This window comes from Coenobita brevimanus, chromosome 78 (assembly GCF_032717465.1).
Source record: "Coenobita brevimanus isolate Jiangsu-jjx chromosome 78, ASM3271746v2, whole genome shotgun sequence".
NCBI lineage: Eukaryota > Metazoa > Arthropoda > Malacostraca > Decapoda > Coenobitidae > Coenobita > Coenobita brevimanus.
Window position 1 is genome coordinate 5362617 of NC_137031.1, and position 144179 is coordinate 5506795.

The window sequence follows — 144179 nt, forward strand, 5'->3', positions numbered from 1 at the left end:
CAGATGACTGGACGTCGTTACTGGAAGGACACTGCACTCGCTTAAGTCTCTCGCCTATCACGGTATGTGGAAATCAGGAACGGCAGCACTACGCTCTGACCCAACCTGGTTTCGTGGCATTCAAACCTCGACTGACTAACTCGTGGGAAAGAAGGGAGCGCTGTGGCCTCATTTCTAACGGCTAGAATGAGTGAAACACGCCCAAAACAAATCGCTCAGTGGAAGTGCTGATGTCTCACACAAAGACGATCACTTATGACAGTGAAAAATTTATTTGAAAAGACTCCCGACCGAATGAGCGGTTAACTGAACATTAAACTGGGATTCCACTAGAATTTGTGGTTTCCCACAAAAGCCAATGTCACTAGCCGACTCGTGACAATATGCTTTCTCTAAATCCATGAAGACCGCATACAACTTTTTTCCCTTCTCTAGAAATTTTTCCACTTAAGATCTAAGAGTGAATATCTGATCTACACAACCTCTTCCCATCCTAAAGCCTCCCTGTTCTTCTCCAACTAATTCCTCTGTTTTTTCCCTAACTCTGTCAATAAGTATCCTACCGTATACTTTTCCTATTACATTAAGAAGACATATGCCCCTATGATTAACACACACTTCTATTTCCCCTGTCCCTTTGTACAATGGAATAATTATACCTTTCTTCCAATCCTCCGGGACTCTACCTTCCTCCCAGGCCAATCTGCACATCTTCCACATCCATTCTACTACTACCTCTCCCCCATGCTTCAGCATTTCACCACACACTCCATCAATTCCTGGGACTTTCCCCATTTTGACCTTCTTCATTGCTTCCACAACTTTCATTCTACTGATTTCTTCCTGTCTTCTCACCTCCCTCCTTCTCCCAGCTATTCCTCAGCCACTTATACTCGCATTACTTCCATTCTCTATGTTCAACAATTCATTAAAGTGTACTCTTGATCTACTCACTTTTCTCCCATCTCAGCCAGTAATCTACCATTTTTATCTTTCACTCCCCTACTAACTTCATTGCCACCGTCTGACTGTCTTTACCTCTTTCCAGAACATTTTCTTACATTCCCTCCACTTGACACTCAAACTCCTTCCAAATTCCTCATCCACTCTCTTCTTACTCTCTCTTACTAATCTTTTCACCTCTCTCTTCCTTTCTACATATAACTCTCTCTTCCGTCTCTCAACTTTTTCCACGACCCTATTTCTCATCCACTCACTATATGCTTTTTTTCTTTTGTGCCTCAGCCTGTCTCACCTCTTCATTCCACCATGCTGTTTCTTGCACCCCTTTTCATGTTCTCTTCACCAAACATACCACCTTACAATCTGCACATACTTCTTCTGTGAATACATTGCACACACCTTCCACGTCCTCCATCTGCTACAATTCATATTTACCCAATCGTTCTTCCACTTCCCTCTTATATTCTGCCTCTTTCTCATCCTATTGTAACCTTTCCACTCTCCTTGCATATACTCCTTCCTCCCTTCCTTCCCTTCTTCTATTTCTCCATTTTTCTTGGACCTTGATTCTGACCACCACCAAGTGGTGGTCAGAAAGTCCACTCCCCTAACCTCTATATGCTCTCGCATCCATTACACATCTTCGCATCCTTTTATCCACACACACAGATAATCGATCATTGCCTTCCTTTCATTTATTTCATCATCCACCCTACTCATCACTCATCATGTATATCTGTGGATCATTTTGTGCCTGAAGATGGTACTGGCTACCACCAACCCCCTCCCGGCACAAATGTCCACCAAAGCACTGTCATTCTCATCTACAGTATCTCAGCAGCCACACCCCACTCACCAACTACTCCATCCACCTTCACATTTCCTACTTTACAATTATATCACCAACCATATATATATATATATATATATATATATATATATATATATATATATATCACCTGTACACTTTGAAATTGATGTTGTCTAAAATTGTTATTCCTGCTGACACCCGACGATTAATTGAGATTAATAGCTAAGCATTGGGGAGGAGTTAACATAGGCTTTATATATCTCTTGCAACTCGAAAACTCTCCCCAAAAGTAAAATATCAAAGTGAAGAAAACCAGAACAGATTATACAAGTACTCATGGGCCTTCGGGCCCCTCATACTTGCTCCTGCAGAGGACTCTCGTGCTGTGTGCTTCCTTTCTCGTGCTTCACACTTGTTTCCTCGTGCTTCTCACTCATTTCCTCTTGCTTCGCGTGCGTATTGTGATCATTTCAGGTAATCCAAATCAGATTTATGTGCTGTTCTAGTCTAATGTTGTCACTATCGGCCGTCAAGGCGACATCGAAGGGCCTATGATGGTGCGTTTATGTGCTGTTCTAGTCTAACATTGTCATTTGGATTTTTTGCAGCTAACCAATTGATCGTGCTAATTGCAGCTTCTGGAATGGAACCAAAGTTGTACGAATGCAAGTCCGAAATACACACACAGACACGCAGCTACTCCTACAGTATATTTTAGTTGTAGCTATGGGCAAAAAATTCTACGGAGATCCTATGCCGGGCCCCGGGAGCGGCGTTTTTTGGTCAAAATGTGATCACTCATTAAATATAGTATAAGCTTTTCAATCGTGGTGGGACCAAGTTTTTTCACAGCAGCTAATTTTTTGTGATTTTTGTGCCAGTTTGGTGCGATTTGAATGTGTGGTTTTGGCTGCCCAGAACACACACACACACGGCTAGTGCTATAGTATATTGGAAAAGACCGGACCTCAGTGACTGAGCTGATTAGTTGATGAAAAATTTATTGGAGAATTTGGAAAGCAAAGCAATAACAGCTGATCCCATTTTGCCCCTTTTGAGTAGGGGACCGAGGCTAGGTTTCTATAATCCATCATCCTTGCAGGAGTGGCAGCCTTATGCAGGTTCGATCCATATGAGGTGATAGATTTTTCGATCACGCAGTGCCTCTCAGGGAAGTGGCGAGTTAATAACCAGCCACTTCCCTGAGAGGCACTACATGATCAAAAAACCTTGTATCGTCTCATATGGATCAGACCTATACAAGGCTGCCACTCCTATCAGAGATCGGCCCCGGCATTTACAGTGATACTAGAGGTCAGTGGTTAAGTTCTGGTAACACAAGTAAAATCTGCCTCGGGTGGTACTAGAGGTGGCTTCGGAAATTTCGCAGCGCCTCCTTCTTAGTAATGTTTATACCGATTTATTCTCCACTTTATTCCTCAATAGCTTTATACGTGATATTGAAGGGAATTACGTCGATACAATAATATATGCAAGATAAAAGGAAATAATCATGTGACTTATGCATAAGAAGTCGCTAAGAATGATATGCTCTGCAGTCTGCTCTGCTAACGTGGATACAGGCCTTGGACTGAACCCTGGCCCATGGAGTGGTTGGTCAGGATCAGTGATAGTGGAGTGATAACCCTAATGGGGTAGTGGGAGTGTCCTTGAATTATTGCAGTAAACAATTCCGATGGTCACGATAACCCCAAAGAAATAGGAAGAAATTTACTATGTTAGCAAGGACACGAAGTGTTGTTCTGTAGATATCGACGAAAGACCGATATGAAGTATACCTACAGGTATTTCTTCCTTCAGTTCGACGACGTATCTATTGTACAAGCGTAATCTTACTGCCTCTTGATGATTTTGTTCAGCTAGGGACAGACCTCTAGCATTGTAATAATTCATGAAAGTCATATGTAACTTCTCCAGTTGGTTACCCAAAAGCTGAATAAAATCCTGTGGTAGCAGCAGTAATAGAAAGTAAAATACATCATCGGACTGAATTAAGATGATATTTCTTCAATACCTTATTTGATTATCACACTGCAAACCAAAGCGTCTGTCAACAATTAGGATGTTGTTACACGATGAAAATGGCATGAGTGAAAGACACATAAATGAATGAATTGAAGATCCTGGAAAATGCCACTAATTCATTAAAGAAGTCCGATGGCTCAGAAAAAATACAACACTGCCAAGAGTACTGAATGACAGTTAAAAAAAGGACAAACTCAGGGAAGCATAATTAAGACTAACAGAGCGAAGGATGTTGTATGGGCAATTGTTACGATAATTTCTGATGCACCTGACAAAGATACTCATGGTACCTGCCTGGCCTCCTTATATCACTACAGGCTGCACTTTGTTTAGTGGTGTGCAGGCTGATTACGCCTAATAACCAGAGCCGTTCCATAATGTCCAACAATAATTGGGGTCCTACCTTCGCCTTTCCAGCTCAAGGATTAAGAAAAAAAGCCATTAGTTACAATGGAATCAGCGTTGGCAGCACAACCTTAACCTCTTGAACGCAGTGACGCTTGTTATATTTCATCTATTCTGCGAAGTGACGATTTGATGCAGGTTAGAAAGTCTTTGCAAACTGGAGAGAATAAATTAACCCTTCAGTAATTCCCTCATTGCTAAGGACTCTCCTAAGCAAACTAGAATGAGCCAGAGATGCAGTCTTACAATCCATATTAATTTCTTTGTTATATATCAGCTTTAATATCAAAAGCCACTCTACCTCCTTCAGCCAATCTACCTTTCACGGCTTCCCCCGCTTTCTTCTGTCCTTTCAGTAACTGCGCCATCCCTTCAGAACGAGTACGTGTTTTATTTTCTTGTTGCCTCATGAACATTTCATATTATGCTTGAAAGATTTTCGAGCTGAAGATGGTAGGTATAGCTTTTGATAAACCCGTATTGCTTGGATACTGTTTTAATGTGAATATAATCGTCTGTTTGCAGCGTAAATAAAACGTACAAAGTGATTCTTTCTCCTCTTACCACCACAGCACGATTGGGCTATCATCTCTTTGAAGCACCATCACTTTACTCTTATCAACGTCATCTCTCAGATCTCGCTGTTCACTCCAATTAACAAACTTGTGAACCAGCCATAAAACATGAGGTTCGCTATTCAGCAAGCAACCCAGCATCACAACATATACAACAGAATCGAAATATGCCATTTCTCACCACTGTTCACAGACTTCAGTCCCGTTTTCAAAAATCTCGTTCCCACACCGATATTGAACAACTACTCTCAGCCATCGGTCTACTCTTTCACATGCTTTCCTGCCGTCATGAACCCCTCCACTCCGTTGATGTACTTGTGGTTCATGCTTGCTGTCAAGTGACTATTTTTAATTGCCTTGGGAAGGATCCCGAGTAGTGAAGGGATTGGTTAAGGCGGCCAAGTGATTATTTTTAATTGCCTTGGGAAGGATCCCAAGTAGTGAAGGGATTGGTTAAGGCTACTATCTAACTTCTGTTTTGTATGTCGTTCTCCTACCCTGAATAATATCGTCTAGAGGGAACAAAATTAAACTCTAAGTCTGTCACCGGATCGAAATGCTAAAGTCCTCTACAGCGTCCATAACTGTTCCTGCCACAACACACAGATCTAAACTAATCTATACACCAGATTACTTGTGTCCTTTGTTATAGACATTTTCCAGGGCCTGTATTAATAAAAACTTCTAGGAGTACTCCTAAATTTGCTACTAAAAGTGGTTGTAGCTCAAAGTTGCTTCTAAAAGTTCCTCCTAGGAGGACTCGTAGTAGTAATTTCGCTCCTACCATGAAGTGTTACCAACACAAAGAATCTCCGCTTAATTAATTTAAAAAATTACCATTACAAAGCCTTAGAGTATCAGTATGTAGTTAAAAAATGAAAAACTAGTTTTTATATATAGAAACAACATCTATTTGATCATATATTATGATTCTTTACGAATGTCGATAAAATGGATAAAATGTAAACACATCGTGTGGTCAGCTGATCGTGCCTGCTACCATCGGGGCATCGTGTGTACATGGTACAGTGACCGTCAACAATGGCACAATTTCAAGATTCCACGGCTGCAGATAAATTCAGGAGAAAGAGAAACTGGACGGAGTGTACGAGGGACCTTCACAAACCTCTTAACAATGTGTGGAGCAGTTAGAGCATACAGTGTTTCCGTTATCACATTGCTCACTGATGGCTGCGATGCTCCAAAGTCATCACAAATTACACTGCTGCATTTTTCCAGTTGCAAGGTACCTAATTAGTGTCAATACTTTCATCTCGGGTGTGAGAGGATGGTTTCGATGTGTGGGCCTTTCCAGTACATCTCTTACTAAATCAGTAATAAACAGAATGCCCTCACGATCGACACGGTACCTTCTTACAAGTTCTTGATCATCATATTCCATGAATGCGTCCCTCCGAGCTCGAAAATTTCTGTGTGGTGGATGGTGTCGGTCAGCCATGGTCTATGTTGTCTTATCTCTTGGTGTTTCATGGACGCAGCTACTGTGATTACTGTCACTAAAAGCCCTCCTAACTCCTTAAAAGTCCTTGTGGAGGACTTTTATTTTTTAGCCATTTTACGAGTAAACTTAAGAGTTGAAAGTAACTTTTAGGAGTACTTCTAGAAGTTAGGAGGCAAATTTCACTTTGAGAGGAACTTTTACTCCTAGGAGTTTTTATTAATACGGGCAAAGATCCATAATTTCCAGTCCATATAGTCTGACATTTTTTTTCATTACCCCTCCTTCTGCAAAATCTGATTTACATATCATCCACTCCAGCAGGCTCTCTAGGGTACCATGGAAACCCACCCTCGCCTGATCACTCACATTCCGAATTTTTTTTGCACTGCCTTAAGCACAAACGACGTACAAGATAACGGACCACACGGTTTGGAAGGTGCACACGTTCATGTTTTCTTGGCAAAACACACACACACACACACACACACACACACACACACACACACACACAATTAGTGTACTACTAGACTGGTCAAGGCACCAGAATGCATCATTTTACTCCTCTTTTCAGGAGAAAATTTTCAGATGCATTACACCTCGCCCGGCAATTGTCACGAGCATGATGTTTCTGACACTACCACCACCCCCAAACTTTTTTCTTTTATGGATCTGCCTCTGTTTCTATTAATCCTGCATACGACACATCATCTGATGTATTCCTATTCTCCCTCTTTCACACACTCTCGGGCACTACACATCACCCGGCTTGATCGTGTTTACAGCTACTCTGTTTGGAATGTTCTCGTTTAGCAGTTTTTGTCACGTTGTGGTGCTGGAGAGGGACGCCTGCTTATGATGGCATAGCCATAACTGGGCGACTCCATTATACAAATATTTAACTGCTCCTCTACTCACTCCTTATCTTCTGAAAAGGGGATGGTGAACCGCATGACAGGAGTAACTTCAGCCTGCAGTCTGCTGAGTTCAGATTCAGATGAACCTGGGGCTACAGCTACTAATGCTGTTACAACTGTCTTTGTCGTGAGACGCCAGGTATATGAGAGAAGTCAGTGATTACTTTTTTTTTTTTTTCATACTGGTAAAAGTTATAACCATGCAGGAGAAACTATAGCATCCAGATTCACTTGGTACACTGTTCCCATCCAGCCCCACTACCCACCAATATCTTAGCCTGTCTTGCCCCATCATCACAGAGTATATTGTCCCAGTATGGCCCTGCTATTCACGAATATTCTAATCAGTTCCCCCCCACAACTCTCCTTTCCCCATTTTTTTGTGTTTCACAAATCATATAGGACTTTTAAAGCAATATAGGCCCTCATAATAAATTCATCTTTGTAGGGTGCACCCACGGAATCCTGTCGCCCCATCAGTTCCTATTCCAGGCCGTCTCTCCCACTTCTCTTCCTTCACCCTACCCATTTTTTTACTCCTGTCTCTGTTCTGGGAGGACCAGGTCTACCTATACTTCCCCTGTCACAGTCAGATATGCACCACCATTCCGGTTCATTCCTCTCAATGCTCTCCATAAACTCCAGTCATCTTTGGTCTGATGAATTGACTGTCTTGAAATACTAGTAACGCTGCTGCGGCCGCCAGCTAACTTGGGACGCTTATTATTACGGGCTAAATTTACTCCAGTTGTCTCTCATTTCCTAGTACCTTGTCAGTGCATCTGTCCCCTCCTCTCCACCCACCTCATTAAGACCTGAGAGACCGAAATGAACATCTAAAAAGAAAAATCATTGCCTTTAAGCGATTTTGTACTGATCTGCATCGGTCTGTTGAATTTTAAGGGCCTTAAAAGGTTCTAAAAAACTAAAATTTCTCATTTTGATATTTAATGTGACAGTTGGCATTATTATTGCCACACACCTTTATAGCCATGACTGAGCTGATCTCTGTTGACCTAAAGTAATTGGATAACACAAGGTAATGTGCAATATTGCCAAAGGCCTAAAATTTTCAGCTATGGTTTCAAAACGACTGAGATATATAGAACGTACTGGATGGAACTAACGTAATTTAAATTAATGTGAATGGACCTGAATTTATTTAATCTGGCCCGACTGGGTGTGAAGATCCTCAAGGAACCTAAGTGACTCGAATGAAATTAATTTGGCTTGAACTGAGTAATTACATCCAAATTTACCTGAACTAACCAAAATCATCTAAACTCTCAGTAATCACAGAAATTTACATTCATTCTTCTTCTTCCCACTTCTTCATTTATTTGCTTCTGCGAACAAACCCACAACGACTGCCGTCAAGAACGGTCACTGTCGCTACAATTGTACCTCACGGTTCAAGCAGCGTTCCACACTCCAAGACGTTACAAATTCAGTGTTTGTTATGATTTTTACCCATAACACAGCATGAAGAGAAATTTACTTAATTTTGAGGAAACGTTCGAAAGAAATATTAACTTTTTCTTTTCTTTACACACTGGGGAGTATTTCATTCCACTAATGCTCACATTTTGACCCGAGGGAATATTTTCTGAAATTTAAAAATAAACATTTTCAAGGTCGATTTCCTTTCAGTTCATTGACCCGAATTCATCCCCTGTCCTCTTATTAATACACATCTTCTACTGCTTTCATTCTCAGTATCATCAGTTTTTGTTCATTGTAAGTAGCCATATCGCATTTCATCCACGCTGTTCTGTATTTTACCCAGCATGTTACGATCATATAACCATATTATCCCCAACACTGGCCTCATTTTACAGTCATATCATTATTCACTCACATACACTAATCTCTGCAAGCACGTAATCACCACCTGTATAGATTGCCATACTACAGTATTGGAGCACCACACTGCTTATCACCCCACACACCATACCATACAACACACTACACACCACATAGCACCAAACCGACCCTAAATACCACACCACACTATATCACACCACTCTCTGTACATCATGCCCTACCACACCAACCCCTGTGCACAACAGCAGAGTACACCTCACCACCACCTACACATCACACACAACCACATCACACCTCTGCAAGCAGAGAGTACATTGTAGCACCAGTCGAGCAGGGCAGTACTCCTGAGGTGGATGGAAAGCTGATAACAGGGAGTGCTGGAGCTCCCGTTTCATCAGACTTCAGGACTAGTTCCTGACCATCCCCCTTTGCTGAACTTTTTCAGTGTCTCAGTTACACAGAGAGTTGGCCAGGATGCTCTCCAGTACAAATTTCTCTAACTATCTACACCAAACTACATGCACAGTACACACTACACTTCCTATTCAAAATTCAACAAAAATGGCGTCTCTTCACCAAACCTCGGAGTCCCCAGGGGGGGGACCATAAATGCCCCCATCATCCGCCCCTCTCCCGGTGACGACTCGAGGTGCCTGGAACCACTGTCTGACTCTCTTCTTCTTCATTTGTGCAACATTCGCGGCCTTTCCTCTAACTTTCTCTCTGTTGAGCACCACCTCTCCTCCGCTAAACCTCACCTTCTTTTTCTAACGGAGACTCAGCTGTCTGAGGCAACTAACATCAAACCTTTTTTTGTATCCTCCTACTTTCTCTATACTCATTTCAAAGCCAAAGGTGGCTGTTGTGTATATATACACAACGACTTATCTTGCTCTCGTGTTCCTGAACTCGATTCTTCTGAATTCTGTACACTCTGGCTTCGGCTTTCCTGTCATTCTCTGACTAAATATATCTGTGCTGTTTACTTATCCCCTAATTCTACTGACTATCAAAAATTCTTCGACTATCTTACTTCTACAATGGAACACATTCTATCCATTTCTCCTTTCTCTGAAATCTCCATTCTAGGAGATTTCAATGTTCACAACCTTTGGCTCTCCTCTCCTTTCACGGATCCACCTGGTGAACAAGCCTACATCTTTTCTATCCTTAATAACCTAGAGCAGCTTGTACAGCACCCTACCCGTATCCCTGACCGCCTTGGAGAGAGCTCCAACATACTTGACCTCTTCCTCACAACTAATCCTTCTGCTTACTCTGTTAATCTTTTCTCTCCGTTGGGCTCCTCCGATCACAACCTTATTACCTTAACCTGTCCTATCACTCCGGTACGGCCTGTGGGCCCTCCAGGGAAACGTCGTCTGTGGCATTTTGGAGCCGCGGACTGGGAGGCCCTCAGGCAGTACTTCTTTGATTTTCCGTGGAATGATTATTGCTTCCATGGCCGGGAGCCATCTGAGTATGCCTTGTGCATTACGGAGGTTATTCTCTCGGGCATGGAAGCATACATTCCTTTCTCATATCCATTGACTAACACAAGAAAGCCTTGGTTTAATCACGCTTGTTCTAATGCTGTCCGCAACAAGGAGAAGGCCTACAAAAGGTATCGGAGCCACCCCCCCCCCTCTGAATCACATCATCTTTACGTTTTTGCCCGGAATCATGCTAAGTCTGTTCTTCGCTCTACTAAAAATAATTTCATCCATACTAAATGCTCTCAACTCTCCAACTCGAATTCTTCCCGCTTCTTCTGTCACCTTGCCAAAAATCTTTCTAACAACTTTACCTCATCATCCTTCCCTCCTCTTTTCTACTCTGATGGTTCTGTAGCTATTTCTTCTACTGATAAAGCAGATCTCTTCGCACAGACTTACTCTTCCAATTCCACCTTAGACGATTCCGGTGCTGTTCCTCCATCACTTCCCCCCTCTGACTTCCTCATGGCTGACATTAAAATTTCTTCAGTTGATGTATTTTCTGCCATCACTGGCCTCAATACTAACAAGGCCTGATGGGGTCCCTCCTGTTGTTCTCAAGAACTGTGCTTCTGTGCTCACACTCTGCCTAGGCAAACTCTTTCGCCTTTGTCTGTCAACTTGTACCTTTCCTTCTTGCTAGAAGTTTACTCTCATTCAGCCAGTCCCAAAGAAGGGTGACCACTCCCAACCCTCCAACTATCGTCCAATTGCTTTAACGTCCCGTATTTCAAAAGTTTTCGAGTCAATTCTCAATAGAAAATCTTCAAGGCATCTTTCCTATCACAACCTTCTTTCCAATCGTCAGTACGGGTTCCGTCAGGGATGCTCCACTGGCGAACTTCTCACCAAACTTTCAGACTCCTGGTCATCCTCCTTTCGGGACTTTGGCGAAAGCTTTGCCATTGCACTTGACATCTCTAAGGCTTTCGATAGAGTCTGACATAAATCTTTAATTTCCAAACTGCCCTCCTACGGTTTCTATCCTTTTATCTGTGCCTTCATCGCTAGCTTCCTTTCTGGTCGTTCTATAGCCGCTGTTGTAGACGGCCATCGTTATTCTCCTAAATCTATCAACAGTGGTGTTCCTCAGGGCTCTGTCCTATCACCAACTCTCTTCCTTTCATTCATCAATGATCTTCTAAGCTGTACATCTAACCCTATCCACTCATACGCTGATGACTCCACCCTTCACCTTTCCATTCGGTTCCCGCAACACCCATCTCAAAAGTTACTTCAACAAACAAGGGATGAGGCTATGGCACACCTAATATCTGACTTGGCTTGTATCTCTGACTGGGGTAAAAATAATATAGTTGTTTTTAATGCATCTAAGACTCAGTTCTTACACCTATCAACCCGACAAAATCTTCCACAGGTATACCCACTAATGTTTAATAATATTCAGCTTAATCCTGCATCATCCTTGAACATGCTTGGGGTTTCATTTACTCAGGACTTATCTTGGAAAGATCATATTACATTTCTTGGAAAATCTGCTTCCAAGAGATTGGGTGTGCTAAGCCGACTGCGCTCTTTCTTTACCCCTGCACAAATGTTGACTCTATACAGGGGTTTTATTTGCCCCTGTGTGGAGTACAACTCTCATGTGTGGGGAGGCTTCCCACATACAGCTCTTCTCAATAGGGTGGAGTCAAAGGCTTTTCATCTCATTAACTCTCCTCCTCTTACTGACTCCCTTCAACCTCTGTCTCTTCGCCGCACTGTTGCATCTTTATCTCTTTTCTATCGCTACTTTAATGGTCACTGCTCCTCTGAACTGTCTGCTTGCATTCCTCCACCTCTACGATGGGTGCGCAACACCTGTCTGGCAGCAAACTCTCATCCTTTTTCTGTCCAACTCTCTAATGCAAGAGTTAACCGTTACTCCCAGTCTTTCATTTATGCAACAGGTCAGCTCTGGAACTGTCTCCCTCTGTCTGTATTTCCTGCTGCCTATGATCTCCAGTCTTTCAAATGCAGTGTGTCCAGGCATCTCAAAATGATCGGATCTTGAATTTGGCTCTCTATTGTATTTTGATTTTCTCTTGGAGGGAACTGTTACTGCGGGCTCATGGCCTTTGGTTCCTTCTTCCTCGCATAAAAAAAAAAAACACCACACCACATCACCATCTGTACATCACATCAAACATCACCATACGACACTGCACGATATCACATCACCACCTTTACCCTACACCACACCCCAGCACACCAACCAACACCACATCACTAGCTGTGTACCACACCACACCATTACCTGTGTGTCACCACACAACAACACTATCTGTGTATCACACCACACAACAATACTATTTGTGTATTTCACCATACCACACCAAACCACTACCTGTCTATCACACCACACCATACCACTACCTGTGCATCATACCACACCATACCACACCTCACCACACCACTGTATGTGAAGCACACCACACCACACCACACCACACCACAACCTGTGTATCACAGTACACCACACCACTACCTGTGTATCACATTACACCACACCACCATCTGTACATCACATCACACATCACCATACGACACCACACTAAATCACACCACCACCTGTAGCCTATACCACACCCCGCCACCCCCACCCCCTCCAGAAATTCAAGGCCTCATCAGTCAACACGACACACTACGACACTCCTCAACACCCCATACACAAGACACCGTACAACAAATACAAGAACTCAACACTCAAATAAACAATAAAATATCAGAGCAGCAAACACGAAATTGGAATAAATATCTCCAGCACTTGAACTAAAAAACACAGCAAACTCTACAAAACATTAAACAGCATCGCACTCTCTAACAGCAACACTACACAATCACATGCTGCAATCACATCAACAGACATCATACCCTCAAACAAACAGCAAGCAAACATTCCCATCAATCAATTTTCACACGTCAGCCATCTAAACCCCAATCTCGACGACCGACGTGTCATCCGACGCAAGAGATAGTTCCCCACACACACAGACTTTGCACCCTTCGCTTACAACCAGAAAAAGCACATCATTAGCATCATTACACTCATCTGCCCATGGACCAGATTACATAAGCAACATACACCTTAAACATCTTGGACCACAAGGCATACAAGTGCTCACCAACATATCATACTACAGCAAGTCACACATCTGGAAGCATGGCTCCATCATCACTATGCTCAAACCCAACAAAGGCCCCACATTACCTTCTTCACACTGCCCCATCACACTCCTCTGCACCCCCTCCAAAGGCACTGAACGACTGCTATTACAATTAGTTACACCTCACATCCCCCTAGCCCCATCACAACATGGTTTTAGGCTGCTACACTCCACAAACACTCTTTTTACAGACCTTACACAAAGAGACTTTGATGGCATCAATTCAGCTAGGTCACCACACAGAACACTCCTAGTCGCACTAGACATTAGCAAAGTTTCTGATACCATCCCCCGCCACAACCTCACAAACAAAATATTCAATGCAAACATGCAACAGTAACACAAAAGATGGCTGGCAAACTATTTAGTACACAGATGTGCTCATGTAACATTTGCCGGTCATTCATCGAACATCAGAAACGGCGTCCCACAAGAATCTGTTTTGTCCCATACACTCTTTAACCTACTGTATACATGCACCACATACCCACACTCCACACACCACAAATACTCATAGCTTCCTATGCAGACGCCATAACACTTACGTGTACACACCAGCCACACACATCCTCCAACCATACCTCAACACACTACACGACTGTTCTCCACAAACAGACTCACTATAGCCCCAGCCAAATCTACTGTACTGTGACCCTTCTCACGAACTGGACAGTAGAACTTTAGTCACATTCCACACATCACCATAAACAACACTTCCCTACCACACACACACACACACTCGCACACACACACACACACACACACACACACACACACACACACACACACACACACACACACACACAAACACACACACACACACACACACAGAAATCCTTGGTGTAACATACATCAATGTCATTTTAATTACACATCACAGACATTAAAAACAAATTAACACCAAGCTTCAACGCCCTAAGATCACGGACCCATCCAACATTTGGATACAACAAAGAAACCACCACTGCAGTATGCAAACAATATATACGTTCAGTGATGAATTACAAACAATATATACGTTCAGTGATGAATTACAAACAATATATACGTTCAGTGATGAATTATGCAAGCCCTACGTGGGAATCTAAACTCACTAGAATACGCTACAACACTCTACAGACCATACAGAACATGGCCCTAAAAATAATTACAGACTGCACAGCTACTACACATACCGACCATCTACACCAAGAAACCAAAGTCCTCAAGGTCAAGTATCATATCTAAACATGAGAGGCACACAAATTCTTGCCGCAGCCTCCACAAACCAACACTACCCAATACACTACATGGCAGCACATCCACACACACCAAGGAATATCAAAACAACAAGCACGCGATATCATGCACATATACTGTCATCTCCCCCTTCGCCCTCCTCAAATCAGCTTCCAAAATCATATCCATGTTCAAATCACCCGCCGCTCGATTCAGTCACTCAAAGACAACACACAGCTGCATGTACCGCCTCTTGATATACACCCTTCTGAATCCTACCTCACTCGTGAGGACAGTGTCCACCTGACTAGGCTAAGCTGTGGTCATCATCCAGCACTCTTGAGTCATCAGAAGAGGCTGGATGGCTCCGTCACTGACGCCTGTCCAGGATGCAACACAGCACTCCTTACTATTAAGCACATTATGGAAGACTGCATTGCGCACAATCGCCTACGCCAACAACACAACACACACTCTTTCAGAGCTCTGTGGGAAACCGCGGTCTCGGCTGTGGCCTTCCTTAGTGTCTCCAGACTGACTAGGGAACAACAACAACTACCACTACTATTACCACACCACACCACAACCTATCTCGCCACACCGTTACCTGTGTATCACACTACACCACAACAGCACCTGTGCATCACACTATATCATACCACACTACACTTCCCTACATGCATATCACATGTACATCACACCATACCACACCACTCCCCACAACACCAAATGTAGATCACATCTCACCGTACCATACCTCACCACACCACACCGCACTGCACCGCACCTCACCGCACCACACAACACCACATTACGCCACCCTCATGTCATCATACCGTATTTGTACATTACACAGCACTGCAACACCACACCACACCACACCACACCACACCACACCACAGCCAGTGCAGCACACCACACCACACCATCGTTTGTGCAGCACACCACAGCACACCACATTACACTAGGAGTTGACCTCGTACTTCGACAACTTTATGCGCTCTTTCATACGAGAGGGCACCAGACAGCCTATTCAAAATTCATGGAAGGATAGACTAGCCTAGCTTCAAAGCAGTAGTTTTCACATACACACACACACACACACACACACACACAGATAGATATATATATATATATATATATATATATATATATATATATATACAGTATATATATATATATATATATATATATATATATATATATATATATATATATATAGGCAGATCGGCTGTTGGCTTTTCACAGGTGGTGACTGTGTGCATTTGACGAAAAGGTATGTAGGGCATTATGAAAACCCAGTTCCTAGTTCTTTGTTTCCTTTCAAATTTCCCCGAACACTGTCGGCCACATTCATCAGATGAGGTATATTTCATTGTTGCTGTCTCCAGATTACCTCATTCACCATAGGATAGACTAATCAGACTGAAGGGGTTAGATGCAGTAAAACATTGTACATACAATTGTCTGGTTGGAACCCAAATATAAATAAGTGTCATGGCAGTGGGATTTACCTAATTTTCTTCCTTCCGTCGCTTTTCCTGTTGCACAAATGTACACCCGAAGTCAAAAATTTTGACGAAGTCTGTGATAGAGGTAACAGAGTTTGGGTCAGAAACTGTGTTATAAAGGTAATGATCGTACAAGCTACTTGCCCTTGCTACCAGTGACTCTTGTGACACTGATTTAACTCCATGTGTACCTCGATCTGATGCAACTACTGGCACTGACTGAACCTCCAGCTCACACAATTATTGAACCCGCCTGTGCAATCATGCCTTCCCCCCCTTCTGCCTCCACAATGCTTTCCTGCCTAACTTAATTTTTATATCAGCCACGCCCCCTCCCTCCTGCGGTTCAGGTGGTAATACATTGCCGCAGATCAGTCTCGGGGGCTGCCATCTTTCCAATATGGGGTCCAGGGTCAATGCTCCTCCATCCAAATGGACATGGTCAGCATGTGGCGAGAGGGAAAGGGAGGGAGGGAATAACGAGAGAGGAAGGGACTTACATACCTACATACATTCATACATACATGCATACATACATACATACAGAGACAGACAGACAGACAGACAGACAGATAGGTCAGGGTAGAAGTGTGTTAGGGGGTAGGGTGGAGAGTGCTGATATTGGACATGGGTTAAACTGGGACGGTCTGGAGAGACGGACTGGGATTTGAGGGAATTGTGTCAGCAGGGTGGAACATAGGAATTATATACGTGAGTGATGAAGAGGGAATGGAAACGTGTGGTACGACACAAATAGTCCTGTGCAGGCAAGAGTAGGAAAGAAGTTAGGGCGTCATCATTTATTATTGATTTACATTATGTAATTTTACACGTAGGTACAGTTACACCACAACTGTCACACCTACACCGTGTATTACATACATCACACTACATAACAATTAGTTGTTAATGTAAATGTAGTAAATTTTTCACTCAGTTTGATCTGAGTACAGGATTTTTCACCGTCGTCACGGAGTTTTTCCCTCAAACTTCCTTCTATTAACGTAAATACGAGGTTTTTTCGCTCACTGGCGACTGTGACTTTCTCCTGTAGCAGGATAGCACACACACACCATAGTATGAATCTTATGTGACTGAGTTAGGATTTATATATATGTACAGTATATTGAAATTTTTTTTCCTGAAAAAAAAAAAAATCATTTTTGATGGGGCGTAATGTCACGAGTCAGCACAATTAAGTATTTGAATAAACTCGTGACATTAACTTTGGTGGGAAACCACAAATTCTAGTGGAATCCCAGTATTTATTGCTCAGTTTAAGCGCCACTTATTCACCCGATCGGGAGTGTTTTCAGAACAATTTTTCACTGTGTCATAAATGATCGTCTTTGTGTGCGACTTTAGCACCTCCGCTGATTACTTTGTTATGGGCATGTTTTGTTCATTCTAGCTGTTACAAGTGCGGCTCGACACTTGCTCTCTCTCTCACGATTTGAAGTCAGTCGAGATTTGTGTGCCGTGGAAGCAGGTAGTGTGTGTGGCAGTGTCCTTCCTCAGCAATGACACCCAGTTCCCGCCGCCGCCGTTGAATTCCAGAGGCTCAGCGTGTGCAGTGTCCTTCCTCAGTAACGACGCCCAGTCATCCGCTTAGTTCACTTTTCTGACCAGTATTTCTTTTCATTTTTCCTAGGTTTAAGAGTTAGCTTCTGAGTGAGCAAGTGAGTGCGATCTCCTTATTTTGAATTCATTTTGAAATGTAATGTAAATTTATTTCTTTGTAATCAATAAATTTAACAGTTCTTTTTCTTGAGCTTAATGTAATGCAAACTCGTGTTTTATTGTCCATAAGCTTATTCTAGTTGCAGCTTCTAGCTTGCATAAATGCTTTACTATTCATAACTGGTACTTAGGCCAGTCCTTTTGTATTAACTCAAATCCATTGTGCCATCTAGGAGTTAATTGCATCAGCAAGAACTTGTTTATCATTAATAGCAATAATTATTGATTGTCAGGGGTGGAGTCACTTTCTCCAGAGGTCAACAGTACTAATAAACACCACGTGTGAATAATTAGTCTCTGCTGAGTACTGTTGAGAAAGTTTATAAATTCTCGTCATTAGAGAATCGGCGAAGTAAGCCGGCATAAAGTAATCATTGCTTGATTTTCACAAGACAATTCATTGTCCTGCTCTCAAGATTATTGAATAATATTTTTTAATATTGCATATACTCTTTAAAAACCCCGTGACAATCCTGCCATGTTCAGAAGGTAAACATGCTGTAAAACCACAGCTTTCTCTCCTTTATTCCAATGTCATGGAGGCTTGTTGATACCCGGTGGAGGGGGTGTGGCAGGAAAGTGAGGGGTGGGCAGGGTTGCATCTCGTCGTTTAATTTAACGTTTGATTAGCTACACTATCTAGGCATTTTTTCTGGTTGACGATACATTTCATTATTTGCAGGTACTAAATCATGTGAAATATCACATTTAGCACCTTTACTGTGTGGTGTAGTGCTAGACTACACTGCCAACAGCAACTACAGCACACACATCCTTCAATACCCCACCTCCACCCCCAAACCACTCACCCCTACCACCACCTGGTCTGACACAGTTGCCAGACTTGTGAAGCTATCCCTTCTTCTTCAACTTATCTGTTCGAATATTTGCTAGGTTCAGAAAGAAGACACGACTTTTTTGGCTGACTATACAATGTGACCGTGACGCATCAGCTTCACCTTGAAAGTGTGATGCCATGCTATATTGTCACACACCACACTCCTTCACGAATGCTTGTAGCAAGTTTGACATATATTTCACACAAATTCATACGTATATACACTGTCACAATTAAAATATCCATCCCTAAACACCTCTCCAGTAATTATCCCTTCCCGACTAAGGCATACAGGTGATGCCTGCCTCATTCCATACTATGGCTATGGCGTATGTAATGCCTACTTGTTCCAGTAATTCACAAAGCCAGCCACTATATCTTTCACACACCATACAGTTTAGGCATTGGCTTCACTATACACGTAAATGTACTCACAGCATAGGACCTAGGGGAAGCAGAGTGACAAAACCCCGCTATAGTGAACACGTGTCTTGCCCCTAGGCCTAATGACCAATGGGCACCATTGCTTTTCATGATATATATCTAAGTTCCATCGACAAAATAACATCAAAATATCTCCATAAATAATATATCATCACACTTAGTCCACATGGCCTTTGGCTTGGGTGGGAGGGGGAGAATATATAGAATTTAAAGGGACAACACATGCTGCGCAACCCTACAGCCTGGCTACTTCTGAGGTACTGAGGTTTACCGCTACAGACAGGTTCGAGGAGGCTCTACAGTGGTGCCAAGTGTTTACCTGGGAAGAGACACACGCCCTCTAGAACTCGTCAAAATTTGACATAAATCGGCCAATAACTTTCTTTTTGATGGCCTTTTTTCTGATTAGGACCATGACTCCTGTCTCTGTGCATTTCTCTCCCAGATAACATGGAACGCGATTCGCGTGAATGTACCTCGGAGGGTTAATATTCGTTTTAGTTATCTATACAATTAGCACATCTATGTTTCATGATAACAATTCTTAGCAAAATGAGTTTTATTGCAAAATGAGACAGCATCTTCATTACCCAATGAAGATTCACAGTTCGTAGAACAACAAGAAAACTTAACAAACACACATAGTTCTCCACGAACTAAAGATAAGGAAACAAACACTTCAGAAGTTGATGATGATGATGCTTCTTTGACATCTTTCACAGATGTAGATAGTGAAGATTTTAGCTCTGTCTTACACACCTATGAAAACATTTTCACAAGAGTTCACAGATCAGGAAATATTTACACAACTATCCCTTACCCCAATGACAAGGGACTTCAAGTGAATTTAACGAAACAAACAAATAACATGCCTAGCGGAGGTAATACCATAGTTACATATTCCCCTCCTCATGTCTATGTTTATCATGAGGATAAAAGTCTCACAAAATTCTTAGGCACAGAAAAGCATTGCATCAATGTGATGTGCCTTGTAAATCAGTGTGAGCAACTCTTTGATAAGAGACAAGTAACAGATGAATATGAGAAGGTAGCTGCTTTTTCTTCATGGATTAACCAAGAAAGATGTCCAGCTGGTGATCTACTCAGATCTGATAAACTCTTACTAGCTCACACATATGAAGATTTAAAACAGAATTCCTGAAGAAATTTTCTGGAGGTATAAATTTCTCACCAGGTATAATTCCAGAATTACTGTACATAAGACTGTGGATCTTATGAGAGAACATACAACCAATCCTGTCTTAGGTGAAATAACAGCAGATGTATCCACAATTAAAAGAATACTGTCAGCTAATATAGAGAACTCAAATTGGGTAACGGCTGATGGGGAGATGTCACCACTGCATGTCGTAGACATCTTTTGCTATGTAGCTGCACTGTGTAAATTACCTGATAGGGTATTAGAGTTAGCTAAAACAGTATTGTACACCCCAGGAATGTGTTTGTTAGATTTTATAAATGAGGTTAAGATGAATTGCAACAAGTAAGGGATGAGTGAATCAAAACCCAATACAACCAGAATGAGAATTACAGACACAGTGGCACCCATGAATGCTTCTAGCAAAGAACAAAATCAATCGCGACCCGAAAACAGACAAACCAAACAACCCTTGACGTCGAGGCAACGATCACAAACGCTAGGCCACAGACAGCCCCAAAAGTTTGCACGTAGTCCAAGCAGAAATCGTGCCACAAAAAAATCTAAATGTGGAAAGTCATCTTGAGAGTTGCATTCGAGAGAAAGGTCCACTCTGTGTTATTATTGTGTGAATCCTGGTCACACAAAAAATGAATCTTATACTAAGAATAAAGAGGACAAGCAAAAGTCAAAAGGATATAAACCATACTGTAAACACTACAAATCGTCTGGGTACTGGACCTCAAACTGTAAAACAATAGAAAAAGTGTTTTCTATTTTTAAGTCAGGGGAAGGGAAGCTATGACAAAAAACGACCAACCATAAATAAAGCCAAGCCTAAGTGCACATAGGAGGCATGGCTGGAAATGAATGTATCCTGGTGCCCGTTTCAGGTGAAGATGAAATCAGTTCATTATTCTTAGATACAGGCTCTCCAGTGAATTTAATACCACAAGAGGAATTAGAAAGGATTTTTAGGAATAAGAAGAAAGTAACTTTCTTGCAGGAATCTGATTTAGATTTATATGATGTAGATGGCAAACAAATAACTGTAAAGGGCATAGTACAGTTAGACGTCACTTTTACAGAGACTACGAGACCAATCTCTGGTATTTTCTATATAGCAGAAAACTTAGGAGCTATCATGTTATGGGGTTTGAGAACTATGAGGACAGAGAATATAATTTACTCCCACACATGAATGGGATAGATTACAATACTGAATTCATAGAAGAATTATCATCAGAACTGTCACTCATCAATAGCAGAAAATCAAAAGGAGTTGGAACTATCAAACGTCTAAACAGAAATACTCAATCGGATGAGGGTACACATGCTCTCACACCATCCCTCTCAGCCCGCCCATCCCCTTTGCCTGGAGACAGAAGTGAAGGCAAAGCAGCAACACTATTTCCTGCACATCTCACCAATGATGTAGTTCTTCTGCCTAAATCATATTTGAAAGTCACCATAAGGAGTAAAATGAAGAATGACACTGTTCTTGTCTTATAAGAAGTATGTAGCGTGAAAGGACTCTCAGTGGAAAATGCATTATCAGGTGAATAACGATGGGGAAACTCATGTGTTCCTAATTAATCAGATGAATGGGGAAGTACAGATAAAAAAGGGGACTTGACTCTGCAACTTACAGATATGTCCTGCCCCTATAAGAGAAATAATTATAGCTGGAACTTCAAGTAAGCTAAAATCTTTATGGACAGAGAATGCATAAAGTATAATATGATTCACTCAAGAAAATTTGATGTAGAAAATAACCTCCTAGATTTATTACAGAAACATTGACAAACTGTAGCATTACCCAGAGAACAATTAGAGTGTACAAACCTGATTAAACACAAGATTAACCCGTCACGTCCCGAACTATTTCGCACCTCCGACACCGCCCAATCCCGAGCTATTTTGGAAAAAAAAATTTTTGGCTAAAACTTCCGCTTTTGTTGAGAAACAAAGGAAAATCACCAAGAAAGGCCTTACCGTGGTCAATAAGTGGTCAGAACAGGTGCGGTCCACCCGCGCCAGGTATCATATTCTATCACTGACGTGGGAGTTGCTCACGTTTTCTATGGTAGGTAAATTTGGGAGAAACCACAAACAACACCTCTATATTTAATTGACTTTTTTTTTTTTTTACGTGTCCGACGTGTCCGACTCTGGACAAAGGCTCAGGGCCTATTTCTTGGGGGCATTGGCCTATCCCAAGGCCCAGTAGTCCTCCTACACTTCCACATGTCACCACTTCGGCGCTAACACACACCGTCCATATTGAATACATGCTAGGGCTGTCTCATACAGGACTGGTATACTGGTATTTGAACTAATAAACGATAAGAATAGCAATATAATGGTTTTGAATGACATATATATGAAAAATAAGAATTGTACCTTCGCATGAGCATAGCAAGTTGGATCAGAGTGGTAACACGCTATGTGCTAAGTTTCTTGTTTCAGTCAACATATCATTTTTTCTACTTGTATACTACTGTTTCAATGCCATTTTACCATTTTGTACTGTATGTAAATGTTTTCAGCTGTTTTCATTCATTACAATGACATGTAGCATAACTATAGCGCACATCCGCTTACTCAGCGCACTCGCTATGACTCGTATCTCAACATACCATAATGTTTTATCACTTTCATAATATTATTTTCTTTACATAAAACCTTTCCTCCAGCACTGTAAATCTTTTCAATTATTTTCATTCATTACGAGGGCATTTAGCGACATGCTAGCACATATTCATGTAGCAAGCACAATCTCTATGACTCGTGTTTCAACTTCTACTTTATTTTTTCACTCCCAATATACTTTCCCACTTACAGTACATTACACCCGTTTACACCCTATACTCCACTGTACATATTTGCTGGCATTATTTATTAAACTGAGCGTCAAAATATCGCACCAAAATACCCTCGCGGTGAATGTTTCGACTAAGATAATACTCACACACTTAGATACTAATTTTTCACATATATTACACCCGTTTAAACTTGTAGACTCCTATTTTCATATTTACGGGCCTTATTTATTCCACTGAGCATCAGGAAATCGCATCTATAAACACTTGCTAGGAATATTTTGGCTTAGAAAAAAAAAAGCTTACAAAACTTTCAACTTATATTACACCCGTTTGCATTTTCCATACAAATATTTACATGCTTATGGGCCTTATTTATTCCACTGAGCATCTGAATATCGCATCAAAATACCCTCGCTAGGTATGTTTCCACTTACTGTAGATCATATTTATACACTTACATACTAATTTTCCACTTATATTACACCCGTTTGCATTTTCCATACAAATATTTACATGCTTATGGGCCTTATTTATTCCACTGAGCATCTGAATATCGCATCAAAATACCCTTGCTAGGTATGTTTCCACTTACTGTAGATCATATTTATACACTTACATACTAATTTTCCACTTATATTACACCCGTTTCCACTTTACACAACTATTTACAGATCTACGGGCCTTATAATTACACTGAGCGTCTGTTTGTCGCTTTTATTTCAGAGTATCAGCGTCCTATAGCATTCACACCATACCGTATCAAAATAGCATCAAGGTGTGATACTCGCTGAAACTTGGGTAAATACAGAGACCCACGTCACACTCCACGCACTCATAGCAGGTGTCTTTCCTCTGAGTGGTGGGTCTCACCCGGGAATTGCTACACACGTGACACCTGCGTTGGGGCCTAGATCTATTTGGCTGGGGAGGGATAGGAGTGGGGAAATGGCGGACGGATATTCTCAGGGGAGTTTGGGCAACAGGGGCAGTGCGGGTGCGGTGTTGGGGCCTTTCAACCTCATACCGGGAAAAAAATCTCTCTTGTTAGCTCCCTCACAAACCCTTCAAAGGTTTCCTGAACTCCTGTTGTCATGGCGTGCAGGTGGTGGCGATTCGGAGCAGTTATATCTAGCAAGTGAAAGAAAAGCTTCTTATATCACTTCATCGTGGTCTTGGCACACTCGACCGTGGATATCATGGAGTCTGACTGGTCCACCAGGCGCATGTTGATGTTATAATCTAGGACACACTCAGGTTTCCATAGGTGGTGCCTGTTCTCGCTCCGGTAATCCACAGAATCAGTATGGTGCATCAGGGGGCGGTGAACCGTGGACAAGAGGCTTACTTCTCTATTATGGTTCCACACAGTTGCAAGTATGTTGTTTGCTTGGAAGAAGACAACCTCATTTCTGTCAAGTTTCCGCCCCACCTTGATCATCTGATGCCGGTTCACCTTGACGGTACCACAGATTCCCATGTCATGCCTGTGTAGATAACGAGAGAGAAGAGGGCTAGGGTACCAATTGTCCAGGTAAAGGATGTGACCACGATGAAGGTAGTCTTCTATCATTGTCTTTATCACTGCTCCCAACAAACCAATACTCCGATCTTCTATTATGTCTGTATGTGCACCGGTGTACAAGACTATGTCTTGTACATAACCACTCCTACAGTAACACATAACAAAGAACTTGAATCCAAAACGGTGCCTTTTGCTGGGTATGTACTGCCGAAATGAAATATTGCCTCTTCACAACACAAGATTCTCATCTATGACGAGGTCTATGTAGGGATGAAATGACGAACGAAATGTTTGCCTCAGGTGATCAAAGACCAACCTAATTCGTCTCATCTTATCTGTGTCATTCGCATTTGCAGGATCATCAGTATCGTAAAAGTGGAGGTGACTTAGAATTTGTTGGAAGCGATTATGGCTCATGACTTGGCCAAATATTAGTGTCAGCATTACAGGGTCCCTTGTCCAGTATGCCAGAATTCTGTTCTTTTGTATAATACCCATCAAAAGGTTCCCATCGTCTCCATCGTCGCCTTCGTCTGGGTGTGGAGGAGATGCTGGTGGGGGAGGTTGGGGAGGAGTGCGGAGGGCTTCCCCACTCACACTCCTCTTCCCTCGGCCTTTACCCTTTCCCTTTCCCTTACCCTTACGGCCTTGTGGAACATTAGGGGGCTGTGGGGATTAAGTCTGGGAATATTGGGGAGCATAAGATGTGTTGGGGAGTGGTTCCTCCCCACCTTCCCCCTGCATGACAACACCATGTGATTCATCATGCACCCTGAGTCGCCCACGTGTTAGGGAATATTGGGGAGCATAAGACATGCTGGGGAGTGGTTCCTCCCCACCTTCCCCCTCCATCACAACGCCATGGGATTCAGGACGCACCCTCACTCGCCCACGTGATACACCCCGCCGCCTAACACCACAGGAGAGCGATGACTCACTCCCACCACTCACACTTTCAATACTCCTCCCTGCACTTTCCCTTTCACTCTCCACTCCCTCCATGACACTTCCAACCTCCCCAAACAGAAGACTAGGCCCCATACCTGCTCGTTCGACGTGGTGTGCCTCAGGGCCACGATGAGTGATAACTTCACAGCCATACCAAGAGGCAGCACATCCCACGGCTCCATCCTCGTCCTCGTCCTCATCCTCAAAATCGGGCTCCACATCACGTTGGGGCTGGTTAGAGGATGTTGCATGTTGTTTTTTGCCTGCTGCCCCTCTCTAGCAGCACGATAAGTCACGTACTGCCACTTCCTGGGGGATGGGACCTCCTCATCACTGCTGGTGGTTTCCTCCTCCTCTGGCTGGACATAATCTTTGTCAACAACCTCGTCGTCCATTGGGGAATCACTATCTCCTGTAAAGGCGTCCAGGGCGGCTTGGATTTCCTCCTCAGAGAGACCTCTATGCGCCATGTCTGAGCAGGACCATTGCTAACAGGTGAGTGACCGAGCTGCAGGTGAGCGCAAGTCATGCAGGGTCGCCGAGTGTCTCTGCCTGATGGCAGGTAGGGGAAGGTTGAGCGACGATACGTACCGAAAATCAAGCACAAAATTTGAAAATTGTGCAAATTATGCACCTTGCAATTGCACGACGTACCAATACGTCGTCGGGACTGCCAAATGCAAAATGTTCCTATGTATCCATACGTCAACGGGACTCCTCGGGTTAACATGCACCCGGACACACAATCAATATGTATACCAGCCTTTAGAGTAGCACACTCACAACGTACCCTTGCAGATCAATATGTTGATGAAATGCTAAAAACTGGGTATTATTTAGCCATCAGTTTCCCCATGGAATGCCCCATTATTTTTTGTGCCCAAATGAAACGGAGAAATGCATGTGGAAGTAGAATACCATAAATTAAACCAACACACAATCCCAGACAGGTTTCCTATGCCATTGTTAAGTGACGTCTTGCAAAATACTGGACCAGATAATAATGTATTTTCCACAATCGATTTGCTTTATGGCTACTATCAAATATTCCTTCATCAAGAGTCACACAAATCTACTCCTTTCTCGACAAATACAGGGCATTACCAATATAAACGAATGCTGATGGGGTTAAGGACAGTGCCAGGTACATTTCAAAGTTTAATGAATTATGTATTGCCTGGAATGTTAGGAAAGGGAATATTCACTACATACAAGGCAAAACTATTTAGTCGCTGATGCATTATCTAGGAACCTGACGACAATTCATGTCGCAACATCAGGTGTCATGGGAAACATCCCAAACCATGATGAAATCTTGAAAGCACAGAGACTTGATCCAGCATGGTCTAAAGTTATATACAAAGTAGAAAGTGGCAAGGACATGAAATTACCCAAGCTACGTATACCACTCGAACAATTCACGATAGTCAATTATGCCTTATATGGGATCAACCCAGGACAACCGAACCATAGAAAAAAAAATAAACATGAAATGTTTATTATTTTTTCTAGATACCATAAGTATGAAAAATGATACACAATAGTCCACATGCAGGACATCCTGGCAAGGATAGGACAGTTACAGTAGACAAGCCAGGATGTTATACTACTGGCTATTGTTACGAAAAGATATATACAATCATATAGACAGATGCGAGTCATGTGCGAGACACAAAGGCTACTCGTTAACTCCTGCACCTATGAAGAGATATGCTGTACCTAATCATCTGTGGGACATTGTCGTGGTTGACTTACTTAAGTTACCCTTATCCTACAATAATAATCAGCATCTATTCGTTGCTACAGACCATTTCTCAGGATATGTGATTTTAGCCCCAATTAAGGATAATACAGCAGAAACCGTGCCAAGGGCAGTCATAGATTACGTCATATGTAGATTCACTAACACAAAGGTATTAATAAGTGATAATGGGGGTGAATTTAATTCTGAAATGTTGTAAAAAATAATTAAACAATCCAATATAAAAATGGTAAATATCTTCGCCTATCACCCAGCATCCAATGGGTTGGTAGAGACAAACCAAAGAAGTGATGGATGTGCTATGACACATTCTCAGTGAAAATTATGCAAGCTAAGATTGGATTCTCAGAGTGGAAGCATCAATTAATGGAGCAATTAATAGGACTATAGGAGACACACCACATTTCACTATGTACGGGACAGACAAGAAATTACCTTACGAAATTCTAGAATAAAAAGGCAAAATAATCAACAATCAGCTTAGGAGACATTGTTTATGGTATCATTCACACTAGAGAAAATAAACTATCACCGAAATTTTAAGGCCTATACAGAGTAATTAAGAAGACTGCAAACAAGTTAGTAATTAGGTCACTGTTGAGTGGTGAAGAAAAAGAAATTAATGTTGATCATTTACAAAGGGTCCCAAGTAATATAGCCAGCAATTATACAACCTCGGACACAACCAAAACCCCGAACATTATTGATGAAAATAAACTAGAGGAAACCAATACACACAAACATAAACACCGCATGACAAACACACACACACAAAAAAAAAAAAAAAGGTGCAACTGTCACTACAAATGCCACAATACAGCATTCACGTGAGCTAGGTATCGATTTAAACTCCTACAAGTGAAACACTGAGCAAAGTTATTGTTCTCCACGAGCCAGTTGTAATGCGCAACATCACTAGCATCGACCACAGCATGACTGGATTAGCTAATTAATAGATTTATTATTTTTTTGGGGTGGGTAATGATGAGGGTACTTATACCACAGATTCTCCTCTATATAGGAAGGGGATCAGCTCACTTAAACTCTCAACATATAGTAAGGCAAGGATGCCTCATAGCCCCAACGGCCTTGACAGCAATCATGAATGATATCATGAGTACTGAAATTAGTTTGGACATTTTTATGAATTACTGGAATTACTGGAGAACATTGCCAAGCCACTGAGGGCACTGGAAGTTAGGATAAGTTCTGTTTCAGAAGCTCATAACACAAAGGAAGTGACTGAAATCGTGAAGTTGGCGAAATGCAAGATTGAACAAGCTAAATCAAGCATGCTCATCATGATCCAAGATATCCCATCTCGTGGACCGGAGGCATTTATGGACATGAACATCACACGTACGCGTGAGAGGCGCGGCTTGTTCGACCTGGGTGGTGCAGTTCTAGGGAACATTTTTGGATTGGTTGCTCAGGAAGCTCTTCAAGAAAATATGTACAGCACATTTAATAAGATAGATCAGGTAATAACACATCCACAGAAACTAGTTGACGGTCAAAACACATGAATGATGATGATCGTGATAAATCTCAGAAAGGCAGAAAATATAACTCACCAGAGTGTGGACAAAATAAATGCAATGGAAGGAAACATGACACTTTTTCAACACTTCTCAGAAATCATGGAACATATTGATATAGTAATACTCCAGTTAGACAACACTAGAATTCGATATCAAGCATTGATGAAAGATATTGCAAATGCTGGTAATGGCAAGATCACCATTAACCTACTTCCAGTTCACGATCTATGTCAAATAATCAGTCAAGGCATACATAAACATGGTTTGAAGCTTTTATTCAGGGGAAGAAATCTCATGCTATTTTATCCAACCACAACATCATTAATAGTTCATGTATCATTCATTATAGATAATCTCTTCACAGTCTATCAAATATACCCCTCTCCTTCTAAGAATAATGACACCTTGGTCATCATCAATATCAACACAGACACAGAACTCATCATGGTCTCCAAGAGACAGGACACTGTCATTTTCGCTCGTGAATCAACTATTGAACGAAAGGGTCGTACATCCTTACATGCTGTTCACCTTTGTCCTGCATACATTTTCACGTTTCATCTTACTGGACCAGTCCCCTGTGAAATGGCTATCATAAGAAATCATGACATTCATCAGCATTGCAACTTCACATTTGCTCCAGATAAACACACACATCGGGCATTCACAGTTTTTCTACTTCACTCATACAGTAGCACATCAGTTTTCATAATTTGTCCAGATGTACTGCCATCTCATACTTCAGCATCATGATTATACATAGCACCTGATTACTTTGCTGAACTTACACCATCTATGTCCACCTTAGCTACAAACAATCACTATACCATTCTTAATCACACACACAAATATTTCCAACCACTACATGCAATGGATCCAAACATGAGAACAAGTATTAAGTTGACTTCAACTAAGTTTGAAACTATGCAATTCATCAATGAAACAAAGAAACCCTGGGAAGTATTGAGTATAAGTATGTTCAATTCATATTATGTGTATAGCCCCGCTCCAACTGTCTTTATACTCTTCTCCATTGTATTTGTTATATTACTATTGGTGACGCACAGAATGCAAGCAAGGATTGCAAACTTGGAGTCAGTATTTACAGGAAGAAGAGTAAACATTCAAGTGAGACCACCTAAGTGAAATATGTATTATATGTAAATTACACATATATATATATATATATATATATATATATATATATATATATATATATATATATATATATATATATATAATTAATGAAGAAAATTATGGGGTAACATATTATATAATAATAATATCATCATGAATTAATTTTAACTAATATACATGTATTGAATTCATGTAACAGTATTATTATATCTCATATATATATATATATATATATATATATATATATATATATATATATATATATATATATATATATATATATATATATATATATATATATATATATATATATATATATATATATATATATATATATATATATATATATAATCTCATCAGCCGTTGGAGTGTCCACTGCAGGATCGGCCTATCCCTACCGAAGTGAGGACGATACAGCCAGTGTATCTACCAAGTGGCTTAGGCTGTCTAGCAGAGATTGTATGTAGGGTGAGAAGTGCTTGTAAGTGTAATTGTTGTGTTGGAATGGCTTTGGATGTGTGTGTAGTCTGTGAACCAAGTGTAATCGCCCCACGCAAGCCGACTGGGTGCAAGCATAGTTTACAGTATGCGACACTGGTTCAACCACAGCACCCATTGTGTCTGCCAATGCTGTACGTGGCCAGAAGAACGCTCCCAAAGTTTTTTTTTACCCTGGCGGAGCGCGAACCCTCGTGCTTCAGTGTACGAAAATGCACACTTTACCACTGAGGCTCCATTTATATATATATATATATATATATATATATATATATATATATATATATATATATATATATATATATATATATATATTGTTACATAGCCTATGATTTCATCATCCTTTGTGTAATTTTAACGCACAGTATGCTGCATGTTTGATCACGAGCGTGTTCTACCTCACTCCCCCCTTCTACCGTTATAGTAGAGTAAGTCGTCCTTTTTGTTGTCCAGAGCAGGATTGTCAACTCTTTGTCCCCATGGCTTCATTTGCGCTTCCTTCTTACAAGTTGTATCAAGCTCTGCTGGCCTCTATATAATGAGCTCAGTCTCTGCATCATTGCCACTTAGATCTACTCCTCATTTTGTTCACATCTCTGTCCTCCCCTGTACAGTTATTATTGAGTGCTCAGGAAGTCTCCAACCATCTAGCAGCTGTGTAATTTGAGTATAACTGTTGTTGCATTTTTTCTTGTACTGTGTAGCGTAAGGTGTTAATTTGTAGGCCTAGTGGGGTTCTTTTGTGATGAATGTAAAGTTTCATGTCAGCCAGTTTTAATATTATTTTGTATATGTAATAATTTATCTTGCATTAACTGAGCATTACCCAGTGTATTTTCATTTTATCAGGGCTGACTTAGATAAATTTACTCTTGCTAATTTCGTGTTAATAGAGGCTATTTGCAGTTAACCATATATTTAATTGTTTTTGCCATTACATTATCCTTATGAGTCCTGAATGTTTTGTTGTTAGTTTGAGCATTAAACTTAACTTGTAATTTTACCTAACTCTTTTTATTTGAACCTGGAACTTTACGGGACAGTAGTGATTTTTAGTATTCTCACTTTAAGTGTACATTATCTTTCTCTGTTCCGTAACATAAATTTGGCGACCTCTCATCAGGATATTCAGGATATTATCATAAGGATATTGCTTGATATTTTGTGACTGTTACTTATTCATGATGTCTACTATTACTACACTAGATGAAGCCAAAGATTTTTTGTCAAATGTGCAAACAGTGTTGGATGTAGAAAACAGAACAAAGAATGAACTTAAGCTTGTTGCTCAACAATTGGGAATTGCTGTTCGCTCTCATCATTCTAAAGATCAAATTGTTGACATGATTAATGAAAGCTTGTTTAATGTAACTCCTCCAAATGAGCAAACGCAGATTGAATTAGCTAAGTTACAGCTAGCTCTGCAGGAGGCTCAGGCTAAGGAGGCGGAGTCTCGTGTTAAGGAGGCTGAATTTCAAGCACGTGCTTTGGAGGCTGAGTCTCAGGCTAAGGAGGCGGAATCTCAGGCTCGGATTCAGGAGGCACAGATACAGGCACAAGTTGAACTTGCCAGGATTCAGGCAGACCATGAGTATTGCATGAAACAAGGTGGAACTGGATCATCTAGCTCTGATGATTTTGATGTGGCTAAAAATGTTAAACTTGTCCCTCCTTTTAATGAATCTGATTTAACAAAGTATTTTCAGTTGTTTGAGAGGGTAGCTACAGGTTTTAATTGGCCCAAAAAGTAATGGCCAGTACTCCTTCAAACTGTTCTCACCTGTAAAGCTCAAGTAACTTATGCATCTTTGCCTCAGGATCAATGTGATAATTATGATGTAGTTCAGAGCTTGATTCTTAAGGCCTATGAGCTTGTTCCTGAAGCCTATAGAGTAAAATTTAGGGCAACTTACAAGCAAGATAAGCAATCCCATGATGAGTATGCAAAAATCAAAGAAGATCTGTTAGAGCAGTGGTTAAATTCTAAGAATGTGGATTCTGATTTTGGTAAATTTAAGCAGATGATTTTGCTGGAGGACTTCAAGAGATGTATTAGTAAAGATGTAAGCCTATATCTTGATGAGAGAAGAATAGATAATTTGTCTGATGCTGCAGTTTTAGCTGATGAATATGTTCTCACTCACAAGAGATATTCTAGAGAAAAAAGGAAAGCGGAGAGTAAGTACGTTGCCTCTACTCAGAGTACAGGTAACAGGAAAGAGAATAAAGATGATGTTTCTCAGGAAGTAAATACCAGCTTCACCTCTAGATTTCAGAAAAGTAAATGTACTTATTGTAGTAAGCTTGGTCATACTACGGAGAGATGTTTCAGGAGACAGCGTGATGTGAACAAAAAGGAGTCTTTAAATATTCAGTCAATTGGTCTAGTGTCCACTCTTGAGAATTCCCAGAATTCTTTAACTGAGTTAACTGAACCTGCTTTGAGGGGTAACTTAAATTCTCATGATGGAGCTCCTCTTTTGAGCAGTAACGTGGGTGACACTCTCAAGAGTTCATGTGCTAATTTCCTGTCTGATGGTTTTGTCAGTCCTCTGGACAGTAATGACAGGAAATCAGTTAAAATATATCGTGATACAGGTGCTTGCCAATCCCTTATGCTGACCAGTGTTCTAGGCTCTAATGTTAATTCCTCTGCTGAAACTGTAATCTTACAAGGTGTAGGGAATAATTACTTCTCTGTCCCTCTGTGCAGAGTGAATTTAGAGTCTGGTTTTGTTAATGGTTCCGATATGGTTGGGTTGGTTGAGACACTCCCAATGTCAGGTGTAACTTTCTTACTTGGAAATGATATTGGTGGAAGTCAAGTGTGTCCAGCTCCTCAGTTGTCTAGTGAGCCAGTGGCTGTGTCCCAGGATTGTGATGTCCCTGATGTGTTCCCTGCATGTGCTGTCACTAGGGCTAAGTCTAAAGTTACTGGTGATTTAGAGGATAATGATGATGATGATGTTATCCTAGCTGACACTTTTCTTGCTAATTTGGACCACTCACCAGATGAGGCAGTACCCCGTAGTGTTGATAATTTGTCTCGTCAAGAGTTGGTTGAGTTGCAGGTTGCTGACCCTGAGTTGAAAGGTCTAGCTAACTCTGTTTGCAGTGAGGAAGAGTCAGCTGGTGCTTCTACTTGTTATTATATAAAGTCAGGAGTACTTATGAGGAAGTGGAGACCCCCAACAGCATCAGCCGACTGTGAATGGGAGGTTGTACATCAAGTTGTCATCCCTCATGTTTGTAGGCAGGATATCATTAGAGTGGCTCATGATTCCAGTTTGGCAGGACACCTTGGAGTGAGGAAGACTGTGGCACGCATTTTGAAACACTTCTACTGGCCAGGTATCTTCAGGGATGTTTCCTGGTATTGTAAGTCTTGTCACACCTGTCAAGTTGTGGGGAAGTGTAATCAGACAGAAAAGGTTGCACCTCTAGTTCCCATTCCTCCTTTTGAGGCGCCTTTCACCCGTGTGTTGGTGGATATTGTGGGCTCTCTTCCTAAGACTTCTTCAGGATTTTCTTATGTGTTGACCCTGATTGATATGGCCACTCGTTATCCTGAAGCCATTCCACTTAGAAATATCTCAGCAAAGAACGTGGTTAAGGAAATGCTAGGGTTCTTCAGAAAGTTTGGTCTGCCCAAGGAGGTACAGTCAGACCGAGGAAGTAATTTCATGTCATATGTTTTCAAGCAGTCTCTGAAAGAGTTGGGCATCACCCAGATCACGTCTTCAGCTTACCATCCCCAGACCCAAGGAGCGTTGGAGAGATATCATCAAACACTCAAATCGATGCTCAAGAAATACTGTTTGGAACATCAGAAAGACTGGGATAAAGGTCTTCCATTCGTTGTATTTGCCACAAGAGAATCTCCAAATGAATCACTGGGCTTCTCACCTTTTGAACTACTGTTTGGCCATGAAGTAAGAGGACCCCTTAAGTTACTCAAGGAATGCTGGCTGTCGGAGGAAGATGACATCAACCTACTGGAGTATGTGATGAAGTTCAAAGAACGGCTGTCCACTGCTTTACAGCTAGCGAGAGAGAATTTAGGAGCTGCTCAGGAGAAGATGAAGACTTGGTATGATAAGAAGGCCAGGTTACGCCACTTTCAGCCAGGAGATCAGGTTTTGATTCTGCTACCGGTGCATGGGCAACCTCTTCAAGCCAAGATTAGTGGTCCTTATTTCGTGGAGAAGAAACTCAGTGATGTCAACTATGTCATCGCCACACCAGATCGTAGAAAGAACAAGCAACTTTGTCACATCAACATGCTAAAGTTATATCACAGGCGGGACGAAAATAATCCAGTCTGCACTGTAGCTGTTCCACCCGAGTCTGCAAGTGAAGCTCTCCCATGTAGTGTGAGCTTGAGTGATAGTTTGGGGAAGAATCCTGATATCATGAATGATCTGCAGACTAAGCTTTCTCATCTACCTCCCGAGGAAAGGCAGGAGTTTTCGGCATTACTGCAGGAGTACCCGCAAGTGTTCCATGCCACTCCAGGAAGAACCACTGTGTTGATGCATGATGTCGATGTTGGAGACGCAAAGCCAATTAAATTGCCTCCTTACCGTGTGAACCCAGTGAAAGTTCCTCTCATCCAGAAGGAGCTTGGCTACCTGTTGGACCACAAGATGATTGAGCCCTGTCAGAGCGAGTGGAGTTCTCTTGTCACTCTGGTCCCTAAGCCAGGTGGGTCACAGCGGCTTTGCATTGACTACAGACGTGTTAATCAGATAACCAAAACAGACACTTACCCTCTCCCTCGTGTGGAAGATTGCATAGACAAGATCGGAAAGGCTAGGTACATAAGTAAGTTTGATTTGTTAAAGGGATACTGGCAAGTACCTATGACTGAACGTGCTAGGGAGATCTCATGTTTTGTAACACTAGGAAAGAAAATGTTATTGCAGATTGCTTATCTAGACTTTAGACAGATTATTTTAGAGTAATAAGAAATTTCCTTTGTAAATTTCTTTTTTCTTTGTGGGGAGGTGTTACATAGCCTATGATTTCATCATCCTTTGTGTAATTTTAACGCACAGTATGCTGCATGTTTGATCACGAGCGTGTTCTACCTCACTCCCCCCTTCTACCGTTATAGTAGAGTAAGTCGTCCTTTCTGATGTCCAGAGCAGGATTGTCAACTCTTTGTCCCCATGGCTTCATTTGCGCGTCCTTCTTACAAGTTGTATCAAGCTCTGCTGGCCCCTATATAATGAGCTCAGTCTCTGCATCATTGCCACTTAGATCTACTCCTCATTTTGTTCACATCTCTGTCCTCCCCTGTACAGTTGTTATTGAGTGCTCAGGAATTCTCCAACCATCTAGCAGCTGTGTAATTTGAGTATAACTGTTGTTGCATTTTTTCTTGTACTGTGTAGCGTAAGGTGTTAATTTGTAGGCCTAGTGGGGTACTTTTGTGATGAATGTAAAGTTTCATGTCAGCCAGTTTTAATATTATTTTGTATCTGTAATAATTTATCTTGCATAAACTGAGCATTATCCAGTGTATTTTCATTTTATCAGGGCTGACTTAGATAAATTTACTCTTGCTAATTTCGTGTTAATAGAGGCTATTTGCAGTTAACCATATATTTAATTGTTTTTGCCATTACATTATCCTTATGAGTCCTGAATGTTTTGTTGTTAGTTTGAGCATTAAAATTAACTTGTAATTTTACCTAACTCGTTTTGTTTGAACCTGGAACTTTACGGGACAGTAGCGATTTTTAGTATTCTCACTTAAAGTGTACATTATCTTTCTCTGTTCCGTAACAATATATATATATATATATATATATATATATATATATATATATATATATATATATATATATATATATATATATATATATATATATATATTAACGACTCTTACTTTAGTCTTGGCATGGTACTGCCATTACATAAATATATGCGTATACACATTTGTTCCAGTATATTACTAAAATATGTTATACAATATTCTGTATTTAGTTTTACTGCAATGTATTTACTCCATTATACATACAATATATTACTACAATGTGTTATGTTTCTACAATATTGTTATGGCTCTACAATACTGTTATGAATATTATCTCTACAATATTATAATCAATACTATGTACTAATAGATTAGAATGTATAGTTGCTAAATGCTGTTGGAGGTTCGCCAGGAGGGCGTGACACAGCAATGTCAGAACTCTAAAATATCATAATACAATATATAATAGCTAGTAGTGTACATATGTAAGTCAGAGGCATGGCTAGAGGCTGAAGGAAAAGGCATTCGCACATTCTCTCTCTCTCAGGAATACCAGACACCACCTCGTGATGCCTGATAGGAAAGTCCCCGGAATCGAGAAAGTTCTACTTAACCGTGCATTACTCGTGACACAATCTCTCCTGTACGAGGGAGAAGAATTTAGGAGGCAGAAGGAGCCAGGCGAGAGAGCTAGAAGGGGGTCTAGAGAGAAGCACAGTGAGGAAAAGAGGAGGCTCGCAAAGTTAGCAAGCATAAAACGTACTCACCTCAATACGCTGTTGTGAGACATACTTAGTATAAATTTTGGGATATCCCCTTTGAAGAAATAAACTACAAACAAACCCCCAGTACTCATCTTTATCTTTCTCTTGTCATCGACGACAAGTACAACTAACATTATCTCCAACAAATTAACTCACTGTTAACTACAGCTCGGCAACGGCTACGATATAATTAACTACAAATTTGATAGGGTGCGTCTGGGATGTGTTTGGGGTGTGTCTGGAGTTTGTTTGGGGTGTGTCTGGAGTTTGTTTGGGGTGTGTCTAGCGTTTGTTTCGGGTTTGGCTGGGGTTTGTTTTGGGTGTGACTTAAGTTTGTTTGGGATGTGGCTGGGGCTTGTTTGGGGTGTGTCCACGATTTGTTGGGGTGTGTCAGGAGTTTGCTTGGGGTGTGTCTGGGGTTTGTTTGGGGTGTGTCTGGAGTTTGTTTGGGGTGTGTCTGGGGTTTGTTTGGGATGTGTCTGGGGTTTGTTTGGGATGTATCTGGATTTGTTTGGGATGTGTCTGGGGTTTGAGGTGTGTCTGGATTTGTTGTGTCCCCCCCTCCCAGTGGCGGGGGGAACACAACCTGGCCCCATTATGAGGTGGTACTACTACTCTGCGGCCAGGTTGTGTTAGGAAGAATACTGCCACCGTATTCCCTGCGTGTCGTAAAAGGCGACTAAAAGGGGCGGGGTAAGGGGACTAGGGACCCCCTCCTCTGTTTTTTAGTTCCTAAAAAGAGGCAGGCCAGAGAAAGGGATGGGGGATGGAGTTATCCCCGTACCCTGAAGATTGGGTCTATGAATGTGCGTGGATGTAGTACAATTGAGGCTAAAAGGGAGGAGATTGGGAGAATATTTGTGAGAAGAAAGTTGGATGTGTTAGCTTTGAGTGAAACGAAGATGAAAGGGAAGGGGGAATCTATGTTTGGAAGTGTGAAGGGAAGAGTGTCAGGTGTTGATAGAGGAAGGGCAAGAGAAGGTGTGGCCTTGTTAGTGAGTCCGGAAGTACAGCAGTGTGTGATTGAATGGAAGGAGGTGTCATCGAGACTGATGTGGGTGAAAGCGAAATTTGAACGTGAGTTGTGGGTGTTTGTGAGTGCATATGGGCCTGGTAGTGAAAGGGATGAACAAGAGAGGGAGTCTTTCTGGAATGATGATGATGAGTGTCTGCAGAGTTTTCGAGCGAATGTGAATGTTGTAATGATGGGAGATCTGAATGCTAGAGTGGGAAATGTAGCAGTTGAAGGCGTAGTTGGTATGCATGGTGTGCCTGGAAGAAATGAAAATGGGGAACGAATGATAGCGATGTGTGTTGAGCGAGAGATGGTGATTGGGAATACGCTGTTTGAGAAGAAAGATATTTATAAGTATACATGGGTGAGACAGGAGGGTGGAAGGGTTGTTGATAGAGCCTTGATGGACTATGTGGTTGTGTCTAGGAATGTAATAGGAAGATTGTTGGATGTGAGAGTTCTAAGAGGGGAGGGTGGAGGTATGTCTGACCACTACCTGGTGGAGGGAAAGTTAAGAGTAGGTAAGAGATGGGTGAGAGCTAGGAGGGTTAGGTGTGGCAGGGAGGTTTTGAAAGTGAGTGAGTTGGATAAAAGAGAGAAAAAGATAGAGTATCAGGAGAAATTGAAAGATGAGTGGAACGCAGTGAAAGATCGGGAAAATGGCAGCGTGGAGGAGGAATGGCAGTTGTTTAAGAGTGCTGTGGTGGGGCATGCAGAAGAGGTGTGTGGTGTGAGACGTGTGGGTGGTGGTGTAAGAAAAGGAAGTGAATGGTGGTGCGAGGAAGTAAGTATGGCTGTGGCCGAGAAGAGACGTGCATATGAAGTGTGGCTGCAGAGGAAGGATGAGATGTCATATGAAAGGTATAAGAAAAAGAGGAATAGAGCGAGAAGGGCTGTGCGTGATGCTAAAGTGGCAGCAGATGAGAGGTGGGGTAGGCGGCTGACAGAGAATTTTCAACAGAATAAGAAAATGTTTTGGAAGGAGGTGAAAAGGGTGCGAAAGGGAGAGTCTGGGAAGGAAGAACGAGTAAAAGCAGAGGATGGAAGGATGTTAATTGAGATGGATGCAGTAAGGAAGAGATGGGCAGAGTATTTTGAAAGATTATTAAATGTAGAGGAGGAAAGGGTGGCTGAGATTGTGGCGGATGGAAGGGTGCAAGGAATAACTGTGTTGGGAGAGTTGAATGATTCTTTGATCACGAAGGAGGAAGTGGAGAAGGCAGTAAAGGAGATGAAAACAGGGAAAGCTGCAGGTATGGATGGGTGTGCTGTGGAATGCCTGAAGGGTGGTGGAGTGACTATTGTTGACTGGTTAGTAAGATTGTTGAATGTGTGCTTTGAGAAAGGTATGGTGCCAATTGACTGGGCAAGTGCTTGTGTGGTCCCGTTGTATAAAGGCAAGGGTGATAAGTATGAATGTACTAGCTTTAGGGGTATAAGTCTGTTGAGTGTTGTAGGTAAGGTGTATGGTAGAGTGTTAATTATGAGAGTTAGAGAGGGTACAGAGGGAGTGATTAGTGATGAGCAGTGTGGCTTTAGGAGAGGGAGGGGATGCGTTGATCAGGTGTTTGCTGTGAGACAAGTGTGTGAAAAGTATTTAGCGAAAGGCAAGGATGTGTTTTGGGCATTTATGGATTTAGAGAAAGCGTATGATAGAATTGATAGGGAGGCTTTGTGGACTGTTTTAAGATTGTATGGACTTGATGGTAGGTTACTAAAAGGGGTGAAAAGTTTTTATGTAAATAGTAGAGCATGTGTAAGAGTGGGAAATGCTGTGAGTGATTGGTTTCCCGTGAGAGTGGGGCTGCGACAGGGATGTGTGATGTCACCTTGGTTGTTTAATATTTACATGGATGGTGTTGTAAGGGAGGTGAATGCAAGAGTTTTAGGTGGTCTGAGTCTGGTAAATGTTGATGGTGGAGATTGGAATCTGAAGCAGCTGCTGTTTGCAGATGATACTGCACTGGTGACTGATTCAGAGGAGAGATTGAGGCAGTTGGTAGAGGAGTTTGGAAGGGTGTGTGAAAGGAGGAATTTGAAAGTAAATGAGAATAAGAGTAAAATGATGAAGTGTACGAGGTTGATAGATGGTACGGGGATGAATATAGTTTTGAATGGTGAGTTGCTTGAGGAGGTAGATTGTTTTAAATATCTAGGGTCACATGTTGCTGTGGATGGAAGAATAGATGCAGAAGTGAAGTTTAGAGTAAATGAAGCAGGAAAGGTGCTGGGAGGAATGAAAAAAGTGTTTAAATGTCGTTCGCTTAGAATGGATGTAAAGAGAAGGCTGTATGAGGGTGTTGTGGCACCAACTGCATTATATGGGGCTGAAACATGGAATATGGGTGTAGCAGAGAGGAAAAGTTTGAATGTAATGGAGATGAGGTGTCTGAGGAGTATGTGTGGAGTGACGCGTATGGATCGGGTGCGAAATGATGAAGTGCGAAGGAGAACTGGAGTTGTTCAGTAGATGGCTGGTAGAGTTGAGCAGAGGGTGTTGCGATGGTTTGGGCATATGGAGAGAATGGATAATGAGCGATTGGTGAAAAAGATAACTAGATCTGATGTGAGAGGTGTAAGGCTGAGAGGAAGACCACGAATAGGATGGATGGACAGTGTGAAGAGAGCGCTGGATGCGAGAGGGATGTCTGTTGAGCAAGGAAGAGTGGCTGTGCGTGACAGAAATAAATGGAGAGAAATTGTGAATAAATAAGTGATGACGCAGCCCTGAGGGGATATTCTCCCGCATTTGGTCTGATCAGCTAGTCAGGTCAGGTGCGGGTAAGGGGATGGGTATGTTATGATGTGGCAGGGGTAAACCAGTTCTGCTGTCGGGCCCTGCTGCGGATGTCACTGATTGCATTGCGCAGTTGACCCTTGTGCAGTGTGGTGCGGTGAGGATCTGTCCGTTCTCCCCTTTGGGGCTAAGATGTGAATGAATGTGTTTAAATGGATGAGTAAATGGAGAGTGTGTCGTCCTGTCTCGGCTACCTCCCTTTCCTTGGGGGAAGCAGCCTAGGTATATAGATAGATAGATAGATTGTTTGGGATGTGTCTGGGGTTTGTTTGGAGTGTGTCTGGGGCTTGTTTCGGTTGTGTCTAGGGTTTGTTCGGGGTGTGTCTGGGGCTTGTTTGGAGTGTGTCTGGAGTTTATTTGGGCTGTGTTTGAGGTGAGTGTCCAAATACAGGACACCTTTTGGGATATGCTGATGCGGAAGATTTGGTTAGGTTGTGTGTGGTTATCAAAGATGTTCTTTGTCTTGTTCTTCTGTCGTTTCCACTGCTTCCACCCTAGCAGTACTCCTACCCCCTTTTCTATTTATCATGCCTACCCCTACCAGAAAAGTTTGTAAATATTATTAGAAGCCTGCATGAAGGTACTATTTGTAAGGTAATGATGGGTGGTTCTTTGAGTGATCCATCTGAAGTTAGGTCAGGAGTGATTCAAGGAGGAGTTCTTTCGCCATTGCTGTTTGTTTTGGTTATGGATAACGTTATGAGAAGGGTTGTAAGGAGAACTGGTGCAGGAATTAACTGGAAAGAAAAAAAAAGAAGCTGATGGATTTGGACTCTGCTGATGATATTGTACTGATCTGCGGAAGTATTTACGAGATGCAAATGGTGCTTGATTGTCTGGTGGAGGAAGGAGAAAAAGTGGGATTGGTAATAAATTGTGGAAAAAAAAGTGGGATTGGTAATAAATTGTGGAAAAAAAGTGGGATTGGTAATAAATTGTGGAAAGACTGACATTATTAATATGAACGTGGAGAACCAAATCGATTGTGTAATTGGGAATAATGTGGTGAAGAATGTAGAAAACTTTAAATATCTGGGAACGATTGTATTATCTAATGGACCATTAAACAGTTAAATTGAGGAGAGGATTAGACAGGCTTGGCGAGCTGTTGGAATGTTGAAATATGTTTGGAATAATAATATGCTTTCAGTACATACTAAAGTGAAAATTTACAAGTCCATAGTTAGACCAATTTTAATTTATGGGCATGAGTCATGGTACAGTACAATTGCAACAGATCAGAAAGTATTAGGGTTTGAGAATAAAAAACTGAGAAGGATTCTTTGAGTAAATTGGCAAGACAGAGTTACAAACGCAAGAGTAAGGGATATTACGAGAGTGGAACCAGTTAATGAATATGTGAGACTGTCTCGCTGGAAGTGGCTGGGGCACATATATAGAAAAGAAGGTAGTTTAATACAGGATGTGTCAGAGTGGACTGCTAGAGGAAGAAGAGGTAGAGGTAGGCCGAGGGAAACCTGGTTGAGGACAATGAAAAAAGAAGCAGGAGAGGAGTGTTGGTGGGACCTGAAGGAGATGACAAGAGACAAATATTGGTGGAGAGAGTTCATTGAGGCCCTATGCATCCCGTGGGGTGCCACAGGAAATGATTAATTGATTGATTGATTGACCCCTATCCAAACATCATTTCCTATCCCTTCTATATCTCTTGGCAGTTATCTTCCCCCTCACTAAACGACCCTGCCCAACATCCAGCTCTGAGCATGACAAGTGTACTATTCGTCATCCACTTCTCCCTCTTTGCTGCGCTGATCCTCCCACTTAATTCCTCTCCTTGGCTCTTCAGATTTATTTAATTTATTTCTATACTTTACTTTCATTTTGTACTCCTCGGACGTTCTTATTGTTCCCTTTCACTTTTTATCTCTTTTTATCCCTCGTCAGCTCTTTTTACCCATTTCACTTCTTTTCTGCTCCACTCTCACGTCTCTGCACTACTTATCATTCCCTCTGCTTAAAGGCAGTCATTTACAATCTTTTTTTTTTATTTTCTAATCATAAGTGTTTGACTCTACAAGTGTTACCGATTCTATAAGCGTGACTTAAAGAAGGCCACCTATAATCGTATCAGGTAAACAGTAAGTGATGCAAGGTTATGTTCTGTGTTGAAGAGGAGCCAATGGGAGACTGGCTAATGCAGAGAGGGTATTTTTGATTGGCCAGGTGGAGTAGTGCAGTATATGAGAGAGAGAGAGAGAGAGAGAGAGAGAGGGAGAGGTGCTTGTGCAGTGGAGTGACTTAGTTCACGTGATAATAATCTGGGTGAGTGCCCAGGTGAGGAGGCATTTGATAAAGAAAGATAAAGAGGGAGAGAGATCTGCTTGTGCCAAGATTAATTTAGTCAACGTGGTTAGTTGCGTGAGTGCGTTGCTACTTGTGTTTAATTTATAACTCGGTGAAAAGGAAAGATCTTTTAAAAACCCGTTCAGTTTAAATTTTTGCGTTATACTTGTTATTTCTCGATGATAAAAAAAAAAGTTTTGGAAAACCTTTTCAAACTGAAAGTGTTAGAAACAGCTACTAGATCCCTGCTCCTAAGCTGCATATAGTCGTCCATCAGCATCAATATATATATATTAAAATTGCATAATGAAATTAGAGGAGGCAAAGCGTTTTCTTCCTGAATAAGTGTATTATAGTGAATTGCTTAACCATTTCACTTCGATGGCGTGTATTTTTTTTGTTTCTCTTCTCTGCATATGATTTTACTCCACCTGGGAAGGATCTGTATTAATGAAAGGATTTACTAAGGTTATATTTAACCCCTTCAGTTCGAAAATTTTCTCCTAAGCAGCATAAGACTGTCTAGAGGTTGCAGGAACACACACACACACACACACACACACACACACACACACACACACACACACACACACACACACACACACATCGGAGTGCAGGGGTTAAGCTCCGGATCCATTAAACCTCGGATGAAGTGCCTGGATGGAACAAAATTTCTTCCGCAATATCGATAATCCCGAATTTCACTTTAACCATGGTTTTACGGGTTTTCTCTTTATCTGACATGATTTGTGTGTTTATGTGATTTATTATTATTGATGCCCACCCACCTACCTACCTACCTACCTGCATACATATATATTTACCTACCTATATACCTTCCTACCTATCTACCTTCCTATCCTACGTCATTACCTACCCACCTATGTCTGTCTATATGTATATCTTCCTTCCAGCTTACCTACCTATCTACCTACCTATTTACCTATTAGATTATCTATCAGTACACTTCTATCAATCTATCTATCTATCTGTCTATCAGACTGCCAAGTCTATCTTCAAACTTTCTCCACTCTACCTCTTAGTCCAATTTATGTGATGAGAATGTGGTGTGGTGGTTGTGTGTTCGTGATATTTTGGTGATAGGGGATGCTCTCTCTCTCTCTCTCTCTCTCTCTCTCTGTATTTTCCGTAACCACATCCATGATTATGTGTGTTGACGTAACGATAATAATGCTCATTGGTGCCTAGTCAATGTTTGGGTTGTAATTCCAGTATGGTTTGTGCTGATGGTATATGATTAGGTATAAATGGTACGTAAATGCTGTTGCTGTATGTATGTATGTATGTATGCATGTATGTAGACAGATAGACAGATAGAGAGACGGATGGAGACAGACAGACAGCCAGACAGAAAGACAGATAGGTAGATACTGTAGGTAGGTAGGTTGGTAGGTAGACTGATAGATGGACGGATGGATGGAGTGATAGATAGATAAACAGACAGACAGACAGACAGGCAAATAGACAAATAGGTAGATAGACAGACAGATTCAGCATGATGTTTCTGATACACCAGTTATGGAGCCTGGAGTCAGAAAAAAAAAATTGACTACCGTTCAGTTTCGCAGTATTTGATCCACACTTAGAACAAGTTAGCTGCCCCTTTGATCCTATCAGTCTCGTTTACCTGTCACTGGTAGGCTGAGTTTTTCATGATACTGAATAAAAAATCACACCAATGTAGTCAATTTCATCAAAATAATATAAAAATAAATAAATAAATAAATAACCTCTGTTGTGCCCTTGCTGTGACTCGACCAATGATACCCAAACAGTAAACAAAAATAGACTTTCAACTTTGTCACTGAGATTTTCACCCTACTTTTAACTATACTTTTAAGTGCTCATTTTGTTTTAATTACCTGGCTTCATAATCCTCACATCTAACTTACTGATTCGATCGAGAATGTCCTGCGTGCTACGATAAAGTGCTGGGGAGAGACTCCTTTATATGGTGGCACCGATATTACGAGGTTGCTCAGCTGCCTGGTTATATAAACGTCTCTCAACTACATCCCTATCCCCCGAAAGAAAAATGGTGGACTGCAGGAGAAGGTCAGCTTAAGCCCACAGTCCACCTAGTTCTACAAAGGAAGGTGAAGACGGGAGGCCACGGGGGTTATCTTATCTCACTTATCTTGTGATGGGAAGCGACAGGACGAAAAAGACCAGGAACCACTAATCTGAGGGAAGAGCAATACGCCAAGGCCCATTTCCTCGTCGGTTAAGGAAGCTCCTTAATACCTTTTCCTAAGCGATTTATTGTGCTTATTACACCATACATTTCTATTCTGCATTATATAAATCATTCCAACATCTTCTTTACTCTGCATAAACAACATGCAAAAGGATATTAACCACCCATATCCAAGAATAAATCGCCAAAGAAGAAGAGCCAGGAGATCTCCTTCACGATCTCCAGGCAGAACACAATTACGACGGCCAAGGTAGGACCTTCAGGGGTTGATGGTTGTTATTGTTGTTACCAGCCACCATAGCGAAGCTGGTATTGTTTTCAGTTTGTGTGTGTGTGCGTGTGCGTGCGTGCATGTGTGTGTGTGTGTGTGTGTGTGTGTGTGTGTGTGTGTGTGTGTGTGTGTGTGTGTGTGTGTGTGTGTGAGCACGATAACATCCCGACTGTTCAAGATATAAACACAAAAAATTTACAGGTGGGTAGTAGGGAAAACAGCGATCACGAGTTCGAAACTGGTGAAAGTAGGTCAAGGTCTGTATGTCTCTTACAACGATAACTTCCCAACTGCTCAAGATATCGTCACAAAAATTTACAGGTGCGTAGTAGGAATCTCCTACGAGTTCGAACTTGGTGAAAGTAGGTCTGTGTGCCTGTTACCACGATAACTTCCCAACCGATCAAGATGCCATCACAAAATTTTACATGTGTGTAGTAGGGATTAAAATCCCCTACGAGTGCGAAACTGGTGAACGTAGATTAAGGCTAAGGTCATATTCCGAGCCGCACTAGATGTGTATTGGCTCGGCTTTTAGTTACCAACTGTGATAGCCAATCAGGTACTGTTATCAGGTGTGTGTGTGTGTGTGTGTGTGTGTGTGTGTGTGTGTGTGTGTGTGTGTGTGTGTGTTAGGATGATAACTTTGCAGTGACTCAGGATATCATCACAACTTGGTGAAAGAAGGTCAAGTTCTGTGTGTCAGTTGCCACGATAACCTCGCAACCGCTCCAGATATCATCACAAACTTTTACAGGTGTTTAGTAGGGTTGATAATCTCCTGTGAGTTCCAGATTGGTTAAAGTAGGAGGTTTGTGTGTCTGTTACCACGATAACTTCGCAACCGCTTACAGCACCACAAATTTTTACAGGTGTGTAGGGATGAAAATCTCCTACGAGTTTGAAATTGATGACAGTAGATGAAGCTTAAGGTCATATTTCATGCTGCCCTTGTGGCTGGTGTGATTCCCCACTTGTGGAGGCCTCTAGTAGCTACCCATGATAGCAATGTTGGTAATGTTTTCAGATTGTGTGTGTGTGGGTGTGGGTGTGTGTGTGTGTGTGTGTGTGTGTGTGTGTGTGTGTGTGTGTGTGTGTGTGTGTGCTTTAGCATGATAACTTTGCCATCACTCAAGATACCATGACTAAATTTTACTAGTGTGTAGCAAGGAAAAAAGTGGTCACGAGGTCAAAATTTTGGGAAGAAGATCAAGGTCTGGCTGTCTGTTACCAAGATAACTATTCAACCACTCATGATATCATCACAAATTTGTACAGGCGTGTAGTAGGGATAAAAATTTAACATGAGTATTGTTTTCAGTTTGTTTGTCCGCCTGTGTGTCGTTTAGCAAGTTTACTTTGCAATAGCTCAAGATGTCATCGCAAAGTTTTACAGGTGTGCAGTTCAGATGAAAATCTCTTATGCTGTTGAAATTGGTGGAAGTAGGTCAAGGTCTGTGTGCCTGTTACCACAATAACTTCGCAACCGCTCAAGATATCATCACAAAATTTTACAGGTGTGAAGTAGGGATGAAAGTCTCCTACGAGTTCGAAGTTGGTGAAAGTACAGTAGATCACGGTCAAGGTCATATTCCGAGCCGCGCTAGATATGTATCGGCTCGCGGATGATGTTAGTCCCCCCTCGGGGGGCCCCTAGTTTTTGTTGTTGTGGTGGTGGTGGTTATTTTTGTTTTGGTGGTTATTCTCGTTGTTTTGGTGTTTTTTTATGTGTTGGTTGTTATTATTGTCTTAGTGGTTGTTCTGTGTTGGTGGTTGTTATTGTCTTGGTGGTTATTCTTGTCGTATTAGTAGTTATTTGTTTTGGCGGCTGTTTTTGTTTTCGTGTTTTTGGTGGTTGTTAATGTCTTTGTGATTATTCTTTTTGTTTTGGTGGTTGTTTTTGTTGTTAAGTTGGTTTATATTATTGTTTTGGTGGATATTTCTGTTGTTTTTGTTTTGTTGTGGTGGTTATTGTGTTGATGGATATTCTTCTTGTTTTGGTGGTTGTTATTGTTGTTTTGGTTTTTGTTATTGTTGAACTAGTGGTTGTTATTGTTATTTTGGCTCCTTTTATTGTTGCTATTGTGGTTTTGCTGCTGTTTTGGTTGTTGTTATTGTGGTTTTTGTTTTTTGGTGGTTGTTCTTGTTGTTTTGATGGTTGTTATTGTTGTCTGGGTGTTTTTTGTTGTTTTGGTTGTTGTTATCGATGTTATTGCTGTTGTTTTTTACTGTTATTGTTGTTTTTGTGGTTGCTCTTGCTGCTTTTGTGGTTGTTCTTGTTTTTATGATGGCTACTGTTGTTTTCCTGGTTGTTTTCGTTCTTTTCATGATTTTCTGTTGTTTTGGTGTCTGTTCTTGTTTCGATGGTTGTTATTTATGTTATTAATGTTTTGATCATTGTTCTTGTTTACGTATTTCTTGTTATTCAGTGATCATTCTTGTTGTTTTGGTGATCATGCTGCTGACCTCTCATGACCTCAGGTGGTGACCCCGTGACGTAGAAGGCGACGCAGAAGTGGGCAACATGGTGACCACGGACAAATTTGATGATCTCCTCACCAAACTGAGCACGGGATGGTGGAATGTTATGTTCATCTTCTCTACGGGGTACTGTGAGTATTATATAAATACACTATATATTTGTTGATCTGTCTTTCTGTTAGTTGTTTGGTAATTTATATATCTGTTTGTCTAGCTTTCTGTCTATCTCTCTGTCTATGCGTATGTCAGTCAGTCAGTCAATGAGTAGTTCAGTCAGACAGTTAATCAATCAATAAATCATTCAACAGTATCTATCTATCTATTTATCTATCTATCTGTCTATCTGCCTATCCAGTCACGTATTATATCCTTGAAAACTTATATTTTCCTTATTAATCCATGCATTATGTAACTTAATACATATTTATTTGCTTATAAATATCTATCTATCTATCTATCTATATATATATATATATATATATATATATATATATATATATATATATATATATATATATATATATATATATATATATATATATATATATTTACCCTTTCATGCGCAGATAAGTTTTTAAGTTTTGTGTTGTACGACACGTCGGCGTTTCTTCCCCCCCCGGCCACCGCACGCTTCAAAAAAGGGCATTCTTGGCTTATTTTCACCACCCAAACACATTTATTTTGCCACAAAACCCACATTCTCCTATTCGTCGATATTTGTTCTACAAGATAAGGAAAAAAAAACAAAACATTATACTTACATGGGATTCAGGAAAATAGTTCTCATTTCCGAACATCATAAACCGAATTTCTACTAATCAATCTATACATTTTATACTATCATTGGAAAGAGAATTTTATTAGCTTTAGAATGCCAGAGGTCCCACTTTGATACGAGGTGTGGTGTTCGAGTAATAAGCGAGAAAGTAAAACCCATTTCCGACAGACAACAAATTTCTTATTCGGGGAGCTCAAGCAAAAAACTTTTCTCGCCACTGTTATGTGTTTATTATATCATCCTATGCAGAATTTCATTGGCTTTCATTTGAGCCAACAACAGTGATCCTAGGCCTCAATAAAAAAACTACAGTGTATTTTCCCCACACGCTGAACCGCCATCAGCCGTGCTCACTAACGTTATTTTCCCGTAGCGCTCAAACATTTTAATGCTTGCTAGCTATGCTTTCTTTGCCTTTATACCAATAACTATTTTATATAATTACGTCTGTTTTGTTTTCAGTCCTCTCAGAAACCACACATGAACACTACACCTGTTGCTAGCAACTGAAAATGAACCTGTACTTATTTCCCTGTCATTTGTGAGTAGGTAAATAACAATATATATGTATGTGTAAATATACTGACATAAAGATAGGTAAACAGATAAATAAAGAAAATCACATACTTCTCCAGTGGCAATGATCTTCCTGCAGGACCAGATGGGTTGGGAGGTGAGGAGTTTTCCACTGTGTGTGTGTGTGTGTGTGTGTGTGTGTGTGTGTGTGTGTGTGTGTGTGTGTGTGCTCCACTAGCAAAGGTATCTCTCGGTATGGTACAAGGCAAAACAATCACCCATGGAAAGCGGCACATCACATACAGGACACATGTTGCTTGTGTCCTTCGTCACTGCTAACTTGAAGCACAAGGTACACCTGAGTCTCTTCTTGTTGGGGATCCTCGCCCGGTGGTGGCCCACAGTGCAATCCAACCTCACGTCATCATTGATGACCCATTGACGCTTGCTTGGATGCCCTTGTGCTCCGTGGTCCTGTCGTGCGGGAGCTGCAGGCCCAGGTACGGGTTCTCCTGATGGACCGGCAACCGAAGGTGGTGGTGGTGCTGGCACCCCTGATTTGGCCTCCTGCAGGTGGTGCTGGTTTCGACAATGGCACCTGTGATGGCCCTGGTGGAGGCGGTCTGGTGGTGATGATGGCACCTGTGATGGGTCTGCTGCAGGTGGAGCTGGTGTTGGTGATGGGGCCCATGGTGGTCATCCTGCAGGCAGTGCTGGTGCTGGTGGTGGCTGGGCCCATCCTGGCAATGGTGCCTGTGCCTGCTGGATGCCAGGTGTTGCTGGTGCTGGCCATCAGGTAGGTAGGTCTGGGGCGTGGTGGAGTACGTGTCCAGACGCTATCAAGTCCTCTTCATAGAAATGCAGAAGATGGTAGATGATCTGCTCCACAAATTCCAGGAGAGTTAATGTCCTGCATCTGTACTTTTTGTACAAGGCAAATACGTTGAAGAGTGCCATGTGGATGAAGTAGAAAGTGATCTTCTTTGTCCACTTGACAGTTGGATGGGGAAGCACTGGACCATCTGATTGAAATGATCCACCCCACCCATGTACATGTTGTAGTAGTCCACAATGACAGGCTTGTTAACGACCTTCACCACATAGGATGTCTGCCTGTCATTATCCCGCACCTTCCCTCTAACCCTCTTCAGAAAAATTGTTGGCAGTGTGGAAGGTGGACACCATGTTCACAATGAGCTTGTCTTTCCACAGCAGGACTAGCACATTGTCCTTGTGCCTGTATGCCATGCCTCCCTCGGGCATGCTCTTAGCTCTGACGATGGCCTGCAGCTGGTGTGGTGCTCCTCTAGGCAGCCGTAGGGTCCCACACATGTAAAGGCCTGCAGTGAAGAGTAGTTTGCACAGGGATACAGAATTGTTGTATTTGTCCATGAACAACTTGTAGCCCCGGTCCTTCAGTAGTTCCACGAGGCCCCACACAGTGTTCTCAAGGGTCTGCTGCACCCCCGTGTAGACCTCAATGTTCCAGATGTAGCCTGAGGATGACACAGCCAACATGATATGCTCAATGGAGTACTTGGTGGGTTTCTGGGGGTTGTACACGCGGAAGGACAGCCGGCCCTTCCACCCCAGAGAGTCCTCATCCAGGCTGAGCTGCTGCTCACGTTGGTACACTGATTGGAACCGCTGAAGGAGGTACTCCATGACCGTGCGAATGCAGATGAGCTGATCTTGGTTGTTCCGGGGTATGGCGAGCGAGTTGAAGGTGTGGAAGTGCTTGAGGATGGCGGTGAAGCGCCTTCCACTCATTGCCCACCAGACCCTAGGGTAGTCGTGCAGCTCAGAGCTCCTCCAATAGTGCCTGATGGTCAGCATGTGCACGAGCCCCAAGAAAAGGTATAATCTCAGGAACTTGGCCATCTCCTCTTCATTGCAGGAGAACCAGGCATCCAGCTGAGTTCCCAGGAATGTGGCATACTGGTTGGTTTCCATGGTGAGATATGACAACAACTCCCGTGTGAAAAAGAGCTGGAAGAACTGCAGGGGAGTTGTTGGAATATCCACCTTGATCCCTGGGGAGCCAGTGAACGGCCCATGGTTTGGTGTGAACGGGCCACTGCTCCACCCAGGATCCTGGCAATAGTGGCGGTGGCAGCGGGTTGGCCTGTCGACACCCTTTGGCCTGACCTCCAACCCCTTGGACGTGCCCCATATCCAGGCAGCGGACCACGGTGCCATCGTCAAGGGAGGGACGCCTGACGAGACAGAGGGCTCTGGGGACATCAGTCTCCTCGGCCTGGCCGGTGAGGATGTTGACGTAGCATCCTGTATGGCAGACGTGGGTGGAGGGGCATCACAACGAACGGTGGCCCGGCTTCTGGTGACACTGGCTCACCAAAGGGGGCAGAGGGGACTGGAGATTGGGAGCTGACGAAGTGAGCGATGGGACTGGCAGGTCCTAGAGGTGGGGAGTGTTCTCCGGTGGAACGAGCCGATGATGGTGGTGTGGTCTCCCATGAAGGAAGGAGGCGGGGCAGCTCCACTTGCTGACCAGATGGTGTCAGCTCAACCTCCTCCACCCCAGAACTGTCGTTCTTAATGTTGCTCTCCGACTCATTCTCGTCAAGGAGCTTCTTCCACTAGTCTGGTGGCAACCCGTGTTTCATCTCTGCAAGACTGATGTCATTGCAAGCCAACTGGAGAATGAATTGCTGTCAAAGGGACTGGTACCTTAGGCTAGGTAGTCCTATGCTGTGCTAGGGGTGTGAGCTGAAATAAAGGAGTCAAGATATTTTATTCACAGCCAGCCAAGAACTTTGCTGAACACTGGCACAACGCCAGTGTATGTCCTTGAAAAACATCGTCTCCTACATCTGACTTAGCACTAAGGTAGGGGCCACGGGCACGTGGTTCACTCCTTCATTTCCTTTTCACATTACACATCACCAAATCTATCATTTTCATGAGATACACAGTACATTTCACCACTAAAATGTAAATGCACATGTTCCGTAGGCCCTTACCTGTGCGCAAAGGTGTAGCAGATGGTGTTTCCCTTACGAGAAGATGTCGCAGTGTTTACAATTTTATTTCACATTCCACATAACCAAGTCCATCATTGTATGAGAATTACAGTATATTTCACCAATGAAATGTGCATGTGTTCCATATCTCGCATTGCATGTTGCTACCTTTGTGCTAACTGAGGTGTATGAGACGTTCTCTTTCTTACGAGCACGTGGTTCAGTCTTTCATGTTATTTTCACATAAAACATAATCAATCTATCAATTTACGAGATACATAGTATATTTCACCAATAAAATTTAAATGCACGTGTTCCATATCTCACACTGCGTGTCGCTACCTTTGTGCTAACTCAGGTGTATGAGACGTTTTCTTTCTTATGAGCACGTGGTTCAGTCTTTCATGTTATTTTCACAAAAAACATAACCAAATCTATCATTTTATGAGATACACAATATATTTCACCAATAAAATGTAAATGCATGTGTTCCTTATCTCGCGTTGTATTTCGCTACCTTTGTGCTAACTCAGGTGTACGAAACATTCTCTTTCTTATGAACATGTGGGTCAGTCTTTCACGTTATTTTCACATAAAACATAACCAAATATATCACTTTATGAGATACACAATATATTTCACCAATAAAATGTAAATGCATGTGTTCCATATCTCGCGTTGCATTTCGCAACCTTTGTGCTAACTCAGGTGCATGACATGCACTCTTTCTTACAAGCACGTAGGTCAGTCTTTCACTGTCTTTTCACATAAAATGTAACCAAATCTATCAATATATGAGATACACAGTATATTTCACCACTGCAAGTACATGCATGTCTTCCGTAGGTCAATTACGTGGCCCCTTCCTGGGCGGTAAGGGGTAGCAGATGATTTTTAGATGATCACGTGGTTTGCTTTCACTTTCTTTTCACATTACACCTAACCAAACCCATCATTTTATGAGATACACTGTATATTACGCCATCTAAAATTACGTATCTCATGCATTTCGCTACATTTGTGCTAACTCAGGTGTAAGACATGCACTCTTTCTTACAAGCACGTGGTTCAGTCTTTCACGTCATTCTCACATAAAACAAAAACAAAATTATCAATATATGAGTTATACAGTATATTTCATCACTACAAGTACATGGACATCTTCTGTCGGTCAATTATGTGGCCCTTACCCGTGCACTAAGGTGTAGCACATGATGTTTCCCTTACCAAAAGATGCTACAGTGTTTACGTTTTGATTTCACAATACACATAACCAAATCCATCATTTTATGAGAAATACGGTATATTTCACCACAAACGTACATGATCGTGCTCTGTATGTCACATTTGCGATACCTAAATATCACAGACGATATCTTCTGATGAGCACGTGGTGCAGTGTTTACATTCATCCACACAAGCATACGATAAACATATCACTATAGCAGTCATGCTTTATTTCACATAAAAAAGCATATGGAATGCATATAACAATATGATATAATCAAATATCCCTATAAACCTCCTCTATTTCTCCAATCCTGACAATGGTGTGCTGTGGCTGTAAGGCATACGTGACTCATGCCCTAGCCAATATTTTATTACGTACACTCGTTGCACTGTACTCCTATCTATTGCACAATAACACTATCGACCATATATCAGCATAAAACAAGGACTTCATCAACACCTTGGCAAATATTCCGTTCAAGTCAAAGCCATGTCATAAGGTGGTTTCCTGCCTCCCTCTCCTAAACATTTCACCATGTCCTTCCTCACTAGCTATTGCACATTATATTCACTTGATTCACTATCACTATTGTTCAATGCTTGAATACTTATATTTGGTGCAGGGTAGAGGCAGTGTAGTTGTTTGGACACGGCAAAAAACGGGGCAGACCTTGTTCTGGTGCCAACATCGTTTCCCATGACGAGTTGTAATTTCACACTGTTGTTACATATTACATACAAAGTTCTTTATTCATAATTAACAATCTGCAATATAGTGTGAATGATAAACAACCAAACACCATTTCTCTGTAAAGTGTGGCATGGAAAGGATGGGCGATCAGGACTTGCAGAGCCCAGCAATTTCTGTCATAAACACTAGAGTAAAGGGAAGGCGATAGAGAAATATAAACTGTATATATGTTTAAAGTCTTGGGGAAAATATTTATCTTGTTGGTATACTTGAATGTAATCAATGCTACTTTACTGAGGTGTATAATGTAGATGGTAAAGTTATGATGCGTCTATTCATGTATAAATCCCAGTTGTCTGTGAGGTTTGGCACCTCTGAATATGTTGATCTGAGTGCCACACCTAGAGGGGACGCCGGCCAGCTAACAGCAGAACACTTATCATTAGAATGAGAGAGACTTATTAACTCTGAGCTCTCTGTGTCGCAGTTGTATCTTTCTGTGGCCAGTAAACAGAGATTTAATCTGCTCAGTTTCAGTTCACCTGCACACGCTACCTCTAAAATCCTTCATCAGGATTCTACACCGATTCCCACCATCTCCAGTGTGTGTGAAGACGTTTTGGTAGAGTGTGTCAGCCGGAATTGACTTCGACCAGGCACAACGTTATAACCTTGCATGGAATAGAGAGGTCACGTCTAAGTTGATATATAAATTGGTGATCAGCCGTGGGGTTGCAAGTTAATATAATAGTGACCAGTTGAGGTATCCATGCAGCCAAAACAGCCTAGCACATCTTCATTGGGCCAACGGTTGATACGGCCAGGAATGATTCACAAAAACCTAATTCCCTATTGCAAACACCAAATCTAATCACAATAGTGCCCAAAAAGTAAACACAAACACTATTGGTATAGTGGAATATGTCGTGCGCCAGGGATGGGGGTAAATAAAGTACGATATAAAAGGCCTGCCGCTCGCTACCCTCTCCCTCAACAGCCGATGTGGAACTAATCAACCTGTCTAGGCTGCCACGCATCTCAGGCCCCACAGTTGCCAACTCCTTCCTTTTGATGAGCGACATGGAAACTATGACGCCTCCAGAATTGATGCCGATCGACCAAAAACTTTTTCTCTGACGAAAGTTTGTATGCTTAAATGGAGACAAATGCATCAACGAGTATAGTTGCAGCCACACCCATATGACGACAAACGCATCAACGCGGGCAAAGGGGTTAATATTTCTCTCTCTTTCTCTCTCTGTATATATATATATATATATATATATATATATATACCGTAAGGTCGGGCAAGTGTGCACCCAATGAGGTAAGTGCGCACTTAAGTTAGTTATTTCTTAAAATGGTCAAAAACAGGTTTTGATATTTTATTTTCTTAATTTTTCAAAGTTTGAATACGAAGCAGTCATTGGTTCAACTTTAACAAGTGTTACCGAACCATTTTATCAAGAACAGTGACCACCACGGCTTTATACAGGGAGGACAGAGCATTGACGGAAATTTTGGACGAAGCATTACATTGGAACCTTAAGGGTAAGTTACCTGACAATAAATATTCCTAGGGTACTCTATTTAGGCTCATTAACTGTGCATATTCTAAGGTAGATTATGCTATAATTATAAGATGTTAGGTTTAAGCAATAGTGAATAGCTAGTCATGAATGAATGGTGGGGTAACTGCGCAAATTTTCATGGGGTAAACGTGCACATGCTGGTATTGCCTACAAATTGCTATCTAAATGAATTGGATCATGCCTTATAACCTACATTTTCAATCTTTAGAGCATAACAAAACAAAAACAATCCAAATACTATAATATCTATCTGTCAATGCAATTTATTTCTCATGTTTTTACAGATGGTGCAACCATACGTGAGAAAAACAGACCCCAAGCAGGAGCGCCGTTACTCCCCCGAGGACCTGTTTGAGCCTATCAGGCGTGTAAAAGCAGGAGAACCCATCAAAAGGGTTTCACGACTTCTACACATCCCTGCATATTGGTACAGGTCCCTCTGGCCAGCAAACCAAGAAAACTGGTGCCACAAAGAAGCTGAGAGTATCTGAAGCCAAGTCGGACAGTATCCCGGAAGAGAAGCTTTCATCAAGTGATGTGGACATGCCAGAGATTCTTCTAGAGTATAATGATGAGGAAAGTTCAGGGAAGGAATCAAAAGCAGAAGAAAGAGAAAAGAGAAGAGGAGGATCGAGAAGAGGAAGGAAAAGAGAAGGAGGGAAGAGAAGCGTGCGGAGTTGAGAAAGAGAGCAAGACCAAGGAAATAAAGGAGGGGTTGTATGTTATTGTGAAGTTTACCTGCAAAAAAGCTAATTCAGACTATCATTTTGTTGGAAAAGTGCTAGGGAAGGAAGTAAGTGGAGAAGTGTCAGCGAAGTATTTCAAACGTGATTACAACGTGTCAGGAGGTGAATTTTCATACTTTATAGAGCCACAAAATCAGGACATTTGGTCACTGATGTAACTCCTATTGTTAAGTGTTTGCCTGAGCCATCCTTTATTAGAGACAAACTTTGCTTTAAGGCTTAAGAAATGTGTAGAATGGTCATGCCTTAATAAATGCTTTACGTTTTCTTACGTTTTCTTTCTTTTCATCTTTTTTGCTCGTGTGTGTACTTTTTTACATCTGCATGGCCAATGAGGTGGCACATAATACACATACAATACAAATAATGCGTTTAAGGTATGAATAGGATTGTTCAAATATGCTTAAGTGTGCTGAAATTTAAAGAAAAAGACATTATGCGCACTTACCCCCAACCCTGGGGTAAGTGCGCAACCATATATTTTTTTTCACTACCTACCACATGAATAATTTCAGAAACATTTCAATATGTGCCAAAGGTTGATCTGTTAATAAACAACAAAAACATGTCTCACTTTTTTTCAGTTTCCTCCTATAACTCTTCCCATAGGTAAAAAAAACTCAAAAAAAGGTGCGCACCCTCCCCACTTTACGGTATATATATATATATATATATATATATATATATATATATATATATATATATATATACCTAGGCTGCTCCCCTAAGGAAAGGGAGGTAGCCGAGACAGGACGACTCACTCTCCATTTACTCATCCATTCAAACACATTCATTCGCATCTTAGCCCCAAAGGGGAGAACGGACAGATCCTCACCGCATCACACCGCACAAGGGTCAACTGCGCAATGCAAGCAGTGACATCCACAGCAGGGCCCTACAGCAGAACTGGTTTACCCCTGCCACATCATAACAGACCCATCCCCTTACCTGCACCTGACCTGATCATTTGATCAGACCAAATGCAGGAGAATATCCCCTCAGGGCTGCGTCATCACTTATTCATTCACAATTTCTCTCCATTTATTTCTGTCACGCACAGCCACTCTTCCTTGCTCAACAGACATCCCTCTTGCATCCAGCGCTCTCTTCACACTGTCCATCCATCCTATTCGTGGTCTTCCTCTCAGTCTTACACCTCTCACATCAGATCTAGTTATCTTTTTCACCAATCGCTCATTATCCATTCTCTCCATATGCCCAAACCATTGCAACACCCTCTGCTCAACTCTACCAGCCATATCCCGAACAACTCCAGTTCTCCTTCGCACTTCATCATTTCGCACTCGATCCATACGAGTCACTCCACACATACTCCTCAGACATCTCATCTCCATTACATTCAAACTTTTCCTCTCTGCTACACCCATATTCCATGTTTCAGCCCCTATAACGCAGTCGGCACCACAACACCCTCATACAGCCTTCTCTTTACATCCATTCTAAGCGAACGACATTTAAACACTTTTTTCATTCCTCCCAGCACCTTTCCTACTTCATTTATTCTAAACTTCACTTCTGCATCTATTCTTCCATCCACAGCAACATGTGACCCTAGATATTTAAAACAATCTACCTCCTCAAGCAACTCACCATTCAAAACTATATTCATCCCCCTACCATCTATCAACCTGGTACACTTCATCACTTTACTCTTATTCTCATTTTCTTTCAATTTCCTCCTTTCACACAGCCTTCCAAACTCCTCTATCAACTGTCTCAATCTCTCCTCTGAATCAGTCACCAGTGCAGTATCATCTGCAAACAGCAGCTGCTTCAGATTCCACTCTCCTCCATCAACATTTACCAGACTCAGACCACCTAAAACTCTTGCATTCACCTCCCTTACAACACCATCCATCTAAATATTAAACAACCAAGGCGACATCACACATCCCTGTCGCAGCCCCACTCTCACGGGAAACCAATCACTCACAGCATATCCCACTCTTACACACGCTCTACTATTTACATAAAAACTTTTCACCCCTTTTAGTAGCCTACCATCAAGTCCATACAATCTTAAAACAGTCCACAAAGCCTCCCTATCAATTCTATCATACGCTTTCTCTAAATCCATAAATGCCCAAAACACATCCTTGCCTTTCGCTAAATACTTTTCACACACTTGTCTCACAGCAAACACCTGATCAACGCATCCCCTCCCTCTCCTAAAGCCACACTGCTCATCACTAATCACTCCCTCTGTACACTCTCTAACTCTCATAATTAACACTCTACCATACACTTTACCTACAACAATCAACAGACTTATACCCCTAAAGCTAGTACATTCATACTTATCACCCTTGCCTTTATACAACGGGACCACACAAGCACTTGCCCAGTTAATTGGCACCATACCTTTCTCAAAGCACACATTCAATAATCTTACTAACCAGTCAACAATAGTCACTCCACCACCCTTCAGGCATTCCACAGCACACCCATCCATACCTGCAGCTTTCCCTGTTTTCATCTCCTTTACTGCCTTCTCCACTTCCTCCTTCGTGATCAAAGAATCATTCAACTCTCCCAACACATTTATTCCTTGCACCCTTCTATCTGCCACAATCTCAGCCACCCTTTCCTCCTCTACATTTAACAATCTTTCAAAATACTCTGCCCATCTCTTCCTTACTGCATCCATCTCAATTAACATCCTTCCATCCTCTGCTTTTACTCGTTCTTCCTTCCCAAACTCTCCCTTTCGCACCCTTTTCACCTCCTTCCAAAACATTTTCTTATTCTGTTGAAAATTCTCTGTCAGCCGCCTACCCCACCTCTCATCTGCTGCCACTTTAGCATCACGCACAGCCCTTCTCGCTCTATTCCTCTTTTCCTTATACCTTTCATATGACATCTCATCCTTCCTCTGCAGCCACACTTCATATGCACGTCTCTTCTCAGCCACAGCCATACTTACTTCCTCGCACCACCATTCACTTCCGTTTCTTACACCACCACCCACACGTCTCACACCACACACCTCTTCTGCATGCCCCACCACAGCACTCTTAAACAACTGCCATTCCTCCTCCACACTGCCATTTTCCCGATCTTTCACTGCGTTCCACTCATCTTTCAATTTCTCCTGATACTCTATCTTTTTCTCTCTTTTATCCAACTCACTCACTTTCAAAACCTCCCTGCCACACCTAACTCTCCTAGCTCTCACCCGTCTCTTACCTACTCTTAACTTTCCCTCCACCAGGTAGTGGTCAGACATACCTCCACCCTCCCCTCTCAGAACTCTCACATCCAACAATCTTCCTATTACATTCCTAGACACAACCACATAGTTCATCAAGGCTCTATCAACAACCCTTCCACCCTCCTGTCTCACCCATGTATACTTATAAATATCTTTCTACTCAAACAGCGTATTCCCAATCACCATCTCTCGCTCAACACTTGCTCTTAACTATACCTATTTATCACATCGTTATTTGCCCTATTTTTTACCTTATTTATCCATGCATTCCCTAATTATTTACATATTATCCAATGTCTTTATTCCCAGGGTACATGATCCTCGTCTCCAATATCCTGTCCATGCCCTTCGTAGCCCCTGCCCTCAACCACACCTGCGTACCGCGCGGTAATGGACACACACTCACCTCTACCACCTTTAATACCATCGACAGCAATACCACCACCGTGTATGTACTCCCAGGCATGAGTAGATAAGACTGATAGGTAGATAGATTGAATGATAGATTGACTGATAGATAAGGAAAATAAAGGGTAAGCACTCACCCTTACTAACGTCATTCTTTTCGGCAGAAACATTACCACCACTTATACACATACATACACTGAATTTTCCAGGCATGAGTACATAGACAAGTAGATAGTTTAGCAGTAGATAGGTCGACAGGTACACACACATATATGAGATAAGAATGAGGATACAGGGTCACCAGAACCACTTTCAACACCACTGGCACCATTATTACCACCGTGTACCTATGTTCATGCAAGAGACATGGATAAATAGATAAATGGATAGACAAGCAGACAAATAGATAGATAGATAGATAGGTAGATAGGTCAATAGATGTATTAGACGATTCCGGTGCTGTTCCTTCATCACTTCCCCCCTTAGACATCCTCATGGCTGACATTAAAATTCCTTCAGCTTATGTATTTTCTTCCATCACTGGCCTCAATGCTAACAAGGCATATGGGCCTGATGGAGTCCCTCCTGTTGTCCTCAAGAACTTTCTCCAGTACTTACACTCTGCCTAGGTAAACTCTTTTCTCTTTGTCTATCAACTTGTACCTTTTCTTCTTGCTGGAAGTTTGCTCTCATTCAGCCAGCCCCAAAGAAAGGTGACCATTCTCAACCCTTTAACTATCATCTAATTGCTTTAACATCCTGTGTCTCAAAAGTTGTTGAGTCAATTCTTAACAGAAAAAATTTAAAGCATCTTTCCTATCACATCCTTCTTTCTGATCGTCAGTATGGGTTCTGTCAGGTACGCTCCACTGGCGATTTTCTCACCTACCTCTCAGTCTCTTGGTCATCCTCCTTTCGGGACTTTGGCGAAAACTTTGCCATTGCACTTGATATCTCAAAGGCTTTCGATCGAGTCTGGCACAAATCTTTAATTTCCAAACTGCCCTCTTACGGTTTCTATCCTTCTATCTGTGCCATCATCCCTAGCTTCCTTTCTGGTCGTTCTATAGCTGCCTTTGTAGACGGCCATCGTTCTTCATCTAGATCTATCAACAGTCGTGTTCCTCAGGGCTGTGTCCTATCATCAACTCTCTCCCTTTTATTCATCAATGACCTAAGCTGTACATCTAACCCTATCCACTCATACTCTGATGATTCCACCTTCACCTTTCCATTCGGTTCCCGCAACGTCCATCTCAGCAATTATTTCAACAAACGGGATGAGGCTATGGCACACCTAATGTCTGACTTGACTCGTATCTCTGACTGGGGTAAAAATATTCTTGTTGTTTTTAATGCATCAAAAACTCAGTTTTTACACTATCAACCCAACACAAGCTTCCACAGGAGTACCCTCTAATGTTTATAATATCCAGCTCAATTGTGCATCATCCTTCAACATACTTGGGGTTTCATTCACTCGGGACTTACCTTGGAAAAATCATATTGCATCTCTTGTCAAATCTGCTTCCAAGAGATCAGGTATGCTAAGCCGACTCCGTTCCTTCTTTACCCCTGTACAGTTGTTGACTTTATACACGGGTTTTATTCGCCCCTGTTTAGAGTACAACTCTCATGTTTGGGGAGGCTTCCCACATACAGCTCTTCTCCATAGGGTGGAGTCAAAGGCTATTCATCTCTTCAATGGTCGCTGCTCCTCTGAACTGTCTGCTTGCATCCCTCAACCTCTACGACGGGTGCGTAGCACCCGTCTAGCAACAAACTCTCATCCCTTTCCTGTCCAGCTCTCTAATGCTTGAGTTAACCGTTACTCCCAGTCCTTCATTTATGCAACAGGTCAACTCTGGAACTGTCTCCCTCTGTATTTCCTACTTCCTATGATCTCCAGTCTATCAAACGCAGTGTGTCCTGACATCTCGAAATGAACGGATCTTGAATTTGGTTCTCTGTTGTATTGTTTTTGTTTTTTCTTCGAAGGAACGGTTGCGGGTTCTTGGCCTTTGGTTCCTTCTTTCTTGCATAAAAAAAAGATAGATATATAGATATAAGATAAACACCTGAACAACAGCCTACTACAAACACCGGGGAATAGAAGCAGAATAGGTATTTGAACCTACATATGTGACAGATAAGACACAGATACGGTAAAAAGGGAGAGACAGAGAGAGGAAGGGTATTTCTCCATAGATTCCTCACAGATAAGACACAAGTAGGTTAATAATAGGATGGATAGACAAAGGAATGAGAATTTTAGCTTACAGATACGACGATAGGATAATAGAGGTAGGGACAGACAGAGAAATGCATATTTTATCCTAGTGATGTAAGAGATAAGACAGAGATACTTAGATTAACCCTTTCACTTCGAGGTTGTATTATTTCCATCATTATTCCTACCACTAGATAATAATCTTTAATGAAGGGGAGACATCTAGCAGTGAAGGGGCTAATGAAGGCTGTATCTAACGGTTCCAGTCGAAAAGTCTCCCGTAAGGTTGGGTGGAAATAGTAAGAAGAACTAAGCAAGATGTTCCTGGATTCAAAGGGTTAACTCCTTCCCGGTAAGGGTTACGGGGTCCTAACGTTACCTTATTTGACCTCTGCCTCGGCTTTATTCAACCCCCCCTTCCCCCATCCCCACTCCAACTGTACCCTCTTCCCCACTCCCACTGTCATCCCATCCCCCACTCCCACTGCATCCCCATCCCCCACTCCACTTCACCCCAAATTCCATTCTTCTCTACCCCATCCCCACTTCACCTTACACCTTCCCCAACTCCATCCCCACCCCAATCCCCACTTCACCCGACACCTACCCCAACTCTATCCCCACCCCCCCATCCCCACTTCACCCTACACCTACCCCAACTCCATCCCCCCCCCATCTCCCCCCCATCCTCACTCCGCCTTACCCGATTCCCATTCCACCCTACCCCAGCTCAACCCTACCCTGACCCTCACTCCACCCACCCACACCTCCACTCCTCTCCGGTCACAGGGTCTAACATGAAGGATAGTTATATATGCAGACAGGAAGAGTTGATGAAGTCGCTGGGAAGTCAGGGATGCTTTAATAAATATTGTAAGCGAACTTATGATGAAAATTTAGTCGTACCATTCGTAAAAAATGATGCTGTAGTAAGCTGGCTCATTAAATAGTTTCATACTTTGAAGGTGTGTATTGGCGGCCAGCTTCGTGTGTCACTTGACTATAGTATGAAAATCCCAAAGACTAACCTAAAGCTACACATTATACAGCTGAATCTCGATTAAGTCCTTTTCTAAAAACCTGTTTACCCACTTTATGATTTCATGTAACCATTCAGCTAAGAGATCCCTAGGTTACATACATACATACATACATATATACATCACATCATTTCCACTCCGATGTATGTACAGTAACTCATTCACCGTTGACCTGCCAGGAATAAAAATTCTTGTGTGTTTTCTGTTTTGTGAAGGCGAGTGCAAACGTGTGAATTATTAATACAGATCGCGTTGTATAACACTTTAAAAAGTCTGCCTCCTTGTTCCTACAGACACCCCTCGATCTCTTAAGGCTGTCCTCTACCTTCCCTATTTTTTTTTTTTTTTTTAAGATTTACTTTTATACCTTTTATACCCATATTGCTCTCTCTCTCTCTCTCTCTCTCTCTCTCTCTCTCTCTCTCTTTCTCTCTCTCTCCCCTTGAAGCTTATCGTACATGTACAGCGTACGATCTCTTTGTCCATTTTTCCTGCATCTTCTTTTCCTTCTTTTATACATCCTCTTCTTTCTCTTCCGCTGATGTCAATATATCATTCTCTTTGCATATATTTCCCTGACATTCTGTTCCAAACATTCCTCAGCCTCCCCCCCCCCAATTTCTTTTCTCTGCCTCTAACATTCCACTTTCTTGTTTCTCTCAAAAACGAATAACATTTGCTTTGTTTTCAACTTTTGATTCCTTCATGCCGATGACTTGTTTAAATATCTGCAGCCACTAGGAAATTCTGTATCGCTTCAGAGAACACATTAGTCTTGGTGGGATTAGTGGTGGTTGTATGTTTTCACAAGCCACTCCACAGCTGAATATAATCTACATGAAGCTTAGAATTACCTTAATGAAGCGTCACTGTAGTAATTGGAATATATATTTTTTCCTAATGCCTCCTTTTTTGTCTGTTTCTCCCTTTAAGGGATTTGGGCAAGAAGGGGATATATGGCCATTTCTCGTAATGTATACAAACATGAGAGTACTTCACAACATCCAGAATTCTTCAATAATAGTTTGAGTGTTGATGGTATGTCTCAGAAAAAGAAGAGCAACCAAAAAGAAAAAGACAAAAGTCGTCGTATTTAAGGGATCAAATAAGTGACAGTCCTCTGTGAACCTTTACCTATCTCCTGTCGCTGCCGAAATACTAAAGGTTGTAGTTGGCTTATTTAGGGACTATCTAACTTTTTCCATGGTGAATGAAGGTTGTATAGCCCTTTGGTTCACCTTGATAAATACTTCTTGATAAATTCTGCTAAAGCTTATGGCAGTACAGATAGCCTAAATGCAACTCTACCATTTCAGAAACAACTGCCGCTACTACACGAATGACACTGAAGGAGGCGGGTTTGAGGAGAAGGCCTGCAGTGACTGGATATATGACAACTCCACCTACACCCTCACCCTCACCTCCCAGGTACTACAGTACACACTCTTCTGCATTATATATATATATATATATATATATATATATATATATATATATATATATATATATATATATATTGCCTGATGCCTTGATCCCGTAAGGGGTAGCCACAAACAAATCGCCTCCATGTCGCTCTGTCCCCCGCCATTTCACTGCGGTGCTCCCAGCTCATACCCCCCACTTTCATATACCTCTCCACTCCATCCCTCCATTTCATCCTTGGCCTTCCCCTCCCTCTCCCCCCCACCACCTCACATACACTCTCCTCATCAGTCTCTCACTCTCCATCCTCTCCACATGACCAAACCACCTTAATGAGTTTCTTCTAACTCTTCCTATCACATCCACATCCACACCACATTGCTCCTTCACTTCCTCATTTGTCAGCCTGTCTCTCCATGTGACTCCACATGCTCCACTCAAATAACTCATTTTCACTGCCCTTACTCTTGACTTCTGTCTCTCCAGCAAGGTCCAAGCTTCACTTCCATACGTTAGAGTTGGTATCACAATACTGTCATGTAGTAGCTTTTTCACTGCTTTCAAGGAACCAGCAACCTTTCTTCCCTGCTGCACCCTTTCAAGGACTTCACCCTCTAAACTTCCATCCTTACTCATCACACTACCCAAGTACTTAAACTTACTCACATTCTCCATTTCCTCATCATCCAATCTCACTGTACATTCACTAACTTCACTTCTTTCGAAGACCATAACTTTACACTTTCCTACATTCACCTTTAGATTCCGTTTCTTACACACTCTCCTAAACTCATCCACCAAGCCTTGCAGTTCCCCTTCTTCTTCAGTTAACAACACAGTATCATCTGCAAACAACAGCACAGGGAGTTTCCAAACACTGCCCTCTCTCACTAGGACCAGTCCAACATCCACTGCCCTGCCTTTATCTCTTTTATAACCCCATCCATATACTGTAGATTGAACAACCATGGAGACATGACACATCCTTGTTTGAGTCCAGCCTTCAAATATAAAAAATCACTCAGTTCACCATCCATATGCACTGCAGCCTTTGCACCCTTATACATACTCTTCACAGCATTCAACAACTTCCCATCTACTCCATATTTTCTTAATACTTTCCACAATCCTTGTCTATCCTCCCTGTGATATGCTTTCTCCAAATCCATGATAGTTGCATACAACTCCTTTCGCTTCTCTAGAAACTTTTCCAATAAAGATCTTAAAATGAATATCTGTTCCACACAACCTCTTCCCTTCCTAAACCTCCCTGTTCTTCTCCAACTAATTTCTCTGTTATTTCCCTAACTCTGTCAGTAAGTATCCTACCATATACTTTTCCTATTACACTAAGAAGGCAGGTGTCCCTATGATTACCACACACTTCTTTTTTCCCCCTTTCCCTTTGTACAGGGGAACAATTATACCTGACTTCCAATCCTCCGGGACTCTGCCTTCCTCCCAGGCCAATCTGCACATCTTCCACATCCATTCTACTACTATCTCTCACCCATGCTTCAGCATTTCACCACACACTTCATCAATTCCTGGGGCTTTCCCCATTTTAACTTTCTTATTGCTTCCACAACTTCCATCCTACTGATTTCTTTCTCTCTTCTCACATCCCTCCTTCTTCCAGCCATTCCCCAGTCGCTAATACTTGCATTACTTTTATTCTTTAAATTCAACAATTCATTGAAGTGTTCTCTTCCTCTCCTCACTTTGTCTCCCTTCTTCACTATTAATCTACCATTTTTATCCTTCACTCCCCAATCAACTTCTTTGGCACCCTTGTAGTGCCCAGAAGTGATAATGAGTTGTATGTAGTTTATTTTATGACCAAAAGTTCGGTTAAGTGAGAGAGCGGGGCCTAGGTATAGCTGTTTCCATGCGAACGTGATCAGAACGTAGATTAAGTTACCTAGTTGCTAAGTCAATTATTTTCCTATTGTAATTTACTAGTATTAAGTCTCTAATATAAAAACTCAAGTGAATATGTGCCTGTGGTCACGTAATCCAGGACAAGGTACGCATGCACAAAGGGATGTAAGGCACGATGATTCTTATTTATTTTCAATGCAAGTGTATCGAGATTGTTGTAAAGTAATTATTGTAACAACGGAATCTAATTTTTTTTTTTGGGGGGGGGAATCGCCTGAAGCAGGGAAAGGCATCACACTGAGTCTATCACGAGTCTCTAATAACGAAAATTTTAAATTGCGTAAGCCGTCATCCCCCCCTTCCCCCTTTCCACCACGGAAGACTGGCGTGTTTCACTTGCTCACCGGCCGTGAAACGTGGCAGATAGTCGGTACTGTCGTCATCCTCCTTTCCCCCCTCCCCAAGGAATTCAGGAGTGTGTAACAATCACGCGAGGTGACGCCACTAGTCTTTGGAGAAGCGAGTCTGTGTTCCCGTTCCCTTCCTTGCATTTCTTGAGCTGGATAGTGAGGTATTTCTCATATATTTGTGTACTGTACTTTATATTATTATTTAGTGTGTACTTGGAATACGAAAATACTAGCTGCAGAGTTCTGTCTGAGCCTCAGATAAATATGTGATTTTTGTGGGCCAAATATCAGGTGTCCTGGAACTGTGAATTGTTTATTAATACGTGTTGGGATGATTTGCAATTCAGTACTTTTTAGGGCTGTGTTGTGAGTTAATGTTCACGTATTTACTTTGTGTGGCACAATGATTTCGATGCAGTGATGTTTTTCATGGTTAGAGTTAGAGTTATTCATGCTTATTTGTTATGGTATTTCTATATTAGCCCTACAATAAGTATTATTTTGAGCAGACCTATGTGTCTGTAGTGCCATGTGTTATTCCATTTCTAACTGAAATGCCGAGTGTTGTAACTCGTGTTACTTTATTATGAGAATTTCTTGATCATGTGAAGGGATTACTTGCATTAGGGAGGGTAGTTATTCATTGTACATATTAATTTCTAGTGGGTCTAAGTGTGGAGGTCAGTCTCATTGAGTGAGTCAGAGTCCCAGTGTGGAGGTCAAGGTCCGCTGTGGAAGACGAGAATATTAGAAGACTGGACCAGTGAACTATGGGCTGAGAAGGACTATTATGGAGCGCCATATTGGACTGAATTTGGGACAAAGGAGCTAATTTTTTTGGATTTTGATATTAGGGCCATATGATGTGAGTAATGTGCCAACTGATTCAGGATTATTCTGCAAGACTTGTAGATGGGAAGATTTCTGCCCTTTTTGGGGGGTTTGTTAATACATATTTCCTCCCACTTGAATTTACTGTTTGTATAATCCTTGAGAACTGGTGGTATGGAGCTTACCTAATAGTTTGTTAACCCGCTGCGTGCCGGCTATTTTTACCCCTATGGGTCACCCCAGTGCTAGCCATTTTTCAACCTTTTTTTTTTGGCTAAAATGATAGATTTTGATGTGGAAACAATGAATTTCGCCATTAAAATGCTCACCGAGGCTCGAAAATGAGTTTTATTGAGTCCTGCATACTCGTGTACATGTATAGTCACTCTCTCACGCTCACCACATACGTGAGAGAAAGCCGTTTTCTATGTAAGATATACTCAGGTATTTATGCTGGGAAGGTATAGCCATGTTCAGTACACTTTTCTGATCACTTATTTCTTCAGTGTCTATCACAATTTGCGTGTCTTTCTCAATGTGAATGCATTATCTTACACTTACTTGAATATAGGTGCAACCTGACTTCATTACGTACAGTCCTGGCACTTACAAGAAGGTATTTACAACTTGACTTCACCATATAGTCCTTACACTTACAAGATAATATTTACAACTTACACTTACATGAAAATATTTACAAAATCCCTTCACTATGTACAGCACTGGGTGAGGAACACAGGCAGAGTGAGGCAGAGCGAGCATGAGGGGGGAAGCGAGTGAGTGTATGGCCTTGACAGGCTGGGAGATGGTAGACGAACAGTTACCTTACATACCAGTCAATTTTTTCCCGCGAATCTTGAAAAATGCTGTCACAGTGAAGCTTTTTATTTTAGACCATTTTAAAACGGCACTGACACTGGGCACGGCATTATGTCAGACCGTTTTAAATTGGCACTGGCATGCGGCGAGTTAATGTGTAACCTTAGAAACATTTGGGGGAAACTGCGAAAGTTGGGCTTGGGTTGGCCGAGTTGGAGACTGACCCCATCATTTTGTCATGCTACCACTCTTAACTTGACCACTTAAAAAGTATTAAATGCAACCGAAGAGACCGCTAGTGGGAGAGAGTCTCCGTCAGTCTGAGTTCCCAACCATTCCAGCACACAGTGGTCATCACTAGTGACTTGATTTCTGCCCCTTTTGACCACATAGAAGTCTGGATTGCAGAGGTGAGTGTACACCCTGTCTAACTCTCTTTAACTCTTTCCAAAACATCTTACATTCCCTCCAGTTTACACTCAAATTCCTTCCAAATTCCTCATCCACTCTCTTCTTACTCTTTCTCACTTATCTCTTTATCTCTCTCTTCCTCTCTACATATAACTCTCTCTTCCGTCTCTCAACTTCTTCAATGCCCCTGTTTCTCATCCACTAACTGTATGCTTTCTTCTTCTGTGCCACAGCCTCTCTCAACTCTTCAGTCCACCATGCTGTTCCCTGCATCCCCTTTCGTCTTCTCTTCACCCCACACACCACCTCACGTGCTGCACAGATTTTTTCTGTGAATATCTAACATCTTCCACGTCCCCCAACTGCTCCAATCTATTTTTATCTAATTCCCCCTTCACTTCCCTCTTATATTCTGCCTTTATTCCATCCTCTTGTAACTTTTCTACCCTCCTTGTAAGAAATATTTCCTCCTGTCGTTCCCTTCTTCTATTTCTCCTTTTTGTTTGGACTTTGATTCTGACCACCAGCAAGTGGCGGTCCGAAAGTCCACTCTCCCAACCTCTATATACTCTTGCATCCATCACACACCTCATCCTTTCACCTACACACACATAATCAATTATTGCCTTCCTTTCATTCAGCTCACCATCCACCCTTCTCATCACTTGCCATGTATACCTGTGGATCATTTTGTACCTGAAGAGGGTATTAGCTATCACCAACTCCCTCAGCACAAATGTCCACTAAAGCACTGCTAATCTCATCCATCTCTGCAGGCACACCCTACTCACCAACTATTCCATCTACCTTCACATTCCCTACTTTTCCATTCATATCTGCAGTCAAAAGCACTCTCTCATTCCTTTCAAACTTTTCCAAGCATGCTTCCACATTTGTCCAGAACTCTTCTCTTACTCTGCTTACACGATCTTGTGTCAGTGCATACACGCACACAATCGCCCACATTTGTAGTCCAACTTTCACTCTTATCCACACAATCCTTGAGCCAACTGATCCATACTCTCTTATATTTTTCTTCCATCTGTTACTCACAACAATACACACTCCTTTTGCCCTCTCATTCTCACCTACTTCCACACATACAGTATACCACATCCATACTCCCATTCTCTCACACTCTCATCTGGCCATTTAGTTTCAGTTAATCCACATACATCCACTTTCACACCCTCAAGCACCTGTACAATCTCTCTCTCTTTCACCTCAACATTCGCACCCCTTACATTCCATGTAGCTATCCATATCAAGTCCTTCGTTCGGTCCTTAGTTGTCATCTTTTGGTCAGTCCTTGTCCGAGGCTTCATGTTTGTATTTTTAGTTAGTTGTTTTCCGGTGAGGGCACTAGCTCTCCGCCAACTCACTTGTTGTTGCATTTGGAACACGTGTTGGTTGGTTATAAGGTTACCACCCCACGTTGTAAATGCTTTCCTGATTTCAAGAATTCATTTGCCTTGCCACTCAGTGTGGAACTACCCCCCAAAACAGGGTATCACTACACCAAGTGGATGGATGATGGGCACCCCCACCTACCACATACAGTATATATATATGCACAGCACTATGTTGTTGCAACATTCCACCTGACAAAGCACATACCCCCCTGCCCATTTCCCTGCACACCTAAGTGCATAACTACCCTTACCTCACCCCACCTCGATATAACAAATAGGAATTATAACTTAAAAATTTCAGATGTTTATCCATGTTAATAAAGTTATGAGCTGACATGAAGAAATTATGACTCGTGCTTTTTTTCATTTAGGCAGCCATTTTTTATGGTTACATAATAGGTACAGCCATGAAACTTCATACATATTTGGATATTTGTATAATCACTTATCATGTACAATTTCTGTCCCCTAGGTTTAATATTTGCAAAGTTTTAATAGAAAAATGCATTGGGCCCTTCAGATTCGTTGCACAGGTCACACTGAAATCTCTCAGAATTACATTTTTTTTTTTTAAATTTCATTATTAAAAAAAAACTTTGAAGATGCAGCATTTTATCCCTTCTTCTTTCTCTGAAATCTCCATTCGAGGAGATTTCAATGCTCACCACCACCTCTGGCTCTCCTTTCCATTCACTGATCCACCTGGTGAACAAGCCTACATCTTTTCTATCGTTAATGACCTAGAGCACCTTGTACAGCACCCTACCTGTTTCTCTGACCACCTTGGAGAGAGCTCCAACATACTTGACCTCTTCCTTACAACTGATCCTTCTGATTTCACTGTTAATCTTTTCTCTCCATTGGGCTACTTTAATTACATTCTTATTACCTTAACATGTCCTTTCACTCTGGTACAGCCTGTGGACCCTCCAAAGAAATGTTAACTGTGGCACTTTGGAGCTGCGGATTGGGAGGCCCTCAAGCAGTTTTTCTTTGATTTTCCCTAGAAGGATTATTGCTTCTGTGGCCAGGAGCCATCTGAATGTGCCCTGCGCATTATGGACGTTATTCTCTCGGGCATGGAAACATACATTTCTCTCTCATATCCTCTGACTAATTTAAGAAAGCCTTGGTTTAATCACGTTTGTTCTAATGCTGTCTGCAGCAAGGAGAGGGCCTATAAAAGATCACATCTTTTTTATGTTTCTGCCCAGAATCTTCTAAGTCTGTTCTTTGCTCTGCTAAAAATAATTTCATCCATACTAAATGCTCTCAACTCTCCATTTCGAATTCTTCCTGCTCCTTCTGGCATCTTGCCAAAAACCTTTCTAACAACTTTACCTCATCATCCTTCCCTCTTCTTATCTACTCTGATGGCTCTGTAGCTATTTCTTCTATTGATAAAACAGATCATTTTGCTCAGACTTTCTCCTGCAATTCCACCTTAGATGATTCCAGTGCTGTTCACCCGTCACTTCCCCCCTCTGACTTCCTCATGGCTGACATTAAAATTTCTTCAGCTGATGTATTTTCTGCTATCACTGGCCTCAGTGCCAACAAGGCATATGGGCCTGATGGAGTCCCTTCTGTTGTCCTCAAGAACTGTGCTTCTTTGCTTACACCCTGCCTAGGTAAACTCTTTCGCCTTTGTCTTTCAACTTGTACCCATCCTTCTTGCTGGAAGTTTGCTCTCATTCAGCCAGTCTCAAAGAAGGGTGACCATTCCCAACCCTCTAACTATCGTCCAAATGATTTAACATCGTGTGAAAAGTTTTCGAGTCTATTCTTAACAGAAAATTTTTAAAGCATCTTTCCTATCACAATGTTCTTTCTGACCGTCAGTATGGGTTCCGTCAGGGACGCTCCACTGGCGATCTACTCACCTACCTTTCAGACTCCTGGTCATCCTCCTTCCATGACTTTGGCAAAAGCTTGCCATTGCACTTGACATCTCAAAGGCTTTCGACCGAGTCTGGCATAATTCTTTAATTTCCAAACTGCCCTCGTACGATTTCTATCCTATCTGTGCCTTCATGTTTCTGGTCTTTCTATAGCCGCTGTTGTTGATGGCCATCGTTCTTTTCCTAGATCTATCGACAGTGGTGTTCCTCAGGGCTCTGTCCTATCACTGACTCTCTTCCTTTTATTCATCAATGATTTTCTAAACTGTACATCTAACCCTATCCACTTGTACGTTGCTGATTCCATTCATAACCTTTCCATTCAGTTCCCGCAATGTCTATCTCAGCAGTTACTTAAACAAACAAGGGATGAGGCTATTCTACACCTAATGTCTTGCTTGGCTCATATCTCTGACTGGGGTAAAAATATTCTTGTTTCTAATGCATCAAAGACTCAGTTTTTTCACCTATCAACCACACACAATCTTCCAAAGGAGTACCCACTAATGTTTAATACTATCTAGCTCAATCCTGCCTCATCCTTCAACATGCTTGGGGTTTCATTCACTCGAGATTTATCATGGAAATATCATAATGCATCTCTTGTAAAATCTGCTTCCAAGAGATTAGCTGTGCTAAGCCGACTCCATATCTTCTTTACCCCTGCACAGTTGTTGACTTTATATGTGGGTTTTATTCGCCCCTGTGTAGAGTACAGCTCTCATGTGTGGGGAGGCTCCACACATACAGCTCCTCTCAATAGGGTGGAGTCAAAGGTTTTTCTTCTCATTAGCTCTTCTCCTCTTACTGGCTCCCTCCAATCTCTGTCTCTTCATCACACTGTTGCCTCTTTATCTCTTTTCTGTCACTACTTCAATGGTCACTGCTCTTCTGAACTGTCTGCTTGCATCCCTCCACCTCTACGGTGGGCACGTAGTATCCATCTAGCAACAAACACTCATCCCTTTTCTGTCCAACTCTCTAATGCAACAGTTAACCATTACTCCCAGACCTTCATTTATGCAACACGTCAACTCTGGAACTGTCTCCCTCTATCTGTATTTACTACTTCGTATGATCTCCAGTTTTTCAAATGCATTGTGTCCAGGCATCTTGAAATGAACAGATGTTGAGTTTGGCTCTTTTACTTTTTTTTTTTTTTTTTTTAAGGAACTGTTTTGTTGGCTCCTACCTTTGGTTCCTTCATCCTAACTCCCCAAAAAATCTGTCTATTAAAAGGCACAAGTCCACTATAAGACAAATAACTATGTGAAATTTCATGACTCTATAGCAAATACTTTCTGAGTTCTGGCCCAGAATCAAAATCTCTACACCATTGGGCCTTTCAGATTCCTTGCACAAGTCACAGTGAAATCTCCAAGATTTTTTTTTTTTTTTACTTTTTTGTATTAAAAAACAACTACTTAAGACTCACCATTCTACCTATCAAAAAGGACACATAACTATATGAAATTTTATGACTCTATGGTGAATACTTCTGAATTCTGGCCTGGAAACGAAATTTGCATGCCACCTATTGTTGTTGATCTCAGTGATAACAATAGCCTCCTCTGACTTCATCAGATGGAGTGTAAAAATGTACATACAGAGTGGTCCATAAGTGGCACTCCATAGAGACTCAAATGGCGGTATCTAATGTATTGTGGGGACGGCTTAGTCTGTTAGTGTGAGTGTGGGTGTGACAGTGAGAGAGGGATATGAATAAATGACCCAAGGTAGACAGTAATAATGCTGACTTAACCGTACCTGCAGCACACGAGAAATTGCCCAGTAGAGTGGAAAATGAGCGTTATATACTGTATGGACCAAACTGTATATAAAAGGTATTAATAATGTACAGTACAGTGGATTTGTGGTGCTGGAGAGGGACGCCTTCAGGTATCAGCACCCATATAGCTCTTTATACAAACGTACCCCAGCTTCCTCGCTATCCAATGAAAGAGGGATTGCAGACTGCAGAAGGGCAGCCTTAGCCTGCAGTCCACTGGCTTTACATCCACATGAGCCTGAGGTTGCAGGTTGCAGCTACTAATACTACTGTATAGTTGATTTGTGTCCTCCTCTTCCACCAGTTCGATCTGGTGTGCTCCAGGGAGTACATCCGCCCCACCTATCAGAGCCTCTACATGTTTGGCACCTTTGTCGGGGCGCCCATCAACGGCCTCACGTCAGACAGGTTAGCTCACGGTTCCACGTGAAGTTTTACTTATTTACATGCGTCCAGCAGTGTTTCTGTGTTTTCATTGGCAGACTTAAATATTAAAAAAAAAAAAAAAAAAAAGCGGTGATCCAGTACGCCCATGCACACGTTGTTTCAGACAGGTAAGAATGTAGATTTTCTTCATTTTTTTTACTCTTTTTCTCCTCCTTGTGGGTATGGAGGAAAAAAAAATCCTATTCGTCTTCTTCTTTACATACAGGTTCGGGCGGAAAACAACACTAAGTCTGGGGGTACTGACGTATTTCTTCATCGCCATATCCAGCTGTTGGCTCACCTCCCTCCCGGCCATCCTCACCTTCCGTTTCATCCTCGGTTTCATCCATCCTGCCATCCTTCAGACTGGCTATATCCTCGGTTAGTCCGTATCTCCATTATGTTATCTGTTAGAAATCCTAGAACCAGTATATTGTCATCATAACTCCTTCACCGCTTTGACGTATTTGATTATTTTTCTTTCTATCTCCAGACAAGTTTACTAGACTTGGAGGAGACTTTTGGAACTGCAACGGTAAAACACACACACACACACACACACACACACACACACACACACACACACACACACATTCAATCTGGGCGGACGTGCGACGACGGCGCTCCGTGCCGAATCATCACGGCCAGTGGCATTACCTAAATTAGTATCTTTGTATGAGTCAAGCTCAGTACCAGGTTAGACTAAATGATTGTTCATTATTAAAAGGAAAAAAATAATAAGTTTAAACAAGACTTGTTCAAACAGGAAATAGAACCAAGACGAAAGAATATGCTGAGTCATCTCTAAGGTTTGTTTAGACTACAATAACATGGACATTGTAAGTACATGCTCTGCACTTTAAGTATTGCAAAATGGATACATACTTTAGTAAAGCAAATTTGGAAAAGAAAAGGGATACAGGTAAAAAGCAAAATGATGATTTCTACCAAGAACTAGTTGAAGTAGAGACTCACAATAGACTGGTTGAACGTGTAAACAAACTAGAAATGGCTTTCAAAAATGATATTGATGAAATAAAGAAGCAGATGCACTTCCAAAAGGAAGAAATGGAAAAACTTGGAAGGGAGGCCAATAAGAAAGACACAACCATCAGTGAACTAACAGTGGAATTGAGTACACTTAGGATGAAAATGAGTGAAATGGCAAGTACAGTAGTCAATCACGAGAGTGTTATGGAAGAGTTCAAAAATGACACAGAGACAATTAGGCAAGTTAGCAGTCTTATTGACCAGAGCAGTGATATTGAGGAGAAGATAACACAAGTGAATGAAGCTGTGCAAAGCTACAAAAATGATGTAGAAACCACGTATGCTGAAATGGTGAAAGTAAAGTAAGACTTAGAAACAAGGGTGGAGGAAAAAAGCATTAAAAAGGAGGTGAAAAGAATAATCCAAAACAATCCAAAGTTAGTCTGAGATTCAATAGAGATAAACAAATCAATAGTAATCACTGGTATAGAAGAGGAAGAAGTTAAAAACAAGATCACAAGAGACAAAAAGGAGATGACAAATGTAATGAACTTACTGAAAGAAGTATCAGAGGAAATCTGTAGTAAAGACATAGAGGAACACAAAAGGTTAGGGAAATACGAGAAAAGCAAGACAAGACCTCTAAAGGTGACTTTCCGGAGTGTAAACACTGTGGAAGAGATACTAAAAAATGCAAAGAATCTTATGGAAAAAAAGGAGTTCAAAAATGTATGGATAAAAAGATGCCTAACACAAGAGGAACTGGAATTACTGAAAGAGAAAAGGGAGGAAGCAAAAGCAAAAAATGAGGGAAGATCAGAAGAGGAGAAAAGGAAATTTTTTTACAAAGTAATAGGATTGCAGGTACGAAAGTGGTATACAAACTGGATGGAAGAAAAAGGAGGAAGGTAGTAGAACCATGTCATGACAAGTATATAAACAAGATGATAAAGTTGATGTACTCAAATGTAGATGGAATGGTATCTAAATTACTAGAGATGAATGATCGTGTCAGAGAAAATGAACCACAAATAATATGCCTAACTGAAACAAAATTAGCACCAAGGATATCCAATGACATACTAAACTTAGAGGAATACAATATATGGAGAAGAGACAGAAATGTAAAAAAAAGGAGGAGGAATTATAATATTAACTAAGAAAAATCTAAAAGTCAAGGAAATAAAACTAGATATACCATCACAAGTAGAACTGATTGCAGTAGAGATCGACACATCTGAAGGTAAAGTAATTGTAGCCAATTTGTACATGCCACCCAGATCAAACACATGGGAAAGAGACGAATATGAGGACCTGGCAGAGAGTACAATTCAGAGTATAAGATCATTGCTACATAAAATGGAAGAGAAATCGGAAAGAATTGTACTAACTGGGGACTTCAATACAAATATAAATTGGAATACTCTAGATATAAATAGCCAAGAAAGCTGTTGGGACCAAAAGCTCCTGGATCTCGTACAAGAGTTTTTCTTAATGCAACATGTGAGGGAAACCACCAGAAAAAGAGGACTTGATGTACCTTCAGTGCTAGATCTAATATTTACTAGGCAAGAAAATGATATTGACAGTTTAATATATCACCCTCCACTAGGCAAAAGCGATCATGAAGTACTAAATTATAACTTCAGGATAGCATATGACATAGTAAACAGCAATGACAGTTACAAAAAGAGCCTAAACTATAAAAAGGGAAATTATCAAGACCTAAAGAAGTATTTCTTAGAAGTTGATTGGGAAAATGAGCTTAGAGGACAAGATTTAAATGCTGTATATAAAAAACTTTGTGAATTTTGTGAAATAGGAGTCCAGAAGTACATCCCACAGCACAAAGAAGCAGATAAGAAAATACAGAAATGGTTCAATACAGAATGTAAAAAATCAAAAGAAAGAAGAGATTTGTTGTGGAATAGATACAGAAGACACAATAGTGAAAGGGCGTATAATAATTACAAACAGGAAAGAAACGACTATACAAGAATAAGAAGGGAAGCCCAAAAACAGTTTGAGGAGGATATAATAAATAAAAGTAGTAATCAACCAAAGCTGTTTTACAGCTATATCAGAGGCAAAACCAAAGTAAAAGATATAATACAATCCATTACGGACGAAGGAATCACTTATACACAAGAGAAAGATATTTGTGAAGCACTAAATAAGAATTTCCAATTAGTTTTTACAGAAGAAAACAATTTTGAGAGGGACTATGTGGAACATGCATGTCCACACATACTACCAGATATACAAATAGCAGAAAAAGTAATACAGGAGGAGTTAAGTAGATTAGACAGAGGAAAAGCAAGTGGTCCTGATGAAATTTCATGTTGGGTATTACGAGAATGTGCCAAGGAGTTAAGTAAACCATTATTTTTAATTTTCAAGAAATCCTTGAGTCAAGGTAAACTACCTGATATTTGGAAAAGCGCAAATATTGTCCCCTTATTCAAGAAAAGAAATAAGCAAAATCCACTCAACTACCGACCAGTATCACTGACCAGTGTTGTAAGCAAGGTATTAGAAAAACTTATAAGAAAAGCTTGGGTAAATCATCTAGAAGAACACAGTATGATAACAGAAAGACAGTTTGGTTTCAGAAAAGGAAAATCATGTGTTACTAATCTGTCGAGCTACTATGACAGAGTAACAAACACAATACAGGAAAGGGAAGGATGGGTGGACAGTATCTATTTAGATTTCAAGAAAGCTTTTGACACAGTACCACACCAAAGACTTTGTTGGAAACTGTACCATCAAGGAGGAATTCGAGGCAAACTTTTTTGTTGGATGCAAGACTTTCTCATAAAAAGAGAAATGAGGACAGTACTAAGAGGAAACTACTCATCATGGAAAGAAGTGATTAGTGGAGTACCACAGGGTTCAGTGCTGGCACCAATCATGTTTTTAGTGTATATAAATGATATAAACAGTAACACTGGAAATGAGAGCTATCTGAATATGTTTGCAGATGATGCAAAAATACAAAGGAGAATTACTAACACAGACTCTTGTAAAGAGCTACAAGAAGAATTAAAAAAACTTCATGAATGGAGTAGTACATGGCAAATGGAATTCAATGTGGACAAGTGTCATGTAATCAAGTTTGGTAAAGTGGAAAAAGACCTGATTGGGATTATAAGTTAGGAAATAAAACCCTATACACATCAGAAAGAGAGAAGGACCTAGGTGTGATTATCAATAACAGACTATCTCCGGCTGACCACATCAGCGAGAAGGTACGGAACATGTATACACTGCTTGCAAATATGAGAATAGCATTCACATACATAAATGAAGACATGCTAAGAAGGATAATAACATCACTCATTAGACCAATCCAGGAATATGTATCAGTAGTCTGGAGTCCTCATCTCAAAAAGCATATAGACAAGATTGAAAAAGTTCAAAGGGCCGCTACAAGATGGATACCAAGCTTAAGGGACCTAAACTACGAAGAAAGACTAAATAAACTGAATCTACCAACACTACAAGAGAGAAGGAAAAGAGGTGACATGATAATGCTATATAAGTGCATATCAGGAAAGGAGAAAATAGACATAAATGATTACTTAACATATGGAGAAGCATCAGCAAGAGGACACTGCAAAAAACTGCATAAGAAGAGAGGTGATAAAGACGTAAGGAAATTCAGTTTCCCAAACAGAGCAATTGATCAATGGATTGCACTACCGAATGAAATAGTGTGTGCCAAAACAATTCACAAATTTAAGGATATGTACGATAAATATGGTTTAAGACACGGGACAGTACGAGCTTGACTCATTCCTGTGAAGATACAATTAGGTAAGGTAAGAACACACACACACACACACACACACACACACACACACAAAGAAGAATCCAATAACGTCTACACAACGAGGGGTCTATCTGAAGTTGAACATTTTAATAAAAAATACACAAGGTCATCAGAGTGAAGTTGTTAAACAGTTCACGCTTGTAAATTACTTACACTGAATTAACAGCCTTGCTCAGATCATTATGTTCTTTTCAGCTATTAAAATTTTAGTAATGTGTTTCTTGAAAACTAGTGCTCTGTATAGCACTAGAGGTATGTGCAAGTCCAAGTAGCCTACAGATCCCAAATTGCAGATCCAAAAAGGTGAGACGTACTCCATCATCATTATGTGTTTTACAAATTCTGGGAAAAATTGATAAAACGATAATAATAATAATAATAATAATAATAATAATAATAACAGAGGTTATCTACACTTCCACGCACTCAATCTTAGCTATACGTACAGCCATGAGCAAAAGTTCGTTGACACTTCTCTGACGTGTGAGGCAAGGGACGGTGTTACATGAATTATTTGAAGAGAGAGCAAAATGAAACAGAGAAAGAATGGAAGAAGGAAAGATGCTCTCTGTTGTTTGGGGAGGAATGAAAGATATGGAAGGCAGGAGACAACGCTGGCAGAGGAGTGAAGCAGAATATTTGCTCCTGGCTGCATCGAAACCCCTCGTACTTTTATACAGCGCTTGAGGTATGCGAACCCAAGTACCGATCTATCGTGGGCGTGCTGGCGTCTTTCCCGTGGACGATCGGCACTATGATTTGGGGCGGAGTGGCCTACCTCATCAGGGACTGGCGATGGCTCCAACTGGCAGTTAACATACCCGGCCTTCTCATCGTTCCCATTCTCTTGTAAGTTTTTTTATCTTTCTTTTTTGGGTCAAGTTTTCCTCTAGGGTTTAGGCTTCGCCATGTATTTAGTTCCTCGTCTTCTCATCGTCCAATAATCGATTTAGTCCAAGATGCAATTAAGAATTAGCTTTTGACACGCTTTTAGTTGTTTCCTTTTTTTTTTTTTCTTGATTCGGTTAAGCTTTTGGCAACGTATTTTGTCTGGGTATAAATATGCTTTAGATTCGGCCTTGGTTTAGCGTTTGGCACGTATTTAGTTTTAGCTGAGCATACATGTTTCAGAACTAGTTAGGTTTTAGTTCTTGGCATACTCGTATAATGTCTAGGTGGGCATAAATATATTTCAGATTTAGTTAAATTTTAGCCTTTGACACGTATTTAGTTTCTATTTGATTTTTTTTTTTTTTAGACTCAATTTCGGTTTAGCTCTGGCATCCATTTTGTTTTGGTAAGTCATACAGCCATATAGCAGAACTTCTGCCTATCAGAATTCTTTTATTCCCCGAACTGAATCTCTATGGAACTCGCTTCCACGGAGTTGTTTCCCCCCAGCCTTCAACTTGCAGCTGTTCAAGTCCAACTGTTAGAGATATTTTATGAATGAAGGATGCCAGTTATCTTGTGTATGGATTATTTTTTTTAATTCATTTATTTTTCCTACCTCTGTTCTGTTATTTAAAAAAAAGGTATAGCTAAATTATGGGCAGTTATAGTTTAGTTTTGGTAAGAATACAGGGAGGAATAATTTTATTGCACAATCAGTTATAGTTGAGCTTTGACATTTCTTTAGCCTTGACATAATTTTATTTTAGATTCAATTGTGGCTTTGCTTTTGACCAACACTTAGTTCCTGTGGTTTTCCACAGCAGTGCCAGTTAGCCAGGAAATATCTTTGTAGCTGAGTAGGTTCTTCCTCCCTAGAATGTTCTGCCTAGTTCAGTACTCTACATTCCTTGATAAATTTGACCTGCCATTCACTGATTTCATAAGTATTTTCTTCAGTGTTGTAGACAGTAGTAGTAGTAGTAGTAATAGTAGTGGTAGTAGTAGTAGCTGAAACCCCAGGCTAAGCTGAATGTGAACCGGTGGACTGCAGTCTTAAGTTCTTTTTCTGCAGTCCACCATCATCATTTCGGGGGATAGTGAAGTAACTGAAACACGTTTGTATAACTAGGTAGTTGAAAACCCTGGTTATATCCTACATCTCTGATTGCACCATACATCATATATTTCTCCACCCCATCCACTCTGTCCTCTGGCGATAGGTCCCCCTTCCTGCGACTCACACACCCCATCTCTCATATAGTTAATTTCTCCATCCTATCCCTCCATCTCATTTTTGATCTCCCCTGCTCCCTTCCTCCTCTCATAGTGAAAAAAATAAAAACTGTCATTTGACCTTTTTTGCAATAAACAATTCTCCTGCATGTATCTTGTCTTTCGACGATTGGATGACTTTCCCCCAACTCACACCACCCCTCTCTCATACATCTCTCCACTCGATCCCTCCATCACAGCCTCAGTCTCCCCCTTCCTCCTCGTAATTAAAGGGAAAAAAGGTCTATCACTTACCTTTTCTTGCCACACACAGGATTCTGGATGAGTCTCCCCGTTGGCTCATCGTGCGAGGGAGATTTGAGAAGGCGAGCAAGACGCTGTACAAGGCGGCTCGCTGGAACCATGTCACCCTTCCGCCCCAGGAGGAGCTACACTCACTTATGCATGCTATTAGACAAGAGGTGATTGTCAGGGGTATATGAATAAAACACACACACACACAGCAAAATATATGCATGGCATAGTACCTAAACGTCATTAAATTCCCTTTTGATTCCCATTCGAAAACACTGTAAAATAGATATAAATTTCTTTCCTGGCAGGCTAACATGGGAAAATCCGGGATGGAGAAACAGAAGGTGAAGAGAGCCTACAGGGAGAAGGTGACGGACTTCCTCCTGCATCTGCTCATCCTCTTCAGGTAAGTTTCAGGAGTGAGAAACAAGAAAAGCAAATGAAACATGAGCAAATACTTGTGCATTATTTGTACTTCTGAATATTTCTTGTTGTAAAGTCAGGGACAAAATTTCTTCAATTAACTGCAGAGAACGCAAAAACTTTGTGTAATGTGTCATAATTCAAGCAGCAGCAGCAGCAGCAACAGCAAAAGTAGTAGTAGTAGTAGTAGTAGTAGTAGTAGTAGTAGTAGCAGTAGTAGTAGTTACAGCAGCAGCAGCAGTAGTAATAATAGTAGTAGCCCCAGGTTTATCTGAAATGTTGACCCAGTGAACTGCAGTCTGACGCTGACCTCCTCCAGCAGTCCACCAGAGGAATAAGGTTGAACTTGAAGGACATTTGTAGAACCAGGCAGTAGAGCCAGTCTGTTATATCAGTGTCACAGAGTGACAATGTCATTCTCTAGGATCTATAATTCAAGAAACTCCTTCCTTGTCTCCACAGAACACACAAACTACGCACCATCACTTGCTTCTTGTGCCTCAAGTTCTTCCTGGTCTCCCTCATCTTCTACGGGATTGCCCTCAATGCAGTCAACTTCAGCGCCAACCCCTTCCTCTACATGATTCTCTCAGGTGTAGTTGAGGTGCCTGCCTACGTGGTCTCGGTGCCCATCGTGGCCCGTTGTGGGAGGAAATGGCCCAGCATCGTCTTCTACTTCATAAGTGGAGTGGTCATTGTGGCTGTGGCGTTTATTCCTTCAGGTATGGTTGGGAAAGGGGGAGAGGGGATCAAGCATTTGTTAACCTCTTAAGTTTGGTGGCATATAGATTTTTAGTTTCTGTCGTGGCAATTTTTCTAAACTGCATGGGGTCCTTCTCAATTTTTCCTGTCGACTTCAGCTGGCTGGAGAGTTTGATGGGCAAGGGTAGAGCCTTCTTTCATTATTATCCTTATACCTGGTTGAGGACAATGAAAAAAGAAGCAGGAGAGGAGTGTTGGTGGGACCTGAAGGAGATGGCAAGAGACAAATATTGGTGGAGAGAGTTCATTGAGGCCCTATGCATCCCGTGGGGTGCCACAGGAAATGATTGATCTTTAGCTCACAGAATTAGCTCTCACAGTCATAGTCTTCTCTGAAACAAACACTTACGAAAGAACCAATAGGTTTGTTGCTGTTTGTTATCCTTTGTAACCCTTTACAGACAGACAGACAGGTAAACAGATAAACAGAGACAGATAGACAGATAACAAACGTTCCTATTCACCCAATCTCTTCCCTGGCAGATATGAAAGTAATGGTGCTGGTGTTGGCACTGATGGGGCGTATGTGCATCACCGCGGCCGATGTGATCCTGTACCTGTACTGCGTGGAGCTCTACCCTACTGAGGTGCGCCTTCAGGGCCTCGGCTACTGTACCATCTTCTCCCGCACCGGCTCCATGATGTCACCTTTCATCACAGAGCTGCTGGTTGGTATACTTCCACGCATATCTTGGCTCATTTACAAATACCTCACGCACGTACACACACTAAAATAATTATCAACACACAATGCTTCGATACGCTTTGTAACTATCACTGACACAGAAGCTGTGAATATGCTGTATGGGTTGGTACACCTGATTCTCCTCTCTCTCTCTCTCTCTCTCTCTCTCTCTCTCTCTCTCCATATGTAGTATAACTTACATAGTTTCATGTCGTGTATAATGAGTAATTCATAGCAATGTCCATAATGCTTAAAGGAAAGTCTCAAAGCATTGTACACTAGATAATACAGAAATCAAAGTGCTAAGATTCAGTTTGGCTTCCATCGTATCCAAGGTTACCACCTTATGATTTTCTGACACACTTTCATACAGTGACAACCACCATTAGCATTTAAAGAACGGGTTGATGGCAAACTCAACTAAACACGTCCACTTCCAAAGAACTATATTGCAGTGTTATATCTCTGACCTGCCTCATGTGCTTTCCTACATCTACAGCCTTCCCCTTTATGAATTTATTATTCTCTTCTTAGTACCAGTGTTTAAAATCCATTCTCTTTTAATATTCTGTCGTTTTCTGCTCTATGATAGTATCCTATTTTTATTGAAAGTCTGTGACTAAAGCCAAGTTTTTTTTAGGGCCTGTCTTTTACTCTCATTTACTATGATGATCCTGCATCACACCCTATTGTAGCACTAAGTTTTTATTAGCCCATTATACTCCGCCATTACATTAACCTGGGAGAGATTGGCCATCTCTTAACCATTAACCTTCTGCGTGCCAGTGCCATTTTAAAATGGTCTGACAAAACTCCGTGGTCAGTACCAGTACCATTTGAAAACGGCTTAAAATTAAACATTCACTGTGACCATAATTTTCTAGATTTGCGGGTAAAAATTGGCAGGCATGTATGTTAACTGTTCCTCTATCATGCCTTAGGCGGTAAAGGCCATACACCCACCCGCTCCCCACCTCATGCTCGCTCTGCCTGTGCCTCACCCTGTGCTGTACATAGTGAAGGCATGTTGTTAATATATTCATGTAAGTGTAGGGACTATACATAGTGAAATCAAGTTGTAAAAATTTTCTTGTAAGTGTAAGTACCGTACATACTGAAGTCAAGTTGTAAATACCTTCTTGTAAGTGCCAGGACTGTACACAGTGAAGTCAGGTGTACCAAGCTTCAGGTAAGTGTAAGACAATGCATTCACTGTGAGAGAGACATGCAAAATGTGACATGTTAAAGTAATAAGTAATGAGAAAAGTGTACTTAACATTGCTATACACTCAACCCCCTGCTATCGCACCTAATTGGTCACAGGAAACGCGCATGATAGCTGAATGCGTGATAGCTGAACTGAACAATCAATGGGAAAATTTCTAATTGGTTTTTCAGTGGCCCATTTTTCTAACTTTTAACCACTTTATGCCTACGATTTCCTGCCAATCTCTCCTCTAACATAAAATAAAGCATTATTATATTAATAATAACAGTATGATGAATAATTAAACAACATAAAAGGCCATCAAACTTTTATAAGGATTACGGCTTGGGTGCTTTGATGGGTTCCGAGGCTTGGGAGTGGCTTAGTTGCCGCCAGATCTCTTTGGCAGTCTCCATTTCTTTAGTGTCCACAGCTAAAGGGGGTATCACATGGTACCTTATATCAGGAAAGGCTGAGGAACATTTAAGTGGAACAAAACTTGGATGCTATCACACACGTAACTCACACCATCGTCAGAGCCCCGTATCAGTTGTAAACACGTGATTACTTTATCGACATCACAGTTTTTTCAGTATAAGAAATATTAACTCTTTATAAGGGTTTGAAAACGATTGATATTTATTCTAAAATACAATATTAATAAGTAATCAGCGTTAGGCTAAATTTCAATGCTGTAGTACGATATATTCTTTAGAGCCGAATGGGTTTTGGTCACTGTTTTGCCCGTCGTGTCCTTGGCAGGAATCCGTACAGATGCATTTCAAATGCCCGTGCTATAATCGGGAATTTTACCACATTACCTTTCCGATTAACCATCGTATCCTCTGCAAACCTCGTATGGTGCCGTGTGAATAAGTTTCGCTTAGCCTGTCTTCAAACTCGACGCATGATAGCGGTCTTGGGGTGCGTGATAGCATGTATGGTTGTGCATTTGATGTGTGCGTGATAGCAGATAAGCGTGATAGCTGAACGCGTGATAGCAGGGGGTTGAGTGTACCTTCGCAGCATACATACCTGAGTCTACTTTACATAGAAAACGGCTTTCTCTCACCTACGTGGCGAGCGTGAGAGAGTGGGAATACCTATACATGAGTATCCAGGACTCAATAAAACCCATTTCCGAGCTTCGGTGAGTATTTTGATGGTGAAATTCATCGTTTCCATATCAGAATCTATCATTTTAGCTCCCAAAACAAGGTCAAACAATGGCCGGCATGGAGGTGACCCCTTAGGGCTAGAAGTAACTGGCATGGGGCAGGTAATGTAAAAGCTATGACAAGAAATCACCACAACAGTATGATATTACCCATGAAGAAATGTATTGGAAAATATGATGAGTCATCTATTAATTATGCCATTAAGATCAAGGAAATAACCAACAAAATTATTAAAATGCCACAGGATCAAATGAATGAACATCGGCTGTAGATACGAACTTACTGCATTTTTCCCTTAATTAAGTAGCAAGAAAACGGTGTGCAGTATGGCAGTTTTGTTTTCTTGAGCATTCAGCCCACTGAAAAACAGGTATTAGTTTTAAAAATTGGGCAAGATAACACGCTAGCCGCAGTTTCACATATGTGTAAAATACACTAAATGATGTTTCAGTGTGCTAGAAATTGGGATTTCCCTCCCAGAATGACAACACTTCCAGTTACACACTACGGAGTACTTGAACCTAAGGTTCATATTGAAAGTGGTTTTGGGTTCTTTTGTAACACTTATGATACAAGGATTCATTTTGCACATAACACAACAACATGTGCTTTTATCATTTTTATGAGGATGATGTTGCTACTCAAACTCTCTAAGTAAGGTAGAATACCAATAATTATAGACAAGACAAATTACTTAGTCAACAGTACTACGAAGCCTCTGATACCACAATGAATAGTGACAAAGGCTCAGCAGATCTCTCCCCTCTCTCCCCAGGGCCCAGTCTACCCCTCTGCTCCCTCTCTGGTTTTCGGTCTGGGTGCCCTGGTTGCTGGGCTGGCCACACTGCCACTCCCGGAGACCCTAAACAGGAAACTGCCAGACACCATCGCTGATCTCGAAAATAAATCCTCGGAGTTCATAAGGTAAGCAAAAAAGAAAAAAAAGAAAAAAGAAAGAAAATGGAAATGAAAAGAAAAAGAATATTATAGTGATGACAGTGACATATCTATTGATGTATTTATTGGTTTATTTATTTATGTATTTGCAGGCTGGAGAACTGTGGAATGGAGAAACTGGAGGAGGAAGGGGAGGAGGTGATGGAGGATGAGGAATCCAAATTGGCCAAATTGCGGACGTAGGGCAGGAGGAGCTTCTGTCTCCATCTCTCTCTCTCTCTCTCTCTCTCTCTCTCTCTCTGTCCTTAACGTCTTCAGTCTGATGACTTTTTATTTATATTTTTATACTGAAGGCATAAATGAAGCCTAAATCTGAGTCTTCCCTTTTTTAAAAAAGAAATCGCTCCTTAACCCCTAGACACCGGGCATGGGTAGACCTACGCTCATCCCAGAACCGGGTTATTTTTAGGATAATCGGCTTTCCCCAAAATATATATATTTTTTTTCATTTCAAATCAAATAGAAATGACAAAAAAAAAAAAAAACACATAAAAAGCACGTACCTACTCTCTGTTGGCGATTTGGAGGTGGTGGTGTGGTGTGAGTGAGCACATGTGTGACGGCTGGGCTGAGCGTGTTCAAGGTCGTGGCGGTGTAATGGCGGTGTTTGGTGGAGGGAGGAGGGTGACATCTCAAGCCAGGATAAGTGTTGAGGTCTTTGTTTCTCTCTCTAATTCACAGTGCCGTATGAACACAATATTACAACTAAAATAGCAAAAAAACACAAGAAAGTAACTAATAAAGATCGGCTTATTTTATGTCTTCCATTATATTTATTTTCTAACAAACTTATGTCTGTTTAGGTATTCACAGTTATTTACACACTATTTACACATTATTTCACTGTTTTTAGTACTTTTTGACAATGTGATACTCCCTAAAGGCTGGCTATGGTCAGTACAAGTGTTCAAGCACCCGTACACTCTCTCCCACACCCCTCATGACCCCCTAGTAGCCCTCCTTATTACCCCACCCCACCCTACACCTCCCGACCCCTATCCCAAACCAGTATCCACTGGTTCCAAGGTCACATTCTCCCTATGCCAGCCTCCCACCACCCTCCACCACAGCCCTCCTCCCTGCTCAGCTGCCCTCCCACACCCCCTGCCCCCTCCCCCGGCCAGCCAGCATGACCCCATGCACCAGCCATGCTGGAACAATACTCTGAGTCCATGTCGTGCGCCATGAAGTTCAAACATGCCCGCAAAAAATTAAAACGTCATATGACGAGGACCGTAGGCCCTACCAACACATCATGTGATGTGGACTGGCGCCTAGGGGTTAAGCTGATGAAATTTGTCTGAAGCCAGGCCGGAAGCTTGAAAATTATATATAAATCACTGGACTTAAGGGGTTAGGTAATGCTGCTGAGCAATTATATTATTATTTATTTATTATTATTATTATTATTACTATATTATTATTATTATCATTAATCATTTTTGTTTATTTTTATTATTATTATTATTGTTTTTGTTGTTCTTGGAAAGTTAGTGAGAATGGCAATGAACTGAGTGATTATTATTATTACTATTATTAAAAACAAGTGGTCAATGGAAATGAATTGAGAATAATTATTACATACCTAGTGTCCTTCACCTCCTTCAAGCCAAACTATGTACTATCTATCTATCTATGTATTGCCAGACGCCTTAATCCCTTATACGGGGTGACCACAAACAAATCGCCTCCACGTCACCCTGTCCCCCGCGATTTCACTGCCCTACTCCCAATTCACACACCTCTCTCTCATATACGTCTCCACTCCATCCCTCCATCTCATCCTTGACCTTCCTCTCCCTCTCTTCCACTCCACCTCATTCACATACACTCTCCTCATCAGTCTCTCACTCTCCATCCTCTCCACATGGCCAAACCACCTCAGTGTGTTTCTCCTAATGTTCCCTATCACGTCCACATCCACACCACAGCACTCCCTCACATCCTCATTTGTCAGTCTGTCTCTCCATGTGACTCCACAGGATCCTCTCAAATATCTCATTTCCACTGCTCTCACTCTCACAACGTCAAGCTTCACTTCCATACGTCAGAGTTGGTATCAAGCAACCTTTCTTCCTTGTTGTACCCTTTCAAGCTCTTCACCCCAAAAACTTCCATCCTTACTCATCACACCACCCAAGTACTTAAACATTCTCACATTTTCCATTTCCTCATCATCCAACCTCACTGAACATTCACTGACTTCACCTCTCTTGAAGACATTAACTTTACTCTTCCCTCCGTTCACCTTTAAATTCTGATTCTTGCACACTCTTCCAAACTCATCCACCAAGCCTTGCAGCTCCCCTTCGTCTTCACTTAACAAGACAGTATCATCTGCAAACAACAGCACAGGGAGTTTCCAAACACTGCCCTCTCTCATTAGGGCCACTCCAACATCCACTGCCCTACCGTGTATCTCTTTTATAACCCCCTCCATATACAAATTGAAAAACCTTGGGGACGTGACACATCCTTGTTTCAACCCAACCGTCAAATGGAAAAACTCACTCAGTTCCCTGTCCACACACACTGCAGCCTTAGCACGCTCATACATACTCTTCACAGCATTCAGCAACTTCCCATCTACTCCATATATTCGTAATACTTTCCACAATCCTTGTCTATCCACCCTGTCATATGCTTTCTCCAAATCCATGAAGGCCGCATACAACTTCTTTTCCTTCTGTAGACACTTTTTCACTAAAGATCTAAGAATGAATATCTGCTCTACACAATCTCTTCCCTTCCTAAAGCCTCCCTTTTCTTCTCCAACTAATTCCTCATTATTTCCCTAACTCTGTCAATAATTATCCTACCGTAAACTTTTCCTGTTATACTAAGAAGACAAATACCCCTATGATTACCACACACTTCTTTTTCCCCTTTCCTTTTGTACAATGGAAAAATTATACCTGACTTTCAATCATCCGGGACTTTACTCCCTTCCAGGCCAATCTGCACATCTTCCACATCCATTCTACTACTATCTCTCCCCCATGTTTCAGCATTTCATCACATACTCCATCAATGCCTGGGGCATTCCCTATTTTGACTTTCTTCAATGCTTCCACAACTTCCATCCTACTAAGTTGTATATATTTTGAAGTGTCATTTTATGCATATCAGTGAAAGCGTTGTGATATATAGGGAGGTCCGTAAATGGCGATCCACTAGACACTCGCCTGAGAGTAGCTGGCGTGTTGCGGGGATGGCTCAGTCTGCTGGTGTGGGTCAGTGAGGGCAAGTGAAAAATAGATGATGCAGGGAGTTGACACTGATAGAGACTGGGTGTACAATGGGGGCAGATGAAGACTAGACGAAACAGAGTAGACACTGATAGGGACTGGGACTGTACAGTGGGGCATGTGGATGTCAGAAGTTTAAAATATCATAATACAATACATTATAGCTGGTAGCGTACACATGTAATCTACAGGTTAAGTGAAAGTCATGGCTAGGGCTGAAGGAAATGACGTTCGCACATTCTCTCTCAGGAATGCCAAATACAGCACCTCGTGATGCCTAATTGGAAAGTCCCCAGGGTCGAGAGAGTTCCACTCAGCCGTGCCTTACATGTGACACAATCTCTCCTATATGGGAGAGAAGTTAGCAAGCAGAAGGAGTTAGGAGGGAGAGCGAGAAAGGGGTCTAGAGAGAGGCACGGTGGGGAAAAGGGTAGGCATGCAAAGTTGGCAAGCATAAAATGCTCTTACCTCAATATGCTTTTGTGAGACATACTCAGTATTAATTTTGAGATATTACCTATGAAGAAATAAACTACAGTCAAACCCAGTTACTCATCTTTATATTTCTCCTGCCACCGACAACAAGTACAACTGACTATCTCCTACAAATCAACTCACTGTTAACTACAGCTTGTCTACGACTACAATATAATTAACTACAAAATCAATATATTATTTTTATGGCAGCGGTGGCATGAACCACGTCTACGAGTCTACAGTTGAGTCTACATTATCAAGATAGAAAACAAAAAATACTACAAGTTCGAGCCACATGACGCCTCACAATTTTACACTGGCAGTGGTTTGACAATATATTGATACAACCAACCTTCCAATTTCTACGTCAATCTACAATCAGCGAATAAACGAACTACAAGTATCTATGATTGCTATGGAATAAGCAGGCGAGACAATAACCAACATTATCTTCCAGTTAACACCTTACAGCAAGAAACTACAATTACACGTTGTACAGGAAATCTACGATCAAGTAACCACATATAGAGCTGCAGGGAGAGCGCTGACTCGCAACCACATCAACCCCCATCTGACCCCACCCTTCTCCCCAACCACCCTCCATCACCACTGCCACCACGCTGATGTAGGGATGACGGAGCAGACGACGCAGCAATTACAAAAGCCCTCACTCACCACTCGTCTCACTCATCGTTACTCACTCAACATTACTCATCGTTACTCATTTACTCACCACATTTACCACAGCGAGAAGTCAACTTTGTGCTGAGCTAGCATTTGCTGAGAAAACCACAACATGTCAATCAACCAGTGTCTGACAACACCACTCACCACCAGTCACACCGTTCCCACCACAATAAAAATCAGTGAGTTGAATAGTTACTTCATTTATACAATACACAATTATAGACACAGTGATAGACAAAACATACTGCACGAACATGGAAAACGTGCTTTATAGTTGCAACTTACGTACATATACCTACTTCAATTATCTACGTTGTCAATCGCTAAGTACTTGGACCAAAAATAACAATTATATACTGTATATATTCATTCGTTTACTATAGCATTCATTAATTCCCAACGATTGTTACTATTTATACATTTGGCATATACATAAAATACTTGTTTCATGCACAGAACTAAGCAACAATCCATCTGCAAAATGATAAATAAAATATACTATCACATTAATCCATTGAGCAGCGAAAAAAACTGTAATAAACAGTTATTAATTAAAGCTATCTAGTGGGACCAGACATATGAATTACAAGGAAAATCAGTAAGAGAGAGAGAGAGAGAGAGAGAGAGAATGGCCAGCACGAATGATGTTAGCAAGAATGAACAACCTCTTTCACTCAACTGTGAGGACAAAGATTTCCACACGGTGCTGACTCATACATTGTCCACCGTAGGAAAAACGAACATGTGAGTGTATATATTTAATGTTGTATATAATTATTGTATATTTATTTTTATGTAAAATAACAAAATATGGGGTAACATAATATCATTTCCAATAATTACTGTTCAACATACCCAAACCTTAAAAAGGGTCCCAAGGATTATGCAGCAATTATGCAATCTTGGACAACGCCAAAAACCTAACACAGATGATGAAAAAAAAGCTAGAGGAAATCAATAATCCCTCCACTATCCGATGTAATAAAGCCAAAGGCATGTCCAGAAAGTGGTCCCGTCCAGAAAGTGGGCCCCTGGCTCCTGGACTGCTACTTAACCCGACGCATGCCGGCTATTTTTACTCCTATGGGTCACCCCAGTGCCGGCCATTATTCGACCTTTTTTTTTTTTTTGGCTAAAATGATAGATTTTGATATGGAAACAATGAATTTCGCCATTAAAATGCTCACCGAAGCTTGGAAATCAGTTTTATTGAGTCCTGCATACTCGTGTACAGGTATAGCCACTCTCTCACCCTCAACACGTACGTGAGAGAAAGCCGTTTTCTATGTAAGGTATACTCAGGTAGTTATGCTGGGAAGGTATAGCAATGTTCAGTACACTTTTTTGATTACTTATTACTTCAGCATCTATCACAATTTGTGTGTCTTTCTCACTGTGAATGCATTATCTTACACTTGAAGTACAACCTGGCTTCATTATGTACTGTCCTGGCACTTACAAGAAGGTATTTACAACTTGACTTCACTATACAATCCTTACACTCACAAGAAAATATTTACAACTTACACTTACATGAAAATATTTACAAAATGCCTTCACTATGTACAGCATTGGGTGAGGCACACAGGCAGAGTGAGGCAGAGCGCGCATGACGGGGGAAGCGAGTGAGTGTATGGCCTTGACAGCCTGGAGGATGGTAGAGGAACAGTAACCTTACAAGCCTGCCAATTTTTACCCGCGAATCTTGAAAAATGCGGTCACAGAGAGGTTTTTTATTTTAAACCATTTTAAAATGGCATTGCCACTGGCCATGGAATTATGTCAGACTGTTTTAAAACACCACTGACACGCAGCGAGTTAAGGACCCTAACCCAGCCTAACTTTCAAAGCCACCTAAATAACTACCGGACATCCCTAGCACCTATTTTAATCTATTTAACTCTTTAAACGCAGATCGTCGCGTTTGCGACGCTCGGCAAAAAGGACATAATGGCGGAGCATCGCGTTTGCGATTCTAGTAAATTTTGAATAACCGCGGGCTGGCAGGCTCCAGCTGGTATTGTCTATCAGTACCACCACCCTTTAGCTACTTTTAGCACACTTAACCTTTGTACCACTGACTTCTGTTGTTGCCAAGTATTGCGTTTTTCCCCTGTCCCCCCCCCCACCACGGCCCCTGCCAGCTTGGCTGTGATACATGGCAGCGCTCTGAGTGCTCAGAACTGTAAATCTGCGCTCTCCTTTCACAAGCAGTTTATGCTAATACGAAACGCTTGTTTCCCCGGTTGTAACACTAGCATTTTTTCTCACGGTTTGCCCCTGTTTAGCGTCAGTTTACCGCAGGCTTTCAAAGTGACATAATGGCGAGTTCTAGCTCTTCCGAGTCAGTGCAAGCGGCCGACAGGAACGAAAATAAAGTGACGGGCGTAAGGCAGAATAAAAAGCGCGCCGTGGTGATCTTTTGGGAAGTAATATGATTGAAAATAATGTAGTATACATGTTTTTAGCTGTGAAAATGGAAATGTTTGTTGAGTGACGGGAAGACCGCCGCCGCGCTGCATGTCGGCCGTACGCTCCATTGATTTTAGCCTTATTTTCAGTGCTTATTGTACAAATACGGATTCCTAACTACCTTTACTTTGTAGTATAAAGTTTACTGTGACAGAATGAGGCTGTGGTAGAGGGGAAACCGGGTTGCTGGAGGTGTGAAAGTGAAGATTTGGTTACCCAACTTTGCAAGTCTCCACAAGTCCTTGGGTAGTCCACGAAGACTCGACACCTCTCTCTGGAGAAAGCTGAATGTAAGTACTATCTGCCATACCAAGTATAATGTTCTAGGGTTAATCTCTGATTTTTGGCTAATATTTTCCTACAGGTACTCAGACCGCAATACAACCCCGCTACTCGGAGGGACGCGACTGTTCACAGCCGCGTTTAAGAGGTTAAGAACCTATTCACATCAATAATGGACATAAAGCACGAAATAAATGAAAAGGAACCAATGAATAAAGAATTAGAAGTGACTGTACCTCACCCAGGGTACTTACAGCACGTCTGTGGCCGCCTTCCCAAAGGCTTTGGCAGTGGTGAAAATGTTGTATTGCACTTTCAGTAATTCTTTGCACTGTGAGTTATAATTATTTAACACTGCACATTGTTAATTGAACCACGCCAGTTTTAACGCCAGTTTCAACCGCCGATTTCAACCGCCAGTTTGCACTCCACAGTTAATCCTTTGCTCACTAAATTCTAATTTCTTAGCACTGCACAACACTGTAAATTCCCATATGGTCTAGTGGCTAGGTATTGCAGTTTATTCACTGTTTATTCACAAAAAATTAGCACATGCACCATCCATTGTGATAAGTATCTACTCGTGATCACAGTAAGCGGTAACTGGTGGTGAGGGAGAAGCAGGGTTTTCAGATTGGAGCTCGACCACATTACCACACTCCTCAATTTTCATTACCAAATTTAAGTTTTCATTACGAAATTCATAAAGCTAGCATTTATTTTTCACTAATTATATACACAAATGGAAAAAAATGTAATCACTCTCCTTATAATTAACAGCATATTGATTATTTTCATGCTATGTAGGCTAGCAGATTAATCAGAAACAATCCACCATCTCCATCCTGTGTATCCTCATGCATGTGAAAAATGCATTTGGTGATGCATTATTCTGATTCATTACCAAACGAATTTTCATTACCAAATTGGTCCACATCTGGTAATGAAAAATACCAAATGGCAACCCTGACAGGGGAAGGGGGAGGGGGAGGAAGGAAGGGGTGAAGGGGCCTTGGTGTAAACAGCTGTTCAGCACCGTGCGGCAATTTCAAATTATGGGTGGGAAAAAAATTAGATTGGGAGGGGGATTTTTTTCTTTTATTGGCCATTTTTGGGTTCTGAAGGTCCAGGCCCAAATGTCCGGTAACTGGGGTGTCCGGATACTATAGGGATTACTGTACATACAAAAATAAATTACGGTTGTATAACAAACAAACAAATATAGGTGCAACTGTTGCTACAAATGCCACAATACAGCATAAACTCCTTCTGTAAGTGAAACAACGAGCAAACTTAATGTTCTCCAAGAGCCAGTTGTAATGAACCTCATCACTATCATCGACCACAGCATGACTGGATTGGCTAATTAATAGATTTTTTTTTTTTTTTTTTTAAGGAAATAATGAGGAGGACTTGTAATACGAACTGTGTAATATTACTGCAGCAAGTGTTATATATGACTGATTCATAGTACTATTCATTGCTGTATCTTGCTATTGTGTTACTATTGGGTAATTATATGCATGTGCACACAATTATGTCACAACTTACAATGTAACATACGATGTAATTGTACAATATTACTAAAGTTACTACAAGTACCTACAGTATTACTGCAGTTACTACAATATTTATGTGAATACTACAATAGCTACGATATTACTGCAGTTACTACAATTAACTACAATATTACTGCAATTATGTATCATTGCAATTACAATATTACTTCAATTAAAAAAACAATTATGTAAAAATTTTAATATTACTTCAAGTAAAAATAAAATAATATAACAATAAAATTATGTAACTGTTATGCTACATACTCAGAGCTCAACCTCTCACTCCCTGAGTATGAGGAACTGATCTGGGGCTCTTTTCAAGACAGGGTCTAGAGTATGCAACCAGAGGAAAAGGGTTAAAAAACATGGGCCGATTAATCTTACATGTATATTACCATACAAACATACAGTACTGGGCACAATACAGCAGAGCAGATGATACACACTATGATGGACAGGACAAGAGTTATGACTACAGGTGCCAGGATAGCTGTAGGTGTTGCCCAGGTGTGGGAGGGGTCCCTTCAGGTGTGCGCTCTCTGAAGGGGCGCAGGACCATTGTCATAGGCCAGATCATCCGGTGTGGGCTGCAGGGTGACCTAGAGGGAGGCCTTTCCCTGGAGAGGCCTCAATGAGTGTGTCAGTCCTCAGGACTAGAGCAAGTAGGCTCACTGCCTTGTTCCTACCCTTGGTGGAGGACGGCTTGCCGGCTGGTCTGTGAAGGTATCAGCCAGGAGTCCTGGGGGCTTCCCTCAGTGAGTGGGGGCTGTGGCCTCGCTTTTGTTGAGAGGCCATCAGGGGCTGCCTGTGGCATCACTTCCTCTGGGAGTTCAGCAGTGACCGGTGTCATAAGGGCGCTGGCTGCAGTGAGAGAATCCCCTGGCTCACTATGGGGCCACTCCAGAACCCTTCCAGCTGTGACTCCACCAAGGAGCTATCTCTGCCCCTTGGGGTGTGGGAAGAATGAGAGGGGCATCCCACTTGGCCTCTGGAGGAGTGAGGCGAGAAAGGGTCATTGCCCTCGGTGGGTGTCACAGAGGTAGCAGACGAGGGAAGTAAGTTGGACATTCCCTCCCCAGCGAACATGGTGGGCATCGCCGCGGTCATGCTCCCAGCAGGGGCTGCAGGTGAGGGAAATATGGTGGACATTCTCTTCCCGACGAGCAAGGTGGGCGTCATCGCGGTCCTGCTTGGGACTGTAGGTGAGGGAAGTACGGTGGGTGTTCCCTCTGTGATGAGCACTGTGGGTGTAGTCGCGGTCCTGCTTGGGACTGTAGGTGAGGGACGTACGGTGAACGTTCCCTCCCCAAGAAGCACAGTGGGTGTCATCGCAGTCCTACTTTGTATTGTGACTACACTAGTCCCACCCAGATCCTGGCAAGTGTTGGTCTGCATAGAGAGTAGTACAATGGGGTGGCATGCCTTCTGCGGGCTCCATCGAGGGGAAGAGGGGCGCATGGTGGCCGGGGATGTATACCCGTTTTGCTCTGGCCCTTTCCACACCACCCTGTGGTCTTCCCTTGGTGTGGGTATTTCACCACCATTGCAGCTGGAAAAGTCCCTGTGGTTGAGAGGTGGTAGGTGTTGGAGGTGGCAGTCTTGTGGGTTGGCATGAGGTGTTGGAGGAGTAAGGTCCAGTGATGCATGGGTAGGTTTGGCTCCTGGTGGGGTTGGTATATTATCTCGAGGGTGGAGGTCTGTGTAGTTCTTTGCAGATGTAGAAGTTGTTGTGTCCCTCGGAATCAATGTGTGTTCCCCTGGGGAGGGGCCCAGAGCTCGCATCTGATCTTTATTTCTGGAGGCACTGAGCGTAGTGACTGGCCGGTGACTCTCGGCAGAATGCTGGAGATGGGTAAGGCGACCTGGGTTTTATGAGGTTGCGGGAGACATACCTTAATCACCCTGGTGGGCTTGGCCACTGGAATTTTCCATCCCGCCTTGTGTAGCTTGAGGATTATGTGGGAGATGTTTAGTGTGGAGGGGCTGGAGGTGGATGGTCTGGGTGGTGTTGGAGGTGGTGGGGGTGGGGGTGAGGGTGTGGGTGCATATCTTTCTGGTGGGCGAGAGAGAGAGATGGCTGGATCTGGTAGTGGTGGTGGTGAGCATGGGTGTAGGTGGCGTGGAGCTTTGGCCACATGGTGAGATGGCCAGGTGGGGATGGGGGGTTCTTGGTTTAGGTGGTGGAGTTTTTGTGTTAGTGGCGGCAGTGTGGTGGTGGGCGAGGATGGGGAGCTTGTGTGGGGTCTGGTGTAGGACGTGGGTGTGGAATGAGGAGTGGGTGAGGGTGAGGAGTGTGTGGGTGTGAGGTGGCTGGTCCTAGGGGTAGTGGGGGTTAGGGTAGGTGTAGACAGCGTGGAGCATCGGTCATGTGGTGAGGTGGCCAGGGGTGGGTAGGGGGTTCCCTGGTTGGATGGCGGGGACTTTGTGTCCAATGGTGGCAGTGCGGCAGCAGATGTTGAGGTGGGAGGTGCGGTTGCCGGGGGTGCATGGGGGGGTCTGTGGGGAGGGTGTGGAGTTGGTGGAGGGTAAGGTGGGGGACGTGATTGTGGAGGGGGGAGTGAGTGAAGGTGATGAGTGTGATGGTGTGAGGTAGCAGGTGTACGAGTCAGTTGTGTGGTCGGGGAGGTGGGTTGTGGTGCAGCGTGCTGGGTGAAGAGTGAGTGCAGCGTGTTTGAGAGGTGGCGGGTGGGGGACGGAAGAGACGCATGTGACGATTGTGGTAGGTACACGGGGTGTTGTGGCACTGGATGGTTACTTGGTAGAAGTTGGGAACGTTGATAACTGTATATGGTCCTATGAATCAGGGTGATAGTTTGTTGGGGACTGGTAATTGGGCCACCACAACTGAATCACCCAGTTTGTAGGGACTGGCAGGGGTGATGTCAGGTTGAAGGTCCTGATGGTTTTGTAGGTGATGCAGTCGGCTCCTGAGGTGGTGAAGGGGGTCGGATGTGGGGGACGTGGAGGGGGGCTGTAGGTGGTGTCAGAGCGGTGGGAGAAGTAAGGTTTCTCTGAAAACTCGTTCTTAAGGGGTAACGCCATCTTATCAGGGACAGGTTTTCATTCCTTGCTGCACAATTTTTACGTGGGCTCGCCACTCCCTGTTTTGCGTTTCTTCTATTCTAGCCTGCACCTGGTTGAGAAGGGTGTGGTGATTTCTCTCGCATATCTCATTCCCTTGTAGTCAGTACGGGGAGGAGTGGGAAAGTTTGTACTCGAAGATGGTGGTGAGCTCCTTCCACATCTTGCTGGTAAACTTTGGGGTGTTGTCTGAGTGAGGGACTTGGGGGATGCCAAAGTAAGGGAAAACGTGGTAGACGAGAGCATCGGCCACGGCAACGGTTTGGTGTTCTTTGGCCGGGCAGGCAATCTGGAAATTCGAATACATGTCTATGATGGATATGATGTATCTGTAGCCTGCTTTAGATGGTAGGGGTCCAACTATGTCCACAGACAAAAGTTGCCATGGCTTATGGGTAGTGATGCTCCCTGAAGGGCCAGGCATCTGTGTGACATCCTTGCCTAGTGCACAAGCCCAGCATGCCTGAATGACTTGTTTGGTAAAGTTGGAGGGGCCAGTTGTCCAATACATGTCATTAAATACCTGCAATAGTTTCTTGGTCCCGAGATGTGTGCCGTTGTCCAAGTATAAGTGGATCATCGTGTCAAGGGCGGTGTCCGGGTTGAGCACTATATGCCCGATATGGGTGAACAGGTTGCCGTCGTGTCAGTGGTGCTTAGAGAATACTTGGAGTGGTATCCAGTCAAAGCAATCTTTGTTTTGCCATTGTTGTAGGAGGCTGGTGGAGGCGCTGATGGTGTTGATGGGCAGCCGGGATAAGGCGTCGTCATTTGTATTTAATTTGCTGGGCTGGTATGCAATATTGTAGTTGAATTCTTTGAGAGTTTCTCTCCACCTGATTAACTGGACATTATGGGTCTGGGACTGGCATAGCCATTGCAAGGACTGGTTGTTGGTTATTATGGTGATGTGGGTGCCCAACAAATAGGCTCAGAAGTGGTCCAAGGCCCAGATGATGCCTAGGCATTCTTATTTGGTGGCAGTGTAGTTTTTCTTTGCGCGAATGAGGGTACGACTGGTGCAGGGGTTGATGTGTTCTCATCCATCTTGGACCTAGGCAAGGATGGCACCAATCGCCACAAGGGATACATCAGTGTACAGGCTAAAGGGCAGAGTGTAGTTGGGGAATGTGATGATCAGGGCAGTGATGAGCTTGGTCTTGTGGGTGTGCAAAGCTGCAGTGTGATTGTCTGTCCAGGCATAATGTTCGCCCTTTTTTGTCATGTCGTGGAGGGGCTTTGCGATGTTAACAAACGCTTTCACAAAGCGCCAGTAGAAGGACGCAAGCCCAATAAAGGTGTGGACTTTGTGAACATCTCGTGGTAGGGGGAAGTCTGCAATAGCATGCAGTTTGTTGGGGTCGGGTGCCATGCCTTCCTTGGAGATGATGTGTCCCAGGAAGGAAATGGATCGTTCAGCCAGGATGCATTTTGACAGCCTAAGCTTAACCCCTCCCTGCATGATGACGCGTTTGTCATCTTATGGTAATGGCTACGACTACACTCATTGACCTTTTTGGTGTCATTAAAGCATAAAAACTTTTGTTGGAGGAAAAGTTTTTGGCTGATCAGCGTCATTTTTGGAGGCTTCATAGCTTCCCTGCTCCTCGTCAAAAGTAATGAGTTGTCAACTGTGGGTCCCGATACCAGCAAGAGAGTGGACAGGTGTTTCAGTACCAAATGAGCTGTGAGTGGAGAAGGTAGTGCGTGGTTCTGTCCCTTTAAATTTCCACTCTTGCCCCCGTCCTGGCAGTGCAACATATTTCACGATACCAGTAGTGCTTGTGCATAGTGTTTGGGCACTGTTGTGATTGGATTTAGTGTTTGCAATTTAAAATTTGGTGTTGATGAAGCAATCCTGGTCGTTATTAGCCGTTGGCCCAACGAAGATTGCACTACTGTTTCTAATCAACTACACTGCCTCTACCCTGCACCAAATGTGAGTATTCAACTATAATAACAGTGACAGTGATTCATGTGAATATAGTGTGCATATCTAGTGTACAAAGAATTGGTGAAATACATGCAGTAGCTTAGAGGAAGACAGGAAACTGCCCTACAGTCACAACACGGCATGGGTACACCGTAGTTTTTAGCATTTTTCTCGAAAACTTTGAGGCCTGGGATCACCGTTGTGAGCTCAAATGAAAGCCAGTTAAATTCTACATATGATTATAAAATAAAAACATAACATTGGTGTGAAAAGTATTTCGCTAGAGCTCCCCGAATGAAAAAAAATTCTTGTCTGTAGGAAATGGGTTTTCCTTTCGCTTATTACTCAAACACCATACCTCGTATCAAACTGGGACTATCAAACTGGACCTCCGGCATTCAAAAGCTAATAAAATTATCTTTCGAATGAAAATGTAGAAACTGATTAGTAAACATTCGACTTATGTTGTTGGAAAGTGAGATGTATGCTCCAGAATGTTTATTCACAAGGCCCTAATGTACATACCGGTATAGTGCTTTTTTTTTGTGTGTGTGTTTTCTTTTGCTTATTGTGTAGAACAAACATCAACAAATATTGTGGCAAAATAAATATGTTTAGGTGGTGAAATTAAGCCAAGAATACACATTTTGGGGGCACGCAGTGGGAGGGGGGGAGGGGAGAAAAGCCGTTGCATCATGTCCTAGAAAACTTATTAACTTATCTGTCTGTGAAAGGGTTAAGTCCTGCCTGTCGGATTCAGATGAAGACTTATTTAAGGCACTAGAGGTGGTCGGCCTATGTCCGGCTGAAGACAATGACGTCATCAAGGTATGCCAGGTAGATTTCCCAGGTAAGGCCACTGAGAGGTGACTCCATCAGCCAGGAAAATGTAGTGGGGGCATTGCAGAGTCCATAGGGGAGGACATTGAATTCATAATGTTTCCCATTGCTGGTTGAGAAAGCTGATTTTTCTCTGTCCTTTGGGTGTACAGGCACTTGCCAATATCCTGATTGGAAATCCAAGGTGGAAAGCCAGGATGCTCCATACAGGAAGTCGAGGGAGTCATCTATTCTGGGTAGGGGGGTGGCATACTTTGTGATCACGTTGTTCAGTCATCGGTAATCCTCACAGATAGCACATGGTGCCATCTCTCTTTTTAACTACGATGACTGGAGAGGACCAAAGGGCGGTGAATGGGGATATAATGCTGGCATTGAGCATTTCCTGGACCTGCCGGTCATCCTCAGCCCATTACTTAGGGTTTTTCCCTTTGAGATGGTTGGCGAATGGGTGGCCCTGTAGTATGGATTTTGCTTGTCAATCTGTTGATCCTGATGAGAAGAAGTCTTGAAAGTCCAGGAGGAGGTATCGGAGGCAGTCAGCCTGGTGTGGTGAGAGGTGTTCTGGTAGGGGGGGGGTGGCAGGGAAGGAGGGGAGGGCATGCACTGTTCAGTTTCTTTCATATCACATACCACTAATCCTTTGGGGAGGGTGAGAGGGGTGATGATGTTGGCAATGCATACCGCCCTGAGATGGGGGGGAAGGAAGATGGGAGATAGAAGACAGGAGGAGATGGTTCCATAAGGCAAGTTTGGAGAGAGAAGGTTGGAGGTTCCAGTGGGCCTGTTCAGGTGGAGCCAGGCCTTGTACTGTGGGGGGATAGTAAAGGAAGAGGCGATGGTTGCAGGGAAAGTGGTGTGTGGAGGAGCGGGAAAGGTAGGGACAACAGGGGGTAATGTACTGTAGAGGACATGGCGGGGAGAAAGTGGACAGAGAGAGAAGGTGTCGGTGTGCATGTGCAGCGTGGCTGGGAGGGAGGGTTTGGAGACTTCTGGAAGTGGAGGCAATGCTTGTGACAGTCGATGTTGGTGTGTAACTTCTGCAGGAGGTCCAGCATTAGGTAGCCATCGCAAGTACAGCAGGTCGAGTCGAAGATGATGAATTGGTGGTGGGCTGACACTTTCCGTTGAGTATCAGCACGCAAGACCCAGGTTTCCCCAAGGATAGGCAGGGGGCCATCCCCTGCATCTACGAGGTGAGCTGAAGTGGGGAGAAGCAGGCTGAAAGCTGAGTCATGGCGGGAGTAGAAATGATGGCAGAGGCAGGATATGGCCCCTCCCATGTCGACCAGTAGCCTCGTTTTCACCCCGTTCAGTCTCATCTTGTTGTAGACTGGGGGGCGATATTTTTGTGATGTGGCCCCCGCCACCTTGGGGAGGTGTGGGGATGGTCCTAAAAATTCAGCTGTTGTGGGGTGTCTTCTTCATAGAGCTCTACTTCCCCAGGATCGGCATAGTCGGTGGATGGTGCATTGTCCTCAGTGTACTCATCTTCTATGAAGGAGACCTTGCGGTGCCCTACGGTAGTTGGTCTGCACCTGGCAGCTTTCAGCTGTTTATGTATGTCGTGAATAAGGCACCGGTGACTATAGGCAGAGAATTCCAATGGGTTTATGGAGATGAGTTTGGTATTCTCCTTAGAGGCAGAGTGCCTCTTGGTGGGGACTGCCCTGGGCATAGTGGGTGGTGTTGAAGGAACTGTGTGGGTGGGAGGTTTCCGTGGTTTGGGGTGTGGTGCCTTGTAAGTCGAGACTCTGTTTACTGTGCCAGTGTTGTGGGGTGGTACAAGCAGTGAGAAGGCGCCTGACAAGCTAGACATCCCGGTCGAGGTCTCCCGTTTGGTCATAAATTGTAAAGTGTTCTCTTATGGCACTGGAGAGGATCTTCAACAGGGTGTTGAAGATGTGCTGTTCCCAGGTGGCTGTGTTGGCCTCCGGGTAAGTGGCAGTGACGAGTTGCTTGGCATGGTTGAGCGTGTTGTCCAGGTTGCTATAGTAGGTAAGGGAGTCCAGCTGGGATAAAGCAACGACTTTCCTTAGTGATGGTGTGACTGCTTGAGTCACAATTTGTGTGAACTGCACCCACGTCAGCTCAGGGACGATCTTCATGGCGATACTTGAAACTGCTTTTCCAAGGTGGGGTAGAGTTACTGTTATCCGCTCCCTGTTGTTCTTGAATCCAATGTCCAATAGTCGTTTAATCATGCACATGTACACGGTGATGTCACACTGTTCAGGATTGAATTTTGGCATTTGTGTGTGTGATTTGACTGCTATTTTGTTAGATTTTCTCTTTCGTTCCTAGTTGCTCTCTTCTGACCGGATCTAGAACCACCACTAACCACCAGTGTTATGCTACCTACTCAGAGCTCAAATTCTTGCTCTCTGAGTATGAGGAACTAATATGGGATTCTTCTCAAGACCGGGTCTAGAGTATGCACGAGAGGAACGAGGCTCAAAAACACAGGCCAGTCAGTCTTACACATATATTACCATACAAACATACAGTACTGGGCACAATACAGTCGGGCAGATTATACACACTATGATGGACAAGGACAAGGGTTGTGACTACAGGTGCCAGGGTAGCTGTACTGTAGGTGTCACCCAGGTGTGGGAGGGGTCCCATCAGGTGTGTGTTTTCTGAAGGGGTGCAGGACCGCTGTTGCAGGCCAGATTGTCTGGTGTGGAATGTGGGGGCAGTGTAGAGGGAGGCCTTTCCCTAGAGGGGCCTCGGTGAGTGTGTCGACCCATGGGACTAGGGCCGAACAGGGCGAGTAGGCTCACTGTCTTGCGCCTACCCTTGGTGGAGGAAGCAGGCTCGCTGGCTGGTCTGTGAAGATCTCAGCCAGGAGTACTAGGGGTGTCCCTCTGTGACTGGGGGCTGCTCCCTCACCTTTGTTGAGAGTCCATCAGGGGCTGCCTGCAACGTCTTCCTCTGGGAGTCCAGCAGCGATGGGTGTCGTAGGGGTGCTGTCTGCAGTGAGCCTATCCCCATGCCCACTATGGGGCTGCTCCAGACCCTCTCCAGCTGTGACTCCACTAGGGAGATAGCTCTGCCTCTTGGTGTGTGGGGAGAGTGAGAGGGGTGTCCCACTTGGCCTCTGGAGGAGAGGCAAGCAAGGCGTTGCCCTTGGTGGGTGTCACAGGGGTAGCAGATGAGGGCAGTACGATGGACATTGGTGGACGTTCCCTCCCCGGAGGGTACGGTGGGTGCCGCCGGGGTTCCACTAGACCCTGGGACTGCAGGTGAGAGGAGTACAGTGGCCATCCTCTCCCTGTCAAGCACGGTAAGCATCGCCGCGGTCCTACTTCCAGCAGGGGCTGCAGATGAGGGAAGTACAGTGGACGTTTCCTCTGACAGGCACGTTGGGCGCCATCATGGTTCTGCTTTGCCCTGGGACTACAGGTGAGAGGAGTACAGTGGCCTTCCTCTCCCCAACAAGCACAGTAGGCATCTCCGAGTCCTGCTCCCAGCGGGGGCTGCAGGTGAGAGAAGTACGGTGGACGTTCCCTCCCCAATGCGCTTGGTGGGCATTGTCGAGGTCCTGCCTGGGACTGTAGGTGACGGAAGTACGGTGGACGTTCCCTCCCCGACAAGCATGGTGGGCAGTGTCACAGTCCTACAGGGGGCAGCAGGCGAAAAGAGTATGGTGGACGTCCTTTCCCCATCGAGGAAGGTCGCCGCGGTCCTACTTGGGACTGTGGTTACACGAGTCCCACCCCGATCTTGGTGAGTGCTGGTCTGGGTAGAGAGTAGTGCAGTGGGGTGGCGTACCTCCTGTAGCTCGATTGAGGGGAAGAGGGGTGCATGGTGGTGGGGAACGTATACCTGTCTTGCTCGGGCCCTTTCCACGCCTCCCTGTTGTCATCCCTTGGTGTGGGTATTTCAGTAACAATTACATTCATACAATGTGACTACAGTATTCCTACAATTCTGTGTTACCAGAATTATGTATTTCACTTAATCATCATACAAGTTCAGGTAATATTAGGAACTACCATAGGCATAATACCACATGTAATGTAATGACCTAGCAATTTTACCATTGCATAAGTATATGCGTATGTATGTTATACATACACATCTGTGCTACTATATCACTACAATATGTTATACAATATTCTATGTTCAGTTTTACTAAATAACGGCTAGTAACGTATATACTCATACGATGTAATGATCAAGTAATATTACCATTGCATAAATATATGCGTATGTCTGTTGTATATACACATTTGTGCCAATATATTACTACAATATGTTATACAATATTCTGTATTCAGTTTTACTACCATGTATTTACTCCATTATACATACAATATATTACTAGAGTTATTATATTTCTACAGTATTATATCTCTACAATATTGTTATGAATATTATGTCACTACAACATTATTGCGAATACCATGTAATAATAGATTAGAATGTAATTATTTCTACATGCTGTCGTAGGTTCGCCAGCAGGGCGTGACCGAGCAATGTCAGGGCTCTAAAATATCAAAATAGAGTATGTAATAGCTGGTAGCTTACATATGTAACCTAAAAGTTAAGTCAAAGACATGGCTAGGGCTGAAGGAAATGGCATTCACACATTCTCTCTCTCAGGAATGCCATATGCAGCACCTCGTGATGCCTGATTGGAATGTCCCAAGAATCAAGAGAGTTCCGCTCAACCATGCCTTACGCATGACACAACCTCTCCTATATGGGAGAGAAGAAGTTAGCAGGCAGAAGGAGTTTTTTTTTTTTTTTTTGTGAGGAAGAAGGAATCAAGGGCCACGAGCCCGCAAAATTGCTCCTTCCAAGAGGAAAACAAAAAACAACAAAGAGCCAAATTCAAGATCCAATCATTTCGAAATGCCTGGACACACTGCGTTTGAAAGACTGGAGATCATAGGAAGCACACACACACACACACACACACACACACACACACACACACACACACACACACACACACACACACACACCGGGTAAATACAGTATGTCAGTAAGTACCACAGGTGTAATAACAAACTTAACATGTATAGTACAAGATATAGTGTACTATGAGAGGTGCAAATATAGGACATATACCGGTATATACAAACAAGAGGCTGGTTCATATACAACGATTCCTTTCCACTCCGTAGGGCGTTTTCTTGTGTGTTGGGGGGACGGCTCAGCTTTATCAGTGTCTACCCTACGTCCTCTATTCTTCACATGCCTCTCGTTGGACCCCCAATCCCTATCAGTGTCTACTCTGTGTTCTCTAGAATTCAGCTGCCCCTGCTGTACACCCAGTCCCTATTAATGTTTACTCTGTGTTCTCTAGTCTTCACTTGGCCCCCACTGTACACCCAATCCCTACCAATGTCTACCTTGCCTCATCTTCACCTGCCCCCACTGTACACCCAATCCGTATCAGTTTCTACTCTGTGTCATCTAGTCTTCACCTGCCCCAACTGCACACCAAATCCCTATCAGTAACGACCCTGCATCTTCTATTCTTCACCTGCCCCTCACTCAGTTCCTGTCAATGTCCAATCTGTGTCATCTAGTCTTCATATTGAACTTGCAGTTAATTACAGTATATCGTAGTCGTAGCCGAGCAGTAGTTAACAGTGAGTTGATTTGTAGGGGATAATGTTAGTTGTACTTGTCGTCAATGAGAGGAGAAAAATAAAGATGAGAACTGGGGTTTGATTGTAGTTTATTTCTTCAAAAGGGAATATCTCAGAATAATTACTGAGTATGTCTCACAAGAGCATACTGAGGTGATAGCATTTTATACTTGCCGACTTTGCGCGCCTGCCCTTTTCCCCACTGTGCCTCTCTCTAGACCCCCTTCTCTCTCCATCACTTCCCCCCTCTGACTTCCTCGTGGCTGACATTAAAATTTCCTCAGCTGATGTATTTGCTGCCGTCACAGGCCTCAATACTAATAAGGCATATGGGCCTGATGGAGTCCCTCCTGTTGTTCTCAAGAACTGTGCTTCTGTGCTTACACCCTGCCTAGGCAAAAAAATGATAAATAAAATATACTATCACATTAATCCATTGAGCAGTGAAAAAAACTGTAATAAACAGTTATTAATTAAAGCTATCTAGTGGGACCAGACATATGAATTATAAGGAAAATCAGTAAGAGAGAGAGAGAGAGAGAGAGAGAGAATGGCCAGCACGAATGATGTTAGCAAGAATAAACAACCTCTTTCACTCAACTGTGAGGACAAAGATTTCCACACGGTGCTGACTCATACATTGTCCACCGTAGGAAAAACGAACATGTGAGTGTATATATTTAATGTTGTATATAATTATTGTATATTTATTTTTATGTAAAATAACAAAATATGGGGTAACATAATATCATTTCCAATAATTACTGTTCAACATAACCAAACCTTAAAAAGGGTCCCAAGGATTATGCAGCAATTATGCAATCTTGGACAACGCCAAAAACCTAACACAGATGATGAAGAAAAAACTAGAGGAAATCAATAATCCCTCCACTATCCGATGTAATAAAGCCAAAGGCATGTCCGGAAAGTGGTCCCGTCCAGAAAGTGGGCCCCTGGCTCCTGGACTGCTACTTAACCCGACGCATGCCGGCTATTTTTACTCCTATGGTTCACCCCAGTGCCGTCCATTATTCGACCTTTTTTTTTTTTGTTAAAATGATAGATTTTGATATGGAAACAATGAATTTCGCCATTAAAATGCTCACTGAAGCTTGGAAATCAGTTTTATTGAGTCCTGCATACTCGTGTACAGGTATAGCCACTCTCTCACCCTCAACACGTACGTGAGAGAAAGCCGTTTTCTATGTAAGGTATACTCAGGTAGTTATGCTGGGAAGGTATAGCAATGTTCAGTACACTTTTTTGATTACTTATTACTTCAGCATCTATCACAATTTGTGTGTCTTTCTCACTGTGAATGCATTATCTTACACTTGAAGTACAACCTGACTTCATTATGTACTGTTCTGGCACTTACAAGAAGGTATTTACAACTTGACTTCACTATACAATCCTTACACTTACAAGAAAATATTTACAACTTACACTTACATGAAAATATTTACAAAATGCCTTCACTATGTACAGCATTGGGTGAGGCACACAGGCAGAGTGAGGCAGAGCGCGCATGACGGGGGAAGCGAGTGAGTGTATGGCCTTGACAGCCTGGAGGATGGTAGAGGAACAGTAACCTTACATGCCTGCCAATTTTTACCAGCGATTCTTGAAAAATGCGGTCACAGTGAAGTTTTTTATTTTAAACCATTTTAAAATGGCATTGCCACTGGCCATGGAATTATGTCAGACTGTTTTAAAACACCACTGACACGCAGCGAGTTAAGGACTCTAACCCAGCCTAACTTTCAAAGCCACCTAAATAACTACCTACCGGACATCCCTAGCACCTATTTTAATCTATTTAACTCTTTAAACGCAGATCGTCGCGTTTGCGACGCTCGGCAAAAAGGACATAATGGCGGAGCATCGCGTTTGCGATTCTAGTAAATTTTGAATAACCGCGGGCAGGCAGGCTCCAGCTGGTATTGTCTATCAGTACCACCACCCTTTAGCTACTTTTAGCACACTTAACCTTTGTACCACTGACCTCTGTTGTTGCCAAGTATTGCGTTTTTCCCCTGTCCCCCCCCCCACCACGGCCCCTGCCAGCCTGGCTGTGATACATGGCAGCGCTCTGAGTGCTCAGAACTGTAAATCTGCGCTCTCCTCTCACAAGCAGTTTATGCTAATACGAAACGCTTGTTTCCCCAGTTGTAACACTAGCTTTTTTTCTCACGGTTTGCCCCTGTTTAGCGTCAGTTTACCGCAGGCTTTCAAAGTGACATTATGGCGAGTTCTAGCTCTTCCGAGTCAGTGCAAGCGGCCGACAGGAACGAAAATAAAGTGACGGGTGTAAGGCAGAATAAAAAGTGCGCCGTGGTGATCTTTTGAGAAGTAATATGATTGAAAATAATGTAGTATACATGTTTTTAGCTGTGAAAATGGAAATGTTTTTTGAGTGACGGGAAGATCGCCGCCGCGCTGCATGTCGGCCGTATGCTCCGTTGATTTTAGCCTTATTTTCAGTGCTTATTGTACAAATACGGATTCCTAACTACCTTTACTTTGTAGTATAAAGTTTACTGTGACAGAATGAGGCTGTGGTAGAGGGGAAACCGGGTTGCTGGAGGTGTGAAAGTGAAGATTTGGTTACCCAACTTTGCAAGTCTCCACAAGTCCTTGGGTAGTCCACGAAGACTCAACACCTCTCTCTGGAGAAAGCTGAATGTAAGTACTATCTGCCATACCAAGTATAATGATCTAGGGTTAATCTCTGATTTTTGGCTAATATTTTCCTACAGGTACTCAGACCGCAATACAACCCCGCTACTCGGAGGGAGGCGACTGTTCACGGCCGCGTTTAAGGGGTTAAGACCCTATTCACATCAATAATGGACATAAAGCACGAAATAAATGAAAAGGAACCAATGAATGAAGAATTAGAAGTGACTGTACCTCACCCAGGGTACTTACAGCACGTCTGTGGCCGCCTTCCCTAAGGCTTTGGCAGTGGTGAAAATGCTGTATTGCACTTACAGTAATTCTTTGCACTGTGAGTTATAATTATTTAACACTGCACATTGTTAATTGAACCACGCCAGTTTTAACGCCAGTTTCAACCGCCAATTTCAACCGCCAGTTTGCACTCCACAGTTAATCCTTTGCTCACTAAATTCTAATTTCTTAGCACTGCACAACACTGTAAATTCCCGTATGGTCTAGTGGCGAGGTATTGCAGTTTATTCACTGTTTATTCACAAAAAATTAGCACATGCACCATCCATTGTGATAAGTATCTACTCGTGATCACAGTTAAGCGGTAACTGGTGGTGAGGGAGAAGCAGGGTTTTCAGATTGGAGCTCGACCACATTACCACACTCCTCAATTTTCATTACCAAATTTAAGTTTTCATTACGAAATTCATAAAGCTAGCATTTATTTTTCACTAATTATATACACAAATGGAAAAAAATGTAATCACTCTCCTTATAATTAACAGCATATTGATTATTTTCATGCTATGTAGGCTAGCAGATTAATCAGAAACAATCCACCATCTCCATCCTGTGTATCCTCATGCATGTGAAAAATGCATTTGGTGATGCATTATTCTGATTCATTACCAAACGAATTTTCATTACCAAATTGGTCCACATCTGGTAATGAAAAATACCAAATGGCAACCCTGACAGGAAGGGGGAGGGGGAGGAAGGAAGGGGTGAAGGGGCCTTGGTGTAAACAGCTGTTCAGCACCGTGCTGCAATTTCAAATTATGGGTGGGAAAAAAATTAGATTGGGAGGGGGATTTTTTTCTTTTATTGGCCATTTTTGGGTTCTGAAGGTCCAGGCCCAAATGTCCGGTAACTGGGGTGTCCGGATAGTATAGGGTTTAGTGTACATACAAAAATAAATTACGGTTGTATAACAAACAAACAAATATAGGTGCAACTGTTGCTACAAATGCCACAATACAGCATAAACTCCTTCTGTAAGTGAAACAACGAGCAAACTTAATGTTCTCCAAGAGCCAGTTGTAATGAACCTCATCACTATCATCGACCACAGCATGACTGGATTGGCTAATTAATAGATTTTTTTTTTTTTTTTTTTTAAGGAAATAATGAGGAGGACTTGTAATACGAACTGTGTAATATTACTGCAGCAAGTGTTATATATGACTGATTCATAGTACTATTCATTGCTGTATCTTGCTATTGTGTTACTATTGGGTAATTATATGCATGTGCACACAATTATGTCACAACTTACAATGTAACATACGATGTAATTGTACAATATTACTAAAGTTACTACAAGTACCTACAGTATTACTGCAGTTACTACAATATTTATGTGAATACTACAATAGCTACGATATTACTGCAGTTACTACAATTAACTACAATATTACTGCAATTATGTATCATTGCAATTACAATATTACTTCAATTAAAGAAACAATTATGTAAAAATTTTAATATTACTTCAAGTAAAAATAAAATAATATAACAATAAAATTATGTAACTGTTATGCTACATACTCAGAGCTCAACCTCTCACTCCCTGAGTATGAGGAACTGATCTGGGGCTCTTTTCAAGACAGGGTTTAGAGTATGCAACCAGAGGAAAAGGGTTAAAAAACACGGGCCGATTAATCTTACATGTATATTACCATACAAACATACAGTACTGGGCCACAATACAGCAGAGCAGATGATACACACTATGATGGACAGGACAAGAGTTATGACTACAGGTGCCAGGATAGCTGTAGGTGTTGCCCAGGTGTGGGAGGGGTCCCTTCAGGTGTGCGCTCTCTGAAGGGGCGCAGGACCATTGTCATAGGCCAGATCATCCGGTGTGGGCTGCAGGGTGACCTAGAGGGAGGCCTTTCCCTGGAGAGGCCTCAATGAGTGTGTCAGTCCTCAGGACTAGAGCAAGTAGGCTCACTGCCTTGCTCCTACCCTTGGTGGAGGACGGCTTGCCGGCTGGTCTGTGAAGGTATCAGCCAGGAGTCCTGGGGGCTTCCCTCAGTGAGTGGGGGCTGTGGCCTCGCTTTTGTTGAGAGGCCATCAGGGGCTGCCTGTGGCATCACTTCCTCTGGGAGTTCAGCAGTGACGGGTGTCATAAGGGCGCTGGCTGCAGTGAGAGAATCCCCTGGCTCACTATGGGGCCACTCCAGAACCTTTCCAGCTGTGACTCCACCAAGGAGCTATCTCTGCCCCTTGGGGTGTGGGAAGAATGAGAGGGGCATCCCACTTGGCCTCTGGAGGAGTGAGGCGAGAAAGGGTCATTGCCCTCGGTGGGTGTCACAGAGGTAGCAGACGAGGGAAGTAAGTTGGACATTCCCTCCCCAGCGAACATGGTGGGCATCGCCGCGGTCATGCTCCCAGCAGGGGCTGCAGGTGAGGGAAATATGGTGGACATTCTCTTCCCGACGAGCAAGGTGGGCGTCATCGCGGTCCTGCTTGGGACTGTAGGTGAGGGAAGTACGGTGGGTGTTCCCTCTGTGATGAGCACTGTGGGTGTAGTCGCGGTCCTGCTTGGGACTGTAGGTGAGGGACGTACGGTGAACGTTCCCTCCCCAAGAAGCACAGTGGGTGTCATCGCAGTCCTACTTTGTATTGTGACTACACTAGTCCCACCCAGATCCTGGCAAGTGTTGGTCTGCATAGAGAGTAGTACAATGGGGTGGCATGCCTTCTGCGGGCTCCATCGAGGGGAAGAGGGGCGCATGGTGGCCGGGGATGTATACCCGTTTTGCTCTGGCCCTTTCCACACCACCCTGTGGTCTTCCCTTGGTGTGGGTATTTCACCACCATTGCAGCTGGAAAAGTCCCTGTGGTTGAGAGGTGGTAGGTGTTGGAGGTGGCAGTCTTGTGGGTTGGCATGAGGTGTTGGAGGAGTGAGGTCCAGTGATGCATGGGTAGGTTTGGCTCCTGGTGGGGTTGGTATATTATCTCGAGGGTGGAGGTCTGTGTAGTTCTTTGCAGATGTAGAAGTTGTTGTGTCCCTCGGAGGCAATGTGTGTTCCCCTGGGGAGGGGCCCAGAGCTCGCATCTGATCTTTATTTCTGGAGGCACTGAGCGTAGTGACTGGCCGGTGACTCTCGGCAGAATGCTGAAGATGGGTAAGGCGACCTGGGTTTTATGAGGTTGCGGGGGACATACCTTAATCACCCTGGTGGGCTTGGCCACTGGAATTTTCCATCCCGCCTTGTGTAGCTTGAGGATTATGTGGGAGATGTTTAGTGTGGAGGGGCTGGAGGTGGATGGTCTGGGTGGTGTTGGAGGTGGTGGGGGTGGGGGTGAGGGTGTGGGTGCATATCTTTCTAGTGGGCGAGAGAGAGAGATGGCTGCATCTGGTAGTGGTGGTGGTGAGCATGGGTGTAGGTGGCGTGGAGCTTTGGCCACATGGTGAGATGGCCAGGTGGGGATGGGGGGTTCTTGGTTTAGGTGGTGGAGTTTTTGTGTTAGTGGCGGCAGTGTGGTGGTGGGCGAGGATGGGGAGCTTGTGTGGGGTCTGGTGTAGGACGTGGGTGTGGAATGAGGAGTGGGTGAGGGTGAGGAGTGTGTGGGTGTGAGGTGGCTGGTCCTAGGGGTAGTGGGGGTCAGGGTAGGTATAGACAGCGTGGAGCATCGGTCATGTGGTGAGGTGGCCAGGGGTGGGTAGGGGGTTCCCTGGTTGGATGGCGGAGACTTTGTGTCCAATGGTGGCAGTGCGGCAGCAGATGTTGAGGTGGGAGGTGCGGTTGCCGGGGGTGCATGGGGGGGTCTGTGGGGAGGGTGTGGAGTTGGTGGAGGGTAAGGTGGGGGACGTGATTGTGGAGGGGGGAGTGAGTGAAGGTGATGAGTGTGATGGTGTGAGGTAGCAGGTGTACGAGTCAGTTGTGTGGTCGGGGAGGTGGGTTGTGGTGCAGCGTGCTGGGTGAAGAGTGAGTGCAGCGTGTTTGAGAGGTGGCGGGTGGGGGACGGAAGAGACGCATGTGACGATTGTGGTAGGTACACGGGGTGTTGTGGCACTGGATGGTTACTTGGTAGAAGTTGGGAACGTTGATAACTGTATATGGTCCTATGAATCAGGGTGATAGTTTGTTGGGGACTGGTAATTGGGCCACCACAACTGAATCACCCAGTTTGTAGGGACTGGCAGGGGTGATGTCAGGTTGAAGGTCCTGATGGTTTTGTAGGTGATGCAGTCGGCTCCTGAGGTGGTGAAGGGGGTCGGATGTGGGGGACGTGGAGGGGGGCTGTAGGTGGTGTCAGAGCGGTGGGAGAAGTAAGGTTTCTCTGAAAACTCGTTCTTAAGGGGTAACGCCATCTTCTCAGGGACAGGTTTTCATTCCTTGCTGCACAATTTTTACGTGGGCTCGCCACTCCCTGTTTTGCGTTTCTTCTATTCTAGCCTGCACCTGGTTGAGAAGGGTGTGGTGATTTCTCTCGCATATCTCATTCCCTTGTAGTCAGTACGGGGAGGAGTGGGAAAGTTTGTACTCGAAGATGGTGGTGAGCTCCTTCCACATCTTGCTGGTAAACTTTGGGGTGTTGTCTGAGTGAGGGACTTGGGGGATGCCAAAGTAAGGGAAAACGTGGTAGACGAGAGCATCGGCCACGGCAACGGTTTGGTGTTCTTTGGCCGGGCAGGCAATCTGGAAATTCGAATACATGTCTATGATGGATATGATGTATCTGTAGCCTGCTTTAGATGGTAGGGGTCCAACTATGTCCACAGACAAAAGTTGCCATGGCTTATGGGTAGTGATGCTCCCTGAAGGGCCAGGCATCTGTGTGACATCCTTGCCTAGTGCACAAGCCCAGCATGCCTGAATGACTTGTTTGGTAAAGTTGGAGGGGCCAGTTGTCCAATACATGTCATTAAATACCTGCAATAGTTTCTTGGTCCCGAGATGTGTGCCGTTGTCCAAGTATAAGTGGATCATCGTGTCAAGGGCGGTGTCTGGGTTGAGCACTATATGCCCGATATGGGTGAACAGGTTGCCGTCGTGTCAGTGGTGCTTAGAGAATACTTGGAGTGGTATCCAGTCAAAGCAATCTTTGTTTTGCCATTGTTGTAGGAGGCTGGTGGAGGCGCTGATGGTGTTGATGGGCAGCCGGGATAAGGCGTCGTCATTTGTATTTAATTTGCTGGGCTGGTATGCAATATTGTAGTTGAATTCTTTGAGAGTTTCTCTCCACCTGATTAACTGGGCATTATGGGTCTGGGACTGGCATAGCCATTGCAAGGACTGGTTGTTGGTTATTATGGTGATGTGGGTGCCCAACAAATAGGCTCAGAAGTGGTCCAAGGCCCAGATGATGCCTAGGCATTCTTATTTGGTGGCAGTGTAGTTTTTCTTTGCGCGAATGAGGGTACGACTGGTGCAGGGGTTGATGTGTTCTCATCCCTCTTGGACCTAGGCAAGGATGGCACCAATCGCCACAAGGGATACATCAGTGTACAGGCTAAAGGGCAGAGTGTAGTTGGGGAATGCGATGATCAGGGCAGTGATGAGCTTGGTCTTGAGGGTGTGCAAAGCTGCAATGTGATTGTCTGTCCAGGCATAATGTTCGCCCTTTTTTGTCATGTCGTGGAGGGGCTTTGCGATGTTAACAAACGCTTTCACAAAGCGCCAGTAGAAGGACGCAAGCCCAATAAAGGTGTGGACTTTGTGAACATCTCGTGGTAGGGGGAAGTCTGCAATAGCATGCAGTTTGTTGGGGTCGGGTGCCATGCCTTCCTTGGAGATGATGTGTCCCAGGAAGGAAATGGATCGTTCAGCCAGGATGCATTTTGACAGCCTAAGCTTAACCCCTCCCTGCATGATGACGCGTTTGTCATCTTATGGTAATGGCTACGACTACACTCATTGACCTTTTTGGTGTCATTAAAGCATAAAAACTTTTGTTGGAGGAAAAGTTTTTGGCTGATCAGCGTCATTTTTGGAGGCTTCATAACTCCCCTGCTCCTCGTCAAAAGTAATGAGTTGTCAACTGTGGGTCCCGATACCAGCAAGAGAGTGGACAGGTGTTTCAGTACCAAATGAGCTGTGAGTGGAGAAGGTAGTGCGTGGTTCTGTCCCTTTAAATTTCCACTCTTGCCCCCGTCCTGGCAGTGCAACATATTTCACGATACCAGTAGTGCTTGTGCATAGTGTTTGGGCACTGTTGTGATTGGATTTAGTGTTTGCAATTTAAAATTTGGTGTTGATGAAGCAATCCTGGTCGTTATTAGCCGTTGGCCCAACGAAGATTGCACTACTGTTTCTAATCAACTACACTGCCTCTACCCTGCACCAAATGTGAGTATTCAACTATAATAACAGTGACAGTGATTCATGTGAATATAGTGTGCATATCTAGTGTACAAAGAATTGGTGAAATACATGCAGTAGCTTAGAGGAAGACAGGAAACTGCCCTACAGTCACAACACGGCATGGGTACACCGTAGTTTTTAGCATTTTTCTCGAAAACTTTGAGGCCTGGGATCACCGTTGTGAGCTCAAATGAAAGCCAGTTAAATTCTACATATGATTATAAAATAAAAACATAACATTGGTGTGAAAAGTATTTCGCTAGAGCTCCCCGAATGAAAAAAAATTCTTGTCTGTAGGAAATGGGTTTTCCTTTCGCTTATTACTCAAACACCATACCTCGTATCAAACTGGGACTATCAAACTGGACCTCCGGCATTCAAAAGCTAATAAAATTATCTTTCGAATGAAAATGTAGAAACTGATTAGTAAACATTCGACTTATGTTGTTGGAAAGTGAGATGTATGCTCCGGAATGTTTATTCACAAGGCCCTAATGTACATACCGGTATAGTGCTTTTTTTTTGTGTGTGTGTTTTCTTTTGCTTATTGTGTAGAACAAACATCAACAAATATTGTGGCAAAATAAATATGTTTAGGTGGTGAAATTAAGCCAAGAATACACATTTTGGGGGCACGCAGTGGGAGGGTTGTAGGGGAGAAAAGCCGTTGCATCATGTCCTAGAAAACTTATTAACTTATCTGTCTGTGAAAGGGTTAAGTCCTGCCTGTCGGATTCAGATGAAGACTTATTTAAGGCACTAGAGGTGGTCGGCCTATGTCCGGCTGAAGACAATGACGTCATCAAGGTATGCCAGGTAGATTTCCCAGGTAAGGCCACTGAGAGGTGACTCCATCAGCCAGGAAAATGTAGTGGGGGCATTGCAGAGTCCATAGGGGAGGACATTGAATTCATAATGTTTCCCATTGCTGGTTGAGAAAGCTGATTTTTCTCTGTCCTTTGGGTGTACAGGCACTTGCCAATATCCTGATTGGAAATCCAAGGTGGAAAGCCAGGATGCTCCATACAGGAAGTCGAGGGAGTCATCTATTCTGGGTAGGGGGGTGGCATACTTTGTGATCACGTTGTTCAGTCATCGGTAATCCTCACAGATAGCACATGGTGCCATCTCTCTTTTTAACTACGATGACTGGAGAGGACCAAAGGGCGGTGAATGGGGATATAATGCTGGCATTGAGCATTTCCTGGACCTGCCGGTCATCCTCAGCCCATTACTTAGGGTTTTTCCCTTTGAGATGGTTGGCGAATGGGTGGCCCTGTAGTATGGATTTTGCTTGTCAATCTGTTGATCCTGATGAGAAGAAGTCTTGAAAGTCCAGGAGGAGGTATCGGAGGCTGTCAGGCTGGTGTGGTGAGAGGTGTTCTGGTAGGGGGGGGGTGGCAGGGAAGGAGGGGAGGGCATGCACTGTTCAGTTTCTTTCATATCACATACCACTAATCCTTTGGGGAGGGTGAGAGGGGTGATGATGTTGGCAATGCATACCACCCTGAGATGGGGGGGAAGGAAGATGGGAGATAGAAGACAGGAGGAGATGGTTCCAGAAGGCAAGTTTGGAGAGAGAAGGTTGGAGGTTCCAGTGGGCCTGTTCAGGTGGAGCCAGGCCTTGTACTGTGGGGGGATAGTAAAGGAAGAGGCGATGGTTGCAGGGAAAGTGGTGTGTGGAGGAGCGGGAAAGGTAGGGACAACAGGGGGTAATGTACTGTAGAGGACATGGCGGGGAGAAAGTGGACAGAGAGAGAAGGTGTCGGTGTGCATGTGCAGCGTGGCTGGGAGGGAGGGTTTGGAGACTTCTGGAAGTGGAGGCAATGCTTGTGACAGTCGATGTTGGTGTGTAACTTCTGCAGGAGGTCCAGCATTAGGTAGCCATCGCAAGTACAGCAGGTCGAGTCGAAGATGATGAATTGGTGGTGGGCTGACACTTTCCGTTGAGTATCAGCACGCAAGACCCAGGTTTCCCCAAGGATAGGCAGGGGGCCATCCCCTGCATCTACGAGGTGAGCTGAAGTGGGGAGAAGCAGGCTGAAAGCTGAGTCATGGTGGGAGTAGAAATGATGGCAGAGGCAGGATATGGCCCCTCCCATGTCGACCAGTAGCCTCGTTTTCACCCCGTTCAGTCTCATCTTGTTGTAGACTGGGGGGCGATATTTTTGTGATGTGGCCCCCGCCACCTTGGGGAGGTGTGGGGATGGTCCTAAAAATTCAGCTTTTGTGGGGTGTCTTCTTCATAGAGCTCTAATTCCCCAGGATCGGCATAGTCGGTGGATGGTGCATTGTCCTCAGTGTACTCATCTTCTATGAAGGAGACCTTGCGGTGCCCTACGGTAGTTGGTCTGCACCTGGCAGCTTTCAGCTGTTTATGTATGTCGCGAATAGGGCACCGGTGACTATAGGCAGAGAATTCCAATGGGTTTATGGAGATGAGTTTGGTATTCTCCTTAGGGGCAGAGTGCCTCTTGGTGGGGACTGCCCTGGGCATAGTGGGTGGTGTTGAAGGAACTGTGTGGGTGGGAGGTTTCCGTGGTTTGGGGTGTGGTGCCTTGTAAGTCGAGACTCTGTTTACTGTGCCAGTGTTGTGGGGTGGTACAAGCAGTGAGAAGGCGCCTGACAAGCTAGACATCCCGGTCGAGGTCTCCCGTTTGGTCATAAATTGTAAAGTGTTCTCTTATGGCACTGGAGAGGATCCTCAACAGGGTGTTGAAGATGTGCTGTTCCCAGGTGGCTGTGTTGGCCTCCGGGTAAGTGGCAGTGACGAGTTGCTTGGCATGGTTGAGCGTGTTGTCCAGGTTGCTATAGTAGGTAAGGGAGTCCAGCTGGGATAAAGCAACGACTTTCCTTAGTGATGGTGTGACTGCTTGAGTCACAATTTGTGTGAACTGCACCCACGTCAGCTCAGGGACGATCTTCATGGCGATACTTGAAACTGCTTTTCCAAGGTGGGGTAGAGTTACTGTTATCCGCTCCCTGTTGTTCTTGAATCCAATGTCCAATAGTCGTTTAATCATGCACATGTACACGGTGATGTCACACTGTTCAGGATTGAATTTTGGCATTTGTGTGTGTGATTTGACTGCTATTTTGTTAGATTTTCTCTTTCGTTCCTAGTTGCTCTCTTCTGACCGGATCTAGAACCACCACTAACCACCAGTGTTATGCTACCTACTCAGAGCTCAAATTCTTGCTCTCTGAGTATGAGGAACTAATATGGGATTCTTCTCAAGACCGGGTCTAGAGTATGCACGAGAGGAACGAGGCTCAAAAACACAGGCCAGTCAGTCTTACACATATATTACCATACAAACATACAGTACTGGGCACAATACAGTCGGGCAGATTATACACACTATGATGGACAAGGACAAGGGTTGTGACTACAGGTGCCAGGGTAGCTGTACTGTAGGTGTCACCCAGGTGTGGGAGGGGTCCCATCAGGTGTGTGTTTTCTGAAGGGGTGCAGGACCGCTGTTGCAGGCCAGATTGTCTGGTGTGGAATGTGGGGGCAGTGTAGAGGGAGGCCTTTCCCTGGAGGGGCCTCGGTGAGTGTGTCGACCCATGGGACTAGGGCCGAACAGGGCGAGTAGGCTCACTGTCTTGCGCCTACCCTTGGTGGAGGAAGCAGGCTCGCTGGCTGGTCTGTGAAGATCTCAGCCAGGAGTACTAGGGGTGTCCCTCTGTGACTGGGGGCTGCTCCCTCACCTTTGTTGAGAGTCCGTCAGGGGCTGCCTGCAACGTCTTCCTCTGGGAGTCCAGCAGCGATGGGTGTCGTAGGGGTGCTGTCTGCAGTGAGCCTATCCCCATGCCCACTATGGGGCTGCTCCAGACCCTCTCCAGCTGTGACTCCACTAGGGAGCTAGCTCTGCCTCTTGGTGTGTGGGGAGAGTGAGAGGGGTGTCCCACTTGGCCTCTGGAGGAGAGAGGCAAGCAAGGGGCGTTGCCCTTGGTGGGTGTCACAGGGGTAGCAGATGAGGGCAGTACGATGGACATTGGTGGACGTTCCCTCCCCAGAGGGTACGGTGGGTGCCGCCGGGGTTCCACTAGACCCTGGGACTGCAGGTGAGAGGAGTACAGTGGCCATCCTCTCCCTGTCAAGCACGGTAAGCATCGCCGCGGTCCTACTTCCAGCAGGGGCTGCAGATGAGGGAAGTACAGTGGACGTTTCCTCTGACAGGCACGTTGGGCGCCATCATGGTTCTGCTTTGCCCTGGGACTACAGGTGAGAGGAGTACAGTGGCCTTCCTCTCCCCAACAAGCACAGTAGGCATCTCCGAGTCCTGCTCCCAGCGGGGGCTGCAGGTGAGAGAAGTACGGTGGACATTCCCTCCCCAATGCGCTTGGTGGGCATTGTCGAGGTCCTGCCTGGGACTGTAGGTGACGGAAGTACGGTGGACGTTCCATCCCCGACAAACATGGTGGGCAGTGTCACAGTCCTACAGGGGGCAGCAGGCGAAAAGAGTATGGTGGACGTCCTTTCCCCATCGAGGAAGGTCGCCGCGGTCCTACTTGGGACTGTGGTTACACGAGTCCCACCCCGATCTTGGTGAGTGCTGGTCTGGGTAGAGAGTAGTGCAGTGGGGTGGCGTACCTCCTGTAGCTCGATTGAGGGGAAGAGGGGTGCATGGTGGTGGGGAACGTATACCTGTCTTGCTCGGGCCCTTTCCACGCCTCCCTGTTGTCATCCCTTGGTGTGGGTATTTCAGTAACAATTACATTCATACAATGTGACTACAGTGTTCCTACAATTCTGTGTTACCAGAATTATGTATTTCACTTAATCATCATACAAGTTCAGGTAATATTAGGAACTACTATAGGCATAATACCACATGTAATGTAATGACCTAGCAATTTTACCATTGCATAAGTATATGCGTGTGTATGTTATACATACACATCTGTGCTACTATATCACTACAATATGTTATACAATATTCTATGTTCAGTTTTAGTAAATAACGGCTAGTAACGTATATACTCATACGATGTAATGATCAAGTAATATTACCATTGCATAAATATATGCGTATGTCTGTTGTATATACACATTTGTGCCAATATATTACTACAATATGTTATACAATATTCTGTATTCAGTTTTACTACCATGTATTTACTCCATTATACAAACAATATATTACTAGAGTTATCATATTTCTACAGTATTATGTCTCTACAATATTGTTATGAATATTATGTCACTACAACATTATTGTGAATACCATGTAATAATAGATTAGAATGTAATTATTTCTACATGCTGTCGTAGGCTCGCCAGCAGGGCGTGACCGAGCAATGTCAGGGCTCTAAAATATCAAAATAGAGTATGTAATAGCTGGTAGCTTACATATGTAACCTAAAAGTTAAGTCAAAGACATGGCTAGGGCTGAAGGAAATGGCATTCACACATTCTCTCTCTCAGGAATGCCATATGCAGCACCTCGTGATGCCTGATTGGAATGTCCCAAGAATCAAGAGAGTTCCACTCAACCATGCCTTACGCATGACACAACCTCTCCTATATAGGAGAGAAGAAGTTAGCAGGCAGAAGGAGTTTTTTTTTTTTTTTTTTGTAAGGAAGAAGGAATCAAGGGACACGAACCCGCAAAATTGCTCCTTCCAAGAGGAAAACAAAAAACAACAGAGAGCCAAATTCAAGATCCAATCATTTCGAAATGCCTGGACACACTGCGTTTGAAAGACTGGAGATCATAGGAAGCAGGAAATACAGACAGCGGGAGACAGTTCCAGAGTTGACCTATTGCATAAATGAAGGGCTGGGAGTAACGGTTAACTCTTGCACTAGAGAGCTGGACAGAAAAGGGATGAGAGTTTGTTGCTAGACGAATGTGAAGAGAGTCGGTAAGAGGAGGAGATTTACTGAGACGAAAAGCCTTTGACTCCACCCAACTGAGAAGAGCTGTATGTGGGGAGCCTCCCCACACATGAGAGTCGTACTCCACATAGGGTCGGATAAAACCCCTGTATAGAGTCAACAACTGTGCAGGGGTAAAGAAGGAACGGAGTCAGCTTAGCATACCTAATCTCTTGGAAGCAGATTTTACAAGAGACGTAATATGATCTTTCCAAGATAAGTCCCAAGTAAATGAAACCCCAAGCATGTTCAAGGATGATGCAGGATTAAGCTGAATATTACTGAACATTAGTGGGTATACCTGTGGAAGATTTTGTCGGGTTGATAGGTGTAAAAACTGATCTTTCATTCATTAAAAACCACCAGATTATTTTTACCCCAGTCAGAGATATGAGCCAAGTCAGACATTAGGTGTGCCATAGCCTCATCCCTTGTTTGTTGAGGTAACTGCTGAGATGGACGTTGCGGGAACCGAATGGAAAGATGAAGGGTGGAGTCATCAACGTAAGAGTGGATAGGGTTAGATGTACAGCTTAGAAGGTCATTGATGAATAAAAGGAAGAGAGTTGGTGATAGGATAGAGCCCTGAGGAACACCACTGTTAACAGATCTAGGAGAAGAACAATGGCCGTCTACAACAGCGGCTATAGAACGATCAGAAAGGAAGCTAGAGATGAAGGCACAGATAGAATGATAGAAACCGTACGAGGGCAATTTGGAAATTAAAGATTTATGCCAGACTCGATCGAAAGCCTTTGAGATGTCAAGCACGATGGCAAAGCTTTCGCCAAAGTCACAAAAGGAGGATGACCAGGAATCTGAAAGGTAGGTGAGAAGATCGCCAGTGGAGAGTCCCTGACGGAACCAATACTGACGATCAGAAAGAAGGTTGTGATAGGAAAGATGTTTTAAAATTTTTCTGTTAAGAATTGACTCAAAAACTTTTGGAATCCAGGATGTTAAAGCAATTGGACGATAGTTAGAGGGTTGGGAATGGTCACCCTTCTTTGGGACTGGCTGAATGAGAGCAAACTTCCAGCAAGAAGGAAAGGTACAAATTGACAGACAAAGACGAAAGAGTTTGCCTAGGCAGGGTGTAAGCACAGAAGCACAGTTCTTGAGAACAACAGGAGGGACTCCATCAGGCCCATATGCCTTATTAGTATTGAGGCCTGTGACGGCAGCAAATACATCAGCTGAGGAAATTTTAATGTCAGCCACGAGGAAGTCAGAGGGGGGAAGTGATGGAGAGAGAAGGGGGTCTAGAGAGAGGCACAGTGGGGAAAAGGGCAGGCGCGCAAAGTCGGCAAGTATAAAATGCTATCACCTCAGTATGCTCTTGTGAGACATACTCAGTAATTATTCTGAGATAATCCCTTTTGAAGAAATAAACTACAATCAAACCCCAGTTCTCATCTTTATTTTTCTCCTCTCATTGACGACAAGTACAACTAACATTATCCCCTACAAATCAACTCACTGTTAACTACAGCTCGGCTACGACTACGATATACTGTAATTAACTACAAGTTCAATATGAAGACTAGATGACACAGATTGGACATTGACAGGAACTGAGTGAGGGGCAGGTGAAGAATAGAAGATGCAGGGTCGTTACTGATAAGGATTTGGTGTACAGTTGGGGCAGGTGAAGACTAGATGACACAGAGTAGAAACTGATACGGATTGGGTGTACAGTGGGGGCAGGTGAAGATGAGGCAAGGTAGACATTGGTAGGGATTGGGTGTACAGTGGGGGCCAAGTGAAGACTAGAGAACACAGAGTAAACATTAATAGGGACTGGGTGTACAGCAGGGGCAGCTGAATACTAGAGGACACAGAGTAGACATTGATAGGGATTGGGGGTCCAACGAGAGGCATGTGAAGAATAGAGGACGTAGGGTAGACACTGATAAAGCTGAGCCGTCCCCCCAACACACAAGAAAACGCCCTACGGAGTGGAAAGGAATCGTTGTATATGAACCAGCCTCTTGTTTGTATATACCGGTATATGTCCTATATTTGCACCTCTCATAGTACACTATATCTTGTACTATACATGTTAAGTTTGTTATTACACCTGTGGTACTTACTGACATACTGTATTTACCCGGTGTGTGTGTGTGTGTGTGTGTGTGTGTGTGTGTGTGTGTGTGTGTGTGTGTGTGTGTGTGTTTTGGGGGGCTTTATTTTTTCTGTTCTTTATTTACTCTAACGGCCTAAAATTGTCATCTCTTCACCTTCAATGCTGAGCTACAGCCATGGATTAACACTAGATTATGATGCTGCTCACGAGGAAGTGCTGTGTAGAGGATGTAGAGCCGTTTTTTTTTTTTTTTTTTTTTGCCACTATGCTTCATTAAATATACTGCAAAAGGATGAAAATGCGGACCAAGTTAGAGTAAAAACAGCCTAATAGTCGTTTTAAGTGGTTTTGTAGACTGTGTAATACCTGTTTCTTTGTGATTTATTTCAACCCGTTACATCTCAATTTCCTCTTGTATATTGCTGCTCCAAACTATATCGATATTAAAAAAATAGACATTACTGACCAGAGAATATTAAGACGTAGGACGCAAATTAAATCGCTTAGGAAGAGGTGCTACGAACAACTCTATTCCACCTATGACCCTGAATGTTAGACCTGTGCCACCTACAATAATTTATAACAACTTGGTTTATAAAGGAAAATTGTTGAAATTTTTGGCATAATATTCAACATTTTAATTCGGTTGTTTTTAATGTTATATTGTGTACTGTCCTCTGACTTTTTTTTTTTTAATGGTGAATGCTCAAGTATATTGGAAATACTCTCATGTTCTAGATAATAAAAAGAGAAAGGAAAGTAAAAAAAAAAACAAATATTGGAAGGATTCTCATACTGTTGATAAGGAAAGAAAGAAAGAAAGAAAGAAAATGAAGAAAAAAAAGGAAAAAAGAAAAAAAAAAGGATGACAGAAAGAAAAAAATGTTGTACCCTTTTTTTCTCTAGCGTGGCCTAAATTAATGCATGCCCATCGTGAATGCTGAGTTGTAAAAAATAAATGAACACTGGAATGTGATCCTAGTCATATAAATGTGCCATAGATATGATGTAAGGGTGTGGCATTGTCTTTCCCTTTGTTTTTTCTTTTTTCTTTTTTTTTTCTGACTGAACTACGTTAAATAAACTACAGAAGGAGGGAATTTTGGGACAAGTTATAGTGAAAGAATTACAGTTGCCTGATACCTTATTTGTTAATTAGTACTCACCTGTTACCCTTCAGACCTCCCAATGATGAAGGGTTTAAAAGGCAAAATTGTAAAAGTTCAATAATCTCTGTCTAAAGTTTTGTAACAAATTAGCATTAAATATTTTCAGTCTAAAGCTGTGTAGATAATAAATGTTAAATATTTTTAGTCTGAAGCTGTGTGGATAATTAATGTTCAATATTCTCACTCTAAAGCTGTGTGAATAATTAATGTTTAACAATCTCACTCTAAGGCCTATGTCCCACTGTCAGGAACTTTCCCACAACAAGCCACGATTTTCATGTCTTCGTGTGTCGCAGCATGTCGTCATGAGTAACGTGGCACATCTTAACGATGACGTGGTGCTGACGTAGAGAACTTGGTCATTCTTCCCTGTTCTTGGTGCACTATGACAATTTTTGGAATGTTCAATTGTCGGCATGGGAGCCGACAAGGAGGAGAACGTGACATATCGTGACAGTAACGTCATTTGTCTTAGCTGTGACTTAGCGTGTCTTAGCATGTTTTAGCTTGTCGTAGGTTGTCGTAGCTTGTCATAGGTGTGATTTGATGTGTCGTAGGAATAACTTGGAGATCAGATCCCGAAGACCTTCACATCCTCGGCACCCAGCTCTATCAGAAGATTCTCGTATTGCCCGAAACTTGGTCACCTCAGTAGCCATGATTCTGTCCAGCAGGCTCTCATCTTCTCTGCCTTCTTTTTTTTTGTTGTTGTTGCACATAAATGGCGAGGTTCAATAGCAACTGCTGGTCTTCAAGGAAGCTCTGCATGAACAAAGACTCCTCTTCAGGAGTCAGACAGTAATCCATCACGTCTGCTAAAGCCATGAGATACATCCTCACGCCACACTAGCACTTGGCAACTGACACCTGCCTATACTTCACCCTCATATATAAAGCCTCGCACTGAAGATCCCGGCCATCGTCGTGTATGGTCATATGTCCTGATAATCTTAGCGGTGACTTAGCGGTAACTTAGCGTTGCTGTAACGTGTTGTAGCTTGTCGTAGCGTGTCGTGGCGATGTCATGTTGTGACATGGAGTCAAAATGACAGTTGTTTTTTAAATGAGGGATGGTCGTAGTGTGTTATCAGAATAACGTGACGCTTCCTTAGGGTGTCGTGGGTTGTCGTAGCAATGTCTTTGTGTGTCTTAGCACTAATGTGACTATGTCGTGAAATGGCCGTTTAGGTACCGTTTGAGGTATGATCGTGGCATTTCACCAAGATCTTACCTCGAGGGTAATATCGTGGTGACCAGGGCCGTTCTCGAAGATGAACTTGAATATTTGGACACGGGCTTAAAGCTGTGTGGATAATTAATGTTAAATATTATCAGTTTGAAGCTGTGTGGATAATTGTGTCACATATTATCAGTCTAAAGTTGTGGAGATAAACAACGTTAAATATTTCGTTCTAAAGATGAGTATATACAGTTAATGTTCATAAAAAATATTGTATAAAGATCCATTTATTTTAGAACAGAGTAGATTTCAATATATAACAAATCCACAACTCTCATCTTACGTTTAAAAATTAGTAAGAAAAATCTGTAGGTAATAAGCAAAAGAGCTAAACTGTGTCCCTAGAGTGACGACGTTTCTTTTTTTAATCTTAAGTTAACGCATTTGTTTAATTAATTGCGTTATATACCTGTAGCGTCTCTGTATTAGCAAAAGCCAAAGATTTTCCTTCTGACGATCTAAAAAAAATGACAAAAAGAAGTGTGAACTCATTAGACCCCTCTCCAGCACCCCATTCCATCCACCACTGTGTTTATACTCTGTTCACTATGACTAGGCGTGAAACTATAGCCTTTCTATCTTGAATGCTGTGCTGTAACAGGACATGAGGACAAAAATATGAAGCTATACACGAAGAAGTGCTATGGAAAGGACTGATTTATTTTGCCACTCAGTCACGAGGAAAAGGCTGCAAAGAGACGAAAACCTCCTCCTTGTTAAGGTGAATGACCTACAGTCTTGCTTGGTTGGCACCGCAGGTGGCACTGATCTCACAGCTGACAAATGGCGACTACTCTGTAAATGAATCCTTATAAGTACTGCAGAAGCCTGTTATATTGTTTTGAAAATCATTGGCACTGACGTATTAAACAGAATGAATAATCTTGTTTTTCTTTCCAGTGTGTCATGACTGCCAAATCAGATATTTTTACACACACACACACACACACACACACACACACACACACACACACACACACACACACACACACACACACACACACACACACACACGCACACACACACACACACACACACACACACACACACACACACACACACACACACACACACACACACACACACACACACACACACACACACACACACACACACACACACACACACATGATATAGCATCTCCTAGAAACCAGCGTCCTTATCTGTTCCATACAAGAGATGAGACAGCATATCAACATCAGCCAGGTGTCACTAAGCTATCTGACGAAAGATAAAACATGACTCCATGTATAGAATGGGCTAATCAGGTTTCTGAATACTGTATGTCGTAAACATTGATATCACTCCTCTAATCTATCTATCTATCTATCTATTGACAGACGCCATAATCCCGTACGGGGTTGCCATTTGACTCTGAGTTATTTGTTTTACAGGGAAGGACACTAACCCTCCACCAACCCACTTGACACGTAGGGAGCACGTATGGTTTGGTTATATGGTTACCACCCAGCGTTGTAAATGGTTTCTTGGCTTACAGGAAACCATTTGGCTTGTCACTCAATGTAAAGCCACCTGTAACGGAAAGAAAAGCATTAAGTAGTGACAGGAAAGATGGGAGAAATAGGAAGAGAGGAGGGCAGGCACAGAAAAAGAATGATAAGGCTAAGGAAAAGTAGGCAGCACTACATCAAGTGAGTGGATGATAGTCGCCACCACCTACCACTAACTCCTCTAATAGACCGAGTATTTTTAATGAATCCTATATTTTGAGTATGCAAGTAGAGCACCAATAGAGCAGTAACTATGAGGAATTTCTGCCAGATTATGTAAGGCAACAACACAGACAGCCTTAGAAACCACTGAATGAACGAGTGGGGTATAAAGCCTCTGCAAAAGCCATCAAAATCAATGAATAAGGTGAATGTAATGCCACTGCAGAGAGTAAAGGACATAAGCCATTTCAAAAGCCATGAAAAACAACGAATGATGAGACAAATAGAAAGGCACCGCAAAAAACATTAAATAAGTGAATGAGCTTAATATAAAGCCACTGAAAAACACTAGAATTAGTAAATAAGATGAACATAAAACTAATGCAGAAATCACTAAAAATCACTAAATCACTAAATCAAGTAACTGGTAATCTATAGCAGATTACATAAGACCACAACAAACCAACTTAACTCTGGATGCAGTGGGTTGCGGTGGAGGGGCTTGTGCCAGAGAGAGGGAGGTTATGTGGTCCAGGCATAGCGTCTCGTAAGCATCGTCCCATTACCAGGCATTCACGAACTACTCGGTACCACTTTGTAAATACAAGTAAGTGTAAAGTCTGGAGGAGATTATACAGTCCGGGCCATCTCAGGTTTATATCTTGCTTTTTTTCATTTTTAAGTATCCATAGCCAATTAAGAAAAAAACTGTAGCATTTCAAGATCTGACTAGTATAATATTGATGGATAAATACGAATCATACAAACCGGTAGGCGACGATGGCCAGCTCTAACTAGGCCATTGCAGTTCAACATGTACACACAAAGGACATTTACATGGTTAGAGTGAAAAAATACCATTTCTCGCCTCTCTTTGGACACAAACTAAATCAGCCAGACAACAGAAGTAATTCGATACTTACATAAACACAATAAACCGAAAAAATGCTATGAAAAATCATAACATTTTTTAAAATGAAACCTCCCATATTATTCACTGATTTTCGTCGTAACACACATATCTAGTCATTTCAAACCATTTCAGCACCACTGATTTTTTTTGAGGGGTGGGAGGGGAGAAAATATGGATAAATTTTAGTGCGATTATTATTTTCTCCTCTGCTTTAGTTTTCACTGGCGTGTACGAGGTCATTTAGTGAAAATTTCTGTGCTTCATTACAAAGCACAGGATGGGTTTAAGAAGCTAAAAATTGCATTGCCAGGTGCGCAAGACATTACTCTTAATTTTGGTAAGGAAAGAAAATCGATTTTCGAATTCTGAAAAAATGATTATGGGGTCAGCCACTAGATCCCAACAATTTCCAAACCCATGGCCAAAGAGGGGCTAAGCGGGCCGTTGCTAGGTAACAAATAGTTGCCTGGCAGCCAAAACCTTGCAGACACAACTAGCTCATAGGTTGGTCATTGTGTCCAGGTTTGAATGGAATCGGTTGATTCTGGAGGGAAGAATTGCCTGCCACAATCAAAAAAGACTGCTAGGGACACTGAGGCCAATCTTCACAGGGTTGCCAGGCAAAAACTAGTGGAGATAGGAGGAAAAGGGATGGGACACTTCTGATAGGAAATGACCTCATGATTAGGCTTAAAGAAGTCACAGCTTTCTACGCTCTTTAGAAATGTTTCCACAGCTGAGAATGTGAAATGTACAAAAAAGGCAGTTTTTCGGCCGTTGCAAGGCAACAAGTACTTGCCCGGCAAACAAAACCTTGCGGACACAACTAGGTCATTGGCTGGTCACTGAGTCCAGGTTTGGTTGGAATCAGTTAAATATGAAGAGTAGAAGTGCCTGCCACAATTAAACAAGACAAGCCGACAGGCAATGATGGCCAGCTCTAAGTGGGCCGTTGTGATTCAGCATGTACACACAAAGGAGGAGCCTTATCTGGTTAGAGTGTAAAAACACCATCTCTCGCCTCTGTCTGGACATAAACTAAACCACCTAGACAACAGAAATAACTCGATACTTGCATAAACACAATATGCATAAGGAGCTGTGAAAAAATATATATTTTTTTTATGAAACCTTCCATACTATGTACTGGTTTCGTTCGTGATACACATATTTAGTCATTTCAAACCATTTCAGCACCATGGAAATCTTTTAGGGGGTGATGGCAATTTTTTTTTTTTTTTTTTTTTTTTTGGCTCCTGTCTTTAGTTTTCACTGGCATGTACACAGTCATTCTGTGAAATTTTTTGTGCTTCATTGTGAAGAGCAGGATGGGTTTAGGAAGCTAAAAATGGCATTGCCAGGTTCACCAGGCATTTATATCCAATTTGGTACAAAAAAAAAATCAATGTTCAAAATTTAAAAATATGGTGCCGGGGCTGGCCACTTGGCTCCATCAATCTCTTTTCCCACAACCATGGAGGGGCTAAGCAGGCCGTTGGTAGGCAACGAGTAGTTGCCTAGTAACCAAAACCTTGCGAGCACAATTAGGTTGTAGGCTGGTCATTGTGTTCAGCTTTGGTTGTTAGCGGTTAATTCTGAAGGGTGTAAGTGCCTGCCACAATTAAACAAGACTGCTAGGGATGCTGAGGCCAAGCATCTCAGGGTTGCCACTCGATAGTTAGAGGATAGAGTGGAAAAATAGATGGCACATTTCCGATATGGAATGACCTATAAATTAGGTGTAAGGAAATTATAGCTTTCTACATTCATTAGTAACACTTAAAACTTAAAACATGAAGAATATGAAAAACCAGCTTTTTGGTCATTACCAGCAAACGAGTAGTTGCCTAGCAATCAATACCTTGCAAACACAACAAAGTCATAGACTGGACACCGTATCTGGGTTTGGCTGGATTCAGTTGCTTTAGAAGGGTAGAAGTGCCTGCCAAAATTAAACAAGAAAAAAAGTAAGAATACAAGACAGCAAGGAGCTGGCTCACAGAAAGAATAAATGAAAGAAAGAAAGAAAATGCGACAAACAATCATGGCAGAATGGAGCTGGCCAATAAGCCCTGAGCAGGACAAAATGTTAAACACTAGAAAATAAAATATAGGCCATCACCTCTTAATGGTGCTTTGATTGACGATGGCGATGATGATGGCAAAAATGCCAACTAAAATTCTGCAACTGCCCTACGGGCAGTCATTAGTCTTCACCTACTGCTTCTTACTGTGACTTTGACCCCATATGGAAGATTTAGATTTTTTTTTTTTCTATCAATAGCAGTCCAGGCCAGGACACATAACCTGGGCCATTCACATTCCTTGGGCAGTCTCCAGTTGTCCTGGAATAGTCGCGAGACTCTGAGGCCGGAATAATAAAGATAATACCAGCAAAAACAATAATCACCTAAGTAGTTGAAGTAATAACAAAACGAAACAAACTCTAGGGAGTCAGTCCGCCAAATTTCATCTACTTCCTCCAGACAGTCACAAGTCTCCTGGTACTGTTTCTTAAAGTGACACTGACCCCATTGGGGAGATCTGATTTTTTTTTCTATAAGCAATGACCCATGCCAAGACATATAGCCTTGGCCCTCCAGATTCCTTGCACAATCTCTGATTCTCCTGGAATCGTTGTGAGACTCTGAGGCAGGAAGAATAATAGTTCAGTCAGGTGCTGGAGAGTGACGCCTTCTCGTGGTGCCATCGATACAACCAGGTGGCACTGCCATCTGATTCAACAAACGTCCCTCAACATCCTCTTACATCCCGGAAGGGGGATGGCTGGCTGCAGGTGACAGGCAACCTTTGGCAGGACTACACCAGGTTTACAGCGGGATGAGTCTGAGGCATGAGCAACAACAACTGCAAATGTGTGACGTTCTGTTGGTTTGTTCCTACTACCTTTAGACGCTTTTATTTATCTTAGAGGAGGCGTTGCTGCAAGCTCTGTCTAACTCCTCTACTCTAATGCAAAGAGTCTTTCTTAAGCTAAACAAAATTGCCTGTAGGTAGCAATAATAAAAATTAGAAGAGGTTAACCATTTCAGCTCAGATAAGTCATCCGTCATTCATTCTTGCTATATTCACGTAGATTTATTCAATCTTGGAGAGATTTTTCAAGTTGGAGGAGTTGGATGCAGCCTTCATTAATCCCTCCTGTAATTGCGCACTTTCCTAAGCCTCATAGAATCGTTTGGTGGCAGCAAGAACAGATGACAAAACTACTCCATCGTTCTGAAGGTACTTATGTCACAGCTGGAAGAACGCTTCACACCTTCCATATTCCATTAATGTTTTTACGAATCATTTTACCAGGCTTAATAGATTACATAAGTGTAGAAGGTTTAATAAAGCCTGTAGCTAACCCAACAGTTGAGGAAAAAAAAAGATTTATGTTGAACACAATCGAGTGGAGATAATTAAATATACTATGAAGATGTGATAGTAGTCTAGTGAAGGATTCTACAACACACAAGAATAGAAAGTGAAAGACAGAACCTATTATATATATATATATATATATATATATATATATATATATATATATATATATATATATATATATATATATATCAGTCTATCTATCTACTGTATCTATCTATCTATCTATCTATCTATCTATCTATATATCTATCTATCTATCTATCTATCTATCTATATATATATATATATATATATATATATATATATATATATATATATATATATATATATATATATTGTCAAGCGCCTTAATCCCTTATACGGGGTTGGCTACAAACAAATCGCCTTCACGTCACCCTGTCCCCCTCTATTTCACTGCCCTGCTCCCAATTCACACCCCCCTCTCTCATATACCTCTCCACTCCATCCCTCCGTCTCATCCATGGCATTCCCCTCCCTGTCTCCCCCTCCACCTCACTCACATACAGTCTCCTTGTCATTCTCTCCCTCTCCATCCTCTCCACATGGCCAAACAACATCAGTATGTTTCTCCTGACGTTTCATATCACATCCACATCCACACCACAACGCTCCTTCATATCCTCATTTGTCAGTCTGTCTCTCCATGTGACTCCACAGGCTCCTCTCAAATAACTCATTTCCACTGCTCTCACTCTTGACTTGTGTCCCTCCAAAATCGTCCAAGCTTCACTTCCATACGTTAAAGCTGGTATCACAATACTGTCATGTAATAACTTTTTCACTTCCATGCTCACTTCCTTGTTTCTTATCACTGCCTTCAAGGAAACAGCAACCTTTTTTCCTTGTTGTACCCTTTCAAGCACTTCACCCTCCAAACTTCCATCTTTATTCATCACACTACCCAAGTACTTAAACGTACTCACATTTTCCATATCCTTATCATCCAACCTCACTGTACATTCACTGACTTCACCTCTCAAAGACCATAACTTTACTCTTCCTTACATTCACCTTTAGATTCCATTTCTTATACTTTTTCTCCAAACTCATCCACCAAGCCTTGCAGCTCCCCTTCGTCTTCACTTAACAACAAGTATCATCTGCAAACAACAGTACAGGGAGTTTCCAAACACTGCCCTCTCTCATTAGGGCCCCTCCAACATCCACTCCCTACCTTGTATGTCTTTAATAACCCCATCCATATACAGATTAAACAACCATGGAGACATGATAGATCCCTGTTTCAACCCAACCTTCAAATAGAAAAGCTCACTCAGTTCACTATACACATTCACTGCAGCCTTAGCACCCTCACACATACTCTTCACAGCATTCAACAACTTCCCATCTACTCCATATATTCTTAATACTTTCCACAATCCTTGTCTATCCACCCTGTCATATGTGTCACGGGGTTTTTAAGATAAATGCAATATTAAATCATAATGTTCAATAATACTGATAGCAGGGACAATGAAATGTCTTGCTGAAATCAAGCAATGATTACTTTATGCTGGCTTGCTTCGCTCGATTTTCTAAGAACGAGAATTTATAAACTTTCTCAACAGTACACAGCAGACACTAATTCCTCACAATTGCTCTTTATTGGTACTGTTAGCCTCCGGAGAAACTGACTTCACCCCTGACAATAAATAACTAATACTATTAATGATATCAGGTTCTTGCTGGTGCGTTATCTCCTAGAAGGCACAACGGATTTTAAGCTTAATACAACAAGACTGGCCCAAGTACCAGTTATGAATAGCAATGCGTTTATGCAAGCTAGGAGGTATAACTAGAATAAGCTTAATTATGGAGAAATGAACACGAGTTTACATTACATTAAGCTCATAGAAAAAGAACTGTTAAATTGATTGATTACAAAGGAATAAATTTAACGTTACATTTCAAAATGAATTCAAATAAAGAGATCGCACTCACTCACTCACTCAAAAGCTAAATTCTTAAACCTAGGAAAACAACATGTGGCGCAGCCGGCCGGCATGTGAGGGAACAGCACCTTAACTAAAGTCTTAAGTCTAGGAAAACGAAAAGAAAATACTGGTCAAAGAGTGGACTAAGCAGATGACTGGACGTCGTTACTGGAAGGACACTGCACTTGCTTAAGTCTCTCACCTATCACGGTATGTGGAAATCAGGAACGGCGGCACTACGCTCTGGCCCAACCTGGTTTCGTGGCGTTCAAACCTCGACTGACTAACTCGTGGGAAAGAAGGGAGCGCTGTGGCCTCATTTCTAACAGCTAGAATGAGCGAAACATGCATAAAACAAATCGCTCAGTGGAAGCACTAATGTCTCACACAAAGATGATCACTTATGACAGTGAAAAATTGATTTGGAAAGACTCCCGACCGAATGAGCAGTTAACTGAACAATAAACTGGGATTCCACTAGAGTTTGCGGTTTCCCACAAAAGCCAATGTCACTAGCCGACTTGTGACATTACGCCCCATGAAAATGAAATCTTTTTTCTTCAGAAAAGAGATTTCAATATACATATAATTCCTAACTCAGTCACACAAGATTCACACTGTGGTGGGTGTGCTATCCTGCTACAGGAGAAAGTCGCAGTCGCCAGTGAGCGAAAAAACCTCGTATTACGTTAATAGAAGCAAGCTTGAGGGAAAAACTTTGTGACGACAGTGAAAAATCCTGTACTCAGGTCAAACTGAGCAAAAAAGTTTGCTACATTTATGTTAACAACTAATTGTTAGGTAGCGTAAGGTATGTAATACACGGTGTAGGTGTGACAGTTATGGTGTAACTGTACCTACCTGTAAAATCATGTAATACAAATTTATAGTAAATAATGACAATGAGGCAGAAGAGAAGGGGCAGCAGCATGCGACAGGGACGACCAGCTAATCTGCACAGCAATGCTGCACCCACCAGTTGCACCTGCGAAGACAGTCAAGGTGGAGCATCAATAATATCATTTCTCTCTCTCTGCCTAGCAATCAGTATTTATGTTACAAAAAGTACAATATTTACATTATTAACCAGGAAACATAGGCGTAAGGGTTCTTAGCAGGGGAGCTCTAACCTGGCATGCACCTCGATCATGCGCCGCACCTGGCTGGCATGTGAGGGTTCTTAGCGGGGGAGCTCTAACCTGGCATGCATCTCGCTCAACATGTGGCACACCCGGCTGGCATGTGAGGGAACAGCACCTTAACAACATCCCATCACCCAGTTCAGGGGGAGCTCTAACCTGGCATGCACCTCGCTCAACAGCGGCACACCCAGCCGGCATGTGAGGGAACAGCACCTTAACAACATCCCATCACCCAATTTAGGGGGAGCTCTAACCTGGCGTCCACCTCGCTCAACACGCAGAGCAGCCGGCCGGCATGTGAGGGAACAGCACCTTAACAACATCCCATCACCCAGTTTAGGGGGAGCTCTACTTTTACGATTAATGACAGGAAGCTGAGAATCGCTACGCAATCTCGTGCAGGTCACGTTTTAACACCCACCGTGGGTGTGACCACTCGTGTGGATATTGTGTGACATTCCACAAGGTAATTCATACACAGCCTCAGACTGTCTCTGCAGGATTTTCAAACTTCCCCCTTAACTTATGGTATACATGTATGTACAGGCACTGGACATACTGTGTCCTGTGGGTCCAACGGGCGAGATGTTCGCAATTACTGTTACACTTTTAACTGGGAACCAGGCTGGTCCTTGGATTACTCAATTCTCTAAGGACGCCTATCTTACAGAACCCAGCATACAACAGTTGCCCGTGTTAGTCAGCAGTTAGCAGGCGAGACATCAGGTCTGCACCTACGTTATCACTTCCCTTGGTGTATCTCACAACAAGGTTAAACTGCTGTAAATACAGTGTCCAGCGTGTCAATCTTGCATTAGCCGTCTTGGTCGTGCTAAGACTAGTGAGTGGCATATGATCAGTTTCCAGAGTGAATGGTGCCCCAAATAAATAATAATAATACTTCTTAACACCATCAACCACAGCCAAGAGTTCCTTCTCAACAGTACTGTAATTCCTCTCGGCGGTTTTTAGCCTACGGCTGTGGTATGCCACTGGGAAGATTCCAATTTCTGATTCCTGCATCAATACGGCCCCTACTCTATCTTGTGAAGCATCAGAGCGCAGTATGAAAGGTTTGTTGGAATCAGGCAACTGCAAGATAGGCTCCTTGCACAACATGTTCTTAAGAGCGATAAAAGATCTCTCTTGCACTTCTCCCCATTCAATGGTGTTTGAAGCATATTTCCGTAGCACCTCATACAACGGTTGCGCAATGAGAGCAAAGTTGGGGATAAAACTCCTATAATATCCCACTAGGCCAAGGAATGCCCTAACCTGTTTCTTGGTCACGGGTCTCAGGGCTTCTCCAACCTTTCTGATCTTGTCACCCTGACACCTGCAGTGACTGTTGCCAACAATATGTCCAAGGAACTCCACCTCACTGTGAGCAATCTTGCATTTGCTAGGCTTCACAGTCATGTTGAAACTCTGGAGTCTACTGAAGACAATTTCCAAGAGTCTGAGGTGCTCCTCCAACGTGGCAGAATGAACGAGGACATCATCAACGAACATCTCTACTCCTACAATACCATGGAGCACTTGTCTCATGGCATGATTGAATACTGCTGGGGAATTGGTAAGTCCAAATGGGAGGACTTTATACTGGTACAACCCCCTAGGAGTAGCAAAGGCAGTGAACTGACGGCTCTTGGGGTGAAGGGGAATCTGGAAGAATCCCTTCGCCAAATCGAGCTTCGTAAAATATCGTGACCCTGCCAGCTTGGAGAAGATGGCAATGTGGTCACCCATCGGCTCAGCATCCACTTTGGTGATTGCATTGAGCCTTCTATAGTCGCCACAAATCCTGACTCCACCATCTTTCTTGCGAACTACTACCATTGGACTGCAGTAAGGAGATGAGGACTTTTCAATAATACATGCAGTCTCCATGTCGGCAATTTCGTTGTCTACTGCGCCCAGTAGTTGCATGGGAATTGGATATGGCTTAACCTTTACGGGAGTATCGCTGGTCAACTCAATCTTGTGACAATCAACCTTTGCAAGTCTAGTTTGGTCAGAGAAGACATCAGCATACTAACAGAGCAGTGACCTTATGGGATTCTGATCACCTAATGCTAAGTCAGCATTAAGTAAAACATCTCCGACAGTCTCTTCCTGACGGGACTGAGTGGTTAAGGGTTCGTCATCATGGTCATCAGCTGGGATCATCGCGGCTGCCCCGGTTTCTTCCAGTGGCTGGTCACTATCATCAGCTACTCGTAAGCCAGTCTCCTCGGGGTTTGACTCATGATAAGCCTTCAACATGTTAATGTGGAACCTTTTGCGAAGATTCCCCATCTGAATTATGTAGTTGAGGTCTGAAATGCGCTCCACTACATCAAATGGACCCTTCCACTGCGCCAACAACTTGTTTTGGGCAGTAGGGAGTAACACCAAGCACTTATCGCCTGGACTAAACTTCCGAAGTTTTGCCTTCTTATCATAATAGGCTTTCTGAACTTCGCGCACCTTGATCAATTCTTCCTTAGCTAACTCGCATGTCGACTGGAGGCGGTCAGCTAGATCAAGGACATAGGTGTAGGTGGTCTTGACTTCAGGGTCAGGTTCTTCATCGTCCCACAACTCGTGAAGGACTTGAAGTGGTCCATGGACCGACCTTCCATAAACCAGTTCAAAGTGTGAGAACTTCAAGGAGTGCTGTGGGGCTTCTCGATAGGCAAACAGAAGAGGAGCAATGAACCGCGGCCATTCCTTTGGCTGTTCGGCGGCCATGCGCTTTAACATCTTCTTGAGAGTCCCATTGAACCTCTCACATAGCCCGTTACACATGGGATGATAAGGTGTAGTTCGCAGGCCTTGGATGGACAACAACCTGAATGCTTCATTCATCATTGCAGAGGTGAACTGCGAACCCCGGTCGCTTAAGACCTCTTTGGGGATACCTACGCAACAAAACACTTCGATTAATGCCTCAGCAACTGTGATGGCCTCTATATTCTTAAGGGCCATGGCTTTAGGCCACCGTGTGCTGAAATCAACAATAGTGAGGATATACTTTGATCCACCACTTGCCCTAGGAGAGATTGGCCCAACAATGTCAACTGCTACTCTCTCGAACGGTTCAGAGATTACAGGCATTGGTTTCAATGGTGCAGGACGGACACGTCCCCGGTCGGTGGTAATTGACACACATCACAAGAACGCACAAGCCTTTTTATTTCCTGTCCCATTCCTGGCCAGAAAAAGTCAGCTCGGATACGGCCCTGGGTTTTCCTTTTTCCCATGTGACCGCCTGAGGCTGAACAATGTCCCCATTCTAACACTGCTTGGCGGTACTTGGCGGGAACGACAAACTGCAGTCGAACCTCGCCCTTGGGTGTTCGTGACTCACGGTGGAGCCGTCCTTGTTTGAGAAGGAACTTGGCTCGACCTCCCTGTGAATACTTTATCACTCTATCCTTTTGATTCTTTTGCACGACAGCAAGTGTTGGGTCGGAATGTTGTTCTTGAACAACAAGTTGGCTACACGTCAGATCTTGCGGCAATTCAATATTCACTGGGGTGACACAATCTGGAGCCTTAGTCATGGCTCGTGTTTCTGCAGCCGAAGTCTGAGTAGCGTCATCTTCGGTGCTACTATCCTTAGCACCGGGAATATTGCCTATGATTAGGTCAAATAAAGGTTCTGGCATGACAACTGCGAGTGTCAGACCAGTATAAAATGGAGATGCCACCTGGATACATGCCTCAGGGAAGAATCTCACTGATCCATCAATAAGGTTTGCATGGATCTGTCGACCTGTGTACTGCTCAGGCCGAACTAGACTCTGCTTGACAGAGCAACCTGAGGATCCATTATCTCTCAGAACCTTCACAGGAATGCCTTCCACAAACCCTGGCTGAACAAGGAAGGCACTGTCACCTGTGGGAGGGCCTGTGGAGGAAGCAGCTAGCCACTCATGAGGCTGCTGAATATATGATGCGGCAAACATGGTGCCTTGTGAACTAGATACTTGAGGGGTCATACTCACTGCCTGGGGAGATGGAGCATTGGCCATCTGTGGAGGTGGGTTCACCTGTATAGATTGCCATACTACAGTATTGGAGCACCACACTGCCTATCACCCCACACACCATACCATACAACACACTACACACCACATAGCACCAAACCGACCCTAAATACCACACCACACTATATCACACCACCCTCTGTACATCATGCCCTACCACACCAACCCCTGTGCACAACAGCAGAGTACACCTCACCACCACCTACACATCACACACAACCACATCACATCTCTGCAAGCAGAGAGTACACTGTAGCACCAGTCGAGCAGGGCAGTACTCCTGAGGTAGATGGAAAGCTGATAACAGGGAGTGCTGGAGCTCCCGTTTCATCAGACCTCAGGACTAGTTCCTGACCATCCCCCTTTGCTGAACTTTTTCGGTGTCTCAGTTACACAGAGAGTTGGCCAGCATGCTCTCCAGTACAAATTTCTCTAACTATCCACACCAAACTACATGCACAATACACACTACACTTTCTATTCAAAATATAAAAAAAATGGCGTCTCTTCACCAAGCCTCGGAGTCCCCGGGGGGGGGAACATAAATGCCCCCACCATCCGCCCCTCTCCCGGTGACGACTCGAGGTGCCTGAAACCACTGTCTGACTCTCTTCTTCTTCATTTCTGCAACATTTGCGGCCTTTCCTCTAACTTTCGCTCTGTTGAGCACCACCTCTCCTCCGCTAAACCTCACCTTCTTTTTCTAATGGAGACTCAGCTGTCTGAGGCAACTGACATCAAACCTTTTTCTGTATCCTCCTACTTTCTCTATACTCATTTCAAAGCCAAAGGTGGCTGTTGTGTATATATATGCAACGACTTATCTTGCTCTCGTGTTCCTGAACTCGATTCTTCTGAATTCTCTACACTCTGGCTTCGCCTTTCCTGTCATTCTCTGACTAAATATATCTGTGCTGTTTACTTATCCCCTAATTCTACTGTCTATCAAAAATTCTTCGACTATCTTACTTCTACGATGGAACACATTCTATCCATTTCTCCTTTCTCTGAAATCTCCATTCTAGGAGATTTCAGTGTTCACCACCACATTTGGCTCTCCTCTCCTTTCACGGATCCACCTGGTGAACAAGCCTACATCTTTTCTATCCTTAATAACCTAGAGCAGCTTGTACAGCACCCTACCCGTATCCCTGACCGCCTTGGAGAGAGCTCCAACATACTTGACCTCTTCCTCACAACTAATCCTTCAGCTTACTCTGTTAATCTTTTCTCTCCGTTGGGCTCCTCCGATCACAACCTTATTACCTTAACCTGTCCTATCACTCCGGTATGGCCTGTGGACCCTCCAGGGAAACGTCGTCTGTGGCATTTTGGAGCCGCGAACTAGGAGGCCCTCAGGCAGTACTTCTTTGATTTTCCCTGGAATGATTATTGCTTCCATGGCCGTGAGCCATCTGAGTGTGCCTTTCGCATTACGGAGGTTATTCTCTTGGGCATGGAAGCATACATTCCTTTCTCATATCCTTTGACTAACGCAAGAAAGCCTTGGTTTAATCACGCTTGTTCTAATGCTGTCCGCAACAATGAGAGGGCCTACAAAAGGTACCGGAGCCAACCCACCCCTGAATCACATCATCTTTACGTTTCTGCCCGGAATCGTGCTAAGTCTGTTCTTCGCTCTACTAAAAATAATTTCATCCATACTAAATGCTCTCAACTCTCCAACTCGAATTCTTCCCACTCCTTCTGGCACCTTGCCAAAAATCTTTCTAACAACTTTACCTCATCATCCTTCCCTCCTCTTTTGTACTGATGGTTCTGTAGCTATTTCTTCTACTGATAAAGTAGATCTCCTCGCACAGACTTACTCTTCCAATTCCACCTTAGTTGATTCCGGTGCTGTTCCTCTATCACTTCCCCCATCTGACTTCCTCATGGCTGACATTAAAATTTCTTCAGTTGATGTATTTTCTGCCATCACTGGCCTCAGTAGTAACAAGGCATATGGGCCTAATGGGGTCCCTCCTGTTGTTCTCAAGAACTATGCTTCTATGCTCACACCCTGCCTAGGCAAACTTTTTCGCCTTTGTCTGTCAACTTGTACCTTTCCTTCTTGCTGGAAGTTTGCTCTCATTCAGCCAGTCCCAAAGAAGGGTGACCACTCCCAACCCTCCAACTATCGTCCAATTGCTTTAACGTCCCGTATTTCAAAAGTTTTCGAGTCAATTCTCAATAGAAAAACTTCAAAGCATCTTTCCTATCACAACCTTCTTTCCGATCGTCAGTACGGGTTCCGTCAGGGACGCTCCACTGGCAATCTTCTCACCTACCTTTCAGACTCCTGGTCATCCTCCTTTCGGGACTTTGGCGAAAGCTTTGCCATTGCACTTGACATCTCAAAGGTTTTCGATAGAGTCTGGCATAAATCTTTAATTTCCGAACTGCCCTCCTACGGTTTCTATCCTTCTATCTGTGCCTTCATCACTACCTTCCTTTCTGGTCGTTCTATAGCCGTTGTTGTAGACGGCCATCTTTCTTCTCCTAAATCTATCAACAGTGGTGTTCCTCAGGGCTCTGTCCTATCACCAACTCTCTTCCTTTTATTCATCAATGATCTTCTAAGCTGTACATCTAACCCTATCCACTCATACGCTGATGACTCTACCCTTCACCTTTCCATTCGGTTCCCGCAACACCCATCTCAAAAGTTACTTCAAAAAACAAGGGATGAGGCTATGGCACACCTAATGTCTGACTTGGCTCGTATCTCTGACTGGGGTAAAAATAATATGGTTGTTTTTAATGCATCTAAGACTCAGTTCTTACACCTATCAACCCGACAAAATCTTCCACAGGTATACCCACTAATGTTAATAATATTCAGCTTAATCCTGCATCATCCTTGAACATGCTTGGGGTTTCATTTACTCAGGACTTATCTTGGAAAGATCATATTACATCTCTTGCAAATTCTGCTTCCAAGAGATTGGGTGTGCTAAGCCGACTGCGCTCTTTCTTTACCCCTGCACAATTGTTGACTCTATACAGGGGTTTTATCCGCCCCTGTGTGGAGTACAACTCTCATGTGTGGGGAGGCTCCCCACATACAGCTCTTCTCAATAGGGTGGAGTCAAAGGCTTTTCATCTCATTAACTCTCCTCCTCTTACTGACTCCCTTCAACCTCTGTCTCTTCGCTGTACTGTTGCATCTTTATCTCTTTTCTATCGCTACTTTAATGGTCACTGCTCCTCTGAACTGTCTGCTTGCATTCCTCCAGCTCTATGACGGGCGCATAGCACCCATCTGGGAGCAAACTCTCATTCCTTTTCTGTCCAACTCTCTAATGCAAGAGTTAACCGTTACTCCCAGTCTTTCATTTATGCAACAGGTCAGCTCTGGAACTGTCTCCCTCTGTCTGTATTTCCTGCTGCCTATGATCTCCAGTCTTTCAAACGCAGTGTGTCCAGGCATCTCAAAATGATCGGATCTTGAATTTGGCTGTCTATTGTATTTTGTTTTTCTCTTGGAGGGAACTGTTACTGCGGGCTCATGGCCTTTGGTTCCTTCTTCCTCGCAAAAAAAAAAAACACCACACCACATCACCATCTGTACATCACATCAAACATCACCATTCGACACTG

General features: G+C 42.9%; 3 protein-coding genes across 3 annotated transcripts; 1 reads left to right on the plus strand and 2 right to left on the minus strand.

Moving 5' to 3' along the window:
- The first annotated feature begins 51769 nt into the window (after positions 1 to 51769).
- LOC145408647 (organic cation transporter protein-like) lies at positions 51770 to 87810 on the plus strand. Its single transcript, XM_080279331.1, has 15 exons — positions 51770 to 51833; positions 51898 to 52055; positions 56496 to 56606; positions 56659 to 56791; positions 60499 to 60637; positions 65184 to 65295; positions 75048 to 75151; positions 75396 to 75550; positions 80675 to 80843; positions 82435 to 82582; positions 82724 to 82821; positions 83301 to 83560; positions 84084 to 84268; positions 87446 to 87594; positions 87720 to 87810. Exons 1-15 carry the CDS (start codon positions 51770 to 51772, stop codon positions 87808 to 87810), a joined length of 2076 nt encoding a protein of 691 aa, XP_080135457.1.
- A 12677-nt stretch (positions 87811 to 100487) lies between these two features.
- LOC145408649 (uncharacterized) lies at positions 100488 to 100895 on the minus strand. Its single transcript, XM_080279332.1, has one exon. The coding sequence runs from the start codon at positions 100893 to 100895 to the stop codon at positions 100488 to 100490; it is 408 nt and encodes a 135-aa protein (XP_080135458.1).
- Positions 100896 to 116187: 15292 nt separating this feature from the next.
- LOC145408650 (uncharacterized) lies at positions 116188 to 116595 on the minus strand. The gene has a single exon (XM_080279333.1). The coding sequence runs from the start codon at positions 116593 to 116595 to the stop codon at positions 116188 to 116190; it is 408 nt and encodes a 135-aa protein (XP_080135459.1).
- Positions 116596 to 144179: the final 27584 nt, after the last annotated feature.

Coding starts and splice junctions, on each gene's coding strand:
- LOC145408649 (XM_080279332.1), bottom strand. CDS start 100,895: ATGCAGGGAGGGGTTAAGCTTAGGCTGTCAAAATGCATCCTGGCTGAA.
- LOC145408647 (XM_080279331.1), top strand. CDS start 51,770: ATGGTTTGGTGTGAACGGGCCACTGCTCCACCCAGGATCCTGGCAATA. Junction 82,822..83,300: donor CATCTGCTCATCCTCTTCAG/GTAAGTTTCAGG, acceptor TTGTCTCCACAG/AACACACAAACTACGCACCA. Junction 84,269..87,445: donor CTTTCATCACAGAGCTGCTG/GTTGGTATACTT, acceptor CTCTCTCCCCAG/GGCCCAGTCTACCCCTCTGC.
- LOC145408650 (XM_080279333.1), bottom strand. CDS start 116,595: ATGCAGGGAGGGGTTAAGCTTAGGCTGTCAAAATGCATCCTGGCTGAA.